The following is a 144179-nucleotide window of genomic DNA, read 5'->3' as shown; positions in this document are numbered from 1 at the left end:
GGAGAAGCTGACCTGTCTGCTCCGGCAAACTGCTTTTGGGATCATTTTCTCAGTCTCTGTTTCTGCAGTCCTGGCAAAAACCATCACAGTTGTCATTGCTTTCAAAGCCACTAAGCCTGGAAGCAGGTTAAGGGAATGGGGTGGGGTCCAGAGTACTCAGCTTCTTGGTCCTTCTGTGCTCCCTGGGTGAAGTTCTGATCTGCACTGCGTGGTTACTCATCTCTCCCCCATTCCCAGACTACGACATACAGACAGATGCTGGAAAGATGATACTAATATGCAATGAAGGCTCCCTCTTTGCATTTTACAGTGTGATCGGGTATATGGGCTTATTGGCTATATTAAGTTTTATTGTTGCTTTCTTAGCCAGACGTTTACCTAACAGTTTCAATGAGGCCCAATTGATCACTTTCAGTATGCTGGTGTTCTGCAGTGTTTGGGTGTCCTTCATCCCGGTTTACCTGAGTACAAAGGACAAATACATGGTAACTGTGGAGATATTTGCAATGCTGTTATCTAGTACAGGACTGTTGAGCTGTATCTTTATCCCAAAGTGCTACATTATTCTGCTCAGGCCTGAGATGAACACAAGGGAGCATTTAATTGGAAAACAATCTCCCAGTATGTAAAACAGTATAACTAAAGTCACGGACTTTATATTCTACCCTCCAGTACTGAAGAAATGAACCTGTAGAAAGATTAAAATAGTGGTTGTACTGGAGAGCAGAGTCAATAGGATAATCCGATGGGGTGCATTATAGGAATTTGTTTTTAAGAAAAGCAATGGAGAATGTATAGAGAAGGGCAAAGGACTAGCATAGAAGGGAAAGCAGAAGGATACAGTTGATCAGAGGTATACCTGACTGGTGTCATTTCTGGAATGGCACCAGTCAGAGTTGCAAACACAAAACAAGAAAAAACTGCAGACAATCTGTACAAGATGCAGGCTATGTTTATTATATCAAATATTAAATGCGGTCAAAGATACCACCTTTTAACAAACCAAGGGATCCGACAAGGTCCGTGTTTCGGTAAGCACGCCTTCCTCAGGGGTCCTAACAAATGTAAATACAAATAATAAAAAAAACCAAGAATATGCAATTCATATACAATTATTGGACGTGTGGTGTGCTAAAGTGATAAAGTAATAATCTGTATAATGTGGTGAAAAATCATAATCTGAAGAAATAATACATAAAAGGTGTAAATGCATGAAAACAGCGCGAAGTGCATAGGATAAAATTGTGATTAAAACAGATATGTGTAAAGTATGAAAACATAGAAAACTTAAAAGCCAATGAAAGTGCTAATGTGCAATTTGGTGTACATAAAAGGTGTAGAGTGCTATACGTAGAACAGAACACAAAAAACAAAGAAATTAATTAATGAGATGAAACTGGGGGGAACTACCATGGTTGATATGGTTTTTAATCAAACCACAATTTAAATTGATAATGAACTAAAATAGAAATAAATCTTCCATGGACATATATTAAAATCAAGACAATTTCTTTATTAAACAGTTAATACAATCACATAGATTGCGCTATAAGACTATATATAAGGAAGAGAAAAAGAATAGGATAAAAAATACCTTGAGAAACCAGAAGACTAATAGATGGGATAGATATATGTGGAGAAAAAGTAATCAAATTCATTTAAGACCATAACAAGTGAATCCCAAAGGAATATATGTTTAAATATATTTATTGATTTTTAAATCATATAATCAAGAATATCTTGTACAGAAAGCAAATTAGTAATTCCACATAGAGCAAGAAACATTCCAATAACATTTAAATCATGTATAAACTAAAATGCTCAAGTCCTCAAATTTGGATCCAAGATTTCTTATCGAAAACAAAGAAAGAAGAATTGAACAAATGTACACTCTTTCATAAAAGTTAGCTAGAGGGCTGATTGCTGGGATTAATCAATAATCTTAGAGCTTATGATTTTTCTGCCTCCAATCGGGAGAGAGCGCTAAAAAAGAAGTCAACTGATTAGGCTCAAAGAAAACATATTTAACTGATCGGTGATGCACTATACATTTACAAGGATGTCGCAAATAGAAAGTAGCACCCAAAGATATAACACCTGGCTTCAACATAAGAAATTCACGACGACGCTTTTGAGTCTCTCGTGATAAATCAGAAAATACCTGCACTTTACAGCCCATAAATTCTTTCTGTCTATTTTTAAAGAATAGTTTTAACAACCAAACTTTATCAATAGAGAGAGCTACTGTTACAATCAAAGTACTCGGTTCTACAGCCTCTTTATCAGATTTTTCCAATAACTCCGATACATCCAATAATCCTTGATCCGACGACTTTTTTGGTAATTTAATCTTATTAGGTAAGTAATAGACTCGTGATAAAGGAGGTAATGAATCTTCTGAGGCCCCCAAAACTTCAAGAAAATATCTTTTAAACATTTCTCTAGGTGGTGTCAATGGTAGCCTAGGAAAGTTAATTAATCTTAAGTTATTGTATCTGGAGTTGTTTTCTAAGTTCTCCATCTTTCTTCTAAGATTAATATTATCTTTCATTAAAGTTTCCTGTAGTTGTTTAGATGATTTAATTTCCTGTTCAAGCTTTTGAACAGAGGAATTAGAGGCAGTCATTTCATTTTTCAATTCTTTAAGTTCAGTAGAGTGTTGAGACAGTTTCCCCTCAATTGACTGAAGTTTGGGACTTATGGTCTTCACTAGTCCGGCCATAAGATCCCATAGTGAGTCCAGAGTTACTTCTGAGGGTTTTTCCAAAGAAATTAAAGGTAAAGAAATGTCATAGTGCTCACCGTCCAGTTGATTAACTTGTCGCTGTCCCTGAAGGGCTAACTCGCCTCTCCTCAGATGATTTCCCCTCAGCTTCTTCAAAGGAGCTCATATCCATAAGAGCTCCTGTCAGCAGGCTCTGTGATGGACTACTTGCCTCAGGGGAAGGCAAGACCCCAACCTCCGGGGTTCCCTTACCCCTTGGAGAGCTGCTTAGCTGAGGTTGCGGGGGCGGCGCCCTAACGTCGGGGCTCAAAGATGTCTCCAATCCCGGAGGAATCACCACGGCCTCACTGACGCCGCTACTCCTCTGCGGGCCTCCCTCCGACACCGAAAATACTCCCTGCATCCGTCTGAGGAGTTCCCCGATGTCACCAGCCGCGGGGGTGGCTGTGGGCCGTGAGGCACCAGCGGCGCTACGGCCCCTCCATTTAGGCATCGGGTAAGTGGTGTAACCGGTAAGAAATATTATTAGGAGAAAAATCCTCAGAGCGGCTCCTCAGCGCGTCCAGCCTGACGCCATCTTGGATCAGTCTTCCAAAGGAATATATAAAAACCATGATAAAAATATATAGATAAGGGACATAATAAGTTTAAAAAGCACCAAGTGAAAAAAAGAAAAGACAAAAAAATTTTTTACATAACAAATAAGTGTATAGTGGACCAAGGCTGAAAAGCACTCTTCACATTGCAATGTTATAATATCTAGAGACTGAGAACAGGCCAGAAATCAAGTGACAATTCAAAGTGTCTAAAGCGTAGAAAGGTCGACTGAGACTATTATTTAATTCTTTATTTAATTTTCAATTACATTTCCAAGCATAAACATCTTGAACAGAAAGAATGGCAGAAATAAAAACATACGTACAAATAGTATGAATTAAGGAAGAAACTTAAATACAACGAGGAAATAACAGCAATTCCTATCCTTCTCAAGTCCTCTATTTTAGAGATCCAAAATTAAATGAGTGAAAATTACAACATAGAAATACTTAGATCACTAAGAAAAATTTAACGATAAAGCAATAGCCTATGATGGTGGAAGGAAGTTATCTTCATTAGAATTATGTCACCTATTCTTTGTCAAGGCGTTTAATAGACAGAAATCCAGTCAACTGGGATGGATCATAAACAACATATTTGAAAGATTTGTATCTGATTATGCACTTGCATGGATATCATAAAAAGAAAACTCCTCCTATAGCTGTAACTGCAGGTCTCATCAACAGGAACTCTCGTCTTCTTCTCTGGGTGTCTTTAGAGACATCAGGGAACATTAATATTTTATGTCCCAAAATTTTTTTTGGTTTATTTTTAAAGAATAATCTCAATATCCAATCTCTATCAGGAGCTAAAGCAACTGTTACAAATAATGTTGATGATTTCACAATTTTTGTCCTCAGAGGTTTCTAATAATTCAGAGACATTAAGAGATTTATCTTGACCATTTTGTTCTGGATCTGTTTGTTCCTGGATTTTCCTTTCCGGAAGATAATATGCCCTAACAAAGGGAGGTAATGATTGTTCTGGAACATTTAGAACATCCAGAAAATATCTCTTTAACATATCTCGGGGATTTATCAAAGGGTCTTTAGGAAAATTTAATATCGTCAAATTGTTAAAGTGATTATAATTTTCAAGAGTTTCTAGTTTTCTTCATATATTATTACTATCTTTAACTTGTGTCTCTTGGAAATTATTTATTGTTTTCAATTCTACAGTCATTTTTTGAGTCTCACTTTTACTTTGATTAATCTCTTGTTTCATTTGTGAAATTTCTTCTTGATGTACTTTTAATTTTCCTTCTATCTCTTCGACCTTTGGGGAAAAAGTTTTCCTCAGGTTTACAACTAAGTCCCAAATATTCTCCAAAGTAACTTCAGGAGGTTTTACTAATGAAGAAAAGTCTTGTAGTGCTAATTCAGTCTTACCCTTTACTGGATTCATGACTTTTATCCCTTGTACTGACTCCTCAATTGATCTTCCGGCCACAGGTAGCTCCAGGGACACAAGTTCCCCCGCTGACTCCAGAGACAAGCTCTCTGTTAAACCAGCCTCTCGCAGTAGGAGCACAGCCTCTTTGGACGTGCTCACTTCTTGTGGAGAGCTTGCTTGCTGTGGCCGTGGAGGAGGAACTCTATGGTCTGGGCTCAGAGTAGCATCTAGCCCCAAGTCATCCGGAACGGTGTCACTCATCGCCGATGTCGACAACGGGCGATTCCCAGACAATTACATTCCTCCAATGAGGCGCCGCAAAATCTCATCGATAGAGCCGTTTGAGGGGGTATCCGGTCGTCGGGAGGCTCCACCGACTCCTTCACCCCTTCTCTTCGGCATTATTAAACTGAGGTTAGTAGGAAAACAGGAACAGTGGACGGCGTCTCTCTCATACACAGGCTACCATGGCCATCTTGGATCCGCCGACTGAGACTATAAGAGTCAGAGAAACCTAAAGATAAAAAATAAATATAAAAGTGCAAACTACCAAATAAACAAATGAAAGTCAGGACTTACCAAAAGCCTATGCTGTAATCACATAAATGCGAGCTGACAGTTCCAGCGCATAATGGATATCTAAGCAAAACAAGAACGCCGCGGGATTCAGATGATAAAAAAGGGGCTGTCTAAAGCGAGGAGAGCTGCGATTGGCCTAGGGGCATGTTCCAAAATAAGTCATGAAAGGGCTACACTTCTATAGTGGCTTGTGATAGGTTGATAAGCATATCATGAATAAGAGGAAAGACAAAAAAGAAGAAACAAAGTAATACTAACTGATATTAAATAGCGGACACTTCTGAAAAAGTAAAATTGGAAAAAACAATGAAAAGTAAAAAGAAAAATGATTAAAACTTTGGTGGTTCAAGGGGCATGTCCCAAGTTCAGTAACAAAAAAGATATATATCAGAAAGGGAAAACCATGAGAAAAAAAGGATAAAGAGCAGGATGAAACTAGAAATAAATGACACTTTAACAAAAAACAATAATATGAAGGAAGATGGGAACCAACATTAAAAAATATATATGAAAATAAAATAAATAGTGAATTAAACCTTTGACGGAACAATGAAATGAGAAATGTGAAGAACACCACTAATCCAACAGATTATGCTGAGAAAGATAATGATGCCACTTACAGACTCTTGTAGAACAGTATGAAGTATCAAATGTCGTCTCATTGAAACACAACTATCTCAATTACAGTGTGCATAGAAGGTAATAACGTTCAGAAATTAAGACAAATCAGAACAAATAAGAAAATACTTATAAAATACAGGCATGCGTAATCTTGTAAAAGCGGTATTAGAGGATGAATATCAATAGAAACGTAAAAAGAGCATGTATTGACATCCTAACACTACTACAACACATAACCATATTGTTAAGAAAATAGATAAAATAAGCCTATATAAGGACATCCATAATCATAAATTTAATGAATAAAAATATTTATAAATAAAACGTTAACCCAAAATGCATGTAGGAACCACATAAAAGATTATAAAGCTATATTTGGGCTATAAATTAAAACCATCAAAATATGAATGCCAGAAAGAGTATAATATGAAATAAAATATGTCAATACACATGTCTTAAAGTGCAATAATAGCCCAAATATATATGGCTATGCTCTCGTGTCCTTAATACCAGTCCAAAATGTTGAAATATCACATTAAAAATGGGGACCAAGATTTTATACCTTCTTCTTGGTGAGTCAGTAAATAAATGAGGAAGCCTCAGCCCCACCACTCCACCGCTGTGCTTTTCTACCTGCGGAAAGAATTACGTGGTGCCATTCATCATTGGCTGTTCCGCATTCATATGTTCTTCTATATAGATAACTTGTATAAATTTTTAATAATTTTTGTATAAATAACCTTAAATATTTTATATTGGTTCATTTAAAATTATATGCACTTATCTTTTCATCCGCCAAAACCTGGGAGTCAGACCCGACATGTTTCGCGTTGATACCCTTTATCAAGGGTCTCCCTGCATATTAAAGAGAAGGAAGCTGTTATGTTCTCGTTCAAATACTACTCCCTCCGCCCCCTATGTTTGTCACTTACTATCTTCCAAAGTAATGTTAAATTGTCTTACCAAGGTTGCTGCTGCCATCCGACTCTAGATTCACTTGTAAGAGAAAAATGGCGGTGGCGTTCTACCCCGATGTTTAAATAATCCTCCTATCCCTTGTCACCAATCTGTTACCTCCCCCTGTCTCTCATTGGCCCAATTGTCAACCAATCAATGAAGCCCACTCCAGCTCGCCGTTCAACCCTCGTGGTTCCACTGTATCTAGCATAAAAATGTATCTCTGTTCTATCTCATTAAGTTTCCTATAATCTTTCCCACAATCCCTTTCAACTACTCTTTCTTTGACCAGCCATTTAATCTCCTCTACCTTGTGGTTACATGCAACCCAGTGGTCCACTAAGGGGGCCTGGGAGATCTTATTAGTAATTCTCGATTTATGTTCGATTAATCTAACCCGTATTGCCCTGTTTGTCCTCCCAATATATATTAACCCACAGGGACAAATTATCATATATATGTTGAATTACAATCTGTATCCATTTTGGATCTCAAGGTGATGTCCGTTCCTGAACCCTCCAGAACCACCCCTCTATAATGGATACACACCACTGACATCTCCCACACTTCTTGTGTTGGCCATCAGTCACTCGCATCCTTCTACCATACTTCTGGAAATTACAACTTTGACCCAATGTGGTGCCCCTTGAGTATGCTATCCTAGGGAAGTTCTGCAGAGACTGATGAATTTGCACTATATGCCAGTGCCATCTCATAATCTTCACTGCTAGATTAGCTGCTTTTGAAAATGGAAGCACACATGTCAAAAGCTCATTCACATCCCTCTGGGAGGGCTCCCCTCCATGTAGTAGGAGCTCTCGTTGAGCAAATTTAGCCCTCTTGTAAGCCTGTTTTAAAGCTTTCTCCGGGTATCCTCTATCCTGGAGTCTCTCCCAAAGAAGATTAGTTTGCCTCTTAAAATCTTCAACAGACGAGCATACTCGCCGGACATGTAAAAATTGACCTATGGGTAAATTAAAACGTAACTTAAATGGGTGGAAACTATCAAAATGCAACACCATGCTCCGTGTGACCGGTTTTCTATAAAGAGAAGTGTGGATTTGGCCCTCATCTACATAAATGGCAATGTCCAGAAATTCTATCCATGTCTGATGACTTATCATCGTAAATTTAATATTTGGATCAACCGAGTTCAAATATTCAAAAAACTCCTGCAGTTGTTCCCTCGTATCCTGCCATATCAAAAAAAAGTCATCCAGAAACCGCTCCCAGAATAAAATTTGGGGATGCCATCTGGGACCATATATCAATCTTTCTTCAATTCTAGCCATGTATAAAGAGGCAACCGATGGTGCCAGAGTGGTCATAATATTGGAAATAATTATTCTGAATAACCCATTGGGCCATTTTCATCAAACATTCCATTGGAATACGTTGGGAGGTATGTCTACTTTGTAGTGTGTCTTGTATTACTTACAATGCCTCCACCTGTGGAATCTGGGTGTACAACGAGACAACATCCAAAGTGACCAACCATTTGTTCCGCATATTAACATCTAGTTGTCTTAATTTCATCAAAAAGTGAGAGGAATCCCTAATGAATGAGGTAATCTTTGGAACTTCATCTCACAAAAAATAATCAATAAATATTGAGAGGGTTTCAAGAATTGATTGGCATGTGTTAACTATGGGGCGACCAGGCGGGCTGCTCAACGTCTTATGTATCTTAGGGATGAAAGAAATACTTGGTATCCTCGTATTTCTTTGGAACAAAAATATAAATTCCCTTTTCGTAATTGTACAATTCTTCATATTAATGTTAAGATGCTGAAGACGGCTGCCGGTACCCACCAATGCCGGATAACCGAGATTCTACTGTATCATGTCTTAATGCTCATGTGTGTTTTCTTTGTAACAGGCCATGAGTGGGTTTTTGTTATTTTGGGTTTTTTTTTTTTTGAAAAATGGGCTAAATATTGCAAATAGGAATAAAGATCTTCTCATTATCAGATGAGTTGGTGGACACATTTTTAGTGCACATCATTCTGATCTGGACAATTCCATTTTGGTTTCTTTGTATTTTCGATATTTCTGAATTCATTTTTTCATTTTTATAACTTAAACATAAAGTTTCCCACCAAAAGGAAAAATTAAGTCTGTCCCAATTTTTCCAGTTATTGGAAGAGACTGGAAGACCTAAATATGTATACTCTGGAGAAGAGGAGTGATAGGGGAGATATGATACATACGTTTAAATAGTTGAAAGGTATTAATATAGAACCAAATTTTTTCCAGAGAAGAGAAAATGGTAAAACTAGAGGACATAATTTGAGTTTTCAGGGAGGAAGACTCAGGAGCAATGTTAGGAAATTATTTTTCATGGAGGGGGTGACAGATGCTTGGAATGCCCTCCCGAGGGAAGTGGTGGAGAGGAAAATGGTGATGGAATTCAAAAAAGAATGGGATAAACATAGAGGATCTCTAATTAGAAAATGAAGAATGTAAATTAAAGAGCTAAGGCCGGTACTGGACAAACTTGCATGATCTGTGTCCCATATGTGATGATTTGGTGTATGATTAGGCTGGGAGGGCATCAATGGGAACTCCACTAACTTGGAACAAGAGGATGTTACTGGCCAGACTTTATGGTAGATACCCTGTAAACAGGATGGTTGAATAGGGTGGAGTGAGTTTGGACAGCAACTTCGTCATTTGGAACCTAGGACAATACCAGGTGGACTTTAAAGTCTATGACCAAGAAATATCAAAGAAGAGACAAGTTAATGTAATCATGTATTTTTAATGGGTATAAATAATGGGCAGACTGGATGGACCGTTCAGGTCTTTATCTGCCGTCATTTACTATGTTATAGCTATGTGATGCTGGGTTCTGTGTTAGGAGTCACTGCCCAGGAATAGGATCTAGGTGTCATTGTTGAGGATACGTTGAAACGCTCAGCTGAATATGCGACAGCTACTAAGAAAGCAAATTGAATGTTAGGAATTATCAGGAAAGGAATGGAAAACAAAGATGAAAATGTTATAATGCCCTTGAATCGCTCTATGGTATGGCCGCACCTTGAATACTGTGTGCAGTTCTAGTCACTGTATCTCAAAAAAAAGATACGGAGGTGTAACTTATGGAACTTTGTAAGTCTTAAGTAGTTTGAAAGTGGAATTAGAAAAAGTACAGAGAAGGTTGATGAAAATGATGAAAGGGATGGGTTGACTTCGTTGGTAGCGAGACGTTCGGCTCTAGTCGGCAATAGTTGAGATAAACGAGATATGACATTCTTTTTTTGATTTTTGGTTAAATCTACATGGGAGGCAGTATTCTTCAAATATTATCATTCGTGATTCTTAAGACTCCTGAGGCAGACCTGTGGGCCGAAACATGTAGATGTCGAGCCATTGAATCATTGAGTCGTTGAATGTACCATTGTGACATTGGAGGAATAAAGATCTTCTCATTATCAGATGAGTTGGAGGACACTTTTTTAGGGCACATCATTCTGATCTGGACAATTCCATTTTGGTTCCTTTGTATTTGTGTTTGTGTTGTTTTCCCCTGGTTTGTTCTTCCTTCAGAAATATAGTGCCATAATAAACTATTTAAATTAACATGGGGTCCATTGACGAATTTTGTTAACTCTGATTAGTTGGATTATGCTTTTATTTCCTATTTGATTTGCACATCCACGGAGGTAGGGAGGGGGGGGGGGGTAATATATTTTGCTGTATTCATTGATCGATTGTAAGTGCTGTCTATGACGTTAATTGTATGTATATATTTAATGCACTGTTCTCAAATTGAAAATTTATAAAGATTTATTAAAAAAAATAAAAAAGGTCTTCCAGTCTCTTCTCATACTTCTTTTGGTTCAAACACCTTACCATTTTCGTCGCCTTCCTCTGGACCGCTTCAAGCCTTTCTATATTCTTCACCAGATACGGCCTCCAAAACTGAACACAACACTCCAAGTGCGGCCTTACTAACGACCTATACAGGGGCATCAACACTGGTTATTCCTCTTTCTATACAGCCTAGCATCTTTCTGGCTACAGCCACCGCCTTATCACACTGTTTAGACGCTTTTAGATCCTCAGACACAATCACCCCAAGGTTCCTCTCTCCGTCAGTGCTTATCAGCCTATCACCTCCCAGCACATACGGTTCCCTCAGATTTCTACCCCCCAAATGCATCACTCTGCACATCTTCGCATTGAATTTTATTTGCCAGACGTTGGACCATTCTACTAACTTTTGCAGATCCTTTCTCATGTTTTCCACTCCTTCCGGGGTGTCCACTCTGTTACAAATCTTGGTAACATCTGCAAAAAGGCTAACCTTACCTTCTAACCCTTCAGCAATGTCGCTCACAATCATATTAAACAGAATTGGTCCCAGCATCAATCGCTGAGCAGGGTCGGATTTTCCTATAGGCTAACTAGGCTTCAGCCTAGGGCCTCAAGATCAAGAGGGGCCTACATTCAAATTGTTAGCAAAATTAAAATTACAATATTCTAAAAACAGTGAACATAAGGAGAAATTCTACGCATATGACGAATAAACAAACATAAAAATGTATTGGTTAAGATCAATGCTTTCGGCTCATTGGGTCTGTTCGTTTGTATATACTAGATTGCACCAAAGTATAGTTCATACGTTCACTGATTGCTATGGCAAATATTGACGTGCCTTATGCTACTAAGCTCTGGTTTGTTCTTGCATAAATAAAGTGCAGATTGGTGTAGATTGGAACAGACAAACGAACAGACCTATTGATATCCCGACGTTGTTATATTCGTGCTACTTCGATAATATGAAACACGTGTTAATGTTATTAGAAAAGATTCTTATTTTAGGATTGCGTACACGATCATTTGATTCTCGCCTTTTGAGTTCAGTAGGTTCAATACTTTAGTGAAGTGTTTATAGACTACTAGTCTTTAAGCCCGTTACATTAACGGGTGCTAGAATAGATGTGTCTGTCTGTCTGTGTTTCTTTATCTCTCTCTCCTTGGCCGCTGTCTGTATCCTTCTGTCTCCCCCTCCCCCCCGAGCAAAGCTGTCTGCCTCCAGCACCCACCTCCCCCCAAATGTCTCTCCATGGCCCTCTTCTGTCTTCCCCCCCAGAGCAAAGCTATCTGTTCCCAGCACACCTCCCCCCAAAGCAGCCCCCTTTCCCTATCTCTCCATGGCCCCTTCTGTCTCCCCCCAGCACACCCCTCCCCCCCAAAGCAGCCCCCTATCCCTCTCCCTGTCTTTCCATGGCCCATTCTGTCTTCCCCCCAAAGCAAAGCTGTTTGCCCCAAGCACACCCCTCCCCCCAAAGCAGCCCCCTTTCCTTCTCCCGATGACTCTCTCTCTGGCCCCCTTTCTCTGTCTGTCTTTCTGTCCCTCTTCCTGCCCCTGTGTCTTTCTTTCTTTCTGTCTCCCTCCCTCCCGCTGTCTGTCTGTCATTTTTCCCCATTTCCCTGTGCAGCAGCATTTCCATCCCACTTCCCTATGCAGCAGCAACAGCATTTCGCTCCTATCCCCCCCTTTCCTGTGTAGAAGCAGTAGCAGGATTTTCCCCCACTCCCCCTTTCCCTTCTCTTACCTTCTCTTCCCTGTTCCGTTCAACCCCTCCCCCTTCTTTTACTGCCGTTGTCAATCCGGCCTGCTCCTGACCCTCCCACCGCCGACAAACCTCGGGGCTCCAGCCGCACGGGCAGCACTTTAAACACGCTGCTTTGCGGCCTTCTACTGGTGATTTCCTCTGCCGCGTCTGTCTCCGATGATGTCATCAAAGACGCGGCAGAGGAAATCAGCAGAGAAGGGCGCGAAGCAGCGTGTTTATAGTGCTGCCTACGCCGCTGGAGCCGGGAGGCGATGGAGAGGGCAGGGGGTGCTAGCGGCCGGCAGCCGCCGCTCCGCAGGTGGAGAGCAGGGAAGGGCGCGCATGTGAACTTGTCTTGCATTGTGAGGGCAGACCCATAAACCGAGCACGCGCACTTCATATGGATCGCTTCAGCTCACGGAAAACGGACGCACGCATAGGAAGTGCGCATGCGCGGCTTACCGTTTTATTATATTAGATTGAAAAATTGTTTTGTGACAATATCTTCATTTCGCGGAATTCTAAGTAAGTTCTTAACATATGTTTTAATTTGCATATTTTAAAATGTATATTACGTGCTTTATTTTAAATTTTCATGATTATATCATAAATAATAAAATCCTAGAGCGCGCATGCGTTGTTGAAATATCGTGAGTCCTGGTGGCGTGAGGTGTGCTTCTGTGTTACTCCTCACGGTGCCTGCGCCAGCGACTCATCAAAATTAATCAGGGGATGAGGAATCCGAATTGTACACGTGTTCCAGCTCCGGATCGGATCCCGCTGTTCCTCTCTCCCCCCCCTTTTCCCGGCTCCAGAGGGGAATCAGTCTCAGCCCCAGGTGGGGGCGCGCGCCAGTCCCCGGTCCGATCCTGCCTCCGGTTCAGGTTTTAGCCGCTCCCCGGTTACCTCGGTTCCGCTTCGGGATCGGAACCGGCTCCGGCCGCAACGGGGCGCCGACTCGGCTTCTCCCTTTCTTTTTCTCGCCCTGGGAGGAGGATCGGGGAGGGAAAGATGACAGTACAGAAACAGCTGGGCAAAGCGCAGCCCTGCAGGGAGAAAGGCAAAATGTGGATCCATCAGGACAGGGCGGCCCAGACTGGCATCGGGGGGGAGGGGGGTTCAGTGGAAGGGGGATGGGAGGCAGGCAGGCTGGCACCGGAGGGGGTGGGGGGGTTCAATGGAAGGCAGGCAGGCAGGATGGCATCGGGGGGGTTTCAGTGGAAGGGGGATGGAAGGCAGACAGGCTGGCATCGGAGGGGGTGGGGGGGTTTAATGGAAGGCAGGCAGGCAGGATGGCATGGGGGGTGTTCAATAGAAGGGGGATGGGAGGCAGGCGGGCATCGGAGGGGGGTGAGGTGAGGAAGGACGCACATATTGATATTTATCACAGTAATGATGTATTTTATTATCTCTCATGTAATTTACAAACTTAAAAATGGGAGTTGAAAGGGCCTCATAAGTGGAATAGCCTAAGGCCTCTTTTCATCTAAATACGGCCCTGTCGCTGAAATACTCCGCTAGTCACCTTTCCCTCCTCCGAGCAAATTCCATTAACCATCACCCTCTGGCGTCTGTCCATCAACCAGCTTCTAATCCAGGTCTAAGTTCAGCCCATGGAGTTTGTTTAAGAGCCTCCTATGAGGAACCATATCAAAGGCTTTGCTGAAATCTAAGTAAATTACATCTAGCGCACATCCTTGATCCAATTCTCTGGTTACTTAGTCAAAGAATTCAATCAGATTTATTTGGCCCGATTTACCTCGTAAATCCATGTTGCCTCGGATCTTGGAATCCATTATATTCTAAGAATTTCACTATCCTTTCCTTCAGCAACATTTCCAATATTTTCCCAATAACTGAAGTGAGGCTTACTGGACTGTAGTTTCTCGCATCATCCCTTTTGTGAAGAGGGACCACATCTGCTCCTCTCCCATCTCTAAAGATTTTTTTATCAAATCTTTAAGAGGACCCGCCAGAACCTCTCGGACCTCCCTCAATATCCTGGGATGGATCCCGTCCGGTCCCACAGATTTCTCCACCTTCAATTTTTCAAGTTGTTCATAAACGCTTTGTTCCGTGAACGGTACTGTATCCATTCCATTCTCAGGTGTCTAACTTAAGATTGAAATGCGCTATGCGCCACGTTCCTCAGTACCTATGTTTTAGGCGCCATGTAAAGAATTGAGGCTGCGGTCTCCCAGATTCCAAGGTTGCAGAAATTTCGTCATGCAAATATGAGTGTGGATCACAGATCCAGGAGTAAACTAATTAGCCAATTAGGTGATATCAGTCAACAACTGTTGTTAATGAGCTCTTGGCAGTAATTGGACCTGCCCTGCACCCTATTCTATAACATGTGCATCTCCTTCATTATGCATGTAACTCCAAAGAGGGTGTGGTAGCAGAGGTGGATCGCTCTGGGTGCTGTCTTGATGGGGGCGCCAGCCTCGACTCGTCCTCTTACATTACTTCCTGGTCGCAGACTCTTGCATATACATAACCAAATTCTGAATTGGGCCAGTACTCATGCATATCCGGATGCCATCTTGGGCGGGGCTGGGGGGGGGCAGAACAGGGTGTGACAGATTGGGATCTGGGCAGTCTTGGGGATGTAGCTATGGATCTGGATTTTCCTGAAGGAAAATCTGGTAACCGTACCTTAGAGGCCCCCTATTTATGCTAGGGTTTTCTTGGCCTAGATACCGGCGCCTAAGTCCAAAACAGATGCGTACATGAAAAACACGCCCATGAACTGTCCCCTGACCATGCCTAGGCACCTACCATCCAATTAATTTTAAGACAGTTATGAGATGCTACTTGCTTGTTATTGGCGCCAATTAAAGCTCCTAGATTGGCTAGGTGTATCAATCTAGGTGCCTAACTTTACACATCTTTTACTACTATTAACGCACTACACTTGTATTCTAAATAGGACGCTCCATGCAGTGAGCCTCTTACGAAGTTCTAGCTTAGCACGGATCATTCTGGAGCCTACTTTGGGGGGCCATTTATTGAATCTAGCCCAGTATATTTTGGAGTGCAGTTGGGTGCTCACAGAACATGTTGGGGAACAAGAGGCAGAGAGTAGGTTTAAATGGCTAAAGTGCCTAAGTTTGACTTCTGCCCACATCAGCTAAACAGAAATCCAGATGTTGTCCTTTTCTTGGAAACTCCTCTTTACTGCACCTGTGTATAAAAGTCTGTTTTTCATCTCGTTGTGCCCCACAGGATTGTAATAATAGTTCCTCCTGATTACTGCTCTGAAGTGTTAGTTAGATTGTTGACCTTGGATCAAGGTCATTCTATGGTGGTTTACATTTTGTCTGAAATCACAGAGGAAAATACCTGGTTGTTTTTCCACACAGCTTTTAAAGAGCTGGTTTTGCTTTTAAAGAGCTGTTTTTGGGACTGTGTAGAGAGTCAGACAGTATTCCTCTCACTGGGAGATGGTCACATCTCCATCAATGCGTATGAATCTCACAGCCATGCCAATAGCTTGGTGACCCGAGAATGGTATTTCTGGCTCCTCTGATCAAAAAAACTACATCACCAGCACCTAAGCCTGGAAAATCTGATTCCGGGAAGCGCTATGTTGATCCTTCTCTCTTTCATGTTTCTGATTGTTGCTCATCTATTTGAGAAAGCTGTGAATCAAGCTACTGGGTTTAACCTGGAAATCAGACAAGACTTGTCCATGACCATGTACCATAAGGACGGAGACCTGATCCTTGGTGGAATCTTACAGATTCACATGCAAAGTAATACCCTTGGTTCTACAAACTTCAGGGAGCCTCCAGCTTCTAAGGATTGCTTTTTGTAAGTAGCTTCTTGAAGCTTAAATCAAGTTATGAGTGAAAACGTTGAACAGGGTAATAGAAACATGACATCAAATAAAGGACAAATGGTCCATCCAGTCTGCTCATCTGCAGCATCCACTATCTCCTCCTCTCCCTAAGAGGAGGAGATAGTGGATGCTCACCTTTACTGTCTATTGACAATGACAACTACAACAGATATGCTGCATCAAATAAATGTTAAATTAATAAGTCAAAAAGTCAGCTTACAACATTGGCATCAGTAAGATGAATATACAGCAAATGTGCCAAGTGGAGGAAACGACCAAAAGCTAGCAAGTTTGTAGAAGTCTCAATCCACTCTGGCTTGGATACATTAAGCTTGCTTGTTTATAGAATATTACATGGCTACTTTGATTGGTGGATACATAGTCAGTCTGATTGGTTATTACACTTTCAAATTACTAATTATTTGCCATGTCAGGCAACTTTGGATCATTCCAAGGCTTTGGTGGTGTCACAAATGACTTCCCTATCTCCCATGACAGAGTGTTTTTGGTACTTTATCCTAGACCAGTGGTAGGCAATTCCGGTCTTCGAGAGCCGGAGCCAGGTCAGGTTTTCAGGATATCTACAATAAATATGCATGAGATAGATTTAGGAGGCAGTGCATGCAAATCCATCTCATACATATTCATTGTGGATATCCTGACAAAACTGACATGGCTCAGGCTCTCGAGGACTGGAATTGCCTACCCCTGTCTTAGACCATCTGGACATGGGCCCATCCCTTCTCAGTAGCCATTCTTGCTTCTGCTGTCTTGGATATTGTGGTTATCAGTTCCTTTAGCTTGTTGTGTTCTTAGGTCATATGAGTTATTTCCTACAGGGCAGATCATGTTGACCTGCTGTGGCCACCAGTGTTTTTTTCTTGGAATTTTCCACAGCAGCTGTCTGCATATTGTTCAAAGTTCATGTTGTTCGTAGTTCAGGCAGTTTTTGTATCAGAGATGAAGTCTTTAGAATCCATTTTTCCTAGGTAGGCCCAATTTCTTAGTCCTGATCTCAGGGGTCTCATGAGGGGGTCCTCTCTGAGATCCCACATGCCTGTCCCATGCTATCTTGAATTCAAAAACAGTCTTCGTCTCCACCACCTCCGCCAGGAGACTATTCCAGACATCTATTACCCTTTCTGTAAAGAAGTATTTTCTTACAATACTCTTATATTAAACAGCTCATAGAATCCAAATACAAGATTCTTGCCCTCTGGGCAATTTTAACAAGGCTATTTTGTATTTTAAACTGCGGTTTAAGCCATAGTAGCATAAAAAATAAAAAAAAAGCATGCCACAAATGGCACTTAGTAATTTCCCAAATGCAGCCTGAGTGACAAAAAATACTAGATGATTTCGATGGGAATCAGGGAGGGACATAAGAGGTGCCAGGAACAGAGAATACTGAAAGAATTTAAGAAAGTTCTAGTGGCTCTGCTGTCTTATTTATCTAATGCTTCTCCAGAAGGAAACTTTCCTTTGGGCAATGGCTGCCGTAAGTTGGAGAACTTGAGTTGACATCCAGCACTGCCTTTCGTAAGAGTGAAGTTCATCTCTGGCATTCTATGCACATACAAGTAGTTAGAGATAGCGATCACTTCTGGTGACCCCAGGTGGAATTACAGAGTGAATGGTCTTCCAGAAAGGTAGTTTTGAATAACATCCTTGATGTAAATTTTTGACCTTTGTAGCTGCTCCAAAGTTTCTTTTTTACCATTCTCCTCATGTTATCATAGTCATCTTTTTTACAGTTAAGTGCTGTTGTATTGGATTTCCTGTGTGAACTTATTCCAAAGATTATAAAAAATCTGAGTCATGTTATGATCACTGTTATCAAGAGGCCCCAGCACCATTACCTCCCGCACCAATTCATGCACTCCACTAAGAACTAGGTCTAGATTTGCTTTGCCTATTATCCTGATTCCTGATCTAGCTGCTCCATAAAACAGTCCTTGATTTCATCAAGGAATTTTATCTCCCTGGCATGCCCTGTTACATTTAACCAGTCACTATCGGGGTAGTTGAAATCACCCAGTATTATTGTGTTCCCAGTTCGTTAGCCTCTCTAATTTCTGATAACATTTCAGCATCTCTCCGTTCATCCTGGTCAGGTACACATGGAATATCTACCCAAACATGGCATCCTATGGAGATCCTATGAAGAATGTCCTCATCACTTGTAAACTAATTCATGCTGAATTCTGACATCTCAATAAAATGTATCTCTGTTTCCACAGGTCTGTTATCCGCTATTATCGACACCGCTTGGCTTTTCACTTCACAGTGGAAGAGGTCAATAACAATGCTGAACTCTTACCCAACATTACCCTGGGGTATCGGATCTATGACTCCTGTGCTTGGGAACTAAGAGCCATACATGGAACCTTGAGCTTGTTGTCTGGGAGACAAGTGCCAGTCCCTAATTACAGCTGTGAAGACAGAGGAGTACTGACTGCTTTCATTGGCGATTTGACTTCAGATACAACTTACTCAATATCACAGCTTTCAAGAATCTTCCGCTACCCTCAGGTAAAACTGGTCTGTTCAGTTGGATGTGTTTAATGAGGATTGACATCAACAATCTATTATTTTTAAATGCTGGTCAATAAAAACATTGACCGTGATGATAAATGGTTTCTTTAAAGAGCATGGTTTTGTGTAGTCCAGGGTTAAAAAGAGATTATGTCCTTACCTTGATAATATCTTTTCCAGAAGATATTGTAGGTGAGACAATCTAGACATATGGGTTGTGTCCCAAAGGCTGTGTGCCATATGCAGAAGGAATCCAATCTGGATTTTTTTCTTTGACTCTCCTCTACTTCACTGGGAGCTGTAGCATCACCTGTAGTTAATACCCAAACACCGAGAGCTCCAATATAGAATCAAGGGGAAAGTCATCAAAAACAACTGTTCTGTCCAAAGAAGCAATATGTAAACTCAAATTGAACAGTGAACAAGGAGCTCAAGAAAGACCCCAGCATGCTTTAGAAACATATATGCAGAATCCTTCCCAGCACAGAGGGCTGACTATCATCCAAGAATCAGCTTGGAAAAGCATAAAGAGAATGAGACAGAAAGCAGGTCTAGGAAGGACAGGGTGGGAGTCTAGAATTTTATTCATATATTCAATTTTCTATAACGTTCTCCCAGGAGAGCTCTGAATGGTTTCACAAGCATTTTTCCCAGTCCCGGTGGACTCACAATCTATCTAATATGCCTGGGACAGTGTCAATAAGAGATTATAGACCCCTACCATACCAAAATAGCAGCAACTTCCACGAGTCACATAACCAATACCTACTTAGAAAAACACTGTACCACAAATACTGCAATGGGTACTAGTTCATCATTAAATCTATTGGAAAACTGAAGAAAACAGATCCAGCTCGCACAGTTAATGCTAACACAAAACCATGTCCTTCTTTGTCAAAACTCTCTAGACCAGTACAGCTGTCACTGATGGGTAATAGCTCATTATGACCAGCAGGTGGAGACCGAAATCAAAACTTTGGTATAGTACAGTGTTTCTCAACCTTTTCAAGCCAAGTGCCCCTAACCAATATTCCCTCTAAGGATTGATGAGGTGTGTGCAAAAAAAATATGCATGGGCGACAAATTACATACTCCACAAATTTATGAGCAGGCGCGGTGGACGAGTGCCCATGAGATTGTGAGAGGGTTAAATACTCAAAATTTAGAAGAATAACAATTTACTTAAAGTTTTTTAAATTACGTCCAGTCGCTATTGTATTCCGCTTTCATGCAAATTTTGCACTTAACACCATCAGTTTCTGAGTAATAAAAAATTTCCCCAAGTAGCACGTGCTGTGCGGTGCCATGCGGTAAATCTGTTTCAACATAGCATTCATTAACCACTCTGTTTTAAAACCTAAGCACCTCTTCTTGCCTGTGTTACATAAACTTTCCTCAGCTCGCCGCTTAGACATGGCCATGAATTCTTTAAAAATAGTGAATTCTTTGATATTTAAAGTAACTTAATCCTATATAATAAAACGTTCTATCTTGAGCAAAGTAAGCATTTGCATTCACCACTGCAACAAGCTGGGAGGGCTAGACTGTAGCCAGTTGAGCAAAATAACCTTTTTTTTCCATCAAAATGGCCCTCCTCCAAAAAAGACGATATCCAAGGATTGCAAGAAGTACAAATCAAACAAAATCAGAGTTGATCCCACAGGTCCTATCTGCGTGTTCTGTGAGGTGTAGGTACTTGGAGGGCTGCAGAAAAAAACCAGTTAATGTCTTATTAAAGAATTGACAACTTCGCATGAGGCAAAACTCTTTATAGTTTATAAATCTTTCCTTTAACAGTTAAAGGAAAGATTTATAAACTATAAAGAGTTTTACCTTATGCAAAATTGTCATTAACTATTTTTTCTGCAGCCCTCCAAGTACCCTATTTTTTCTGCAGCCCTCACATTTAAAAGTTTAATATCTTTCCTTTCTCAAAACTGGCACATTTCAATCACTATATTGAAAATAAAATCATTTTTCTTACCTTTGTTGTCTGGAGACTTTATTTTTCTGTGCATTTACTATGTTTCCAGGGCCTTCTTGTCCTTTGACTGGTTTTCTCTCCGACTTCACTTTCTGCCTTGCATCCATCTTTGGCATTAACTTAATATTCAATTTTTCTGCTTTCTTTTCAAAATCTTCGTTTCCATGTCTTACCTTCCCTTCTATCTCTCTCTTCTTCTGTCCCTATTTCCATAGTCTGACATCTCTTTCTTTCCTTTCTTTCCCTCCTTCCTTCCTTTCCTCTGGTCTGGCATCTGTATCCTTCCCTCCCCCAACTTTTTATTTCTTTCACCCTGCCCCCTTCTTTCTGTCTTTCTCTCTCCATGCCCCTTTCTGTCTATGTCCCATCTCCCTTCTTTCTTTCTGTCTTCCTGTCCCCCCTTTCTTTCTTTACTTCTCCCTGCCCTCCCCCAAGCCACTACCATCAGAGAACAGGCTGCCACTGCCACCGCCGCAATCGGGGAACAGGCCAGCACATGGTCTTACCTCTCCCTGCTTATATTCTCCAGCACGGGGCTGACCAATTCTCTTCACCCGACATCAATTCTAACATCAGGGAGGAACTTCCAGGCCAGCCAGGTAGCGATTGGCTGGCCCGGAACTTCCTCCCCTACGTTAGAATTGACGTCGGGTGGAGAAAATTGGTTGGCTCCGAGCTGGGGAAGATAAACAGGGAGAGGTAGTGGGAGGGCAGTAGATTAGAGAGGACAGATTGCGGGGATCATGAAAGGAACCGCCGCTGCTGCATCTTAGGCGAGCAGGGCAGACCGCCACCGCCGCTTCCTCTCACCTCCGCTCGAGTGAGCGACACCAGAAAAAGCATGAGCGACGCCACTGAAAACAGTGAGCGATTGCTCATGCGCTCACCTTAGAGGGAACACTGCCCCTAACCCTAACAAAAACCAACTGAGTACCCCAGCCCAAGCTCTGCCCCAGACCTGTCCAAATGCCGCAACCAACTCCACCCCCTTAATAATAGTACTAATTGTAATGCAATTTCTTTCATCCATTTTTCATATACACACATTATAATCTTATCAATACATAATGGTAACTACAAAATTATAAAAATACAATGCACACTGTACGCAGATAAAATGTTAATTATCATTTATATTTAGGTGTTTTTCAAAGAGGTCAAGGCAAATGACTTTAAAATATGCAAAGTTACATCAGTGACAACTATAGAAAAATAAACAAATATAGTGCAAAATATAGACAGCAGATATAAATTCTCAAAACTGATACATTTTGATCACTAAATTGAAAATAAAATCATTTTCCTACCTTTGTTGTCCAGTGATTTCATGAGTCTCTGGTTGCACTTCCTTCTGACTGTGCATCCAATATTTCTTTCTTTCTTTCTTTTCTTTCTTCTGCATGCTTCCTCTCCTCCAGACATCATTCCATTTCCCAACCAACATCTCTCTCTGTACCTCCATGAGTCCAACTTTTCTTCCTCTCTCATCCCCCAGATACTTTTTCACCACTGCCCACCAGCTCCATGCCCATTTCTCCTACTATCACCCTTCTCCACCACCATATCCAACATTTCTCCCTCTCATCCTTCTATTCCCCATGCATCTCTACCTCATTTCTCTCTCTCTATGCCCAATTTTCCTCTTCCTTTCCCCATTTGCACCATCTTTCCCTCTCACTCACTTTCTATTCCCTCCCTCTCTCCTATGTCCCAAGTTAGTGCCCCCTTCCTCCTTCCCCCTTACCTTGTGTCCCATGTTCATGCCCCCTCTCTTCCTTCAGTGTCCTGAGTTTGTGCACCCTCCCCCTCACTGCCTTACAGCATTTGGCCCACCCCCTTACTCCCTCCCCTGAAGCTGACCCACTTTGAAGCCTACCTGCCTCCCCCCGCTGAAGCCATTGTTGTTGTCGGTATGCCTCACTGCCTCCATCTGATGCCCACTGCACACCTCCCTGCCTACCAGGAGCCTCTCACTGGGAATCCCTACCTCCCCCCCCCCCCCGCTGAAGCCACTGCCATCAGTATGCCTCCCTGCTATCGATGGTACACCCACTGCAAAGCCAATCCGAAGCTGACATACTCCAGCCCGTGAGACTTCCCCCGTCAATTCTGAATGCTTAGGAAAAACCGACAGTTAACCCTGAGGAATCCGCATTTTGAGCAGCAAAACGAGCCCTGTCGGACCTAAAGAATGTATAGTGAATGAATGAAAATTAGCAGTTTTTCCAGACTTCCCAAATCACAGCAGTTTTGGCTTTGTGCTAAAAAATGTTCAAGGGCATCATTTAAGATAAGTAACAGTTTGCTCTTAATAGAATCAGTTTTTGGATATAATAATGAAAGAATAGTGTGGCAAAAGGGTGCCATATTTTTCCTGTGATCAGCAATAGACTGAATGCACTGAGAAGGAATTAGTTAAATAAAAATTAAAAGAAAAAAAGTTTAGAAAAATTTTAAAGGTTTAAAAAAGTATATATAGTCTGAAAAGCAAAAAAAGATTACAGATGGAGAACGGAGGATTCCCGATGGTGAGGAAAGACTCGCTGGAGTTATTGTTTTCATGTTTCTCTCTGTTTCCTCGTACTGAATTTTCAATGTCTTTGCTGGTGACTGGTGGTTAGTTTCTGTAAAGCAGGCGAGTTCATGTGCGGCTCTGGTTGAGTCACGGGAATTCTGCATATCTCTACTCATGGGCTGTGTTTCCATGGCTCGCAGATGTTTCCAGTCATCAGTTCTCCAACTGAGATTGTTTTCAACTTCAGCCATCTTTTGGGTCACTTCTACAGGCTGCCCATGTACTGATGGGGCTCCAGCAGTGGTCTGGTTGGAGTGCCTCCAATGGTCCTGTGTGGGTCTCCTTCCTCTTCTGACTTTTTGACTGGTAGGCTTTTATGCAGCTTCTTCAGCATGGGGTTTGATGATCTTTGTTTCAAGGACAGTAGTAAGGGACATTATTGTGCTTCTATCCATGACCTGACTCTGAAGTTTAGAAATGGCCACTAATAAATGATTACAAATATGAACAATATTTTTACTGAATGAACTTATTAATATAGATTAATCAATTAATTGGATGAATTCTAAAATGCTATTATATAATTCTATTATATAATTATAAAATTCTATTATATAATTTTACCCATATGAATAAATAATATGAAATGGATGAATGGATAAAACTAAATTTTATGAAGTACAGAATAGATAGTGTGAATGGTTGACTGAAACATTGTAATATATTCATATTTTTAAAAAAAGAAGTTTTTGATAAGTTCAAGGGGAAATACATGATGAATTCCTATGTATTCAAGATAATTATATTAATTTAAGTTTACAATGAAATATTTATTGTTACACCTGGTTATGGAAATAGTTTAAAGTAGAGATTTATGAAATATGCTGAAAGTAATTATTTTAATCAATTATAATATTAAAAGTAATTATATGAATTGATTATTCTCTATAATAATAATAATAAACACAACTTAGAAAAATTCAAAAGTAAACTAAAGAGCTTTCTTTTTAAAGACGCCTTTGAAAATTAGCCATTTAGTCTTCCAACCAATTTTACTTTTTCTCTCTAATTTTATTGAAATAATTTTTAACTTCCCTTTCCTTCTGTATCTCCCTTATATGTCTCTTTAACTTTTAAATAATTTGTAGTTCTTATCCCTCTCTTCCCTTGAGTACCTGATTGTAAAAACCACTTAGATAACCTTAGATAGGCGGTATATAAAATCCTAATAAACTTGAAACTTCCCTTATGTTCTTAGTTTTGTTATGTTTGTCAATAGTCTTGTCAGTACCACTTTCAAAGTTTTTTGTGAATCTCACTAAAATCCTTAAGATTAGGCTATCATACAAGTCTGTAAATTCTATAATGCATAGTCTAGAGACGAACCAGGAATCTCAAGCGCTCACAATCAGGAGCCTGATGTTTTTTTCAAGGCTGGTGACTTATTCGGTGAGCTATCATCGACCCAGTTATGTTCTCTATACTTTTAAGTATAATTGTTAATTTATTATTTTCTAATTATTTTTAAATATTTTTTCTCTCATTTTTCTCTTTTTTATTTAAAACAACTGATAAAGTAGTCTAGTGTTCTAAATATCTATTACTTAGCTTTCATATTCTTTAGCTGAAAGTGCTTTATTTCAATTTTTCTCCTCAATGCTTTACTTCAATTTCTTCTCCCAATAGCTCACCGAATAAGTCACCAGCCTTGAAAAAAACATCAGGCTCCTAATAGTCTTGTCAGACCTGATTTTTGTTATTTATTGTATTATTCCCCACATTTTGTAATTTTATTATTATGTACATCGCTTAGAATTATGATTAAGCGATTAATCAAATCTCCATTAAACTTGAACTTAAAAAACTTGAACTTATTCTTCTATACCACCATAGTCGAAAGATATAATATATAAGATATAGAATGATATAATGAAATAGGATGCTTAAGGGAGGGGGAAGGGTGGCAAGTCTGATTTTATGTTTTCATGTTTTCGCAAAAGAGAAAGGGAGGTATTATTGGAGGGAATAGGGAAGGGGTTTTTGGGAATATATAATAATTAAGATAATAGGGGGAATTTTACAAAGCAATTTAAGGGAAATAAGATTTGTAAAGAAAAATTATAATAAGATAATAATTGTGATATGGTTCATGTGTTCAAAAAATAAATTTCTTAATGAAGCTTAAATTATTTCCGCTAAATGTTAATGGCCTCAACCATCCAATAAAAAGGAAGAAAACACTTTTATTTTTAAAACAACAGAATGTAGATATATGTTACATTCAAGAGACTCATCCATCAGTCTTAGAGTCCAAAAAATTGGAAGGAGATTGGGTAAAACATTGTTTTTTGCACCAGCTATAGGGAAAAAGGCAGGGGCAGCAATTTTAATTAATAAGAAATGTAATGCTTTATTTAAGACTAGCTTTATAGCCCGTTACATTAACGGGTGCTAGAATATATGTGTGTCTATCTTTATTTCTTTCTCTCTCTGTCTCCTTAGCTGCTTTTTCCTGTCCATTCACCCTTATTTTTACCTCCCCTGTGTCCACCACCACCCCTTCACTGCTCCCCTTATCCAGCTGTAGCCCTTCTCTCTTTGTTTTACCTCCCCCCTGTCCATCAGCACCTCTTTCTTCTCCCCCTATCCAGCAGTAAGCCTCCCTTCATTTTTCCCCGTGTCCATCATCACCTCTTCCTGCTCCCTCTGTCCAGCAGTAGCCCTCCCTTCATTTCCCCCTTGTTCATCAGCACTTCTTCCTGATCCCCATGTCCAGCAGTAGGCCTCCCTTCATTCCCCCCCATGTCCATCAGCACCTCTTCCTGCTCCCCCTGTCCAACAATAGACCTCCATTCCTTTCCCCGTCCATCATCACCTCTTCCTGCTCCCTCTGTCCAGCAGTAGGCCTCCCTTCATTTCCCCCCCCCTGTCCATCAGCACCTCTTCCTGCTCCCCCTGTCCAGCAGTAGGCCTCCCTTCATTTCCCCCCTGTCCATCAGCACCTCTTCCTGCTCCCCCTGTCCAGCAGTAGGCCTCACTTCATTTTTCCCCCCTGTCCATCAGCACCTCTTCCTGCTCCCCTGTCCATAAGTAGGCCTCCCTTCATTTCCACCCCTGTCCATCAGCACCTCTTCCTGCTCCCCCTGTCCAGCAGTAGGCCTCCCTTCATTTTTCCCCCCCTGTCCATCAGCACCTCTTCCTGTTCCCCCTGTCAAGCAATAAGCCTCCCTTCCCTTTTTCCCCCCTATCCATCATCACCTCTTCCTGCTCCCTCTGTCCAGCAATAGGCCTCCCTTCAATTCCCCCCCTGTCCATCAACACCCCTTCCTGCTCCCCCTGTCCATGGGAGTTAGTACTGGGCCGGTGTCTGCCATTCTCCCCAAAGTCCTTGGGCCCCCCCCTTCCCTTCCCACGGACCTGACTACCTACCCTGCAATTCAAACAGCGTGTGAAGCAGTCTTCACACGCTGCTTCGGGTCCTTCTACTGCCTTGATTTACTGTGGCACGTCCCTGATGACATCATCAGAGACGTGGCAGAGCAAATCAGGGAAGTAGAAGGGCCCAAAGCAGCGTGTGAAGACTGCTTCACACGCTGTTTGAATCGGCAAGGTAGTCGGGTCCGCAGGAAGGGGGGTGAGCGGAAAAGGACTCGGACTCCTGTGGTCTGTCGCGGAGGGTGGCCAGGCTCCATTTCAGCCGCAGGGAAGGCTCACTGCCCCAGCTCCTTACCCGTCCGCAACCCGGACCAGGCCTCCCGTGCTTTCTCAGCGGCCCGGCTCGCTCGGTTGTTTTTTTTTTTTGTTTACCTGGCCACTCCGCTTCCTGCATTCGCTGCTCTCCGTCAGTGACGTAATAAGCGCGCATGCGCACTTGTCTTGCCACATCCCGACAGAAAACGGATCAGGGAACACGTGAGGCAAGTGCGCATGTGCGGCTAGCATTTTATTATTTAAGATGATTAATGCTGATCCTTCAGGAAGATGGATACATGTAGACATGAAACTGGGAAATGCTACCCTGGCACTTTTCAATGTATATGCACCTAATTCGAATCAAATTGAATTTTTTTAGATCTCTACAACAATTGTTACTACCACTGGCTGCTTCTAATTTAGTTGTGGCGGGGGATTTTAATGCTGTTATAGATCCTTTAATGGACAAAAAACCTAGCAGAATTATGAAATCACTAGGATTAGATAATTTGGTACAAAACTGTGATTTGAAAGATATATGGTGGATATTTCATTTTAATGATCGGGAATTTTCGTTTTGAGCCCATGTTCATAAATCGTTTTCCAGAATAGATTATATATTTGTTTCAAGTACATTAGTTCAACAAGTTACACAAGCCTCCATAGATCCAATTATTTTGTCTGATCATGGTGGGGTGTGGATTAAAATTAAAATAATTGATCAAGAGGATAAATTTTATAGAAGAAATTCAATTAAAAATTAATGATTATTTGCAAATTAATAATACAGATGATATCTCAATGGAAATATTGTGGGATGCTTTTAAGGCAACCATGACAGGTCAAATTATTTCTTTTTCGGCAAATATTAAAAAACAAATTAAAAATCAATTTTCTAGATTAGAACAAGAAATAAAGATATTGGAATCAAAATTAATTGAAAAATGGGAATATTCTACACCAGTGTTTTTCAACCTTTTTACACCTACGGACTGGCAGAAATAAAATAATTATTCTGTGGATCGGCATCGGTCTGTGGACCGGTGGTTGAAGAACACTGGTCTAAGTTGTGGGCCAGACCCCGCCCATCTGTACCCAATCTCCACCCCAGACTCCGCCCCCATAATAGTACTAATTGCACCTTGCACTGTCCTGTGCCTCATCTGTAAGCCTTCCCTCTGACGTTGCAACGTCAGAGAGAAGGCTTCCGGTTCAGGTGCAGGATGCCCGTAGGAGCCACTGCTCGTGGCTTTGTGTACTGAATCAGTTAGGAAGAGGGAGCTGGATCGAAGATAACGCCGCATCAATCGCACCATAGACTGGCAGTTGAAGAACACTGTTTTGTGCCTGATGCACGTGCTGGCCCTGTGGACCGGCAGGAAATTTCTGTGGACCAGCACCGGTCCATGGACCGGTGGTTGAAGAACATTGTTCTACACTACAGGATCTCTTGAAAGCTAAAGGGAAATATAATGAGATTTCTTCTAAATTGATAAGAAAAGATTTTTTTTTTCAACAGGCATTGTATTATGGGAATCCAAATAAGGCGGGAACAATATTGGCAAATTATCTAAAAGCAAAAAAAATGGAAAACAAAACTTGTGGTGATAAAAGATGATAAAGGGAATACTTATTCTCAAATTGGTCCTAACCTAAAACAATTTTTAAAGTTTTATAAAGATCTGTATTCTTCTGAGCTTTATTTAGACAAAGAAAAGGATGGATTAGAATTTTTAAAATTAATTAAGGGACCAAAAGTTCCTGAGCATATAAAAGAAAGTTTAGAAAAGCCAATATTAATAAATGAGTTGCAAACAGCATTGAAGTCCCTTAGAGTTGGATCCACTCCAGGTGGGGATGGTTTTACTGTAGAGTTTTATAAATCATTCCAAATTACCCTATTACCTTATTTGTTAAATTTATATCAGTCTCAACTAATTAAAGGTTGTATTACAGGTACCATGGCAGAATCATTAACTATAGTTTTACCAAAGACAAATAAAGATCCCACACTGGTATCAAACTACAGGCCTATTTCCTTAATTAATGTAGATGGAAAACTTTTAGCTAAAACATTGGCTATACGTTTGGCTAAAGCTCTCCCATTTATTATAGGAATGCACCAAACAGGATTCGTTACTCAGAGACATTCTTCTAACAACACTAGGCTGACCTTACATATGTTGAATTTGTCAAAAGCCTTAAATGATCCGGCTTTTTCTGTATCTCTGGATGCAGAGACCTCCTTTGATCGAGTTGAATGGACCTTCATGTATCAAGCCTTGGAGTGGTTTGATATAGGTTCAGGATTTATACAAATGATTCAAATGTTGTAAAGCTCCCCTGTTGCTAAACTGTGTATTAATAATAATTTTTCAGAAGGTTTTAGGTTGCAAAGAGGGGTTAGACAAGGTTGTCCCTTATCTCCTCTGCTTTTTGATATTGCATTAGAACCCTTGTTATTAGCTATTCAGCAAGCAGAGAAAATACAGGGTATTCCTCTTAGAGATCAGGGAGTATAAAGTCTCTGCGTATGCAGATGATATACTGCTTTATTTGAGAAATCCTGAGACAATCATTCCTTGCTTACTTGAATTGATTGAGAAATTTGGAAAATTCTCAGGATACAAGATAAATTGCAGTAAATCAGAAATTCTTCCACTCAATCTCCATTGTACAAAAGGTTTGTTTGATTTGTTTCCCTTTCTTTGGAGGAAGGATGGAATAAAGTATTTAGGCATTTGGATTAAAAATACGATGGAAGAAACAATGAAAATAAATGAAAAATCCTTATTACAGAAGGTTACAGAAATGTGTGAGCAATGGAATCCTTTACATCTTTCATGGTGGGGGAGAATCCAAACTATCAAGATGATGATTTTGCGTGTGCTTTGTTATGAGATGGGTATGTTGCCGATTTATTTTCAAGGGTCTTTTTATAAAAAATTAAATAGCATTCTTATAAAATTTATTTGGCCGGATAAAACTCCTAGAGTGGCATTGGTATCTTTACAAAGGCCAATTTCAGAGGGGGGTAAATTTTCCCAATTTTTATAGGTATTATCAAGCCTATATTTTGCGCCAAGGTATGTATTGGGTCCTCCCAGAGCTCATGGAAAAACTTCCAGATTGATTATGGCTAGAATGGCAACTCATGTCTCCATTACGCCTTTGCCATGTGCTCAGTATCAAAATGCCTAGTTACAGTAAAGACAGCTGATACATAGAAAACATTATGTAAATAATTTAACAACTATTCCAATTCACAAATCTACAAATCAATCTATATGGCTGAACTCCAAGATTCAAATTGGTGGAGAAAGGCTCGCCTGGAAGTATTGGATGATACCAGGAATACTAACTAAACTATATCCGCATCATCTCCACGGATGTTGTGGAGCTCGGCACAGTTTACAAGAACTTAAAATATAGGAAGAGAAGGAAAAAAAAAAAAAGGTTTACATGAACTTATATATAGAAGAGAAGAGTAAGGGGGGATAGAATTACATTTTAGTGAAAACCAGGTTTTCAGTTGCTTGCGGAATAATTGGAGGGAGCCTAAGTTCTGCAGCGGGGTAGTAAGGTCGTTCCAAAGACCTGTGATTCTGATGAGAAGGGATTTTCCCAGTTTGCCTGCATAGCGAATACCGTGTAGAGAGGGGAAGGATAATTTATACCTTTGGGTGGGTCTGGTAGATTCAGGACTCGAGGAGTTATAAGATAGTGGGATTAAGGGAGGAAGGATGCTATGAATGATCTTAAAAGCCAGGCAGGAGCATTTGAAATGGATTCTGGAAATCACTGGGAGCCAGTGAAGTTTGGCTAGGAGTGGGGAGACATGGTAGACTTGCGTTTTGCAAAGATCAACTTGGCTGCAGTATTCTGGATTAGCTGGAGTCTTTGAAGACTTTTTTTTTGATAGGCTTAAGTAGATGGCATTGCAGTAGTCTAATTTGGAGAGGATGATGGATTGGACAAGGATGGCGAAATGTTGTTGGCGAAAATAGGATCTTACTTTCCTCAGCATGTGGAGGCTGAAAAAGCATGATTTAGCCAAGGAGCTGAGGTGGTCATTGAAGGAGAGAGAAGAATCGATAATGATGCCAAGGACCTTGCTTGAGAACTCAAGCTGCAGTGCAGTGCCTGAGGGTAGTGCGAAGAGGGTGGGCAGGTGTTCTAATTTTGGGCCGAGCCAGAGTAATTTTGTTTTTGATTCATTCAATTTCATCTGTACCGAGAAGGACCAGGAATGGAGTCTCATTATGCAAGCTGTAATGTTCTCGTGGAGTTTGGTGAGGTTCTGGTCTGTCTCAAGAAGGACAAGGATGTCATCAGCGTATGTGTAGATTGTTTCAAGGGGGGATAATTGGAGGAGTTTCAGGGAGGACATATTAAAGGGAAGAGATGTTAAAGAGAATAGGGGATAGGGGTGATCCCTGAGGGACACCACAAGATGGTGTCCAAGGAATGGACATGGTGCCATTTGTGTTGACAGTGTAGGAGCGAGAGCGTAGGAAATTTGAGAACCACTTTAGGACGGTGGATTCAATTCCTATCTCGGAAAGTTGATAAAGTAGTATGTCATGGTGGACCACATTGAAAGCTGCAGAGAGATCGAATTGTAATAGGACAGCGAATTTGTTACGAGAATGTAGTTGTTGCACCTTAGAAATTAAGGAAACTAGGAGGAATTCGGTGCTGAAGCTGGGTCTGAAGCCATATTGGTAAGGATAGAGGATGGAGAATCTCTCTAGGTAAGAAGAGAGCTGGGTAGCGACTATGGCCTCTAGCAGTTTAGTTAAGAGAGGGATATTTGCTATGGGGCGGTAGTTAGATGGTAAGGGTCGAGATCGGCTTTTTTCAGAAGAGGTGACAAGGCAATGTGTCCCATTTCTGTGGAGAACAGGCCCGATAGTAAAGCAGAATTTATATGCCTGGTAAGGGAGGAGATGGCCTGCGCGGGAATGTTTTTGTAAAGGTAGGAAGGGAAAGGATCCAGGATGCAATTGCAGGATTTCAGTTTGAGACAGAGTTTAGAGATCTGGGATTCGGATACAAGTTCAAAGGCAGTCCAGGATCTATCAGCAGGGATAGGGTTGGAGTCGTTGGGAGGCAGAGAATTGTAAGAAACTGCTGGGGGGAAAGAACTCCGTAAGGTAGTAATCTTTTCATTGGAAAATTTAGCTAGGTCGTTTGCAGATGGGGGGAAAGGGGAAAGGTGGAGTCGTTTTTTGAGGTTAGGTTGCACCAGATGTTGAACAGTGTACTATTTTGGTTTTTTGATCTGGTGATTTTATCTCCATAGAAATTCTTCCTTGCTTTTTTTAGAACTGTGTTATAGAACTTGATGTTGTATCTCCAGGATTGTCTGTCTGAAGGGGATTTCGATTTTTTTCCATTTACGTTCCAGAGCTCGACATTTCTGCTTTAATTCCCTGTGGTATGGAAGATACCAGGGAGCCTTGCGGGAGTGGGAAATAGGTTTAGTAGACAAAGGGGCAAGAGCACGGTAGGTAGTCCCGGAAAGGGTTACCCAATTATGCCAGTTGGAATCTGGGTCGGCATGTTTAGGAAAAGAGGGGAGTTGGTTGAGAATTTGGGTCCAGAACAGTTCACTCGTGATTTTTTTGCGGTAGATGATAGATTTTGTGGGTCGGGGTGGAGTGCCAAGATGAGATATGAAAATGGGAAGGCAGAAAGAGCCTAGAAGGTGATCAGACCAGGGGACATGTTCCCAACGGGCCTCTTCGGCAGAAGTTTTGTGCTCGGTCAGGTAAAGGTAGCTGATGATGTCTAGTGTATGCCCCTTATCGTGGGTAGGGGTGAGCGAAGGAGCGGTGAAGCCTAGGGAGGTGAGAAAGTCTTTGAATTCGACTGCATCCTTGCTGGTGTTATCGTCTAGATGGAGATTAATATCTCCAATGATCAGTAGTCTCTGGAATTTTAGGAAGGCCCTTGTTATGGTCTCGAGAATGAGTTCAGAGGATTTGTTCCAGGGGGTTGGTGGGCGGTAAAGTAACAGGATATCTAATGGGTAGGGATGAAGTTCATCGTTGACTGAAGCTAACATGAATTCTAAAGAGGTATGGCTGCCCTTTTCAAGGAGCTGGACATTGAAGATTGATTTGTAAAGCAGAGCCAGGCCTCCTCCTTTCTGGTTGATTCTAGGTAAAAAGAGGCCATAGTAGCCAGGGGGACAGAGTTCGTTTTGTGTGATTAAATCATCTTTTTCGATCCATGATTCTGTGATGCACAAGAAACCTGGATCGAAGTCTCCGAGTAGGTCTTTTAGTATTTGGGTCTTATTGCAGACTGATCTGGCATTACAGTAGAGTGTTGAGACTGGGGTGAGAGAGTCGGAAGTAAGGTTGGGTAGATTGGCTGGAGGAACAGGCTTTAAAGAGGTGTGATTGACTCCTCGGAGTTTTTTGAAAGAGTGGGTTCTAGTGCGTACTAGTACAGGGATTCTGAGACCAGGGCAGACGTTGTTGGAGTTTGTGGAGTCGGGAAGGTTGGGGGGGAGAGGTTTTTGGCAGTGGGAAGTGTTGGTGAAAGAGCAGAGAAGAAGAAGGAGGAGCCAGGGAGGTGGCTTCATTGTGGGATCAAGGAGAACTAATGAGAGGGGTTGGGGCAGAGCTTGCCAGGCAGGAGGGAGGAAAATTGAGTATAGGTAAGGACTGAGTTAAACGGGAGAAGGACTAAGAACTGAAGGAGAATACGCACCAAGTTGTTTCTAGTGAGGTGGAACTCAACAATTGCTAATAGTGAGATACAGACTGAGGTGGAGCTTAGCAATTATTAATTAGTAAGATAGGAACAGAGATGGTGCTTAGCTGGGGAACGGTGGTAAATAGTTTGTATATGCGGTAGCTAGTCTGTATATGCGGAAGCAGGCTATATGCAGTAGCAGGCTATACATGCGGTAAACAGTGATGGGCAGTACAGGCTGTACGTGTGGTGGCAGGCTAAACATGCAGTACAGGCTATACATGCGGTAACAGGCTATAGATGCAGTCTGCAGGTTTTAACAGGCTATAGGTGCGGTTTATAACAATCTATGACATGCTGTACATGCAGTTTGTACAAGTTAAATAAGCAGGCTATACAAGCTATACAGGTTATATAGGGACAGGGAAAGCTGTGTTGAACCAGCTGATAGAATCCCCAGGAAGAGCAGCAGTTGGGAGACACGAAAGAAAACACAGTTCCCTCAGAACCTGGGGTTGCTTTTTTCTCAAGTGACTTGGCACCAACGGACAGCCTTAGAGTGGTTTGTCTATGCTCAGAACCTGGTGTGCTTTTTCTCAAGTGACTTGGCACTAGAGGACAGCGTTAGAGTGGCCCCTCTTTGCTGCTGTGTTGAAACCAGCTGTTAGAATCCTCAGGAAGAGCAGTAGCCAGGAGAGATGAAAGAAAACATAGATCCCTCAGAGCCTGGTGTGCTTTTTCTAAAGTGACTTGGCACTAGAGGACAGCGTTAGAATACGTTTATTAAATGATATTATCTCTAATGGTAAAATGCTTGAATTTTCACAGTTGCAACATAAATATGGCCTTAATAAATCAGGAAGTTTTAGATGGTTGCAACTGAAGCAGGCCATTCAGACGGGGTTTCCTGACTGGAAAAACCTTAATAATCAATATAGTATGGAGTTCTTATGCTTTCAGGTGGACATCTTGGGTCACCAGGCCGCCCAGTGGTATAAATTGCTGACTGGATTTATTTTAAAAAAAACCAAACACTGGTATGAGAGACATTTGGAAAATTGAGATTAAGCATCAATTTACTGCGTCTCAATGGCCACGAATTTGAACTTAGAGGATGAGATGTACAGTGTCGGCATCTATGAAGCATTATCTTTGGGACAGTGCTGTGAACAAGGTTGCCCTGTGAACTTCTAAAAGCTAAGTTACTCAGCATTTCATATTCTGCTCTTTCCACTGTTTTTCAGCATTATATCTGCTTAATTTCTCTTTTCCTCCGTGTTTCTTACTTAAAATAAAAACAAAAAAAGCACAAAAAAATAAAGCCTTCTCTTTCCTCTGTTAAATCTTATTTCCTCTTCCTCTTCATAGGAATAAGGGTAAGACTTTATAAACTCTAATTAAATCCTGGTGCCTGTGGCACAGGGTGACTAAAGTAGGGAAAATCCTGTTATAAATCCTGTGTTTTAGGGTAGCCACTGATTTGTTATAGAGCCTGCATTTTTGTTTAAAATACTGTTTTTTAGGGGGGTATAGAGCCTGTATTTCTGACTTACTAGTTTTTAGCCATTGTGTGTGCTGATTAGGTAGAGAAGGGAGGGGCTCTGATTTACTACTAAGGTTAACTGCATTATCTTTGGGACGGTGCTGTGAACAAGGCTGACCTGTGAACTTCTAAAAGCTAAGTTACTCAGCATTTCATATTCTGCTCTTTTCATGTTTTTCAGCATTATATCTGCTTAATTTCTCTTCTCATCCCTGTTTCTTACTTTAAAAAAAAAGCACAAAAAATAAACCCTTCTCTTTCCTCTGTTAAATCTTATTTCCTCTTCATAAGAATAAGGGTAAGACTTATAATCCCACCAACCCCAGGGACCACTTTTCATATATAGAGACCCAAATAACCAGGACTACTCAAATCAAGTCACTTCAGAACCAATCAAGATGACCTTTATTCTATGCAATCACTGTGGTGCTTTAATTCCAAGACATACTATTTGGAGGCTTAAGGCTTGCCCCATCTGTCTTCAACTTGCTAGTATTAAGAAGGAGCTCTGCAAACTTAAACAGGAATTGAATACAATTAAAGCAGCTTCCATTACTCCACAAAATCATACCAACTTACCACCTCTACCTCAAAGAATAAAACAGCCCAGGAATAAATGGGTCAGAGTAGGCTCAGGAAGACAGCGACATGTAACGCAGAAACATCACCTTCACAAATATTACCTCTACAGAATTCCTTCGCTCCACTAGTGCACTGTGATACTCAAGAAAAAAGAAGGGAGGTGGGACTGGAACCAATGAAGGTAACTCAAGAGAACAAGTGAACCCTAAGCACAAATAAAAAAGCCAAAAACAGAAAACTATTACTGTTGGGGGATTCCATCATCAGAGGCATTAACCTTGGAACATAAGGCGAGAAGACCAAAATAGTGAAATGTCTTACAGGATCCTCAGCTACCAGGAGTTCCAGGCAAATACAGACTATAATTAAGGAAGAAACTAAGGATTTTTTTTTTTTTTTTTTTTTTTGTGTTCAAAAAAGTTTTATTGGTTTTAAGAAAAAAAACATACCAATATATGGAACAATGATAACAATGAAGATCTCACTGTGTATACACATACAGGCAGATGTAAAATGACACAAGTACATGGTTATAAAGGAATGATGTTGTTATCCATCTAGGAACAAATGACCTGGCCAACAACTCCACACTTGCAGCACAGAAAACTTTTCGGGAGCTTGGTGAGGGCGTGAAACCTTTTGTAAAGACTTTAGCTTTTTCTGAAATACTGCCTGCATATGGAAAGGGAGAGCAAAGAGTGAAAAACACAGAGGACTTTAATAGATGGCTCAAAGCCTGGTGTCATCAAGAAGGCTTCAGGTACATAGGAGGATGGAGAAATACATGGAAGGACAAGAAGCTATATTGCACTGATGGGCTACATATTACTACAGCAGGAAAAAGAAACCTTGCAGAGAAATTTAGACAATATTTTTCTAGGCATTTAAACTAGAAGGTGGGGGTGGTGTATGTACAAAGGACAATTATAGAGACCACCCCCGGCAAAAGAAAAGATGTGATAGTATTAAAGACTGCAACATAAACAATATCAGCAACTCATTTCTTAGTATTGCAATGGAAAGTGAAACGAAACAAAAATCCATATGAAAAAGGAGATTATCGCTGAAAAATTGCTGGAAAGCGATGTCCACAAATGCTCGCAGTCTAAGCAACAAAGTTCATGATCTGCAAGCCCTGATGTTAGAGGCAGATCTAGATATTGTCGCTATCACAGAGACATGGTTCAGTGAATCACATGGATGGGATGAAAACATATCGGAATCTCTTTAAGAAGGACAGAGATGGTCAAAAAGGTGGAGGAGTAGCTCTCTATGTAAAAATCAATATCCAAGCGACTGAAATGTAAGGGACCTGGGGAGAGGAAGAAGCGATATGGATCGCTCTGAAAAGAGAAGATGGAACTTCTATCTACATGGGTGTAGTCTACAGACCTCTGATTCAATCGCAGCAAATTGATAAGGATCTGATTGTGGATATCCAAAAGTTTGGAAGGAAAGAGGAGGTTCTGCTGTTGGGAGATTTCAACCTGCCGGATGCGGACTGGAATGTTCCGTCTGTGGAATCGGAAAGAAGTAGGGAGATTATGGATGCCTTTCAAGAGGCTCTGCTCAGACAAATGGTGATGGAACCCACAAGGAAAAAGCGATATTGGATCTGGTCCTCACAAATGGAGAGAGTATCTCTAATGTTCGAGTGGGTGCTCACCTGGGAAGTAGCGATCATCAAACAGTTTGGTTTGATATAACAGCTAAAGTGCAGAGCGGCCGCACGATACTTAAAGTCCTAGATTTCAAACATATGGACTTTAATGCAATGGGAGAGTACCTGAAGAAAGAGCTGTTAGGATGGGAGGACATAAGAGAAGTGAAAAGACAGTAGTCTAAGCTGAAAGGAGAGATAAAAATGGCTACGGACCTTTATGTGAAGAAAATCAATAAAAACAAGAGAAAAAGTAAGCCGATATGGTTCTCCAACCTAGTGGCTGAGAAAATAAAGGTGAAAGAGTTGGCGTTCGTGAAATATAAATAAACCCAAGAAGAGGAGAGCAAAAAAGACTACAGGGTGAAACTGAAAGAAGCCAAGAGAGAGATACGTCTGGCGAAAGCACAGGCGGAAGAACAAATGGCTAAAAATGTAAAAAAGGGAGACAAAAATTTTTTCAGATATATTAGTGACAGGAGGAAGATGAAAAATGGAATTGCTAGGCTAAAAGATGTTGGAAACCAATATGTGGAGAGTGATGAGGAGAAAGCAAATGTGCTAAACAAATACTTCTGTTTTCTGTTCACAGAAGAAAATCCTGGAGAAGGACCAAGATTGTCTGGCAAAGTTACACGAGAAAATGGAGTAAATTCTGCGTCGTTCACGGAGGAGGGTGTTTATGAGCAACTTAAAAAACTGAAGGTAGACAAAGCGATGGTTCCAGACGGGATTCATCCCAGAATACTAAGGGAGCTCAGAGAGGTTCTGGCAAGTCCTATTAAAGATTTGTTCAACAAATCTCTGGAGACGGGAGTGATTCCTGGGGATTGGAGGAGAGCGGAAGTGGTCCCTATTCATAAAAGTGGTCACAGGGATGAAGCAGGAAACTACAGGCTGGTGAGCCTCACTTCATTTGTTGGAAAAATAATGGAAGTGTTGCTGAAAGAAAGGATAGTGTACTTCCTTGAATCTAATGGGTTACAGGATCCGAGGCAACATGGCTTTACAAAAGGTAAATCGTGCCAAACGAATCTGATTGAATTTTTTGATTGGGTGACCAGAGAGCTGGATCGAGGACATATGCTAGATGTAATTTACTTGGATTTCAGCAAAGCTTTTGATACAGTTCCTCATAGGAGGCTGTTGAACAAACTTGAAAAGCTGAAGTAAGGACCCAAAGTGGTGAACTGGCTGTCGGACAGACTCCAGAGGGTGGTGGTTAATGGAAGTCGCTCGAAGGAAGGAAAGGTGAGTAGTGGAGACCCTCAGGGTTCGGTGCTGGGGCCAATCCTGTTCAATAGATGTGGTTGCGATATCCGAAACCTGGTTCACGGACTCTCATGGGTGGGATATGGCCATACCGGGTTACAATTTACTTCGTCGAGACAGAGAGGGCAGGTTAGGCGGAGGGGTAGCGCTATACATTAAAGAAGGCATCAAAACTACCAGAATCACGGACGTTAAGTACACCGGGGAATCCCTCTGGGTGAACCTGGCCAGAGGGAGAGAAAAATGCCTGTATCTTGGTGTGGTATATAGACCCCCAAGACAACCAGAAGACAAAGACACGGAACTAATCGAAGACATAGAAAATATCGCTCTACGGGGGGACGTTGTACTAATGGGAGACTTCAATATGCCGGACGTAGACTGGAGCACACCTTCAGCAACAACCAGCGGCAGCAAGAGGCTATTAGCCTCCATAAGAGGAGCACGCCTCAATCAAATGGTAATGGAGCCCACTAGGGCCCAAACGATCCTTGACCTAGTACTCACCAATGGGGAAAGCGTCTCAGAAGTCTTCGTGGGAGATAAGCTAGCCTCCAGTGATCATAACATGGTATGGTTCCACCTGAGGAAAGGTTTCCATAGATCAAACACTAAAACAAAGGTACTCAACTTCCGAGGAACGGACTTTGCACGCATGGGAGTCTTCGTCCATCAGGCGCTCCAGGTCCAAACTGAGACAGGGAATGTGGAGGATATGTGGTCATCCCTGAAATCTGTCATACACGAGGCAACCGGCCGTTACATAAAATCATCACACAAACGGCGAAGAAAAGACAAACCCCAGTGGTTCACCGCAGAGATCTCACGTCTCGTTAAGGAGAAAAAAAAACACATTTGCTTCCTTCAAACGCACGGGGAAAAGCGAAGATCAACTGCTACACAGGATCAAGTCCACAGAGGTCAAAACGGCAGTCAGGGAGGCCAAACTTCGAGTGGAAGAAACTCTAGCAAACAACATTAAGAAAGGGGACAAATCCTTTTTCCGGTATATCAGTGACAGGAAAAAAAACACAAACGGGATAGTACGCCTGAAAAAAATGGACGGGAATTACGCAGAATCGGATCCCGAAAAGGCCGAACTACTAAACGAATACTTCTGCTCGGTCTTCACCTGCGAGGCGCCAGGGTCCGGCCCTCAATTGAAGCCACATTCAAACACAGAAGATCCGTTTCAGAATTTTAAATTCACACCCAGCGGGGTTTACCTTGAGCTAACAAAACTCAAGGTGGACAAAGCCATGGGACCGGACAATCTGCACCCCAGAGTGCTCAGGGAGTTAGGTGATGTCCTGGCAGAACCGTTAGCCGTGCTCTTCAATCTCTCACTGAGTACAGGGACAGTCCCCTTGGACTGGAAAACAGCTAACGTCGTTCCTCTACACAAAAAGGGTTGCAGGACAGAGGCTGCAAATTACAGACCGGTGAGTCTGACATCGATAGTATGCAAACTCATGGAAACACTGATCAAACGCCAATTGGACACGGTCTTGGACGAAGGGAATCTACGGGACCCCAATCAACATGGATTCACCAAGGGTAGGTCCTGCCAATCAAACCTCATCAACTTCTTTGACTGGGTAACAAAAAGACTGGACGAAGGAGATTCACTAGACATAGTGTACCTGGACTTCAGTAAAGCTTTTGACAGCGTCCCACACCGCAGACTGTTAAACAAGATGAAATCGATGGGGTTAGGAGAGACTCTGACGGCATGGGTCAATGATTGGCTGAGTGGCAGACTTCAGAGAGTGATGGTTAACGGTACTTTCTCTGAGACATCGGAGGTGACCAGCGGGGTGCCGCAGGGCTCGGTCTTGGGTCCACTCCTCTTCAACATATTCATAGGAGATCTGACTCAAGGGCTTCAAGGTAAAGTAACATTATTCGCCGACGACGCCAAACTATGTAATATGGTAAGCGAGGACAATCTACAAGATATTATGGCGCAGGACCTGCGTACATTGGAATGCTGGTCCTCAACCTGGCAGCTGGGCTTCAATGCTGGAAAGTGTAAGGTCATGCACCTGGGTAGCAGAAACCCATGCAGAACTTATACCTTGAACGGGGAGACCTTGACCAGCACTACAGCAGAACGAGATTTAGGAGTAATCATTAGTGCGGACATGAAATCTGCCAATCAGGTGGAGAAGGCTTCCTCAAGGGCAAGGCAGATGCTGGGTTGCATCCGTAGAAGTTTCGTCAGCAGAAAGCCTGCAGTCATAATGCCATTATACAGGACCATGGTGAGACCTCATCTGGAATACTGCGTGCAATTCTGGAGGCCACATTATCGCAAAGACATGCAGAGGGTCGAGTCGGTCCAAAGGATGGCCACCAGAATGGTCTCAGGGCCTAAAGGTCTCTCGTACGAGGCAAGACTGAACAATTTGCAGCTCTACACTCTCGAGGAACGCAGGGAGAGGGGAGACATGATTGAGACGTTTAAATATGTCACCGGACGTATAGAAGTGGAAGATAACATTTTCCTTCTCAGAGGCCCCTCAACCACAAGGGGGCACCCGCTCAAACTCAAGGGCGGAAAATTTCACGGCGACACCAGAAAGTATTTCTTCACGGAGCGAGTGGTTGATCAATGGAACAAGCTTCCAGTACAGGTGATCGAGGCCAGCAGCGTGCCAGATTTTAAGAATAAATGGGACGCCCATGTGGGATCCCTAAGTGGGTCAGGGTAAAACATTGTATAGTATTAAGGGGAGGGTCTATAGAGTGGGCAGACTTGATGGGCCTTGGCCCTTTTCTGCCGTCATCTTTCTATGTTTCTATGTTTCTATGTTTCTAATATGTTTGTGAGTGACATTGCTGAAGGGTTAGAAGGAAAAGTGTGCCTTTTTGCAGATGATACCAAGATTTGTAACAGAGTAGACACCGAAGAGGGAGTGGAAAATTTGAAAAAAGATCTGCAAAAGTTAGAGGAATGGTCTAATGCCTGGCAACTAAAATTCAATGCAAAGAAATGCAGAGTAATGCATTTGGGGATTAATAATCGGTAGGAACCGTATATGCTGGGAGGTGAGAAGCTGATATGCATGGACAGGGAGAGGGACCTTGGGGTGATAGTGTCCGAAGATCTAAAGGCGAAAAAACAGTGTGACAAGGCAGTGGCTATTGCCAGAAGGATGCTGGGCTGTATAAAGAGAGGCATAGTCAGTAGAAGGAAGAAGGTCATTGGTAAGGCCCCACTTGGAGTATTGTGTTCAGTTTTGGAGACCGTATCTGGCGAAGGACATAAGAAGACTTGAGGTGGTCCAGAGGAGGGCGACGAAAATGATAGGAGGCTTGCGCCAGAAGACGTATGAGGAAAGACTGGAAGCCCTGAATATGTACACCCTAGAGGAAAGGAGAGACAGGGGAGATATAATTCAGACGTTCAAATACTTGAAGGGTATTAACGTAGAACAAAATCTTTTCCAGAGAAAGGAAAATGGTAAAACCAGAGGACATAATTTGAGGTTGAAGGTGGCAGATTCAGGGGCAATGTTAGGAAATTATACTTTACGGAGAGGGTAGTGGATGCCTGGAATGCGCTCCCGAGAGAGGTGGTGGAGAGTAAAACTGTGACTGAGTTCAAAGAAGCGTGTGATGAACACAGAGGATTTAGAATCAGAAAATAATATTAAATATTGAACTAAGGCCAGTACTGGGCAGACTTGCATGGTCTGTGTCTGTATATGGTTGTTTGGTGAAGGATGGGCTGGGGAGGGCTTCAATGGCTGGGAGGGTGTAGATGGGCCGGAGTAAGTCTTAACAGAGATTTCGGCAGTTGAAACTCAAGCACAGTACCGGGTAAAGCTTTGGATTCTTGCCCAGAAATAGCTAAGAAGAAAAAAGAAAAAAATTTAAATTGAATCAGGTTACAAACTTGGTTTTTTCTGTTGCATAGAGCATTATGGACCCCTATTCGGTTACAAAAATTGGATAGCTCTAAGTCTAATAAATGTTGGCACTGTCATCTCGAAGCAGGGACTTTAGACTATTTATTATTCTATTGTCCATTTATTATGACCTTTTGGAAATCAATTTGGGACCAAATTAATTGTTTATTAGACAAACCAGTGGCATTATCATATGATACTGTGCTATTTGGTATGGCAATGAGATCAAAAAGTCAGATTTATACAATTAATAACAAATTATTACTTATAATGACTGGAGTTGCCATTCAACAAATTACGTATAATTGGAAAAATTGGAGTAGATTAAATTATAATTTCTGGTGGAATTCCTTATGTCATGTTTATAAAATGGAGAGATTTATTGCAATACAGCAGGGATGTTTCAGGAAATTTCAAGATGTGTGGGAGCCATAAACAAAGTATTGTACTGATTAGATGACATTTTTCCCCCCCCTTAAATTTACAAGTTCAATTGTGAGGGGGGAGGGGGTAATTTTATTGTTACATATTGTATAAGGTAACATAGAAACATAGAAATAGACGGCAGATAAGGGCCCACGGCCTATCTAGTCTGCCCACCTTAATGTCCCTCCCCTACCTTTGCCCTGTGAATAGATCCCATGTGCCGATCCCATTTGGCCTTAAAATCAGGCACGCTGCTGGCCTCAATCACCTGTAGTGGAAGACTATTCCAGCGATCAACCACTCTTTCAGTGAAAAAGAATTTCCTGGTGTCACCTCGTAGTTTCCCGCCCCTGATTTTCAACGGATGCCCTCTTGTTGTCGTGGGACACTTGAAAAAGAAGATATCTTCCTCTGCCTCGATGCGGCCCGTAAGATACTTGAATGTCTCGATCATGTCCCCCCTCTCTCTGCGCTCCTCGAGCGAGTATAGCTGTAATTTGTCAAGCCGTTTTTCGTATGGTAGATCCTTGAGTCCCGAGACCATCCGGGTGGCCATTCTTTGCACCGACTCCAGTCTCAGCACATCCTTGCGATAATGCGGCCTCCAGAATTGCACACAGTATTCCAGGTGGGGCCTCACCATGGATCTATACAATGGCATAATGACTTCCGCCTTACGACTGATGAAACCCCTTCGTATGCAGCCCATGATTTGTCTTGCCTTGGATGAAGCCTGCTCCACTTGATTGGCAGACTTCATGTCCTCATTGACGATTACCCCCAAGTCTCGTTCTGCTACCGTTTTTGCTAGGATCTCGCCATTAAGGGTATAAGACTTGCATGGATTCTGGCTGCCCAGGTGCATAACTTTGCATTTTTTGGCATTGAAGTTGAGTTGCCATGTCCTAGACCATCGCTCCAGTAGGAGTAGGTCGTGCATCATGTTGTCGGGCACTGAATCTTCGTCTGTTGTGCATTTGCCCACTACATTACTCAGTTTGGCGTCATCGGCGAATAATATTATTTTACCTCGAAGCCCTTCTACCAAGTCTCTTATAAAGATGTTGAATAGGATTGGGCCCAAGACTGAGCCCTGCGGTACTCCACTAATCACCTCCGTCATTTCGGAGGGGGTGCCGTTCACCACCACCCTTTGGAGCCTACCTCCAAGCCAGCTCCCAACCCATTTCGTCAATGTGTTACCTAATCCTATAGAACTCATCTTTGATCATATTGATCATATGATAGGAAAGGGTGGGAAGGATGGGAGATAAGAGTATATCATTTGTACTATTGATTATTATTAAGTGATATATTTATTATTAATTTGTTTGCACATATTATCATACTTATTGTAAGTTTGAAAATGAATAAAGAATTTTTTTTAAAAAAAAGATTAAAATGGGCATTTAATGTAAGATTATTTAAGCTGTGATAAACGCCGTAAAAAGAATGAAGGTGTTGTCGATGAAAGAAAACCATCACCACATATATCAAAGGTCACAAACTTTATGATCCTTTGAGTGGTGCTCTCAGACACTTTCCTTCACTTTAGTAGCACTTTGGTAGTGGTTTACTTTGTGGGGATCTTGTCTGCTTTGCAGTAAACTGGAGGAGAGCGCGGCGCTACACAGTGCAGCTTCGGCTGGTGCAGGAGAAGGCAGGCTCGGCGAGGACAGCGGCGGGAGAGAGAGAGAAGAAGCAGGAGGCAGACAGCGAGCGGTAGCGTGGGGGAGCGTGAGGGAGCTCCGCCCACCCCCAACGCATCACCGCCAGCGTCACCACCAGAGCGCCGGACTCTCCCTTAACAGGAGGAGAGCGCGGCGCTACACAGTGCAGCTTCGGCTGGTGCAGGAGAAGGCAGGCCCGGCGAGGACAGCAGCGGGAGAAATAGAGAAGAAGCAGGAGGCAGGCAGCGAGCGGTAGCGTGGAGGAGCGTGAGGGAGCTCCGCCCACCCCCAACGCGTCACCGCCAGCGTCACCACCAGAGCGCCGGACTCCCCCTTAACAGGAGGAGAGCCAACGGCGCACAGCCATTTGGCACGTGGCGAAGGCGCGCGGTAAAGGAGCTCGCCTTAGCAAGAGCGCCTTTGCAAAGGAGTCTGCAGAAGGAGCCAGGAAGCTGGGCCGACTAACAGGGAGCCCCAATAAGTAAGTTACATTCCGGTTATTGTTCTTTTGTATACCATTACCTAGCCACACAGCACACACCAAGACAAGCACTCTCAATCAGCTCAACAGCACCACACAACCGAGACCAATAATCAACAGGTGGACTGCTATCAAGAGGGCAGGACACACACAATTGAGAAGGAGAACAATACATGAGCGCCCACGGAAGCCAGAAGATGAGCTTTCCAGTCTTCTGCACCGGCTGCAGTATGTATGACTACCTCCCCTCGGGGACTAGGGCATACGTTTGGAGCCGATGCGAGGAACTGGACAGCCTGAAACTGCAAGTTCGGCTGCTGGAGGGAACTGTGATGGAACTCGAAGAACTCCTTGCCAGGAAGGAGGAAAACTGCATGCAGGAGAAGTTGCTAGGGGAGCCTGATACCAGCGAAGGGATCACGGAACTAGAAAGATTCATCGAGGAAGCCCACCAGCAACACGTAGAGATCCCAGGGCTGGAAATCTGTATCCAGGATACCCAGAAAGAAGGCCTGGAAGAGAGGAGAGAAGACACCCATGCAAACACAGAAAAACCGAAGATGAGGTAGGAGACATCCGCACACCAGGAGGAAGAGAGAGAACGTAGGAAGACGTCCCTCCATCTGAAGAGCCGAAAACAATTTCAAGAGTAGCACTGGAGGAAGAAGACTGGCCCTATACCATAGACATGGACTTACGACCCCCAAGAAACCCCCGAATAAAGAAGATGGGGATCATCGTAGGCAACTCCATTATACGTCACGTGGACAGCCACACCGCAGGAGGAAGAGAGGACAGAATCGTCACCTGTCTGCCTGGAGCAAGAGTGAAGGATGTGGCCAACATGATCTCCAGGATCATAGACAGCGCAGGGGAAGAGGATACTGCTGTGCTCATCCACGTGGGAACAAATGATGTGAGCAAACGGAAGTATGACAGGGAAGAGATGAAGGGCCAGCTCCGCTCACTTGGAAGACAGCTGAAGATCAGGGAGGTGAAGGTGGCTTTCTCCGAGATACTCCCAGTACCAAGAGCGGATGGAAAGAGACAAGGGGAATTGCAAGCTATTAACGCCTGGATGAGACGATGGTGCGAAGAAGAAGGCTTTGACTTCGTGCGCAACTGGACGGCATTCTGGGGAAAAAGCAAGTACTACAGAAAGGATGGACTACACCTCAACAAGGAAGGAGCAAGAGTATTGGCAGGCAACATGAAGAAGGCCATCGAGAAGGCTTTAAACTAATAAATAGGGGAAAGCCGACAGTCGACCACCAGTCGATGGCACAGACGATAGGATGTCCCGATGAAGGAACCATGGGCTACTACTCATACACAGGAGGGGACGACCTCACAGCAAATAAGGAAGACAAGGCAGAAAGGGACAACTCAGATACAGGAGGGGATGACCGCACAGCAAACAAGGGAGACAACACTGGAGCGGTTAAGGATACCGTGAAAGAAACAGTACGGACAGCAAAGAGTAGAAAGTCCAAAAAGGTAACACGAAGATAACTCAAATGTATGTATACGAATGCTAGAAGTCTAGGAAACAAAATGGGGGAACTAGAGACAATAGCAAGACATGATAAGTTGGAAATCATTGGCATAACAGAAACATGGTGGAATGAAGAAAACAAATGGGACACAGTACTACAGGTATACAAACTATATAGAAGTGATCGAGTAGGGCAGAAAGGTGGAGGTATTGCCCTATATGTTCAGGAAGGAGTAGAATCTGTTGGAGTGGCTATGACGGAAACAAAAGAGAAGCTGGAGTCCCTCTGGATCAAGATTCCTGGCCAAAACAGCGCAGACACGAAAATTGGCCTTTACTATTGTCCCCCAGGACAGGCGGAGGAAACTGACTCAGAAATGATAGAGGAAATCAAACAAGAATGCAAGACGGGCAATGTAATAATATTGGGAGACTTCAATTTCCCAAGGATAGACTGGAAACTAGGAAACTCCAACTGCGGCAAGGAGGCCAAGTTCCTGGAGGCGCTAGGGGATTGCTTCCTGGAACAAATGGTAAAAGAGCCAACAAGAGGCAACGCCACCCTGGACTTGGTACTAAATGGCCTCACGGGACAGACAAAAGAAGTAGAAGTTACGGTACCGCTGGGGACGAGCGATCACAATGTGATCAACTTTAAGCTTGACATCGGGAATAGAAAACGTGCCAAAACCTTAACCACAACCTTAAACTTTAAAAAGGGCAAATACAATCGCATGAGAGCCATGGTGAAACAACGACTCAAGATAAAGGTGGACAAACTCGAAACGGTACACCAGGCATGGTCCTTACTGAAAAATACTATCACAGAAGCACAAAATCTCCACATTCCGAGGATTTCCAAAGAAGGGAGAACAAAAGGTAAAGGAGAACCGGCATGGCTTACCAGACAGGTGAGGGAAGCCATAAAAGAAAAGAAGGACTCTTTCAAAAAATGGAAACACATGAAAACAACCGAAGCATGGAAAAAACATAAAGATGATCAGAAGAAATGTCACAAGGCGGTGAGGGATGCCAAAAAGGACTATGATGAAAAAATAGCGCAAGAGGCCAAAAACTTCAAGCCCTTCTTTAGATACGTGAAAGGGAAAAAACCCGCAAAAGAGACGGTGAGACCCCTGGACGACCAGGGAAGAAAAGGGTACATCAAGGAAGATAAACAAATTGCAGACAAACTAAATTCCTACTTTGCGTCCGTCTTTACGGAGGAGGATACCGCAAAAATACCAGAAGCAGTGAAAATGTTTAGTGGAGTAATAGAAGACAGCCTCACCACAGTCAAAGTGGAGTTGGACCAGATATACTACCAGATCGACAAACTTAAAAGTGACAAATCCCCTGGACCGGATGGAATTCACCCGAGAGTCTTAAAGGAATTGAAGGTTGAAATCGGGGAGTTATTGCAAAAACTTGCCGATCTGACAATCAGAACTGAACAGATACCAGACGACTGGAAGATAGCGAACGTCACGCCAATTTTCAAAAAAGGATCGAGAGGAGAACCGGGCAACTACAGACCTGTGAGCCTTACGTCTGTCCATGGAAAGATGGTTGAAGCACTGATCAAGGATAGCATAGTCCGGCACTTAGATACACACGACTTGCTGAAACCCAGTCAACATGGGTTCAGGAAAGGGAAATCATGTTTAACAAATTTACTTCAATTTTTTGAGACCGTGAACAAGCAAATTGATAGTGGAATGCCGGTGGATATAATATATTTGGACTTCCAGAAAGCGTTCGACAAAGTTCCACATGAAAGACTTCTCAGGAAACTACAAAGCCATGAAATAGAGGGAGATATACAAAGGTGGATAGGCAAATGGCTGGAAAACAGAAAGTAGAGAGTGGGCATAAATGGGAAGTTCTCAGACTGGGAGAAAGTGACTAGTGGTGTGCCCCAGGGCTCGGTACTTGGGCCGATCCTATTTAATATTTATATCAATGACCTGGAAGACGGAATATCCAGTGAGATCATTAAGTTTGCAGACGACACAAAGCTATGCCAGGCAATCAGATCGCAGGAGGATAGCGAGGAACTCCAGTGCGACTTGTATCAGTTAGAGAAATGGGTAGAGCAATGGCAGATGAAGTTCAACGTGGAGAAATGCAAAGTAATGCATTTAGGTAGTAAGAATAAGGAACACGAGTATAGAATGTCAGGCACAACTCTGAGTAAGAGCGAGCAAGAAAAGGACCTGGGTGTACTGATAGATAGGACCCTGAAGCCATCGGCACAATGCGCGGCAGCGGCAAAGAAAGCAAACAGAATGTTAGGCATGATAAAGAAAGGAATCACGAGTAGATCGAAGAAAGTCATAATGCCGCTTTATAGAGCAATGGTCAGACCACACTTGGAATACTGTGTCCAACATTGGTCTCCCAACCTAAAGAAGAATATAAAACTGCTGGAGAGGGTGCAGAGACGAGCAACGAAGCTAATAAGAGGTATGGAGAACTTGGAATATGAGGAACGACTCAAGAAACTGGGACTGTTGTCCCTTGAGAAGAGGAGGCTGAGAGGGGACATGATCGAGACGTTCAAAATACTGAAAGGCATCGATAAAATAGAGCAGGAAAATAAATTATTTACATTGTCTAACGTGACACGGACAAGAGGACATGGTTTGAAGCTAAGGGGGGACAAGTCCAAGACAAATATGAGGAAGTTCTGCTTCACGCAGCGAGTAGTAGACGCCTGGAATGCTCTCCCAAAGGAGGTTATTAAGGAATCCACTGTGCTAGGATTCAAAGGCAAATTAGATGCACATCTCCTTACGAGAGGCATAGAGGGATATGGGTGACTAAAACTACATCAGGTGTATACCTGACTGGGCCTCCGCGTGTGCGGATCGCCGGACTCGATGGACCATGGGTCTGATCCGGAGATGGCAGTTCTTATGTTCTTAATTTTTCACATTTGATCATAATGAGCTATTACCCATCAGTGACAGCTGAACCGGTCTAGAGAGTCTAAAAGAAAGAAAATTAGCAGGTAAGAATCTAATTTCTCAATTTCATATACACAGAACACAGATCCTCACGCAGTATAAAGTAACTAACCATAAATTAAAAATAGAAATATGTAAACAAATATTAAACTGAACCCCCAACAAGCCACAATACGACACCAATGCATGCTGAAAAATGCATGCATGATGCATGCTGAAAAATTTAAAGAAAGCAGAAGTAAACTAATTTGGAACATGAAGATGTTACTAGCCAGACTTTACGGTAAATATCCTGCAAACAATGGGATGGTTGGATAGGCTGGAGTGAGCTTGGATGACAACTTCAGCAATTGGAACCTAGGACAATATCAGACTTTACAGTCTACGGCCCAGAAATATCAAAGAAGAGACAAGTTAATTTAATCATGTATTTTTTAATGGGTATAATTTAAGTGCAGACTGGATGGACCGTTCAAGTCTATCTCTGCCGTCATTTACTATGTTACTATGTTATATTATACTATAAATTAACACCAAAATTTGAATAATATGATGAAACTATTTTACTGGACTAAATATATTTTTCAATTAGGTTTCAGAAGCCACAACCTCTTTCCTCAGGTCAGGTCAGTATACAGATCTTATGGTATCCTGTTCTGACATAAGGAAGGAGGGTTTGGTCTCCAAACATTGGCCACAAATGTATTAAAATTAGTCCAATAAAGAGATATCGCCTTATTTCCAATTTCATTATCTTTACGTAAGAACATAAGAATAGCCTTACGGGCTCAGACCAATGGTCCATCAAGGCCAGTAGCCCATCCTCTCAATGGCCAATCCAGGTCACCAGTACCTGGCAAAATCCCAATCCAGGGCAACATTTATTAACTTAGATACCACACTACTTTATTCTAAACAAAAAATAAAATTGTTTTTGTTCTACCTTTGTTGTTTTCCCAATTACTTTTCCTAATTGTGTAGACTCCAGTATCTGGTTTCTGTTTTCCTTGTCTTTCTCTTAACTCTTGCCATGATTTCCTGTCAATTTCTTCTTTTTCTCTCCTTTTTCACTCAACTTTCTTCAATTTAATTCTTTCCTACTATACAGTTTACAATTTCCTTTTTTTTTTTTACCGATTCTAACTACACTTACCATCTTTTCCTCACTCTGGCTCTTCTAGTTCACTTCCTCTTATTTCCCAGTCACTAACCCTATCCTCTTTCTTTCCCACATCCGGTATTTGACACTCTCCCACTTCAATCCAGCATCTGCTTCTCCTCTCTCTTCCATTCAGTGTCTTATCCCTCTCCTCTTTCTTACTCTTCTACCCGGAATCTGCTCCCTCTCTCTTTCTCTCCATTTTACCCAGCATCTGCTTCCACTATCCCCTTCTTCTGTCCAGTGCTTGCCTCCTCTATCCCCTCCACATCCAGCATCTACATCCCCTATCTCCCCTCCATATCCAGCATCTACCCTCTTTCCCCCTTTTATCCAATGTTTGTCTCCTCTCTTTGAACCCCCACCTCCAGCATTTATTTCCTCTCTTCCCCCTTCTATTGAACATCTATCCCTCTCTCTCTCTTTCACATTTCTCCTCCATATAAGAACATAAGAATAGCCTTACTAGGTCAGACCAATAGCCCATCAAGCCCAGTAGCCTGTTTTCACGGTGGCCAATTCAAGTCCCTAGAACCTGGCCAAAACCCAAACAGCAACAACATTCCATGCTACCGATACAGGGCAAGCAGTGGCTTCCCCCACTCTTACCACAATCTCTGGCAACGTGAAAAAATATTTTCTCCTATTGATTTTAAAATTATTTCCCTTTAACTTCATCGAGTATCCCCCAGTCTTTGTAATTTTTGACAAAGTGAAGAAGCGATCCACTTGTACCCATTCTACTCCACTCAGGATTTTGTAGACTTCAATCATATCTCCCCTCAGTCATCTCTTTTTCAAGCTGAAGAGCCCTTCCTCATGCAATAGGAGCTCCATCCCCATTATCATCCTAGTCGCTCTTCTTTGAACCTTTTCTGTCTGTCTTTCTCAACCCTCATCCAGCGTCTGTCCTTCCTCTCCCTCCTACATTCAGAATTTGCCCCCTATCTTCCCCTCTCCCACATCTAGCATCTACTCCCCCTTATCCAGCATCTACCCCTTTCTGAAATGAGAAAAACAAACAAACTGCAGAGCCGCAGTTTTCCTCCTCACGGCTTCCTGCTCTGCCCTGGAACTTGAAGTAATGTCTACGGTGGGCGAGACCAGTAGCTGCAAGGAGAAACAATGTGGCCCTGTAGTTTGTTTGATTTTGTGTTCAGCAGTAGCATGGACATTGTTGCAACAGCAGCTTTTTGATGGTGTGTTTATTTGATGGTGTGGTTATTTGATGGTGTGGTTATTTAGATGTTTCTTTGTAAAATGACTGTTCATGCATGAATGTCCATTTTTCATGTATCACAGAGCAGATCCTGTTTGACACAAGTTGAGAAATGGGCCTCCATCTGCGTTGTACAGTCTTAGGCTTCCTCTCTAAAATGCCATTTTTTGTGTCCTTCACAGATCAGTTATGGAGCAATGGATCCCATCTTCAGTGACCGGATTCTCTTTCCATCCTTTTTCCGAATGGTCCCTAATGAGCGCTCTCAGTATGACGCTATTATACAGTTACTCCGGCACTTTGGATGGACCTGGGTTGGGATCCTGACATCAGCTGATTATCAAGGACAATCAGCTGGTGAAGAACTTAAGTGGACAATTATACAGAGCGGAGGTTGTGTTGAGTTTTTAGCAATGATACCAATGATTGGGAATGATCAAACTATACCGGAGGTTGTTCACTTGATTCACAGTTCCACCTGCAGCGTGATAGTCCTCTACAGTAGTATGGTCTATCTGCTCCAGCAGTTCATGTTGAAAGAATGGAGAAAACATGAAATACCTCCGAAGGTGTGGATTCTGTCAGCAACTCTGCCAATTATTACAGATTTCGATTTAGGAAAAGCTTTCCAGATCTTAAATGGCTCGATAGCATTTTCTATCCCAAAAGGTGAAATTCCTGGATTCAAGGATTTCCTTTATAGTGTGAACCCAACCATGTTTCCAAATGATGTTTTACTGAAATTAATTTGGCAGGGAAAATTCAGATGTAGGCTGCCAGGCACAAAGAATAGATGGAAACATTTTGATATGTTGCCTAATTGTACTGGGTCTGAGACGCTACGAAGCCTGGATTCTTCTCTGTATGATGTCTATAATTTCAGGTTCTCTTACAATATTTATATAGCAGTCTATGCCCTGGCACATGCTTTACATCAAATGTACACGGCAGAGCCCTTACAAGGACCGATTACTGACAGAGAGGGTGTGCGACCGAGATTCCAGCCATGGCAGGTAAAATGACACCAGATGTTATAAGCAGGAGGTGTGAGCGAGGCAAAAACACATAGCCACCTGCTTATATAGAAAACAAAGACACACACAAACAGCCAACCAAGCACAAAGTGATACTGAATATAGGGTTACCGTATTTGTGAAGTCAACAAAGAGGTCACATGACCCCGCCCCAGGCCTCCTTTCCACTAGTCTCACCCTTCCCAACACCCCACCTTTCACCAGTTTTGCAATAGCAGTTTTTTCCGCAGGGAGCCTATGAGTGTCAAGAGTAGCACAGGGCATTCAGCGCAGCTCCCTGCACTATAAACCGCTATCGCAGTTTAGTAAAAGGGGAGGGGGTATATTTGTCTATTTTTGTATAGTTGTTACTGAGGTGACATTGCATATTTTAAAGTCATCTGCCTTGACCTCTTTGAAAAAAACCTGAATATAAATAACATTTTCTCTGCGTACAGTGTGCTTTGTGTGTTTTTTTAATTTTATTGTTGGTAGATCATTTTGACTTGGTCATTTTAAAAGTAGCTCGCAAGCCAAAGAAATGTGGGCACCCCTGGTCTATTGTATGTTAAAATGTACAGTGCTGCATACGCCTTTCAGCGCTATAGAAATAATAAACAGTAGTAGTACTAGATGCATTTGCCTCATTGAAATGAAAAGTGTGGAATAACTTGCAAGTTTCATGGCTCCACATCATGCTCTTCTTGGTTGGGCTGAGAACTTCCTAGCGGCCCCTCGTAACCGCCACAGACTCACGCCATATAAAGTCATCAGGATACAGACTATTGTTTATCCCACCTTTTTTTGTTGGGACTATTTTTTTACATTGGTATCTTTGTTCCCCACCCTTTTTTTCTGTACCTCTCAATTCTAGCACAAAGTGGGTTTGTGCCATTATTCTATAAGGATGTGGGCTGTAAGATGCACCTAAAATGCAGGAAGGGGTGCTGCCCTGAGATACGAAGAACTATCTCTTAATGCATTGATGCTCTGAAAACCAAACACAAAAGATTGAATTGAATATGGACATTTGTATTTTGCTTTTCCTTTGACGGTTCAAGGCAGATTTCTGAAATTCAAAGCCAGTAGTATCAATATAGGGAAACCAAGCCATTGTGACAGTAACAAGTAGGGAACCATGTGGTGCAGTGGTTAAAGCTACAACCTCAATATGCTGAGGTTGTGGGTTCAAATCCATGCTGACCCTATGCAAGTCCCTTAATCCTCCCCGTGCCCCAGGTCCATTAGATAGATTGAGAGTCCATTGGGTCAGACAGAGAAAAATGAATGTGTACCTGAATAAATTCAAGTAAACCGTTCTGAACACACTGGGGAGAACAGTATAGAAAATTGAATAAATATGGTAAATATGTATCAACTAGTCTTTACATTAACGGGTGCTAGAATAGATGTGTGTCTTTGTCTTTCTTTTTTTTTTCTCTCCTTGGCTGCTTTCTGTCTGTCTTTCTTTCTGTCTCTTTTTCCCCCCCTGTCCATCAGTAGCCCTTCTCCCTTCATTTTACCTACCCTGTCCAGCAGCACCTCTTCCCTGCTCCCCCTGTCCAGAAGCAGCCCTTCTCCCTTCCTTTTACCTTCCCCCCTGTCCAGCAGCACACCTTCACTGCTCCCCATGTCCAACAGCAGCCCTTCTCCCTTCGTTTTACCTTCCCCCTGCCCAGCACCTGTTCCCTGCTCCCCCCCTGTCCAGCAGTGGGCCTCCCTTCCTGTTACCTCCCCCCTGCCCAGAAGCACCTCTTCCCTGCTCCCCCTGTTCAGCAGTAGGCCTCCCTTCCTGTTACAGCCCCCCTGCTCAGTAGCACTTCTTCCCTGTTCCCCCTGCCTAGCAGTAGGCCTCCCTTCCTGTTTCCTCCCCCCTGCCAAGCAGCACCTCTTCCCTGCTCCCCCTGTACTGCAGCAACCCTTACCTGATTCCCCTGTCCAGCATCTGGCTGTTTAGAAGAGAAGGACAGAAGAGCAGCAGAGGGCCTTACAGTACTTCCTGGCTGTAGATAGGTCTGCCGCTACCTGGAGGAGCTGAAGAGCAGGGTGGGCCACGCTTAGAGGTTGCATGGGTGCATGGGAAGCTGTTTTGCCTGCTAATGTGTGTGAGGAGCGGCTGGGATTGTCGATCGTTTAGTTCTGTGCTGGAGTTATTTTTAAGTTTAAAGCTGCTGCGGCGGCTCGTTTCACAATTCCCATCTGTGTTGGAAGACTTCCCCGACTCAGGTGGGGCTCGTGAGAGGAGCCGCCACCGCGGCTTAGAACTTAAAAATATCTTCGCTCAGAACATCCTTGTGGTTCCGTGAATGTGGTGCCGTTTTTTCTTCCAAGGTAATAGAACCCTAAGCACGCATGCGCACTCCTACCGCCACGGACATACGGATCACGGAACATGCAGGTAGGAGTGTGCATGCGCGCTTAGGGTTTTATTATAGTAGATAGAAATTTACCTTTATAAAATTCCCATATCTGCTGAAAAAAAAATTAATGTCTCCTACCATATACCTTTCTTACATATAGACTTTGCATTCTTGTCATGCCTACGCATCTAGTGACCTCTCACTGGTACTGAAAATATTGCTCTCTGGTACCTCACCTCATACATTCAGGTGAGTTTCCAGCACTTTCTCCATGCAATTTCCTGATTGTTTCCTTTTTTTTTCTAGCTGAATAATTTTCTTAGGAATATTCATTTTAAACCTTCTATTGGAAATGAGATTTTCTTTGATGAGAAAGGGGACACTCCCACTCGATATGACATTCTAAACTGTATTTATTTGCCCAACGGAGCCCTCATCCAAACCCTTGTGGGCAGCTTTCATCCTTCTGCCCCTTCCGATCAACAACTCTTCATCAACGAGAGCGCCATCCGGTGGCAACCGCTCTTTAAACAGGTGAGGGTGAATTACATTGTTCTAATACTCAGGGTCAGCATCCTCATATTAAGAGAGAGTATTATAGGTCATCCTGGCTGGCATTAAAAAGATCAGATTGTCATTGGACCACCAGCTCAGTGACAGTATGTAAATTACTTTGTGGGAGACCTGGGTACATGTTCTGTGGCTGGCATTTGTGCTTTGGGATCACGAGGACCAGGAACAGTGTCTGTCATACTTCAGTGACATCTGGACACCAGAAGAAGTCAATATTAGCTGAGCTCTAGATACATACAAGTAGCTGCACCCAATTCAGATCATTAATAACAATAAAATCCGGAGGGGAAGTGACGTCATCACGGAATATGGCCGCTTAATCTTAGAGCTCTGTCGGGGCTCGCGGCTGCAAGTTTAAGAATTGCTTCCAGAGGTGGTTTGAGCGCAAGCTTTTTGGTGCCCGAGCTCGCCGAATGTATGGCGAGTCGGAAGAAATTAGAGAAATTTCATTTCCCTGGCGCAACGAGAGTGAACACCCGATCACACGTTCCTGGCTCCCCGGCGGCGCTATTCAAGATGGCGGAGCCGAACACGCCGCGGCAGACAGTGTCCCCTCAGGCCAACTCTGAATCGAACGATCGTCCGATGGAAGGGAAGATCGAGCTGTGGTTTAAGGAGTTGAAAGCAGAGATGGTAGGGATGAGGGCAGACATGAAGACTGCGCTGGGAGAGATTCGGGCAGAAGTGGGAGACCTGAGCGGCAGAGTCCTTGGTGCTGAAGCGCGATTGAGCCACGTGGAGGGCCTGGCGGAGGAACGATCGGCTGCTGTGGACACAGTAGTGGCACAACTGGATGACTTAAAAAGGCAGGTCGAGGACTTGGAGAATCGCTCAAGGCGAAATAACCTGCGTTTTAAGGGGGTGCCAGACTTGGATCGATATAAGGATGCCAGTGAAGTGGTGTCAGACTTTTGCAAAGCCCTCCTTGCTGAGGAATCTCAGGTGATGCCAAATGTGATAGACTTACAGAGGGCTCACAGAAGCCTGGGGCAGACGAGAGGTCCTGGCAACCGTGACATTATAGCCTGCTTTGGGGACTTTCAATTGAAGGAAAAAGTTTTACAGGCTGCACGTCGTCGCCCTGAATTTGTGTGGCAGGGGTTGAAAGTGGGGGTCTATCAGGATCTGGCCCTTGCTACACTCCAGAAACGTAGATCGTTTAGGGAAGTCACTCAGATACTGCGAGCTGAAGGCTACCGCTACAGATGGCTCTTTCCTTTTGGATTACATTTCACTATCAATGGGGCTCACAGGAAAGTGGAAAATGTGGCTGACGCATGGATGGCGATGAAGGACCTTGGATGTCGGATGCAGCATGACACCCCTGCACGAGACATATCGGGAACAGTATCGGAGATCAGAGCTGGTGTCTCTCAGAACATTACTGAGGACAGCCAACCTTCTACCTCAGTTACCTGATCCGGTATTCCAGAGGGAAGCATGACCTCAGTATCTTTGGACTACAGCTGAAAGAGACTTTGTAATTTTGTTGGTTGAAAATGACTTGTTTGTTCCCTAGGGAATGGTTATTCTGCTTGTTCTGTGTGCTTGCTTTAGGTTGAGGGGCTGGTTATTTAATTATACAGGCTTGGAAGGAGTGCTGGCTTGCGTGTGTGTTTTATATGTATGCTTGAGGAATAGGGGGGGATGGAAGGGGAGGGAAAGCAATAATAGGTGTTTATAATGGGCCTTTCCAGTATGACTCATTTTCTCCGTATGGCTGATTCGAAACTTGGAGAATCGGCTAATTGGAGGGGGGGAGGGGGGAGGGGGGGTGTTGTTTGTATGGGGTCTAGCGGGCGGCGGAGCTTGGGTGTGGGGAGATCCCCAGGGAAGGATCCGGAGTTGATCATAGGCTCCTGGAATGTAAATGGGCTCAATAGCCCGGGTAAAAGGAGTATAGTTTTCAGAGACCTCCAGCGTATGAAGTGGGACATATGTCTCTTGCAAGAAACGCACTTGAGACCTAGGGATGTATCTTTGCTTCAAAGACCACAGTTTGATATGCTCTGGACCCATCAAGGGGAGGGGGCCACAAAAAGGGCAGGAGGATTGGCTATTTTGGCACGCAAGGGACTGGGATTACAGGTGGAACATGTCTATAGGGACAGAGAGGGAAGGTGTCTAGCGGTGAAAGGCTTGCTTCAAGGTCGCCCTCTGACTATTATTAACCTCTATGGTCCTAATGCGGGACAAGCAACATACTATCGGAATTTGAAGGGGGCTCTACACACCTTTATGCAAGGAGCGGTATATTTGGGAGGCGACTTTAATGTCCCTCCAGACCCGACTGTAGATCACTCAGGGGGAGGGCGTAAATCAACGAGAAAATCAGCCGCTGCATTTCGCGATCTGATGGGTTCGCTCGGCTTAGTTGATGGCTGGCGGCTACTTCATGGGGCTCAGAGATCATATACCTTTTATTCCCATGCACAGAATACCTATACTAGATTAGATGGGATATGGATTCATAGGAATCAAGCAGGGGGGCTGCGAGTAGCGGAGATAGAACCGATGCATGTCTCAGATCATGCACCGGTGTGGATATCTTGCACTGGTATGTTAGATCCGGGGGGAGGTACATATTGGAGGCTTAATGAATCCCTGCTGAGTTCCCCCCAGGTGGTCACGGCGGTGGAAGACACTATGAGAGAATACTTGGAGATGAATGACAATGGGGAGGTATCAGACGCCATTCTGTGGGATGCCCTGAAAGCAGTAATCCGGGGAGAGCTTATTAAGTGGGGGGCTAGATTTAAAAAACAGAGAGCCCGGACCTTTCTTCAACTAAGAACCCGATTGACTCAGCTGGAGTTGCACCACCAGAACACGAGAGACCCCCAGACTCTGGTTCAACTACAAAGAGTCCGGGATGAATTGTATCAGCTCCAGGTAGAGGACACAGAGCGTATGCGTGAGAGATTTCGTCTCAATATTTATGAGCATAGCAATAAGGCTAGTGCTCAGCTGGCTAGATATATCCGTATCAAACAAAATCGATTAAATATCGCTTGTATTAAGGGAAACTCAGGGGGGGATCTACGAGTTACGGACTCTGCTATTCAACGTGAGTTCCGGGACTTCTATTCTGGGCTTTATGGACAGCCGGGGCCGTTAGCTGCTGGAATGCAGACTGGATTTCTGGACTCACTACAAATACCTAAGCTGGCAGAGGCGGATCAGGAGTATTTAAGAGAACAGATACAACTCTCTGAGATCTTGGGGGTGATTGAGGGGTTGAAGAATGGTAAATCTCCAGGGTTGGATGGGTATACTAGTCGTTATTATAAACAATTCTCGGCACAATTGGGGCCCCTTTTGGTCCGGGTGGCTAACGGAATTTCTACTGGTGGCAGGTTGCCGGCTACGATGGGTGAGGCCGGGGTGGTTATATTGCCCAAACCGGGTAGAGATCCTTTATTATGTGGGTCATATCGGCCCATATCATTGTTGAACTTAGATGCAAAAATTTTGGCTAAGGTCCTGGCCCAGCGTTTGGGGAGGGTATTGCCTTCCCTGATCCATCAAGATCAAGCGGGGTTTATACAACGGAGACAGGTGAGCGATAATATTAGGAGAACCCTTAATTTACTCTGGGAAGCGAGTACTGGTAGGGAAAAGGTGGTTTTGATCTCGGTTGATGCCGAGAAGGCATTCGATCGGGTTCTCTGGGCATTTCTATGGGATGTCATGGATAGGATGGGATTAGGGGGATTATTTGGAGATTGGGTCCGGGCTCTGTATGTTGCTCCGCGGGCATGCTTGCGGATTAACCAAACTTACACTGACTTTTTTCCCATCTTTCGGGGAACTCGGCAGGGATGCCCCCTTTCGCCATTGTTGTTTGCAGTGTATCTTGAGCCCCTTGCATTGGCCATTAGACATCATCTATCGCTAGTTGGGGTCGTTAGTGGGGGAGTGGATCACCGAATAGCGATGTTTGCGGATGATATTTTACTATACGTGGGACAACCTGAGAAATCTATACCCCACTTACTGCAGCTATTTGACACCTATGGACAGATCTCCGGGTTTAAAATAAACTTAGCTAAAACGGAAATCTTGAATCTGACCTTGACACAGGGGGAGGTGGATGGGTTGAGGGGGACTTTTCCCTTTAAATGGGCTAGTCATGGGATTAAATACTTGGGCATTTTTATTCCATCGGATATTGGGAGGATATATGAGAAAAATTACCTGCCTATTTATAACCGTATAAGGGCTGATTTGCAACGCTGGAATGGCCTGTGGTTATCTTGGTGGGGGAGAATTGCGATCATTAAAATGAATGTACTTCCTAGATTGTTGTTCCTATTCCAGACTTTGCCAATATCGGTTCCTCTAGGGGAACTGAGAAGATTAAACAGGGAAATCCGCACCTTTATTTGGCATCGTAAATCCCCAAGACTTGCCCAATCTCTGTTGTGGGCTCCTCGGGAAGAGGGGGGAAGAGGGTTACCTAATCTGGTGTGGTATTATCAAGCGGCACAGCTGAAGCTAGTGCTTGATTGGGAAATGGGAGAACACAAAAGTGGGGTACAGCTGGAACAGCGATATAGTGGTTTGGAGCCCTTGAAAATTAGGTTGTGGAAGTCTGGCCCGCAGCGGGCATGGGTTCAGAGCATATCAAACCCCTTTGTACATCATCTGGCAAAGGTATGGAACCAGGTGCGTACTGACTTGGGAGGGGGGGCGTTGGTATCTTCCCTAGCTACTATCACGGCTGAACCTCAATTTTTGGCAGGTCGTGACAATCGAGTTTTTCATCGTTGGTCTCAAAAGGGGATTCAAACATTTAGAGATTTAATGGGGACGACCGGGATTGCTTCTTTTCAAGCACTCCAACAGAAATATGACTTACCGGATGGTGATTGTTTTGCTTACTTTCAAATTAGACATTTCATGCATGCTCAGGGTTGGGACTCTAGATCGCCGTGTGAGAGGGAAACGTTGGAAAATCTCTGGCTGATACTTCAGAAAATTCCTAAATCATTATCGGTGCTGTATCAATATAGGAGGGGATACTCCCCTATTACTCCTTTGTTTCGTCAGCACTGGGAGAGGGATTTAAACTCTCGGTTAACAGCTAAAGACTGGGAGGTAATATGTAGGGAGGTATATAAGGCCTCCTCCTGTGCTTTGATTCAAGAAAACGCTTATAAGGTTCTTACGAGGTGGTACTATACTCCGGAACGCCTGCATAGAATGTTTCCAGGAGCCTCTGATCAATGTTGGAGATGTGGCTCCCATGTGGGGTCCTTTTTGCATATCTGGTGGGACTGTGGGGTTCTCAATGCCTATTGGAAGGCGGTGATTGTTACTATATCTGAGTGTCTGGGTGAGAGTGTTGTGTTTTCCCCGCTGAGTTGTCTTTTAGGATTATATAATATTAAGGAGCATACATGGCAAACTAAGCTCCTTCGTTGGGGGTTGGCAGCTGCGAAATGTCTCATTGCCAACCATTGGAAGAATGCAGAGGCCCCCTCTTATACTGCATGGGTTAACCGATTGTTATCCTTGGGGAGGATGGAGATAGCTGTGGCTAAAAGACGCCACACCTATATTACTTATTTCCACACATGGAGTAAGTTGGAAGATCTGCTGGAGGCACTCTAGGGGATCTCCCTGAACTGGATGTTCTGTTGCCTGCTATAGGGATGGGGGAAGGGGGGGGATTAGGGGGTAATTTGGGATGGGGAACATGAGACTGAGGGGGGGTGGGGATGGGGAAGAGTAGAATTGGTTGTATGCTATTGTTTTGACTTTGGGTTGTGGTAATCTTGTTTTCAATACTGCCTTATTTGTATCGGATTTGTATTTGGTGTTCTACGTTTATGAGGTATGCTACTATTGTACAATATATTGAAAACATTTCAATAAAAATTTATATATAAAAAAAAAAAAAATAACAATAAAATCCATCACGGAGGCTCAATCTCAGTCACTTCACTTTGGCCGATTTGCTGTTTTGATCGCAGTCTTGGATACTTTGTTTTGGCTGATTTGCTGGTTTGATCGCGGTCTTTGGATACTTCATTTTAATCGAGGTCTAGGATACTTCATTTTGATCGTGGTCTTGGATACTTGTTTTGGCTGATTTGCTGGTTTGATCACGGTCTTGGATACTTCATTTTGATTGCGGTCTTGGGTACTTTGTTTTGTTTGATTTGCTGGTTTGATCGCGGTCTTGGATACTTCATTTTGATTGCCATCTTGGGTACTTTGTTTTGGATGATTTGCTGGTTTGATCGCGGTCTTGGATACTTTGCTTTGGCTGATTTGCTGTTGTGTTCATGGTTAGATGAAGGTTATTCTATGATTAATATGTTTACTTCACCTAGCTAATTCTGATAATATAGTTGACATCCAAAAACGGCATACACTGGCACTTGGACGTTTTAATTATCAGGATGTCCAAGTGCCAATTTTCAAAACCAACTTTCAGGACATTTGGAGAGGTGTCTCAGCTACTGTGCATCCAAAATTCAAGAGTGTTGTTTTGGTGGTGTGCTATGGGTGGGCTTTGGGCATGCTTAGACTTGGATATCTTGCAGGGATAATTGAAGCTTTCAAAAAGATGTCCAGGACATAATTTAAATGTTCGGAGCTAGACCTGTTTTAAAAGCATCTGTTAAAAAGATAGCCAAACTGAGCGATTAAGTAATCACCCCCCACACTCCCCTTGTGGTCACTTTCCCCCTTTCCAACCATCCACCTCAAAATCTGAATGATACATACCTGTGTCAGAAATACCTAGAAGAAGCAGAATAAGAGAAGGGAAACCCTTTATCTTATGTCTTTCTAAAAATGACTCTGGGATTATGTGGACATGGGAAATAGAATTTGTCTCCTGTGAAAGCTCACAAGTTGTCCTTGCTGTTGTTCCTCAGACTCCTCGTTCTGTGTGCAGCAAGAGCTGTAGGCCAGGATACAGGAAGGCTCCCAAAGAGGGGAGCCCGAAATGTTGCTATGACTGTGTCCCTTGTGCTGAGGGAGAGTTCTCCAATGCAACAGGTAAGAAAAACAGAAACCAAGAAAAAAAAGGATACAATAAAAGAAAAAATGAAGAAACTTCATTTCACTTTGTCTGTTATGTTTATACCCATCCATTGTTACACATCTGAGCAGTTCATTACTTCACATGCACAATAAAGATAAACTGATATCATATATTAAAACAAAATAAATATGACAGTATTTAAACCAATAAAACACCACAGCAAACAAATGAGCCTATGGTTTCTCGTGAAGTGTCATTCCACAGCTTGTATTTTTCACATAACTGCTATCTTAGGAACACTTAATAGCTCAACCAAATAGATTATAATTATTCAAGGTGAACAAAAGGGTACACAATTGGGTATACTCTTTTGTTATGCTCTTTTATCAGTGTGGTTCCACAGGTACATTTTAATGATTCGGGTCACTTATGAAGGCGATTACTGTGGTAATTGAACTGAAGCCCACTGGGAATTAATGAGCTACTGAGCTGTGGCTGCACGGCTTTGAAAAAGAGGAAAGTTTTCTTTCTGTAAAGAAATATTTTCACAGACTATTCCTGATTCAACCCTTTCCCTTCCATGCGTCTGATATTCAAAAGTAATTACCTGGATAATGAAAGCTATAATGGGAATAATTCCATTACAGGGCAGCAACTTTAAGCTGTAAATTACATGGTAACATACATGTGTAAAAACCCTTCCAAGAATACTGCCTAGTTGAAAAGTATGTGCCATGATGCATGTACTTTGCTCATGTAAAATAATCCTTTGTGTGATTAACCCAGTCAATGAACCGTAGATTCAGAATTACAAGCGTTATATGACTCTTCTCCTAATGAAATAGTACCCTCATAAGTAGGCCAATTTCTTACCCTTTTATGATAGGTGCCCTGTTAAAAAATTTATTTCCACCTTCATCTGGATAATTCCCCTAGCCAATGCTACCACTGATTTGCAAAGCACAGCTGAAAATCCAGATAGTACTGAGGTGGTGGGTGGAGAAATATCTGGATGAAAGGGCAGCAGAATCAGCAGATATTGGCACTGAATACATGAGTTTTGTTTAATTGCCACAACTTGTGTTGAAGAAAAAAAATGCTGACCATGGTGGATGAATATTGACCCAAATATTGTTGTTCCTCTTTAGTGAATGTATCAAAATTTGAGCTTCAGACTTAAATTTGTTCCCTTACAAATAGCACCTTCTCGTTTTCGACTCATGGGACTCATGGGAAAACTCTTCTAGGGAAAGGCAGTACTGATACTCTTTGGACCAAGGTGTGGGCTTACCGTTTCAAACCCGCCTTGTCTCTCCCACACGGAAATACACAACTTAGAATTCTCCACAATTGATTGATTGTAGATATCTCTTGAAATGAATATTTGATATTTGTTTTACAGATGTCTGTTTTGTATATATTTGTTCTTAGTTTTCAAACTACAATAAAAAAAATTTAAATATAAAAATAGCGTATTTTATTCAAATGCTGACAAAAATACAGTTCATTTGTAGATATGGAAAAATGTCTGAAATGTCCCGATAACCAGTGGCCCACAAAGAAGCGAGACGGCTGCATTCCAAGAACCATCGAGTTTCTTTCCTACGAGGATCCACTGGGTGCGGCTTTGGCTTCCTTGGCCATTGTATTATGTGCAATCACTGCTGGAACTCTAGGAATATTTCTTAAATATCGAGAGACTGCTGTAGTGAAAGCCAATAACCGAGATCTCAGCTTCATCCTCCTCCTCTCCCTCATGCTCTCCTTCCTCTGTTCCTTGCTATTCATTGGGCGTCCGGAGAAGCTGACCTGTCTGCTCCAGCAAACTGCTTTTGGGATCATTTTTTCAGTCTCTGTTTCTGCAGTCCTGGCAAAAACCATCACAGTTGTCATTGCTTTCAAAGCCACAAAGCCTGGAAGCAGGTTAAGGGAATGGGTGGGGTCCAGAGCACTCAGCTTCTTGGTCCTTCTGTGCTCCCTGGGTGAAGTTCTGATCTGCACTGTGTGGTTACTCATCTCTCCCCCATTCCCAGACTACGACATACAGACAGATCCTGGAAAGATGATACTAATATGTAATGAAGGCTCCCTCTTTGCATTTTACAGTGTGATCGGGTATATGGGCTTATTAGCTATATTAAGTTTCATTGTTGCTTTCTTAGCCAGACGTTTACCTAACAGTTTCAATGAGGCCCAATTGATCACTTTCAGTATGCTGGTGTTCTGCAGTGTTTGGGTGTCCTTCATCCCAGTTTACCTGAGTACAAAGGACAAATACATGGTAACTGTGGAGATATTTGCAATGCTGTTATCTAGTACAGGACTGTTGAGCTGTATCTTTATCCCAAAATGCTACATTATTCTGCTCAGGCCTGAGATGAACACAAGAGAGCATTTAATTGGAAAACAATCTACCTGTATGTAAAACAGTATAACTAAAGTCACGGACTTTATATTCTACCCTCCAGTACTGAAGAAATGAACCTGTAGAAAGATTAAAATAGTGGTTGTACTGGGAGAGCAGAGTCAATAGGATAATCCGATGGGGTGCATTATAGGAATTTGTTTTTTAAGAAAAGTAATGGAGAATGTATAGAGAAGGGCAAAGGACTAGCATTAGAAGGAAAGCAGAAGGATACAGTTGATCAGAGGTTTACCTGACTGGGGTCACTTTTGGAATGGCACCAGTCAGAGTTGCAAACACAAAACAAGAAAAAACTGCAGACAATCTGTACAAGAGGCTATGTTTATTATATCAAATATTAAATGCGGTCAAAGATACCACCTTTTTACAAACCAAGGGACCCGAAACGGTCCTTGTTTCGGTAAACACGCCTTCCTCAGCGGTCCTAACAAATGCATTCACACCTTTTATGCATTATTTCTTCAGACTATGATTTTTCACCACATTATATAGATTATTGCTTTATCACTTTAGCACACCACATGTCCAATAATTGTATATCAATTGCATATTCTTGGGTTTTTATTATTTTTATTTACTTTTGTTAGGACCACTGAGGAAGGCGTGTTTACCGTGTCGGGTCCCTTGGTTTGTAAAAAGGTAGTATCTTTGACCGCATTTAATATTTTATATAATAAACATAGCCTGCATCTTGTACAGATTGTCTGCAGTTTTTTCTTGTTTTGTGTTTGCTGTTCCTGCAGTACAGTCTTCCTTGGATTTTCCTTTGGTTTTTACCAGTCAGAGTTGCACATCACCCACTCACTATGAGAGCAATTCTATAACAGGGGTCATGGTAGGCACCTACTTTTTTTATAGAAACATGATGGCAGATAAAGGCCAAATGGCCTATCTAGTCTGCCCATCAGCAGTAACCATTATCTCTTTCTCTCTCTGAGAGATCCCATGTGCCTATCTATAGAATAACACAGTAAATCCTTGAAGAGGGAGAGAGAACAATGGCAAGAACGAAAATCTCCCTATGCCCCAACAAAAACAAAAGGGCGAGGGGGAGAGACAGCCCAAACCACTCGCTATCAAATGAAACAACAATATAAATAAATTGTTAATAGTGAAAGGAAGCCCTCAGTCACACAGCCTGCAGTGGGGACAAGCCCCTAAAGCTCCAGCTGTCACAAATATACACCCAGACAGGATGTTAACTGTGAAACATCCCCGGGCTCTCTTAATGTGAATTTAGTGAAAAACCAATACACAACTAAGTGTTGACGGTGAAAAATAATAACAAATATAACTCACTCATAAAGTTGTTAAAGGCTGTCTCTACCCCTCGTCCAGGGGGCAAAAAGCAGCGTCCAAAATAGAGAATTGCGTGGGGACAGAAATCCCACCCGTCCTCACCCGTCTCCGTCAAAGTCCCACCCGTGCCTTGTGAGGAATCCCACAGAAATCATGAGAGGTAGCATCTGCAGTTTGATCTATATGACCTTTAAGCTAGGTAATTCTCTCTACTCTGTGACATTCCAGGAGGCCTGTTGGCTGTTTCAGGCCTCTTTTAAGCCCATATTAGGAAATTCTCAGTAAGGGGTGTAGGAATGAGGCTTCACACAGGACTCAGGTTGGGATAAGGCAACCCTTTTATTGAGTATCTTAACTCCCTTAAATACTTAGCTCATGCTTTGCAAGGTTACAATTTCATCATGCATTTAGTGTGGATTATAACAAGGTAACTCATTGTTTACATATCTAATGTGATTCTCAAAGCTACTATCTCACATGACATCTGAATACATCATAACAGTTTCCTTGTGTACACTTTTAATATGTCTATAATCTTACTATAGATTGCCGGTTGCTATATTCTTCGTGAGTCCAATCTTTATTAAACTAAACTAAACTAAACTAAACCTTGGGTTTATATACCACACCATCTCCACGAATGCGGAGCTCGGCACGGTTTACAGGAAGAAAGATGAGAGAGGAACTACAGTGGAGAGATTAAAGAGTTAGGTGTAAAGGGGGAAGGTGAGAGGCCTAAGAGGGGGGAAGTGTTACAGTTAAGTATATGTAGTGCTAAACTATAAAATATAACTATTCAATTAAAGATTTTATCATTTTTTCTTTTTAATTTCATTATTATAATATGAAGAACATCACATGACTTATCTGTGATATTATCTTCTTTCACCCCTACCGACATGCATGTTTTAAAGAACAAATTTTCTTCAGGGTCGAGGTAAACTGTTAAAACATAAACACTGATATCATTATTGAATATAGTAAAAGCCATAATATCAACGACAGCCTGCTGTTGAAACTCTTTCATTAAATCGGGAAACTAATGTGTCAAAACCCAAAAATAAGAAACTCCTTAAACATAGCTTAAAAGAGAGAAAATGTCAATCTTACCGATTCAAGGAGCCAGTTTCAAAGTGTGTCATGGCCGCGGAGTACCTGAAAAGTCATTAAATACAGCTGGCCCGGCGCACACAAACGAGCAACGTATGATGTAGTCATACTTGTCGTGCGTGGCTCAGCTTACAAAGAAACATTAAAGAATGAATAACCATTCAGTTTCTTTATTGAGCCCCATCGGGGCTAAAGAGTTTAGTTTAAAGATCCATCTTTGCTCTTTGATAGCTAAAGCTTTTTTCAAATCGCCACCCTCCCACCCTTCAGAAACAGTATCTATAATTATGCATCTTATATCGGCCCAGCTATGTCCCATCAACTGCCAGTGTTTCACTAGTGGAGCAGTGTCTCTTTCAGTACGGACTCTGGACTTGTGTTCATTGAGGCGAACTTTAATAGATCTCATGCTAAGCTATGTTTAAGGAGTTTCTTATTTCTGGGTTGTTGACACATTAGTTTCCCGATTTAATGAAAGAGTTTCAACAGCAGGCCATCGCTGATATTATGGCTCTTACTATATTCAATAATGATATCAGTGTTTATGTTTTAACAGTTTACCTCGACCCTGAAGAAAATTTGTTCTTTAAAACATGCATGTCGGTAGGGGTGAAAGAAGATAATATCACAGATAAGTCATGTGATGTTCTTCATATTATAATAATGAAATTAAAAAGAAAAAATGAAAAAATATTTAATTGAATAGTTATAGTTTATAGTTTAGCACTACATATACTTAATAAAGATTGGACTCATGAAGAATAGAGCAACCGGCAATCCATTGCCTGGATGCAGTCCGAAGGTCCTTACATATATAGATTACAAGCAAGAAACAAGAAGATCTTAAGAATATAACACTTTAATATCCATGTAGTTCTGTATACTATATGGGCTGTAAAAGGCATCTTGTAATATTATCATTATATAATCTTACTATAGCATGTGAAAGTCCAAAGGTTATAATGCATGCTCTTTAAAGCACCTTGTGATTAGCCTTAACTCAGGGCCTGCTTTTGCATGTAGGCAAAGTTTGATTGTTGCCCATATAAGGAATAGTTAAACAAGATAAGGAATAAGATAAGGGTAGACTTGGGTCAGGTTAATATGTGACAAGGATCTTGTGAGAAAAAGGGAGGGGGGAATGCCTCAGCATTCTGTCACAAGGTGCTAACATTTTCCTTGCTTTGTCTACGTGGCAGGAGGGGAGAGGGAATGAGAAAGGATCCATACTTCTTTCACAAGGCCTTAGATCCTTACACAGGGCCTTAGATCAGTATTCTGATCTTGTCCTGGTTCAGAACTGCATCCTTCAAAGGGGTGGTCTGGGTCTTTCTTTTCTTGTGTGTGTCAGTGAAATTTGAAGCTGTCAGATTTCTCCAAAGCATGAATTTCTGACAGAGAGCTGGTTTTGGATTCAAACTTTTCCTGTAATGTGTTATACATTCAGAAATTGCTGTGTATAATTTGTAAAAGTTTTTTGAGCTGGTAACTATGTTAAAAGGAATTTCTTTGTTCAAAAAATCTAAGGGCATCCTCTGTTGGCCGATTGGTTGACAGGTGCAATGTCATACTAGGCACTGTAAAAGTATATAAGTGAACCTGGTGGCAGGGGTTTCCCTGAGACCATGTATTGCTTCAGAAGATGTGCAATTTTCATTCCTGACAGGTCTCCATTGCACATATGCCTTTTGATGCAAGAATTTGCTGTTAATATTAATAAACAATATTGGACTGGTAATATATGTGCAATTGTCATTATTCCTGAACACTTAAGGGAGGGGTTAACGCAGTATGCTGCTTACTATCCTAAGCCCTTTTGAATTCAGACAGGCTCTGTCTCCACCACATCTTCTGGGAGACTATTCCATGCATCTACCACCCTTTCTGTAAAAAAGTATTTCCTTAGATTACTCCGGAACCTTTCACCTCTTAACTTCATCCTATGCCCTCTCATTCCAGAGCTTCCTTTCAAATGAAAGAGACTCGACTGATGCGCATTTACATTACATAGGTATTTAAACATTTCTATCATATCTCCCCTCTCCCGCCTTTCCTCTGAAGTATACAGATTGAGATCTTTAAGACTGTCCCAAATGCCTTATGATGAAGACCACATACCATTTTAGTAGCCTTCCTCTGGACCAAATCAATTCTTTTTATATTTTTTTAAAGGTGTGGCCTCTAGAATTGTACACAATATTCTAAATTAGATCTCACCAAAGTCTTATACAGGGGCATCAATACCTCCTTTTTCCTACTGGCCATACCTCTCTTTAGGCAACCTAGCATCCTTCTAACTTTCACCGTCACCTTTTCAACCTGTTTGGATACCTTAAAATCATCACATACAATCACACACAAGTCCCGCTCTTTTGCCGTGCATATAAGCTCTTTACTCCCTAAACTGTACCATTCCCTCGGGCTTTTGCAGCCCAAATGCATGACCTTACATTTCTTAGCATTAACTTTTATCTGCCAAATTTCAGACCATTCTTCAAGCTTCGCCAGGTCTTTCTTCATGTTATTCACACCATTTGGTGTGTCTACTCTATTGCAGATTTTGGTAGCATCCGCAAAAAGGCAAATCTTACCTGACAACCCTTCAGAAATATAGTTTATAAAAATGTTAAAAAGGACAGGCCTTGAGGCACACTACTGGTAACATCCCTTTCCTTAGAGTGATCTCCACTGATCACTACCCTTTATCGTCTTCCACTCAACCAGTTCTTGACCCAGCCCGTCACTTTGGGACCCATCTCGAGGGCACTCAGTTTATCTATTAGATGTCTGTGTAGAACACTGTCAAAGGCTTTGCTAAAATCTAAATACGAGTACACCACATCTAGCGCACATCCTCTATCTAATTCTCTGGTCACCCAGTCAAAGAAATTGATCAGATTTGTCTAAGACCTACCTCTAAGTGAATCCATATTGCCTCTGGTCCTGTAATCCACAGGATTCCACAAACTTGACCATTCTCTGTTTTAAAATTATTTCCATTAATATGCTTTTGACAGAAGTCAGACTTAACGGCCTGCAATTCCCTACTTCTTCCTTACTTACACGTTTATGAAGAGGGACCACATTCGCCCTTCTCCAGTCCTCCGGTACCACTTCCGACTAGAGACTCATTGAAAAGGTCAGTCAGCGGAGCTACTAGAACTTCCCTAAGTTCCTTCAGCACCCGGGGAAAATGGCGGAAGCATTGATAAAAGAAAACATCAATGAACCTTTTGAAAGAAACAAACTTCTGATAACCAGCCAACATGGTTTCTGCAAGGGGAGATCGTGCCTAACGAACTTATTGCACTTCTTCAAAGGAATTAACAAATGGATGGACAAAGGAGACCCCATAGACATCATATATCTAGATTTCCAAAAAGCCTTTGACAAGGTGCCTCATGAACGCCTACTCCGGAAACTGAAGAACCATGGGGTGGAAGGAGACGTACATAGATGGATCAGAAACTGGTTGGCAGGTAGGAAACAGAGGGTAGGAGTGAAGGGCCACTACTCGGACTGGAGGAAGGTCACGAGTGGGGTCCCACAGGGCTTGGTGCTCGGGCCGCTGCTATTTAATATATTCATAAATGATCTAGAAACAGGGACGAAGTGTGAGATAATAAAATTTGCGGACGACACCAAACTATTTAGTGGAGCTCGGACTAAAGTCGACTGCAAAGAATTGAAAAGGGACTTGAACAAACTAGGGGAATGGGCGACGAGATGGCAAATGAAGTTCAACGTTGAGAAATGTAAAGTATTACATGTGGGAAACAGAAACCCGAGATACAACTATACGATGGGAGGGATGTTATTAAATGAGAGTACCCAAGAAAGAGACTTGGGGGTAATGGTGGACATGACAATGAAGCCGACGGCACAGTGCGCAGTGGCCGCTAAGAAGGCAAACAGAATGCTAGGCATAATCAAGAAGGGTATTATAACCAGAACGAAAGAAGTTATCCTGCATTGTATCGGGTGATGGTGCGTCCGCATCTGGAGTACTATGTACAATATTGGTCGCCGTACCTTAAGAAGGACATGGCGTCACTCGAGAGGGTTCAGAGGAGAGCGACGCGTCTGATAAAGGGGATGGAAAACCTTCCATACGCTGAGAGATTGGAGAAACTGGATTTATTTTCCCTGGAGAAGAGGAGACTTAGAGGGGATATGATAGAGACTTACAAGATCATGAAGGGCATAGAGAGAGTAGAGAGGGACAGATTCTTCAAACTTTCAAATAATAAAAGAACAAGAGACTTTCAGAAAAGTTCAAAGGGGACAGATTCAAAACGAATGCTAGGAAGTTCTTTTTTACCCAAAATGTGGTGGGCACCTGGAATGCGCTTCCAGAGGCCGTAATAGGGCAGAGTGCGGTACTGGGGTTCAAGAAAGGATTGGATAATTTCCTGCTTGAAAAGGGGATAGAGGGGTATAGATAGAGGATTACTACACAGGTCCTGGACCTGTTGGGCCACCGTGTGAGCAGACTGCTGGGCAATATAGACCTCAGGTCTGACCCAGCAGAGGCATTGCTTATGTTCTTATGTTATGTACACCATCTGGCTCCATCACTTTGTCTACCTTTATTTTAGCTAGCTCCTCATGAATACAACCCTCTGAAAATCGATCAGGGTCTATTACTCCTCCATCCCTATTTTCATTTGTCTTCTGCGGTCCCGTTCCCAGTGCTTCAGCCATGAACACAGAACAGAAATATTTGTTAAGCAATTTGACCTTTTCTTTATCAGCTTCTACATATTCCTCCCCTTCACCTTTGAGTCTCACAATGCCACTTTTGCACTTCTTCCTATCACTAATATATCTAAAAAAAATGTTTTGGCTCCCCGTTTTACTGTGTCAGCTATTTTTTCTTCCATTTGCATCTTTGCTTTCCTGCCTACACGACCAGCCTCTCTTAACTTTTCCATATATTTTTGCCTGTCTTCCTCTTTCTGCAATCTTATTCCTTACTTTCTCAGCTACTACTTTTGAGCACCAAATCGGCTTTCGTTTCCTCTTACTTTTATTTACTAGCCTTATAAAAAGGTTTGTCGCCCTTACAATCATTCTTTTCAGTTTTGCCCACTGCATTTCCACTCCTTCCAGATGTTCCCATCTATTCAATAATTCCTTGACGTAAACACCCATCCAAAAAAGGTAGTTTAGAACCCATGTGTAACAATATGTTGCCTATAACCCTTCAATTCATAACCCTACTGCCCACCAACCTTCCTTTAACTGTTTCTGTGACATCCTGTTTGTCTTGCATGTTTTTAGATTATAAGCTCTTTCAAGTGGGGACTGTCTTCTTTGTGACTCTGTACAGCGCTGTGTGTAGCAAATTGTATATCTATAATTTTGCTTCCTTAAAGTTTCTGCACTCTGTATTTCCTCTGACTATCTGCAAATTGTAACTCGCTGAATGTCCAGCTCTCTTGATTGTAAACCGCCTAGAAGTCGCAAGATTGTGGCGGTATAGAAGAATAAAGTTATTATTATTATTATTATCTTAATATTAAACCGTACCATGCAGTGATCACTGGATGCCAGATGATCATCCACTGTAACATCAGAAACACTTTCCCTGTTTGTAAGCACTAAGTCCAGTTGGACCCCATCCTATGTGGATTCCATTACCAATTGCTGAACAGTTCTCCTTGTAGAGAATCAAGAATCTCCCTACTTCTAGAAGATCCTGCAATAGAGATATCCCAATCAACATCCGGCATGTTAAAATCACCTATTAGCAAGACTTCCCCTTTTTTAGATATGTTCTGAATGTCTACTATTAAATCTCTATCTACTTCTTCCATCTGTGAAGGAGGCCTTTATATCACACCAATGTAAATATATTCACCATTCCCTCTTTCCAAATTGATCCACAGAGCCTCTTCCTTGCCCTGCAGATCCTGCAATTATGTGGCTTTAATATGATCTTTAACATGTAATGCTACTCCTCCTCCTTTTCTTCCTACCCTGTCTTTCCTGAACAGATTATAGCTCGGAATAACTACATCCTAGTCATGGTTCTCTGTGAACCACATCTCCGTGATCGCCACTTTATCCAACTCCTCTTCTTCCATCACAGCTTCTAGATCCAGAATCTTGTTTCCCATACTTTAAGCATTAGTATATACTGCTATCCAGACATTGCTCCCTTTTCCCATCCATGTAGAGGTATTCAGTGATTTACTTATCTGAGGGATTATACTCATCCAGGTATATACATGCATAAATATTAGGCCCAAAAAATACTTAGTGCCAGGCCTAGAGCTGATGTAAATATTAACATGCAAAGGTCAGTTACACATGGGGAAGGGGTAAAACGCGGACTTCACGGACCTGACGTACCTCGCGGATCTAAACCCGCACGTCCTTAAAAATCTGAAGTCCGTGCCACTTGTAGTTAGTTTCTGGCTCTGACAGACCTCGGTGACAGTTTAGTGCTGACGGATCCGTCTCGGCATAGGGAGGAAAAAGTATTAGGATCCGTCAGCACTAAAATGTCACCGAGGTCTGTCAGAGCCAGAGACTAGTGCTAGTGCTGGAGCGGCTCTAAAACGAATCCTTTAAACTGGTTTCTTGCAGCCCCAGTAAATCGGCTCTGACAGACCTCGATGACATTGTAGCGCTGACGGATCCTAATACTTTTCCTATCCTATGCTGAGACGGATCCGTCAGCACTAAACTGTCACCGAGGTCTGTCAGAACCAGAAAAGAACTACAAGCGGCACGGACCTCAGATTTTTAAGGACGTGCGGGTTTAGATCCGCGAGGTCTGTCTGGTCCGTGAGGTCCGCGTTTTACCCCTTCCCTTACACATGTAACATAAGAAAACCTAAGAGAAGAGAAGAAATTTTGATAATTATGTGCATCAGTGGAAGCTCCACCCATGTAATCCCCCTCCCAGACTCATTCCTCCTCTGCCTATCTGTAGGTTGCCATTGCCACTGGCAGGCCTATCTTACCACACTTGTGGTTTTTTGGCAAAAGCGATCCCCGGTTGCTTCTCCACATTCAATGGCAACAGTCAAAATGGCTGCCACGAAACTGCAACTAGAGGTTGCAGTAATCATTTTGGGATTGGATCTGGCATGGGAATGGAGTGACTGTAGATTTCTCCTGCCCATGCTGGCTACAGTCTCAAAATGGCTGCCATGACCTCTAGTGGCAAATCTTGTGAGATTGCTGCTGGAAATTGTTGCCGTCATTTTGACTGTGTACACAAGATGGACATAAGTATCTGGGGCTCTCTTCTGTCCTGACTCACCAAAAGGATGAGCAGAGGAGCAGAGAAGACAAGAGCTTTTAATGTCAACAATAGGAAGTGGAACAAGAAAAACAGACTCGACATGGACTGTGTTTCGGCTACAAAGCCTGCACTAAAAGCCAAATATCATCTCACAATAACAAACTTCTCTTTTTTATGACAGGGGTTGCTATACAGCTTATTTTAAGGAATTGGAAAAACTGGAATTGATTGAACTATACCTTTTGGTGGGAGTCTTTGAGTCACGTCTTTAAAATGGAACGTATTATGGCTATAAAACAGGAGCATTATAAGAAGTTTCTGAAGATTTGGGAGCCAATGACAAAATTTTGTAGAGTGATTGTTGATTTTGCCCTTTGATCATGCACGTCCAGGGTGGGTGGGAGTGGGGATTGGAAAATATTTTTAATTCTTTAATTTGAGTGCAATTTTTGAATATAAGTATGGGAGGGTGATATATCTATTTGTCATAGATTACAATTTTGATTGAATTTAAGTGCTTTTATAGTGTAATATGTTTGTATAATATGTTGCACTTATTTATGGCTTCAAAATGAATAAAGATATATAAAAAAAAAAGCCTGCATCATGAGTCCTCAGGTTATCCATTCAATAGAAATAAGCTAATGTAGTAATCTAATTCAATGAACATTCTCATCCAAAAGTTTGTTTGAAGGTCTGGTGGTCTCAGATCCTTTTAGTTTTGTGCAGAGTTTTGTCATCTTCTTTTTGCTTTCCTCCTGACTCACCAAAGACCACAAGAGAGGTAAAGTAGGCCTGGGGGTGATAGCCTATGGCAGGTTCAGGAAGGAAGGAAGGGAGAGAGGGAAGACAAAAGTGGGAGCATACAGTTTTAACTCTCTGTGTCCCTGTTCCCTTCATGGCCACAACCATCTCTTCTGTGTCCCTGCCCCCCCCTCCAAAGTCTTGCCTCTCTCTTTCCATCCTCCTGTACCCTGACCCCTCTCTTCTCCGTGATCTGGCATCTTTCTCAACCTCTATTGGTCCAGTATCTCCATTTATTCTCTCTGCTTCCCCTCCCCCAGTCCAGCATCTTCCTCCTGTTTCCTCCATATCTCTTTCTCTTTCCTCTGCTTCTCAGCCTGTTCCAGCATCTGCCTCCTCTCTTCCTCCTTCCTTTGTTCCAGGGTTTTCTCTCTCTCTTCCCTTTGCTCACCCTCAGGTATAGCACCTTTCCCCTCTACCCAGTTAAGCATCTCTCCACCCCGATTGGCTCCAGCTCATTTCTTAGCTCCCCTCCAGGTGCTGAAATTTGCAGCAGAAAGAACCTGAAAGTTACCACTCTGGCCAGCAGGGCCTTTCCTGTGCACATTCTGTGCCCACAGGACATTGCATCAGAGATATGGAATATCTCTGATGCTCCCCCCCCCCCCAGGCTTAAGTAGTAGCTTTCAGTCTCTCTCTGCAATGACTTACAGCATGTAGAGACCTGATAAGAGGGAGCTGAGGAACTGGAGCTGAAGCAATTGTGGTCCTGGGGACAGAGGGGGTGGGACAGGTGTGCACAGATTTAGGTGGCTGCAAGAATTTACTGGAATCACTCAATGGTATGTTATATGAATGTTCTTCTGTGCTGCCTATTATAATAAAGAAAAATAGAGAGACCCAATGATCCACAGTGAAAACAATCCACCAATGAAAACAAAACCAAAAACTGTGGATACAGATGTTCTGGAGATAATTTATTAAACACTGACATATAAAAACATGAAAATTCAATTAAAAAAGTACAATGATAAAAAATAGTGATAAAAATCCAACCGGACCCTACATGGTCCATGTTTCAGCGAACACGCCTTCCTTAGGGATCCAATGGTTTGCAAACTCACATATAAAGAATTGGACTGAAAACAGTCTATTGTCTTTAAACCTGTGAGCAAAGAACACCACAGCTATCCTGTACTTCAGCAACATTTCCAATATTTTCCCAATAACTGAAGTGAGGCTTACCGGCCTGTAGTTTCCCGATTCATCTCTACAACCACTTTTGTGAAGAGGGACCACATCCGCTCCTCTCCCATCTCTAAAGATTTTTTTAACAAATCTTTAAGAGGACCCGCCAGAACCTCTCGGAGCTTCTTCAATATCCTGAGATGGATCCCGTCCAGTCCCACAACTTTGTCCACCTTCAATTTTTCAACTTGTTCATAAACGCTTTGTTCCATGAACGGTGCTGTATCCATTCCATTCTCAGGTGTCTAACTTAAGATTGAAATGCGCTATGCGCCACTTTCCTCAGTACCTATGCTTTAGGCGCCATGTGAAGAATTGAGGCCGCGGTCTCCCAAATTCCCAGGTTGCAGAAATTTCGGCATGCAAATATGAATGTAGATCACAGATCCAGGAGTAAACTAATTAGCCAATTAGGTGATAACAGTCAACAACTGTTGTTAACAAGCTCTTGGCAGTAATTGGAACTACCCTGCACCCTATTCTCTAACATGTGCATCTCCTTCATTATGCATGTAACTCCAAAGAGGGTGTGGTAGCAGAGATGGATCGCTCTGGGTGCTGTCTTGATGGGGGCGCCAGCATCTCTTCTCCTCTCTGCTCCGCTCCTTCCCAATTCTTCCCTACCGCAAACGAGCCTTCACTTCCTTGCCCCGTACCTCTAGCTACAACCTGCTGCTTGCGCCGGCTTCGACTCGTCCTCTGACATTACTTCCTGGTCGCAGACTCTTGCATATGCATAACCAAATTCTGGATTGGGCCAGTTCTCATGCATATCCGGATGACATCTGGGGCGGGCAGAACAGGGTGTGACAGAGGGGGATCTGGGCTGTCTTGGGGATGTAGCCATGGATCTGGATTTTCCTAAAAAGAAAATCTGGTAACCGTACCTTAGAGGCCCCATATTTATGCTAGGGTTTTCTTGGCCTAGATACCGGCGCCTAAGTCCAAAACAGATGCGTACATGAAAAACACGCCCAGGAACTGCCCCCTAACCATGCCTAGGCACCTACCATCCAATTAATTTTAAGACAGTTATGAGGTGCTAGTTGCTTGTTATTGGCGCCAATTAAAGCTCCTAGATTGGCTAGGTGTATCAATCTAAGTGCCTAACTTTACACATCTTTTACTACTATTAACGCACTACACTTGTATTCTAAATAGGACACTCCATGCAGTGAGTCTTTTACGAAGTTCTAGCTTAGCACGGATCATTCTGGAGCCTACTTTGGGGGGCCATTTATTGAATCTAGCCCAGTATATTTTGGAGTGCAGTTGGGTGCTCACAGAACATGTTGGGGAACAAGAGGCAGAGAGTAGGTTTAAATGGCTAAAGTGCCTAAGTTTGACTTCTGCCCACATCAGCTAAACAGAAATCCAGATGTTGTCCTTTTCTTGGAAGCTCCTCTTTACTGCACCTGTGTATAAAAATCTGTTTTTCATCTCGTTGTGCCCCACAGGATTGTAATAACAGTTCCTCCTGATTACTGCTCTGAAGTGTTAGTTAGATTGTTGACCTTGGATCAAGGTCATTCTATGGTGGTTTACATTTTGTCTGAAATCACAGAGGAAAATACCTGGTTGTTTTTCCACACAGCTTTTAAAGAGCTGGTTTTGCTTTTAAAGAGCTGTTTTGGGGACTGTGTAGAGAGTCAGACAGTATTCCTCTCACTGGGAGATGGTCATATCTCTATCAATGCCTATGAATCTCACAGCCATGCCAATAGCTTGGTGACCCAAGAATGGTATTTCTGGCTCATCTTGTCAAATAATAAAAAAAACTACATCACCAGCACCTAAGCCTGGAAAATCTGACTCCAGGAAGCACTATGTTGATCCTTTTCTCTTTCATGTTTCTGATTGTTGCTCATCTATTTGAGAAAGCTGTGAATCAAGCTACTGGGTTTAACCTGGAAATCAGACAAGACTTGTCCATGTCCATGTATCATAAGGACGGAGACCTGATCCTTGGTGGAATCTTACAGATTCACATGCAAAATAATCATCTTGGTTCTACAAACTTCAAGGAGCTTCCAGCTTCTACGGATTGCTTTTTGTAAGTAGCTTCTTGAAGCTTAAATCAAGTTATGAGTGAAAATGTTGAACAGGGTAATAGAAACATGACATCAAATAAAGGACAATTGGTCCATCCAGTCTGCCCATCTGCAGCATCCACTATCTCCTCCTCTCCCTAAGAGATCTAAAGGCGGCTGCTCACCTTTACTGTCTATTGACAATGACAACTACAACACATATGCTGCATCAAATAAATGTTAAATTAATAAGTTAAAAAGTCAGCTTACAACATTGGCATCAGTAAGATGAATATACAGCAAATGTGCCAAGTGGAGGAAACGACCAAAGGCTAGCAAGTTAGTAGAAGTCTCAATCCACTCTGGCTTGGATACATTAAGCTTGCTTGTTTATAGAATATTACATGGCTACTTTGATTGGTGGATACATAGTCAGTCTGATTGGTTATTACACTTTCAAATTACTAATTATTTACCATTTCAGGCAACTTTGTGTCATTCCAAGGCTTTGGTGGTGTCACAAATGACTTCCTTATCTCCCATGACAGAGTGTTTTTGGTACTTTATCCTAGACCAGTGGTAGGCAATTCCGGTCTTCGAGAGCCGGAGCCAGATCAGGTTTTCAGGATATCTACAATAAATATGCATGAGATAGATTTAGGAGGCAGTGCATGCAAATCCATCTCATACATATTCATTGTGGATATCCTGAAAACCAGATCTAGCTCAGGCTCTCGAGGACTGGAATTGCCTACCCCTGTCTTAGACCATCTGGACATGGGCCCCTCCCTTCTCAGTAGCCATTCTTGCTTCTGCTGTCTTGGATATTGTGGTTATCAGTTCCTTTAGCTTGTTGTGTTCTTAGGTCATATGAGTTATTTCCTACAGGGCAGATCATGTTGACCTGCTGTGGCCACCAGTGTTTTTTTCTTGGAATTTTCCACAGCAGCTGTCTGCATATTGTTCAAAGTTCATATTGTTCAAAGTTCATGTTGTTCATAGTTCAGGCAGTTTACTTGACCTATTTTTCCTAGGTAGGCCCAATTTCTTAGTCCTGATCTCGGGGGTCTCATGAGGGGTCCTCTCTCAGATCCCACATGCCTGTCCCATGCTATCTTGAATTCAGAAACAGTCTTCGTCTCCACCACCTCCGCCAGGAGACTATTCCAGACATCTATTACCCTTTCTGTAAAGAAGTGTTTTCTTACAATACTCTTGAGCCTATCACCTCTTAACTTATATTATATTCTGATATAAAGGGTTCTTCTTTTGTATGATCCAAAATTTATTTTTATTTTTTTGTTCAATTTTCTATCTGTTCTCCCAGGACAGCTCAGAGCAGTTTACATGAGTTTATTCAGGTACTCAAGCATTTTTCCTTGTCTGTCCCTGTGGGCTCTCAATCTATCTAATGTACCTGGATTACATTTTACTCAGGCATGTTCTCTGTCCCTAGTAGGCTTACGATCCAAGCAATGAAGGTTTGAGTGACTTTCCCAGAGTCATAGTGGGAATCAAACCCAGCTCCCCAGGTCTTCAGCCTTCTGCACTATCATCAGGTTACTCATAAGAACATCAGAATTTCCATACTGGGACAGACCAAAGGTCCCCCAAGCACAGTATTCTGTTTCCAACAGTGGCCAACCCAGGTCCCAAGTACCTAGCTAGATCCCAAGTAGTAAAACTCCTCCACTCTACTCCTTAGACTTGTTTATTTACGAGGGTGGTTTGAAAAGTTTGATAAAAAAAAGCAAGCTAAACAACATAGTCTCCATGGAGGACTATACACTTACAGTGAGTTTCTAGTTTTGTTGTATTGTAGGAAAAATAGCTTATGAAAAAAACCTGGGAACTCACTGGACTAAGCCTACAACCTTCCATGGAGACTACGTTGTTTAACTTCCTTTTTTACCAAACATTTCAAACCACCCTCGTACTGGGATTTATTAACTACTTTTCATGAAGGGATTCACCCAAGGTGTGTTCTGCAGGTACAGCTTAACAAAACGCTTACAATTTGGTTAACAGCTTAATAATAGTAAAATGATCAATTATAAGCTTAAATACAATCGAGGAGGTAAACTTGGAATTAAATTCATTTAACAGCACTATAAAACAATCATATAATAGAGATATGTTAAATGACAGCACAATACAAATGAAACAGCTCATAGAATCCAAATACAAGATTCTTGCCCTCTGGGCAATTTTAACAAGGCTATTTTGTATTTTAAACTGCGGATTAAGCCATAGTAGCATAAAAAATAAAAAATAAAAAAGCATGCCACCAATGGCACTTAGTAATTTCCCAAATGCAGCCTGAGTGACAAAAAATACTAGATGATTTTGATGGGAATCAGGGAGGGACATAAGAGGTGCCAGGAACAGAGAATACTGAAAGAATTTAAGAAAGTTCTAGTGGCTCTGCTGTCTTATTTATCTAATGCTTCTCCAGAAGGAAACTTTCCTTTGGTCAATGGCTGCCGTAAATTGGAGCATCCAGCACTGCCTTTCGTAAGAGTGAAGTTCATCTCTGGCATTCCATACACATACAAGTAGTTAGAGATAGCGATCACTTCTGGTGACCCCAGGTGTAATTACAGAGTGAATGGCCTTCTAGAATGGTAGTTTTGAATAACATACTTGATGTAAATTTTTGACCTTTGTAGCTGCTCCAAAGTTTCTTTTTTACCATTCTCCTCATGTTATCATAGTCACCTCTTTTACAGTTAAGTGCTGTTGTATTGGATTTCCTGTGTGAACTTATTCCAAGGATTATATAAAATCTGATTCATGTTATGATCACTGTTATCAAGCAGCCCCAGCACCATTACTTCCCGCACCAATTCATGCACTCCACTAAGAACTAAGTCTAGAATTGCTTTGCCTCTTATCCTGATTCCTGATCTAGCTGCTCCATAAAAGGAAGGAATTTCATCAAGGAATTTTATCTCCCTGGCATGCCCTGTTACATTTACCCAGTCACTATCGGGGTAGTTGAAATCACCCAGTATTATTGTGTTCCCAGTTCATTAGCCTCTCTAATTTCTGATAATATTTCAGCATCTCTCCGTTCATCCTGGTCAGGTACACATGGAATATGTACCCAAACATGGCATCCTATGGAGATCCTATGAAGAATGTCCTCATCACTTGTAAACTAATCTATGCTGAATTCTGACATCTCAATAAAATGTATCTCTCTTTCCACAGGTCTGTTATGCGCTATTATCGACACCGCTTGGCTTTTCACTTCACAGTGGAAGAGGTCAATAACAATGCTGAACTCTTACCCAACATTACCCTGGGGTATCGGATCTATGACTCCTGTGCTTGGGAACTAAGAGCCATACATGGAACCTTGAGCTTGTTGTCTGGGAGACAAGTGCCAGTCCCTAATTACAGCTGTGAAGACAGAGGAGTACTGGCTGCTTTCATTGGCGATTTGACTTCAGATACAACTTACTCAATATCACAGCTTTCAAGAATCTTCCACTACCCTCAGGTAGAACTGGTCTGTTTAGTTGGATGTGTTTAATGAGGATTGACATCAACAATCTATTATTTTTAAATGCTGGTCAATAAAAACATTGACAGTGATGATAAATGGTTTCTTTAAAGAGCATGGTTTTGTGTAGTCCAGGGTTAAAAAGAGATTATGTCCTTACCTTGATAATATCTTTTCCAGAAGATATTGTAGGTGAGACAATCTAGACATATGGGTTGTGTCCCAAAGGCTGTGTGCCATATGCAGAAGGAATCCAATCTGGATTTTTTTCTTTGACTCTCCTCTACTTCACTGGGAGCTGTAGCATCACCTGTAGTTAATACCCAAACACCGAGAGCTCCAATATAGAATCAAGGGGAAAGTCATCAAAAACAACTGTTCTGTCCAAAGAAGCAACATATAAACTCAAATTGAACAGTGAACAAGGAGCTCAAGAAAGACTCCAGCATGCTTTAGAAACATATATGCAGAATCCTTCCCAGCCCAGAGGGCTAACTGGCATCCAAGAATCAGCTTGGAAAAGCATAAACAGAATGAGACAGAAAGCAGGTCTAGGAAGGACAGGGTGGGAATCTAGAATTGTATTCATATATTCAATTTTCTATAACGTTATCCAAGGAGAGCTCTGAACGGTTTTACAAGCATTTTTCCCAGTCCTGGTGGACTCACAATCTATCTAATATGCCTGGGACAGTGTCAATCAGAGATTATAGAGCCCTACCATACCAAAATAGCAGCAACTTCCACGAGTCACATAACCAGCACCTACTTAGAAAAACACTGTACCACAAATACTGCAATGGGTACTAGTTCATCAATAAACCTATTGGAAACCTGAAGAAAACAGATCCAGTTCGCAGAATTAATGGTAACACAAAACCATGTCCTTCTTTGTCAAAACTCTCTAGACCAGTACAGCTGTCACTGATGGGTAATAGCTCATTATGACCAGCAGGTGGAGACCGAAATCAAAACTTTGGTATAGTACAGTGTTTCTCAACCTCTTCAAGCCAAGTACCTCAATGTTCCCTCTAAGGATTGATGAGGTGTGTGCAAAAAAAAATATGCATGGGCGACAAATTACATACTCCACAAATTTATGAGCAGGCGCGGAGGACGAGTGCCCGTGAGATTGTGAGAGGGTTAAATACTCAAAACTTAGAAGAATAACAATTTACTTAAAGTTTTTTAAATTACGTCCAGTCGCTATTGTATTCCGCTTTCATGCAAATTTTGCACTTAACACCATCAGTTTCTGAGTAATAAAAAATTTCCCCAAGTAGCACGTGCTGTGCGGTGCCATGTGGTAAATCTGTTTCAACATAGCATTCAGTCAACCACTCTGTTTTAAAACCCAAGCACCTCTTCTTGCCTGTGTTACATAAACTTTCCTCAGCTCGCCACTTAGACATGGCCATGAATTCTTTAAAAATAGTGAATTCTTTGATATTTAAAGTAACTTAATCCTATATAATAAAACGTTCTATATTGAGCAAAGTAAGCATTTGCATTCGCCACTGCAACAAGCTGGGAGGGCTAGACTGTAGCCAGTTGAGCAAAATAACCTTTTTTTCCATCAAAATGGCCCTCCTCCAAAAAAGACGATAAGTTTCGTGGAGACGCCAGGAAGTACTTCTTCACGGAGAGAGTGATCGAGCATTGGAACAAGCTTCCAGTGCAGGTGGTCGAGGCACGCAGCATCCCAGACTTCAAGAACAAATGGGATACCCATGTGGGATCCCTACGAGGTCATGCCAAGGGATAGGGTCACTAGGACTTGAATGAGCGGGTCAGTAGAGTGACAGTATAATTACAATTATACTTAAGGGGTCAGAAGACTTAAGAGGGTGGGTAAATAGTGTGGGCAGACTTGATGGGCTATATAGCCCTTATCTGCCATCATCTTTCTATGTTTCTACATATGTTGAATTTGTCAAAAGCCTTAAATGATCCGGCTTTTTCTGTATCCCTGGAAGCAGAGAAGGCCTTTGATCGAGTTGAATGGACCTTCATGTATCAAGCCTTGGAGTGGTTTGATATAGGTTCAGGATTTATACAAATGATTCAAACGTTGTATAGCTCCCCTGTTGCTAAACTGTGTATTAATAATAATTTTTCAAAAGGTTTTAGGTTGCAAAGAGGGGTTAGACAAGGTTGTCCCTTATCACCTCTGCTTTTTGATATTGTATTAGAACCCTTGTTATTAGCTATTCAGCAAGCAGAGAAAATACAGGGTATTCCTCGTAGAGATCAGGGAGTATAAAGTCTCTGCGTATGCAGATGATATGCTGCTTTATTTGAGAAATCCTGAGACAACCATTCCTTGCTTACTTGAATTGATTGAGAAATTTGGAAAATTCTCAAGATACAAGATAAATTGCAGTAAATCAGAAATTCTTCCACTCAATCTCCATTGTGCAAAAGGTTTGTTTGATTTGTTTCCCTTTCTTTGGAGGAAGGATGGAATAAAGTATTTAGGCATTTGGATTAAAAATACGATGGAAGAAACAATGAAAGTAAATGAAAAATCGTTATTACAGAAGGTTACAGAAATGTGTGAGTAATGGAATCCTTTACATCTTTCATGGTGGGGGAGAATCCAAACTATCAAGATGATGATTTTGCCTGTGGTTTGTTATCAGATGGGTATGTTGCCGGTTTATTTTCAAGGGTCTTTGTATAAAAAATTAAATAGCATTCTTATAAAATTTATTTGGCTGGATAAAACTCCTAGAGTGGCATTGGTATCTTTACAAAGGCCAATTTCAGAGGGGGGTAAATTTTCCCAATTTTAATAGGTATCATCAAGCCTATATTTTGCGCCAGGGTATGTATTGGGTCCTCCCAGAGCTCATGGAAAAACTTCCAGATTGGTTGTGGCTAGAATGGCAACTCATGTCTCCATTACGCCTTTGCCATGTGCTCAGTATCAAAATGCCTAGTTACAGTAAAGACAGCTGATACATAGAAAACATTGCGTTATGTAAGTAATTTAACAACTATTTCAATTCACAAATCTACAAATCAATCTATATGGCTGAACTCCAAGATTCAAATTGGCGGAGAAAGGCTCACCTGGAAGTATTGGATGATACCAGGAATACTAACTAAACTAAACTAAACCTTAAGTTTATATACCGCATCATCTCCACGGATGTTGTGGAGCTCGACACAGTTTACAAGAACTTAAAATATAGGAAGAGAAGGAAAAAAAAAGAGGTTTACATGAACTTATATATAGAAGAGAAGAGTAAGGGGGGATAGAATTAAATTTTAGTGAAAAGCCAGATTTTCAGTTGCTTGCGGAATAATTGGAGGGAGCCTAAGTTCCGCAGCGGGGTAGTAAGGTCGTTCCAAAGACCTGTGATTCTGATGAGAAGGGATTTTCCCAGTTTGCCTGCATAGCGAATACCGTGTAGAGAGGGGAAGGATAATTTATACCTTTGGGTGGGTCTGGTAGATTCAGGACTCGAGGAGTTATAAGATAGTGGGATTAAGGGAGGAAGGATGCTATGAATGATCTTAAAAGCCAGGCAGGAACATTTGAAATGGATTCTGGAAATCACTGGGAGCCAGTGAAGTTTGGCTAGGAGTGGGGAGATATGGTCAGACTTGCGTTTTGCAAAGATCAACTTGGCTACAGTATTCTGGATTAGCTGGAGTCTTTGAAGACTTTTTTGATAGGCTTAAGTAGATGGCATTGCAGTAGTCTAATTTGGAGAGGATGATGGATTGGACAAGGACGGCGAAATGTTGTTGGCGAAAATAGGATCTTACTTTCCTCAGCATGTGGAGGCTGAAAAAGCATGATTTAGCCAAGGAGTTGAGGTGGTCATTGAGGGAGAGAGAATAATCGATAATGATGCCAAGGACCTTGCTTGAGAACTCAAGCTGCAGTGCAGTGCCTGAGGGTAGTGCGAAGAGGGTGGGCAGGTGTTCTAATTTTGGGCCGAGCCAGAGTAATTTTTGTTTTTTGATTCATTCAATTTCATCTGTACCGAGAAGGACCAGGAATGGAGTCTCATTATGCAAGCTGTAATGTTCTCGTAGAGGTTGGTGAGGTTCTGGTCTGTCTCAAGGAGGACAAAAATGTCATCAGTGTATGTGTAGATTGTTTCAAGGGGGGATAATTGGAGGAGTTTCAGGGAGGACATATAGATGTTAAAGAGAATAGGGTATAGGGGTGATCCCTGAGGGACACCACAAGATGGTGTCCAAGGAATGGACATGGTGCCATTTGTGTTGACATTGTAGGAGCGAGAGCGTAGGAAACTTGAGAACCACTTTAGGACGGTGGATTCAATTCCTATCTCGGAAAGTTGATAAAGTAGTATGTCATGATGGACAACATCGAAAGCTGCAGAGAGATCGAATTGTAATAGGACAGCGAATTTGTTACGAGAATGTAGTTGTTGCACCTTAGAAATTAAGGAAACTAGGAGGGATTCGGTGCTGAAGCTGGGTCTGAAGCCATATTGGTAAGGATAGAGGATGGAGAATCTTTCTAGGTAAGAAAAGAGCTGTGTAGCGACTATGGCCTCTAGCAGTTTAGTTAGGAGAGGGATATTTGCTATGGGGCAGTAGTTAGATGGTAAGGAAGGGTCGAGATCGGCTTTTTTCAGAAGAGGGGACAAGGCAATGTGTCCCATTTCTGTGGAGAACAGGCCCGATAGTAAAGCAGAATTTATAAGCCTGGTAAGGGAGGAGATGGCCTGCGCGGGAATGTTTTCGTAAAGGTAGGAAGGGAAAGGATCCAGGATGCAATTGCAGGATTTCAGTTTGAGACAGAGTTTAGAGATCTGGGATTCGGATACAAGTTCAAAGGCAGTCCAGGATCTATCAGCAGGGATAGGATTGGAGTCGTTGGGAGGCAGAGAATTGTAAGAAACTGCTGGGGGGAAAGAACTCCGTAAGGTAGTAATCTTTTCATTGGAAAATTTAGCTAGGTCATTTGCAGATGGGGGGAAAGGGGAAAGGTGGTGTCGTTTTTTGAGGTTAGGTTGCACCAGATGTTGAACAGTGTACTATTTTCGTTTTTTGATCTGGTGATTTTATCTCCATAGAAATTCTTCCTTGCTTTTTTTAGTACTGTGTTATAGAACTTGATGTTGTCTCTCCAGGATTGTCTGTCTGAAGGGGATTTCGATTTTTTCCATTTACGTTCCAGAGCTCGACATTTCTGCTTTTATTCCCTGTGATATGGAAGATACCAGGGAGCCTTGCGGGAGTGGGAGATAGGTTTAGTAGACAAAGGGGCAAGAGCACGGTAGGTAATCCCGGAAAGGGTTACCCAATTATGCCAGTTGGAATCTGGGTCGGCATGTTTAGGAAAAGAGGGGAGTTGGTTGAGAAATTGGGTCCAGAACAGTTCACTGATTTTTTTGCAGTAGGTGATAGATTTTGTGGGTCGGGGTGGAGTGCCAAGATGAGATATGAAAATGGGAAGGCAGAAAGAGCCTAGAAGGTGATCAGACCAGGGGACATGTTCCCAACGGGCCTCTTTGGCAGAAGGTTTGTGCTCGGTCAGGTCAAGGAAGCTGATGATGTCTAGTGTATGCCCCTTATCGTAGGTAGGGGTGGGCGAAGGAGCGGTGAAGCCTAGGGAGGTGAGAAAGTCTTTGAATTTGATTGCATCATTGCTGGTGTTATCGTCTAGATAGAGATTAATATCTCCAATGATCAGTAGTCTCTGGAATTTTAGGAAGGCCCTTGTTATGGTCTCGAGAACGAGTTCAGAGGATTTGTTCCAGGGAGTTGGTGGGCGGTAAAGTAACAGGATACCTAATGGGTAGGGATGAAGTTCATCGTTGACTGAAGCTAACATGAATTCTAAAGAGGTATGGCTGCCCTTTTCAAGGAGCTGGACATCGAAGAATGATTTGTAAAGCAGAGCCAGGCCTCCTCCTTTCCAGTTGATTCTAGGTGAGAAGAGGCCATAGTAGCCAGGGGGACAGAGTTCGTTTTGTGTGAATAAATCATCTTTTTCGATCCATAATTCTGTGATGCACAAGAAACCTGGATCGAAGTCTCCGAGTAGATCTTTTAGTATATGTCATGTTTATAAAACAGAGAGATTTACTGCAATACAGCGAGGATGTTTCATGAAATTTCAACATGTGTGGGAGCATTAACAAAGTATTGTACTGATTAGATGACATTTTTTTCCCCCCCTTAAATTTACAAGTTCAATTGTGAAGAGGGGAGGTGGAGGGGGTAATTTTATTGTTACATATTGTATAAGGTATTGATCATATGATAGGAAAGGGTGGGAAGGATGGGAGATAAGAGTATATCATTTGTACTATTGATTATTATTAAGTGATATATTTATTATTAATTTGTTTGCACATATTATCACACTTATTGTAAGTTTGAAAATGAATAAAGAAATTTTTTAAAAAAAAGATTAAAATGGACATTTAATGTAAGATTATTTAAGCTATGATAAACGCCGTAAAAAGAATGAAGGTGTTGTCGATGAAAGAAAACCATCACCACATATATCAAAGGTCACAAACTTTATGATCCTTTGAGTGGTGCTCTCAGACACTTTCCTTCACTTTAGTAGCACTTTGGTAGTGGTTTACTTTGTGGGGATCTTGTCTGCTTTGCAGTAAACTGTAATTTTTCACATTTGATCATAATGAGCTATTACCCATCAGTGATAGCTGAACTGGTCTAGAGAGTCTAAAAGAAAGAAAATTAGCAGGTAAGAACTTAATTTCTCAATTTCATATACACAGAACACAGATCCTCACGCAGTATAAAATAATTAACCATAAATTAAAAATAGAAATATGTAAACAAATATTAAACTGAACTCCCAACAAGCCACAATTCGACACCGATGCATGCTGCAAAATTTAAAGAAAGCAGAAGTAAACTAATTTGGAACATGAAGATGTTACTAGCCAGACTTTACGGTAAATATCCTGCAAACAATGGGATGGTAGGATAGGCTGGAGTGAGCTTGGATGACAACTTCAGCATTTGGAACCTAGGACAATACCAGACTTTACATTCTACGGCCCAGAAATATCAAAGAAGAGACAAGTTAATTTAATCATGTATTTTTTAATGGGTATAATTTATGGGCAGACTGGATGGACCGTTCAGGTCTATATCTGCCTTCATTTACTATGTTACTATGTTATATTATACTATAAATTAACACCAAAATTTGAATAATATGATGAAACTATTTTACTGGACTAAATATATTTTTCAATTAGGTTTCAGAAGCCACAACCTCTTTCCTCAGGTCAGGACAGTATACAAATGTTATGGTATCCTGTTCTGACATAAGGAAGGAGGGATTGGTCTCCAAACATTGGCCACAAATGTATTAAAATTAGTCCAATAAAGAGATATCGCCTTATTTCCATTTTCATTATCTTTACGTAAGAACATAAGAATAGCCTTATGGGCTCAGACCATCCTCTCAATGGCCAATCCAGGTCACCAGTACCTGGAAAAAAACCAATCCAGGGCAACATTTATTAACATAGATACCACACTACTTTATTCTAAACAAAAAATAAAATTGTTTTTGTTCTACCTTTGTGTTTGCCCAATTACTTTTCCTAATTGTTTAGACTCCAGTATCTGGTTTCTGTTTTCCTTGTCTTTCTCTTAACTCTTGCCATGATTTCCTGTCAATTTGTTATTTTTCTCTCCTTTTTCACTCAACTTTCTTCAATTTATTTATCTGCTTCTGTCCAGATTTCATTCTTTCCTACTATACAGTTTACAATTTCCCTTTCTTTTCTTTTTCTAACTACACTTAACATCTTTTTCTCACTCTGGCTCTTCTAGTTCACTTCCTCTTATTTCCCAGTCACTAACCCTATCCTCTTTCTTTCCCACTTCCGGTATTTGACACTCTCCCACTTCAATCCAGCATCTGCTTCTCCTCTCTCTTCCATTCAGTGTCTTATCCCTTTCCTCTTTCTTACTCTTCTACCCGGAATCTTCTCCCTCTCTCTTTCTCTCCATTTTACCCAGCATCTCCTTCCACTATCCCCTTCTTCTGTCCAGTGTCTGCCTCCTCTATCCCCCTCCACATCCAGCATCTACATCCCCTATCCCCCCTCCATATCCAGCATCTACCCTCTTTCCCCCTACTATCCAATGTTTGTCTCCTCTCTTTGACCCCCCACATCCAGCATCTATTTCCTCTCTTCCCCCTTCTATTGAACATCTACCCCTCTCTCTCTTTCACATTACTCCTCCATATAAGAACATAAGAATAGCCTTACTAGGTCAGACCAATAGCCCATCAAGCCCAGTAGCCTGTTCTCACGGTGGCCAATTCAGGTCCCTAGAACCTGGCCAAAACCCAAAAAGCAACAACATTCCATGCTACCGATACAGGGCAAGCAGTGGCTTCCCCCACTCTTACCACAATCTCTGGCAACGTGAAAAAATATTTTCTCCTATTGATTTTAAAATTATTTCCCTTTAACTTCATCGAGTATCCCCCAGTCTTTGTAATTTTTGACAAAGTGAAGAAGTGATCCACTTGTACCCATTCTACTCCACTCAGGATTTTGTAGACTTCAATCATATCTCCCCTCAGTCATCTCTTTTTCAAGCTGAAGAGCCCTTCCTCATGCAATAGGAGCTCCATCCCCTTTATCATCCTAGTCGCTCTTCTTTGAACCTTTTCTGTCTGTCTTTCTCAACCCTCACCCAGCGTCTGTCCTTCCTCTCCCCCCTACATTCAGAATTTGCCCCCTATCTTCCCCTCTCCCACATCTAGCATCTACTCCCCCTTATCCAGCATCTACCCCTTTCTGAAATGAGAAAAACAAACAAACCGCAGAGCCGCAGTGTTCCTCCTCACGGCTTCCTGCTCTGCCCTGGAACTTGAAGTAATGTCAACGGTGGGCGAGACCAGTAGCTGCAAGGAGAAACAATGTGGCCCTGTAGTTTGTTTGATTTTGTGTTCAGCAGTAGCATGGACAATGTTGCAACAGCAGCTTTTTGATGTGTGGTTATTTTATAACATAGATGTTTCTTTGTAAAATGACTGTTCATGCAAGAATGTCCATTTTTCATGTATCACAGAGCAGACTGTGTGTCAACAGATCCTGTTTGACAGTAGTTGAGAAATGGGCCTCCATCTGCGTTGTACAGTCTTGGGCTTCCTCTCTAAAATGCCATTTTTTGTGTCCTTCACAGATCAGTTATGGAGCAATGGATCCCATCTTCAGTGACCGGATTCTCTTTCCATCCTTTTTCCGAATGGTCCCTAATGAGCGCTCTCAGTATGACGCTATTATACAGTTACTCCGGCACTTTGGATGGACCTGGGTTGGGATCCTGACATCGGCTGATTATCAAGGACAATCAGCTGGTGAAGAACTTAAGCGGGCAATTATTCAGAGCGGAGGTTGTGTTGAGTTTTTAGCAATGATACCACTGATTGGGAATTATCAAACTATACCGGAGGTTGTTCACCTGATTCGCAGTTCCACCTGCAGCGTGATAGTCCTCTACAGTAGTATGGTCTATCTTCTCCAGCAGTTCATGTTGAAAGAATGGAGAAAACATGAAATACCTCCGAAGGTGTGGATTCTGTCAGCAACTCTGCCAATTATTACAGATTTCGATATAGGAAAAGCTTTCCAGATCTTAAATGGCTCGATAGCATTTTCTATCCCAAAAGGTGAAATTCCTGGATTCAAGGATTTCCTTTATAGTGTGAACCCAACCATGTTTCCAAATGATGTTTTACTGAAATTAATTTGGCAGGTAAATTTCGAATGTAGGCTGCCAGGCACAAAAATTTTGATATTTTGGCCAGATTTTGATAGGTTGCCTAATTGTACTGGGACTGAGACGCTACGAAGCCTGGATTCTTCTCTGTATGATGTCTATAATTTCAGGTTCTCTTACAATATTTATACAGCAGTCTATGCCCTGGCACATGCTTTACATCAAATGTACACGGCAGAGCCCTTACAAGGACCGATTACTGACAGAGAGGGTGTGCGACCGAGATTCCAGCCATGGCAGGTAAAATGACACCAGATGTTATAAGCAGGAGGTGTGAGCGAGGCAAAAACACATAGCCACCTGCTTATATAGAAAACAAAGACACACACAAACAGCCAACCAAGCACAAAGTGATACTGAATATAGGGTTACCATATTTGTGAAGTCAACAAAGAGGTCACATGACTCCGCCCCAGAACTCCTTTCCACTAGTCTCACCCTTCCCAACACCCCACCTTTCACCAGTTTTGCCCCTGCCCCGCCCCATTTTTCATCCATTTCCTTAGTCACCTTCTCATCTTCTGTACCCTTTCAGTGCTTTTCTCTTTCTCTCCCCCCCCCACAGGTACATTTCTCTACCTAACTCCTCAAGGATTCTTCTCCCTCCATCCCCCATGGGTGTTTTCTCTCCCTCGTTTTCTCTTTCCACAACCCCCTCTCTTGTGAGTTCTTTTCTCTCTCTTTCTCCCCAACTCCCTTCCCATGGGTACTTTTCTCTCTGCGATAGACTTGCGTTGCCTTTGCGTCTCCTTGCAAAAGCCAGGCACGTTCAGCCACTGCACAAGCTTCAGGCCCACAAGCCTTCCCCTCCCAATGTCAATTCTGATGTCGGAGATGAAGTTCCAGGCCAGCCAATCGCTGCCTGGCTGGCCCGGAACTTCCTCTCTGATGTCAAAATTGATATCGGGGGGAGGGGGAGGCTTGTTGTCCAGGCCCTTGTGCAGTATGTATACGGGCCTGGCTTTTTCGGTGTCTGGGAAGCAGGGAGAAATCAGCGACAGGGGCAGGGAGAGAGAAAGAGATAGAAAGGAAGGGGGCAGGGAGTGAAAGAGAGGGGAGGAGGGGGCAGGGAGAGAGGAAGAAAAAGTTGGGGGAGAGAATGGAGTGTGTCAGGTGGCAGGCAAGGAGAGAGGAAGTAAAAGTTGGACTCATGGAGGGACAGAGAGAGATGTTGGTTTGGGAATGGAATGAGGTCTGGAGGAGAGGAAGCATGCAGGACAAAAGAAAGAAAAAAAGAAAGAAAGATTAGATGCACAGTCAGAAGGAAGTGCAACCAGAGACTCATGAAATCACCAGACAGCAAAGGTAAGAAAAATGATTTTATTTTCAATTTAGTGATCAAAATGTATCCATTTTGAGAATTTATATTTGCTGTCTATATTTTGCACTATGGCCTCCTTTTACTAAACTGCAATAGCAGTTTTTAGCGCAGGGAGCCTATGAGTGTCAAGAGCAGCACAGGGCAATCAGCGCAGCTCCCTGCACTATAAACCGCTATCGCAGTTTAGTAAAAGGGGAGGGGGTATATTTGTCTATTTTTGTATAGTTGTTACTGAGATGACATTGCATATTTTAAAGTCATCTGCCTTGACCTCTTTGAAAAAAACCTGAATATAAATAACATTTTCTCTGCGTACAGTGTGCTTTGTGGTTTTTTTTAAATTTTATTGTTGGTAGATCATTTTGACTTGGTCATTTTAAAAGTAGCTCGCAAGCCAAAGAAGTGTGGGCACCCCTGGTCTATTGTATGTTAAAATGTACAGTGCTGCATATGCCTTTCAGCGCTATAGAAATAATAAACAGTAGTAGTACTAGATGCATTTGCCTCATTGCAAGTTTCATGGCTCCACATCTTACTCTTCTTGGTTGGGCTGAGAACTTTCCAGCGGCCCCTCGTAACTGCCACAGACTCACGCAATATAAAATCATCAGGATACAGACTATTGTTTATCCCACCTTTTTTTTGTTGGGACTATTTTTTTTACATTGGTATCTTTGTTCCCCACCCTTTTTTCCTGTACCTCTTAATTCTAGCACAATGTGGGTTTGTGCCACTATTCTATAAGGATGTGGGCTGTAAGATGCACCTAAAAAGCAAGGAGGGGTGGAATACGAAGAACTATCTCTTAATGCATTGATGCTCTGAAAACCAAACACACAAGATTGAATTGAATATGGACATTTCTATTTTGCTTTTCCTTTGACGGTTCAAGGCAGATTTCTGAATTTCAAAGCCAGTAGTATCAATATAGGGAAACCAAGCCATTGTGACAGTAACAAGGAGGGAAGCATGTGGTGCAGTGGTTAAAGCTACAACCTCAATATGCTGAGGTTGTGGGTTCAAATCCATGCTGACCCTATGCAAGTCCCTTAATCCTCCCCGTACCCCAGGTCCATTAGATAGATTGAGAGTCCATTGGGTCAGACAGAGAAAAATGAATGTGTACCTGAATAAATTCATGTAAACCGTTCTGAACACACTGGGGAGAACAGTATAGAAAATTGAATAAATATGGTAAACATGCATCAACTAGTCTTAAGACCGTTACATTAACGGGTGCTAGAATAGATGTGTGTCTTTGTCTTTCTTTTTTTTTTCTCTCCTTGGCTGCTTTCTGTCTTTCTTTCTGTCTCTTTTTCCCCCCCTGTCCATCAGTAGCCCTTCTCCCTTCATTTTACCTACCCTGTCCAGCAGCACCTCTTCCCTGCTCCCCCTGTCCAGAAGCAGCCCTTCTCCCTTCGTTTTACCTTCCCCCCTGTCCAGCAGCACACCTTCACTGCTCCCCATGTCCAACAGCAGCTCTTCTCCCTTCGTTTTACCTTCCCCCTGCCCAGCACCTGTTCCCTGCTCCTCCCATGTCCAGCAGTAGGCCTCCCTTCCTGTTACCTCCCCCCTGCCCAGCAGCACCTCTTCCCTGCTCCCCCTGTTCAGCAGTAGGTCTCCCTTCCTGTTACAGCCCCCCTGCTCAGTAGCACTTCTTCCCTGCTCCCCCTGTCCAGCAGTAGGCCTCCCTTCCTGTTTCCTCCCCCCTGCCCAGCAGCACCTCTTCCCTGCTCCCCCTGTACTGCAGCATCCCTTACCTGATACCCCTGTCCAGCATCTGGCTGTTTAGAAGAGAAGGACAGAAGAGCAGCAGAGGGCCTTACAGTACTTCCTGGCTGTAGATAGGTCTGCCGCTACCTTGAGGAGCTGAAGAGCAGGGTGGGCCACACTTAGAGGTTGCGTGGATGCTTGGGAAGCTGTTTTGCCTGCTAGTGTGCGTGAGGAGCGGCTGGGATCACATGCAATGTCCGACGTTCTTTTGTCGATCGTTTAGTTCTGTGCTGGAGGTATTTTTAAGTTTAAAGCTGCCGCGGCGGCTCGTTTCACAATCCCCATCTGTGTTGGAAGACTTCTCCTACTCAGGTGGGGCTCGAGAGAGGAGCCGCCACCGCGGCTTAGAACTTAAAAATATCTTCGCTTAGAACATCCTTGTGGTTCCGTGAATGTGGTGCCGTTTTTTTTCCAAGGTAATAGAACCCTAAGCACGCATGCGCACTCCTACCGCCACGGACATATGGATCACGGAACATGCAGGTAGGAGTGCGCATGCGCGCTTAGGGTTTTATTATAGTAGATAGAAATTTACCTTTATAAATTTCCCATATCTGCTAAAAAAAAAAAATTAATGTCCCCTACCATATACCTTTCTTACATATAGACTTTGCATTCTTGTCATGCCTACACATCTAGTGACCTCTCACTGGTACTGAAATTATTGCTCTCTGGTACCTCACCTCATACATTCAGGTGAGTTTCCAGCACTTTCTCCATGCAATTTCCTGATTGTTTCCTTTTTTTTTCCAGCTGAATAATTTTCTTAGGAATATTCATTTTAAACCTTCTATTGGAAATGAGATTTTCTTTGATGAGAAAGGGGACACTCCCACTCGATATGACATTCTAAACTGTATTTATTTGCCCAACGGAGCCCTCATCCAAACCCTTGTGGGCAGCTTTCATCCTTCTGCCCCTTCCGATCAACAACTCTTCATCAACGAGAACGCCATCCGGTGGCAACCACTCTTTAAACAGGTGAGGGTGAATTACATTGTTCTAATACTCAGGGTCAGCATCCTCATATTAAGAGAGAGTATTATAGGTCATCCTGGCTGGCATTAAAAAGATCAGAGTGTCATTGGACCTCCAGCTCAGTGACAGTATGTAAATTACTTTGTGGGAGACCTGAGTACACGTTCTGTGGCTGGCATTTGTGCTGTGGGATCACGAGGACCAGGAACAGTGTCTGTCATACTTCAGTGACATCTGGACACCAGAAGAAGTCAATATTAGCTGAGCTCTAGATACATACAAGTAGCCAGTGGCGTACCAAGGGGGGGCGGGAGGGGCGGTCCGCCCCGGGTACCAAGCCCTGAGGGGGTGCTCCCGGTCCGGTCCAGTTTCCCCCCCCTGCGCCGGGTGTCGCGTCTGGAAACAGCCTGCAGCAAGATCGCGATGCCAGAGATCTTTGCCTGCTTCGACTGTTTCCTCCGCCACGGTCCTGCCCCTCCTCTGATGTCAGAGGAGGGGCGGGACCGCGGCGGAGGAAACAGCCGAAGCAGGCAAAGATCTCTGGCATCGCGCGATCTTGTTGCAGGCTGTTTCCCCAGGGCAGTAGCGTACCAAGGGGGGCGAGGGGGAGGTCCATCCCGGGTGCCGCCTTAGGGGGGGGGTGCACAGCTGGCCCGGTCCCTATCGCGCTCCTACCCTCCCAGCGAAAGCAGCATCGGCGCCATTATCGAAAAAGGTAATGGCGCCAGGCCTTGGAGCACCAAGGCAGACCGCTTCTCCCCCCTCCCAGCCGAAACCCCGCTGACCATCCTATCTCTCCCCCCCAAGTGAACCTTTCCGACCCTCCCAGCGAAAGCAGCAAACCTCCCTCCAGTAGCGTCGGCTTTATCCTCCCTCTGCCGCATCACTGATGACGTCATCAGTAACGCGGCAGAGAGAGGAGAAAGCCGCGAAGGAGGTTTGCTGCTCTCGCTGGGAAGGTCGGAAAGGTTCACGGGGGGGGGGGGAGATAGGAGGGTCAGCGGGGGTTCGGCTGGGAGGGGGGAGAAGCGGACTGCCTCGGTGCTCCATTACCTTCTTCGGGCAGCAGCAGCGTTTACAATTCGCTGCTGTTGCCGGCTTCAGGCCTTGTTCTCTGCCGGGTCCTGCCTACTTCCAGTTTTCATGAAGACAGGACCCGACAGAGAGGAAGGCCTGAAGCGGGCAACAGCAGTGAATTGTGAATGCTGCTGCTGCCCGATGAAGTTCAGGACATCAGGACATCGGGGAAGGAGCAGGGAGAAATCGGCTGCTGGCTTGGGGGTGAGGGTAGGGAAAGAATCGTGGAAGTGGAGAAATCGGCACGATGGCTTTGTGCGGGCTAGGGGGAGAGAGAAAGAAAGGAAAAAATAAAGAGGGGGGGCCAGGGGGAGAGAGAAAGAAAGGCAGAAATAAAGAGGGGTCAGGGGAAGAGAGAAAGAAAGGCAGAAAGAAAGAGGGGGACCAAGGGGAGAGAAAGAAAGGCAGAAATAAAGAGGGGGTCAAGGGGGAGAGAAAGAAAGGCAGAAAGAAAGAGGAGGGCCAGGGGGAGAGAGAAAGAAAGGCAGAAAGAAAGAGGGGGACAAAGGGGAGAGAAAGAAAGGCAGAAATAAAGAGGGGGGTCAAGGGGGAGAGAAAGAAAGGCAGAAAGAAAGAGGGGGGCCAGGAGGAGAGAGAAAGAAAGGCAGAAATAAAGAGGGGAGCCAGGGGGAGAGAGAAAGAAGAAGGACCAGAGACTCATGAAATCACCAGACAAAAAAGTAGGAAAAATGATTTTATTTTCAACTTAGTGATCAAAATGTGTCCGTTTTGAAAATTTATATCTGCTGTCTATATTTTGCACTATGGCCCCCCTTTTACTAAACCGCAATAGAGTTTTTTAGCGCAGGGAGCCTATGAGCGTCGAGAGCAGCGTGGGGCATTCAGCGCAGCTCCCTACGCTAAAAACCGCTATCGCAGTTTAGTAAAAAGGGAGGGGGAATATTTGTCTATTTTTGTATAGTTGTTACTGAGGTGACATTGCATAAAGTCATCTGCCTTGACCTCTTTGAAAACCCGCGGAATATAAATGATAATTAACATTTTCTCTGCGTACAGCGTGCTTTGTGTTTTTAAAATTTTATTGTTGGTAGATCATTTTGACTTGGCCACAAAGGTAAGGGGGAGGGAGGGAGGGGAACTGCTGAAAGACATCTAGTTATCCTTGCAGGCTTGACTGCAGGGAATTATTTTTGTAAAATCATGTTTTGTTATGTGACTGGCATTATCTAGACTTTAATTTCTATGAATGAATAGAATGAAAATGATATAAAATTACTTGCTTGTTTTTATGTGCGTGCGCTGAAGGAAAGTGGAGAGAGAGTGGGCTGAGGATGCTGAAGGGAAATGGGGAAGAGAGTGGGGAGAAGACGCTGATTTATAAATTGACAATTGTACAGAATATTGTTTCTTTTTATACTTTAATATAAACAATTCAAGGCTTGTGTGGATGGAATCAGGTGGTTTGCGGGGATGGGGACCGAGCTTACGGGGATTAGTCCAATAAAATGGTATTTTTTTATTTCTCATTATTTGTTTTATTTTTATTTGTTAATTTATAAAGTGGTGATTGTTATGTATCAGTTTTTTCAAATTTACATCTACTGTCTTTATATTTTGCACTGTATTAGAGGACATGTGTTACTGTTTTTTGTGGTGTTGCATTGTATCCAGGGTCTGGTTTCTTGGCGGATCAGTTTAACTTTTGTCTACATATTTCTATTTTTAGTTTGTGATTATACCATTTTGGGCGAGGGTGTATCTCTGTTCTGTGTGTTCTGAAAAAGACATAGTTTTCAGTTGGCATTGACTACAGGACCAATTGACTGTGCGGGATCTGGCTTGTTTAGTTTTACAATGTATGTGTTGGTGTTCTAGTGCTCACTGCAGTGTTTAAGATGCAGCCTTTTCCTAGGTACACTCTTGTGGTGCGATATGTAGATTGGTACTAAAAATCATATTTTTCATATAGATGGGGGGGGTGTCAAAAAATGATGGGCCCCGGGTGCCACATACCCTAGGTACGCCACTGCAAGTAGCTGCACCCGATTCAGTTCATTAATAACAATAAAATCTATCACGGAGGCTCAATCTCAGTCACTTCACTTTGGCCGATTTGCTGTTTTGATCGCAGTCTTGGATACTTTGTTTTGGCTGATTTGCTGGTTTGATCGCGGTCTTGGATACTTCATTTTAATCGAGGTCTTGGATACTTGTTTTGGCTGATTTGCTGGTTTGATCGCGGTCTTGGATACTTCATTTTGATTGCGGTCTTGGGTACTTTGTTTTGGTTGATTTGCTGGTTTGATCGCGGTCTTGGATACTTCATTTTGATTGCCGTCTTGGGTACTTTGTTTTGGCTGATTTGCTGGTTTGATCGCGGTCTTGGATACTTTGCTTTGGCTGATTTGCTGTTGTGTTCACGGTTAGATGAAGGTTATTCTATGATTAATATGTTTACTTCACCTAGCTAATTCTGATAATATAGTTGACATCCAAAAACGGCATACACTGGCACTTGGACGTTTTAATTATCAGGATGTCCAAGTGCCAATTTTCAAAACCAACTTTCAGGACATTTGGAGAGGCGTCCCAGCTACTGTGCATCCAAAATTCAAGAGTGTTGTTTTGGTGGTGTGCTATAGGTGGGCTTTGGGCATGCTTAGACTTGGATATCTTGCAGGGATAATTGAAGCTTTCAAAAAGATGTCCAGGACAGAATTTAAATGTTCGGAGCTAGACCTGTTTTAAAAGCATCTGTTAAAAAGATACCCAAACTGAGCGATTAAGTAATCACCCCCCCCCCACACACTCCCCTTGTGGTCACTTTCTCCCTTTCCAACCACGCACCTCAAAATCTGAATGATACATACCTTTGTCAGAAATACCTAGAAGAAGCAGAATAAGAGAAGGGAAACCTTTATCTTATGTCTTTCTCAAAATGACTCTGGGATTATGTGGGCATGGGAAATAGAAGCCGTCTCCTGTGAATGCTCACAAGTTGTCCATGCTTTTGTTCCTCAGACTCCTCGTTCTGTGTGCAGCAAGAGCTGTAGGCCAGGATACAGGAAGGCTCCCAAAGAGGGGAGCCCGAAATGTTGCTATGACTGTGTCCCTTGTGCTGAGGGAGAGTTCTCCAATGCAACAGGTAAGAAAAACAGTAACCAAGAAAAAAAAAAAAAGGATATAATAAAATAAAAAAAATGAAGAAACTTCATTTCACTTTGTCTGTTATGTTTATACCCATCCATTGTTACTACTTCACATGCACAATAAATAAAGGTAAACTGATATCATATATTAAAACAAAATCAATATGACAGTATTTAAACCAATAAAACACCACAGCAAACAAACGAGAATTTGGTTTCTCGTGAAGTGTCATTCCATAGCTTGTATTTTTCACATAACTGCTATCTTAGGAACACTTAAAAGCTCCTGCTTTAACAAGAGAAGTTATTGTGATGGTTGATAACTTTACCAAAATGAGTCTGTTTGTATTGTGACATTCACAGTTATTCTATTCCAGAAATTTTAAACAAGAATAAACGAGAAGACCAATGCTAATACACATACAGATAAAGAACAAAGAGCTCAACCAAATAGTAGATTATAATTCTTCAGGACGCACAAAAGGGTACACAGTTGGGTATACTCCTTTGTTGTGCTCTTTTATCTGTGTGGCTCCACAGGTACATTTTAATCATTCGGGTCACTTATGAAGGCGATTACTGTGGTAACAGAACTGAAGCCCACTGGGAATTACTGAGCTGTGGCTGCACGGCTTTGTAAAAGAGGAAAGTTTTCTTTATGTAAAGAAATATTTTCACAGACTATTCCCGATTCCACCCTCTCCCTTTCCTTGAGCCTGATATTCAAAAGTAATTACCTGGATAATGAAGCTATAATGGGAATAATTCCATTACAGGGCAGCAACTTTAAGCTGTAAATTACATGGTAACATACATGTGTAAAAACCCTTCCAAAAATACTGCCTAGTTGAAAAGTATGTGCCATGATGCATATACTTTGCTCATGTAAAATAATCCTTCGTGTGATTAACCCAGTCAATGAACCGTAGATTCAGAATTACAAGCGTTATACGACTCTTTTCCTAATGAAATAGTACCCTCATAAGTAGGCCAATTTCTTACCCTTTTATGATAGGTGCTCTGTTAAAAAATTTCTTTCCACCTTCATCTGGATAATTCCCCTAGCCAATGCTACCACTGATTTGTAAAGCACAGCTGAAAATCCAGATAGTACTGAGGCGGTGGGTGGAGAAATATCTGGATGAAAGGGCTGCAGAATCAGCAGATATTGGCACTGAATATATGAGTTTTGTTTAATTGCCACAGCTGGTGTTGAAGAAAAAAAAATGCTGACCATGGTGGATGAATATTGACCCAAATATTGTTGTTCCTTTTTAGTGAATGTATCAAAATGTGAGCTTCAGACTTAAATTTGTTCCCTTACAAATAGCACCTTCTCGTTTTCGCTATATGGACTCATGGGAAAACTCTTCTAGGGAAATGCAGGACTGATACTCTTTGGACCAAGGTGTGGGCTTATCGTTTCAAATCCGCCTTGTCTCTCCCACACGGAAATACACAACTTAGAATTCTCTTGAAATGAATATTTGATATTTGTTTTACAGATGACTGTTTTGTATATATTTGTTCTTAGTTTTCAAACTAAAATAAAAAAATTTAAATATAAAAATAGCATATTTTATTCAAATTCTGACAAAAATACAGTTCATTTTTAGATATGGAAAAATGTCTGAAATGTCCCGATGACCAGTGGCCCAAGAAGAAGCGAGACGGCTGCATTCCAAGAACCATCGAGTTCCTTTCCTACGAGGATCCACTGGGTGCGGCTTTGGCTTCCTTAGCCATTGTATTATGTGCAATCACTGCTGGAACTCTAGGAATATTTCTTAAATATCGAGAGACTGCTGTAGTGAAAGCCAATAACCGGGATCTCAGCTACATTCTCCTCCTCTCCCTCATGCTCTCCTTCCTCTGTTCCTTGCTATTCATTGGGCGTCCGGAGAAGCTGACCTGTCTGCTCCGGCAAACTGCTTTTGGGATCATTTTCTCAGTCTCTGTTTCTGCAGTCCTGGCAAAAACCATCACAGTTGTCATTGCTTTCAAAGCCACAAAGCCTGGAAGCAGGTTAAGGGAATGGGTGGGGTCCAGAGCACTCAGCTTCTTGGTCCTTCTGTGCTCCCTGGGTGAAGTTCTGATCTGCACTGCGTGGTTACTCATCTCTCCCCCATTCCCAGACTACGACATACAGACAGATCCTAGTAGGATGATATTAATATGCAATGAAGGCTCCCTCTTTGCATTTTACAGTGTGATCGGGTATATGGGCTTATTGGCTATATTAAGTTTCATTGTTGCTTTCTTAGCCAGACGTTTACCTAACAGTTTCAATGAGGCCCAATTGATCACTTTCAGTATGCTGGTGTTCTGCAGTGTTTGGGTGTCCTTCATCCCGGTTTACCTGAGTACAAAGGACAAATACATGGTAACTGTGGAGATATTTGCAATGCTGTTATCTAGTACAGGACTGTTGAGCTGTATCTTTATTCCAAAGTGCTACATTATTCTGCTGAGGCCCGAGATGAACATAAGGGAGCATTTAATTGGAAAACCAGTATGTAAAACAGTATAACTAAAGTCACGAACTTTATATTCTACCCTCCAGTACTGAAGAAATGAACCTGTAGAAAGATTAAAATAGTGGTTGTACTGGGAGAGCAGAGTCAATAGGATAATCCGATGGGGTGCATTATAGGAATTTGTTTTTTAAGAAAAGTACCGGTAATGGAGAATGTATAGAGAAGGGCAAAGGACTAGCATTAGAAGGAAAGCAGAAGGATACAGTTGATCAGAGGTATACCTGACTGGTGTCATTTCTTGAATGGCACCAGTCAGAGTTGCAAACACAAAACAAGAAAAAACTGCAGACAATCTGTACAAGATGCAGGCTATGTTTATTATATCAAATGTTATATGCGGTCAAAGATACTACCTTTTTATAAACTAAGGGACCCGACAAGGTCCGTGTTTCGGTAAGCACGCCTTCCTCAGGGGTAATAACAAATGTAAATAAAAATAAAAAAAATAACCAAGAACATGCAATTCATATGCAATTATTGGACATGCGGTGTGCTAAAGTGATAAGTAATAATCTGTATAATGTGGTGAAAAATCATAGTCTGAAGAAATAATACATAAAAGGTGTGAATGCATGAAAACATGCGAAGTGCATAGGATAAAAGTGTGATTTAAAACATATATGTGTAAAGTATGAAAACACAGAAAACTTAAAAGCCAATGAAAGTGCTAATGTGCAATTTGGTGTACTTAAAAGGTGCAGAGTGCTATACCTAGAACAGAACACAAAAAACAAAGAAATGAATTAATGAGATGAAACTGGGGGGACCTACCATGGTTGATATGGTTTTGAATCAAACCGCAATTTAAATTGATAATGAACTAAAATAGAAATAAAATCTTCATGGACATATATTAAAATCAAAAATCAAAACAATTTCTTTATTAAACAGTTAATACAATCACATAGATTGCGCTATAAGACTATATATAATGAAGAGAAAAAGAATAGGATAAAAATTCCTTGAGAAACCAGAAGATGGGATAGATATATGTGGAGAAAAAGTAATCAAATTCATTTAATACCATAACAAGTGAATTCCAAAGGAATATATAAAAACCATGATGAAAATATATAGATAAGGGACATAATAATATGTTTAAAAAGCACCAAGTGAAAAAAAGAAAAGACAAAAATTTTTTTTCATAAAAGTAAGTGTATAATGGACCAAGGCTGAAAAGCACTCTTCACATTGCAATCTTATAATATCTAGAGAGCGAGAAAAGGCCAGAGATTAAGTGACAATTCAAAGTGTCTAAAGCATAAAAAGGCCGACTGAGACTATAAGAGTCAGAGAAACCTAAAGATAAAAAATAAATATAAAAGTGCAAACTACCAAATAAACAAACGAAAGTTAGTACTTACCAAAAGCCTATGCTGTAATCAGATAAATGCGAGCTGACAGTTCCAGCGCAAAATTGCTTGGTTGACTGTTATGCCTGCTGATTTTTCCAACACACCAATAACTAGTTCTTACTCTCCCATTTAAAAATTTTTTTTTATTGTTAACCGGTCAGATATTTGTTTTATGATCGGGATATCAAAAATCAATAAACTTGAAACTTGAAACTTGAAAATGGATATCGAAGCAAAACAAGAATGCCACGGGATTCAGATGATAAAAAAGGGGCTGTCTAAAGCGTGGAGAGCTGCGATTGGCCTAGGGGCGTGTTCCAAAATAAGTAACGAAAGGGCTACACTTCTATAATGGCTTGTGATAGGTTGATAAGCATATCATGAATAAGAGGAAAGACAAAAAAGAACAAACAAAGTAATACTAACTGATATTAAATAGTGGACACTTCTGAAAAAGTAAAATTGGAAAAAACAATGAAAAGTAAAAAGAAAAATGATTAAAACTACGGTGGTTTAAGGGGCGTGTCCCAAGTTCAGTAACAAAAAAGATACATATCAGAAAGGGAAAACCGTGGGAAAGAACAAGCTCCATATAGGGAGGAGCGCGGCCAAATCAGCTGAAGCCTCTGCAAAAGGGTGGGTGGGGGGAGGGGAAGGGGGGAGAGAAGTAGGCCAATCAACAGGCGTGGGGAGGGGGGGGTTAGGATCATTCCTCCCCAATCAGACACAGAAGAACCCATTCACTATTCTATTATCCACCATCCAAAAATGTCAAACGAAAAAAACTTTATGACAACCTAACAGCCTCCAAAGCAGCTAAGTTGGACAAACAACTCACCACTCTGTTATCTTCATCCACAGATTACAAAACCTTCAAGAAAGAAATTAAAACCATTCTCTTCAAAAAACACGTTAAACCTATCCAGCACAACAATCTTACCCAACACCCAACACTCTATAAACCCTTAGTACTCTCTAATTTTTCTAGTTATCAAACATTATCTAAAACCCATAATTCTCCCTTAAAATTTTATCTCATCGTTTAATCTATTACTTCAAGTTGAAATGTAATTCTTGTTTTAGTTTGGAAGTAATCCGCCTTGAACTGCAAGGTAATGGCGGAATAGAAATCACTAATGTAATGTAATAGGGGCGAGCAGAAGGGAGGTCGCTCTTTTACTCTGCCCACCTATCACCGCAGAATACCAGCTCACAGGGTAAGGACTCGGGCAGGTCTGACTGTAATAATGGCCCCTCTTATACGGAGGCGGCAGTGCCCTCTACTAGTGGGCTAGTTGGGGACCATGTTGCATTAGCACAAGTGATATGGGATGCATTGTCTAACTTTGAGAGGTCCAGGACAACCCCTCCCTCTGAGGCACTGGGTATATCTCCCATAGTAGACCTAGATCCCCCGGATAGCAGGGGAAATGCCGATATTACATGTGGGGTAACCACGCTTGCTTCAGTGGTCCCTAGGGCAATCAAAGAAAAAATATGGAGGAGAGACTATTTGGACATGTTTTCCCTATTGCAGAGAGAGCCAGATGAAGACTATTATGTGGAGACAGATTGGATCTACATCCAATTAGAGAGAGAGAGGAAGCCAAAGATCTATAAATCCTTAGCTAACTGGATATCCGCGTTTCATGTATTCATGAGCGTGATCGTTGAACGAGAGCTGGATATGAGTCCCTATCTAATCAGATATTCGGACACAATCATTCGGGCACACAAAAAAATATGGGGGTTGGGCATGGCTTAATTATGACATAAAATTCCGTAAAAGTATGGCCGAGAACAAGTCCATCACATGGAAACACAGAGTCTTTGATTTATGGATGGACGAAATGTCTGCATTATGGCCATTCCAACCCGATAGATTCCCGGATAGATTCCCCAACTGGCCTCAAGGGCCGGGAGGCAGACCACTGATGCAGCCGCAACACTTTCATTGCCAAGCGGGCCAGCCCATAGGGAGACGTACTTGCAGGCAATTTAATAATGGCCATTGTACGTGGCCCAACTGTAAATACAAACATGCCTGCAACACTTGTGGAGGCACACACCCATCCATCCACTGCAGAAATGGTAGAGACCGAAGAATGTTTACACAACCCGCCCCTCCACACATTGAAGGAACTGGCCCCCTCCCTCATCAAGCCTAACGCATTACTCCACTGGTAGCGGTTATACCCACGGTTGGAAGACGCGCGGGCCATTAAGAAAGGCTTTACCAATGGTTTCTCTATACCTTACACAGGACCGCTCAACCAGGTGCATAAGCCCCCTAAGAACGCTGTCTCTTGTCATTCACACAACCAAGTAGTCCAGGATAAGATTGGCAAAGAATTACAGCTCAGTCGGATAGCGGGCCCTTTTGACAGCCCTCCTTTCTCCAATCTCATTATTTCTCCCATCGGTGTGATACCAAAGAAAGAGCCGGGCAAGTACCGGCTCATCCATAACTTCTCCTACCCGGCAAGGGCCGCAGTTAACGATTTCATCGATCCAGCATTATGCTCTGTCCAGTACACATCATTAGACCAAGCCATATCCTTCATCAAACACTCCGGCCCCACCACCATGCTAGCAAAGGTCGACATAGAATCTGTGTTTAGGCTTTTGCCAGTATACCCCGACTCATTCCCCTTATTAGGATTTTGTTGGAAAGGTCAGTTCTATTTTGATAAATGTATGCCCATGGGCTGTTCGGTTTCCTGTGCTTACTTCGAGCAATTTAGCACATTCATCATTTGGGTATTTGGCCAGATAACATCTCGGGGTTTAGAAGTTCATTATCTAGATGATTTCTTATTCATCGCACAGAGTCACCAGGACTGTGACCATTTACTGGCGTCATTCCATCGGCTTGCCATCCACTTCGGAATTCCCTTAGCCCAAGACAAAACAGTAGGCCCACTAATGTACTCACTTTCTTAGGCATCGAGCTAGACGTCATCAACCAAGTTTCCCGCCTCTCGGCCAACAAAATCTGTAAACTCCATAGAGCAATACAAGACATGAGTACACGGAGAAAGGCCACTTTACGCCAGTTCCAAGAACTTCTGGGTTTGTTAGGGTTTGCCACCAGGGTGATTCCCATAGGCAAAGTTATTGCCAGGCGCCTAGCCAGAGCTACAGCAGGGTCCTCAAAGCCCCACCATCACATCAGAATCACAGGAGCTATTAGGGACAACCTCAAGGTATGGGACTCATTCCTCAGCAACTTTAATGGACTCGCCTTTTGCAAGCGTCTACCGAAACAGCCGATGCGATACACCTATACACCAACGCGGCGGACAGTGAGAGATTAGGTATCTACTTTCAGGGGTCATGGTCCTCAGCCAGGTGGCCTACTCTGTGGCTTAGCTCAGGCATCACCAAGAACATTACATTCCTCGAGCTTTTCCCCATATGGTAGCCTTACGCATATGGGGAGTACAGCTAGCACATAAGTCCATCGTGTTTAAGTCAGACAACTCAGCAGTAGTTGAAGCCATTAATAGGTTGACCGCCAACTCCCTACCCATTATAAACCTGTTGAGACACATAGTGCTGCTATGCTTACATTACAACATTACTATCAAATCTCAGCATATACCCGGGGCCCAAAACTCTATCGCTGATTGTTTATCTCGTTTTAAGATGTCCGCATTCCGGGCATTGGCCCCGGCAGCAGACCCGCACCCGACTCCGATTCCAGAAGAAGTATGGCGCTTTGGCCCCCCGAGGTTTGGAAGCTGATGCTGAACTCGCTATCGGAATCCACACGGCGCAGATATATTCAGTTATTTGACTCCTAAATCACGGTGGCCAGGAGAGATTGCACGGTGCACTCCCTAGTACACTTCATCTTGCAATCCAAGATGGCTGGCACGAAAAGGACTAGGATAGCGGCCACGTTAGTGAAGAAAATTAGTTTCTTCACCAACGCAGTGGGCGCCCCAAATCCAACTAAGGCCATCGTTGTTCGACGCTTGATGAAGGGCTGGGAGCGTGAGCAGCCATCCCTTCCTGACCGCCGGCTCCCAATTTCACTCGACAATCTAGTCATGCTCCTACAAATACTGCCGAGGGTATGCCACGATGCATATGAAGTTACTCTCTTTCGATGTGCCTATTCACTGGCTTTCCATGGAGCACTACGCATGAATGAACTGGTCCCCACTTCCAAACGTCCGGGAGCATTCAGCAGCATGTTACTAGCCAATGTTCGCTTCACAGAGGACACCTTGGCCATCAGGATACCTAGATCTAAAACAGACCAGTTAGCCAAAGGGGCCTGGCTATCACTAGCCACCTCTGCCGTGCCCATAGCTTGCCCCATACACAACCTTCTATGTTACATGTCTCATAGGCCAGTGGGTCCTGGTCATCTCTTACTGCATGCCAACGGTTCCCCGCTGACACGTTTTCAATTTGCTAGAATTTTACACCTCTCATTGACCAGGTTAGGTATGCAGGACAAGTATTTCCGCACTCACTCCTTCTGCATTGGAGCAGCTGCCACCGCCGCAGAGAATGGCTTATCTGACCATCAAATTAAAGTCATGGGTAGATGGAAGTCCAATGCATTTCGAAAATACATACGACCACTCCCGGCCAACTGAATTCTTCCTGTCAACATTACTCCAACTAACCTTTTCCATCTGTGCATTACAGGTTTTCAGAAGCACATTTAGATATGCGGCCACTCCTTTGTGCATTGGGCCCAGAGAGGGACCCTGGTGAGACCAGGGGGTGAGAATCTAGGGTTCCCGATGACCGAAGCAGTGGTCAGTTGGATGGGGACTAGGGGAATGTTATGGGACCAGCTCATGCCATCGATTCTATGGGCCCTACGGTCCCGATGCCGTCCACACACAATAGAAACATAGAATATGACAGCAGAAAAGGGCTATAGCCCATCAAGTCTGCCCACGCTAATGACCCACCCCCAGACTTCACCCCGCTAGAGATCCCACATGCATATCCCATTTCTTTTTAAAATCGAGCACGCTGCTAGCGTTAATCACCTGCAGTGGAAGTTCATTCCAATGATCGACCACCCTTTCGGTGAAGAAATACTTCCTGGCGTCGCCATGAAATTGCCCGCCTTTGATTTTCAGCGGATGACCTCTTGTGGTCGAAGGTCCTTTAAGAAAGAAGATATTGTCTTCCACCTCGATGCGGCCCGTGATATATTTAAACGTCTCAATCATGTCCCCCCTCTCTCTACGTTCCTCGAGCAAGTATATCTGCAGTTTTTTCAGTCTTTCCTCATATGGGAGGTTCTTGAGTCCCGAGACCATGCATTTGGGCGGAAACGATCTCACATCAACAAACAGTGTCCTGTTAGTCAAGAAAATGCAGACCGATTGTTTATCCTTAGCTGGCATGCTTCCCCACACAACCTTAATGTGGTCCCACATTATACCCCGCTTGGTATAGAAAGGGGTGAGGTTTCACACGGCCGTGGAGAGAACTCGCAAGAAACTCAACAAATGGATGGCAAAATTTATACCTACAGTCCGGGGGTTATCGCTAGCTCATGACTTGCTCGAGGACAGTTGTCCGGATCTATACCGGCCGGATGGGGTACACCTCTCCGACATAGGCTTGGATATATTCACCAGTACGGTCCAGGATAGCATAGAGGCTACGCTACTACGTGCGGGGACGCAGCCATGACACTTGGGGGGAACCCGCGATAAGCGAGGTTTCGCTATCACAGGTAGTGGCAGGTAAGCACAGCATATGAGTAGAAGACATACATCTTTACAGTGGTTAAGACATGGGGCACGTCACCTTGCTTGGACGGCAGGGAGGCCAGGCCATGATCTTTACAGCAACGTACCGCTGACGAGGGGACACCTCCTTGAATGGGCTGGGTCCGGTGAGCCGGGGAAGCTTGTACGGCACCCCACATTGTGCGGGAAGAGAGGCATATGCTGTGCGCCTCATCATCGGTTGTGCTATAAGTGATATACATTGAGTGTTATGTCATTTTCAGATGTTCGGTAGTAACAGTGTACAGTTCATCACCGTTCATGATTTATTATTCTGTTCAGTTGATAACAGTTTGATGTAATGGTGCTGTTATGGTTGCGGCCAAAATAAATTCCACTCTAGTTCATAAACGCCTAAGTGTCATCATTGTTCACGACAGACCATGAAGGGTAAGAGCAGCAAGTGCTGAGTGCACGATTTGAAAAAAGATGAAGAGTAGGATGAAACTAGAAATAAATGACACTTTAACAAAAACCAATAATATGAAGAAAGATGGGAACCAACATTGAACAATATATATGAAAATAAAATAAATAGTGAATTAAACCTTTGACGGAACAATGAAATGAGAAATGTGAAGAACACCACTAATCCAACAGATTATGCTGAGAAAGATAATGATGCCACTTACAGACTCTTGTAGAACAGTATGAAGTATCAAATGTCGTCTCATTGAAACATAACTATCTCAATTACAGTGTGATAGAAGGTAATAACGTTCAGAAATTAAGACAAATCAGAACAAATAAGAAAATACTTATAAAATACAGGCATGCGTAATCTTGTAAAAGCGGTATTAGAGGATGAATATCAATAGAAACGTAAAAAGAGCATGTATTGACATCCTAACACTACTACAACACATAACCATATTGTTAAGAAAATAGATAAAATAAGCCTATATAAGGACATCCATAATCATAAATTTAATGAATAAAAATATTTATAAATAAAACGTTAACCCAAAATGCATGTAGGAAAGACATAAAAGATTATAAAGCTATAATTGGGCTATAAATTAAAACCATCAAAATATGAATGCCAGAAAGAGTATAATATGAAATAAAATATGTCAATACACATGTCTTAAAGTGCAATAATAGCCCAAATACATATGGCTATGCTCTCGTGTCCTTAATACCAGTCCAAAATGTTGAAATATCACATTAAAAATGGGGACCAAGATTTTATACCTTCTTCTTGGTGAGTCAGTAAATAAATGAGGAAGCCTCAGCCCCACCACTCCACCGCTGTGCTTTTCTACCTGCGGAAAGAATTACGTGGTGCCATTCATCATTGGCTGTTCCGCATTCATATGTTCTTCTATATAGATAACTTGTATAAATTTTTAATAATTTTTGTATAAATAACCTTAAATATTTTATATTGGTTCATTTAAAATTATATGCACTTATCTTTTCATCCGCCAAAACCTGGGAGTCAGACCCGACATGTTTCGCGTTGATACCCTTTATCAAGGGTCTCCCTGCATATTAAAGAGAAGGAAGCTGTTATGTTCTCGTTCAAATACTGCTCCCTCCGCCCCCTATGTTTGTCACTTACTATCTTCCAAAGTAATGTTAAATTGTCTTACCAAGGTTGCTGCTGCCATCCGACTCTAGATTCACTTGTAAGAGAAAAATGGCGGTGGCGTTCTACCCCGATGTTTAAATAATCCTCCTATCCCTTGTCACCAATCTGTTACCTCCCCCTGTCTCTCATTGGCCCAATTGTTAACCAATCAATGAAGCCCACTCCAGCTCGCTGTTCAACCCTCGTGGTTCCACTGTATCTAGCATAAAAATGTATCTCTGTTCTATCTCATTAAGTTTCCTATAATCTTTCCCACAATCCCTCCCAACTACTCTTTCTTTGACCCGCCATTTAATCTCCTCTACCTTGTGGTTACATGCAACCCAGTGGTCCACTAAGGGGGCCTGGGAGATCTTATTAGTAATTCTCGATTTATGTTCGATTAATCTAACCCGTATTACCCTGTTTGTCCTCCCAATATATATTAACCCATAGGGACAAATTATCATATATATGTTGAATTACAATCTGTATCCATTTTGGATCTCAAGGTGATGTCCGTTCCTGAACCCTCCAGAACCACCCCTCTATAATGGATACACACCACTGACATCTCCCACACTTCTTGTGTTGGCCATCAGTCACTCGCATCCTTCTACCATACTTCTGGAAATTACAACTTTGACCCAATGTGGTGCCCCTTGAGTATGCTATCCTAGGGAAGTTCTCCGGGTATCCTCTATCCTGGAGTCTCTCCCAAAGAAGATTAGTTTGCCTCTTAAAATCTTCAACAGACGAGCATACTCACCGGACATGTAAAAATTGACCTATGGGTAAATAAAAACGTAACTTAAATGGGTGGAAACTATCAAAATGCAACACCGTGCTCCGTGTGACCGGTTTTCTATAAAGAGAAGTGTGGATTTGGCCCTCATCTACATAAATGGCAATGTCCAGAAATTCTATCCATGTCTGATGACTTATCATCGTAAATTTAATATTTGGATCAACCGAGTTCAAATATTCAAAAAACTCCTGCAGTTGTTCCCTCGTATCCTGCCATATCAAAAAAAAGTCATCCAGAAACCGCTCCCAGAATAAAATCTGGGGATGCCATCTGGGACCATATATCAATCTTTCTTCAATTCTAGCCATGTATAAAGAGGCAACCGATGGTGCCAGAGTGGTCATAATATTGGAAATAATTATTCTGAATAACCCATTGGGCCATTTTCATCAAACATTCCATTGGAATACGTTGGAAGGTATGTCTACTTTGTAGTGTGTCTTGTATTACTTACAATGCCTCCACCTGTGGAATCTGGGTGTACAACAAGACAACATCCAAAGTGACCAACCATTTGTTCCGCATATTAACATCTAGTTGTCTTAATTTCATCAAAAAGTGAGAGGAATCCCTAATGAATGAGGTAATCTTTGGAACTTCATCTCACAAAAAATAATCAATAAATTTTGAGAGGGGTTCAAGAATTGATTGGCATGTGTTAACTATGGGGCGACCAGGCGGGCTGCTCAACGTCTTATGTATCTTAGGGATGAAAGAAATACTTGGTATCCTCGTATTTCTTTGGAACAAAAATATAAATTCCCTTTTCGTAATTGTACAATTCTTGAAATTAATGTTAAGATGCTGAAGACGGCTGCCGGAACCCACCAATGCCGGATAACCGAGATTCTACTGTATCATGTCTTAATGCTCATGTGTGTTTTCTTTGTAACAGGCCATGAGTGGGTTTTTGTTGTTTTGGGGGTTTTTTTTTTTTTTTGAAAAATGGGCTAAATATTGCAAATAGGAATAAAGATCTTCTCATTATCAGATGAGTTGGTGGACACATTTTTAGTGCACATCATTCTGATCTGGACAATTCCATTTTGGTTTCTTTCTATTTGTGTTTGTGTTGTTTTCCCCTGGTTTGTTCTTCCTTCAGAAATATAGTGCCATAATAAACTATTTAAATTAACATGGGGTCCATTGACGAATTTTGTTAACTCTGATTAGTTGGATTATGCTTTTATTTCCTATTTGATTTGCACATCCACGGAGGTAGGGAGGGGGGGGGGGTAATATATTTTGCTGTATTCATTGATCGATTGTAAGTGCTGTCTATGACGTTAATTGTATGTATATATTTAATGCACTGTTCTCAAATTGAAAATTTATAAAGATTTATTTAAAAAAATAAAAAAGGTCTTCCAGTCTCTTCTCATACTTCTTTTGGTTCAAACACATTACCACTTTCGTCGCCTTCCTCTGGACAGCTTCAAGCCTTTATATATTCTTCACCAGATACGGCCTCCAAAACTGAACACAACACTCCAAGTGCGGCCTTACCAGCAACCTATACAGGGGCATCAACACTGGTTATTCCTCTTTCTATACAGCCTAGCATCTTTCTGGCTACAGCCACCGCCTTATCACACTGTTTAGACGCTTTTAGATCCTCAGACACAATCACCCCAAGGTTCCTCTCTCCGTCAGTGCTTATCAGCCTATCACCTCCCAGCACATACGGTTCCCTCAGATTTCTACCCCCCAAATGCATCACTCTGCACATCTTCGCATTGAATTTTATTTGCCAGACGTTGGACCATTCTACTAACTTTTGCAGATCCTTTCTCATGTTTTCCACTCCTTCCGGGGTGTCCACTCTGTTACAAATCTTGGTAACATCTGCAAAAAGGCTAACCTTACCTTCTAACCCTTCAGCAATGTCGCTCACAATCATATTAAACAGAATTGGTCCCAGCATCAATCGCTGAGCAGGGTCGGATTTTCCTATAGGCTAACTAGGCTTCAGCCTAGGGCCTCAAGATCAAGAGGGGCCTACATTCAAATTGTTAGCAAAATTAAAATTACAATATTCTAAAAACAGTGAACATAAGGAGAAATTCTACGCATATGACGAATAAACAAACATAAAAATGTATTGGTTAAGATCAATGCTTTCGGCTCATTGGGTCTGTTCGTTTGTATATACTAGATTGCACCAAAGTATAGTTCATACGTTCACTGATTGCTATGGCAAATATTGACGTGCCTTATGCTACTAAGCTCTGGTTTGTTCTTGCATAAATAAAGTGCAGATTGGTGTAGATTGGAACAGACAAACGAACAGACCTATTGATATCCCGACGTTGTTATATTCGTGCTACTTCGATAATATGAAACACGTGTTAATGTTATTAGAAAAGATTCTTATTTTAGGATTGCGTACACGATCATTTGATTCTCGCCTTTTGAGTTCAGTAGGTTCAATACTTTAGTGAAGTGTTTATAGACTACTAGTCTTTAAGCCCATTACATTAACGGGTGCTAGAATAGATGTGTCTGTCTGTCTGTGTTTCTTTATCTCTCTCTCCTTGGCCGCTGTCTGTATCCTTCTGTCTCCCCCTCCCCCCCCCCGAGCAAAGCTGTCTGCCTCCAGCACCCACCTCCCCCCCAAATGTCTCTCCATGGCCCTCTTCTGTCTTCCCCCCCAGAGCAAAGCTATCTGTTCCCAGCACACCTCCCCCCAAAGCAGCCCCCTTTCCCTATCTCTCCATGGCCCCTTCTGTCTCCCCCCAGCACACCCCTCCCCCCCAAAGCAGCCCCCTATCCCTCTCCCTGTCTTTCCATGGCCCATTCTGTCTTCCCCCCAGAGCAAAGCTGCTTGCCCCAAGCACACCCCTCCCCCCAAAGCAGCCCCCTTTCCTTCTCCCGATGACTCTCTCTCTGGCCCCTTTTCTCTGTCTGTCTTTCTGTCCCTCTCCCTGCCCCTGTGTCTTTCTTTCTTTCTGTCTCCCTCCCTCCCGCTGTCTGTCTGTCTTTTTTCCCCATTTCCCTGTGCAGCAGCATTTCCATCCCACTTCCCTATGCAGCAGCAACAGCATTTCCCTCCTATCCCCCCCTTTCCTGTGTAGAAGCAGTAGCAGGATTTTCCCCCACTCCCCCTTTCCCTTCTCTTACCTTCTCTTCCCTGTTCCGTTCAACCCCTCCCCCTTCTTTTACTGCCGTTGTCAATCCGGCCTGCTCCTGACCCTCCCACCGCCGACAAACCTCGGGGCTCCAGCCGCACGGGCAGCACTTTAAACACGCTGCTTTGCGGCCTTCTACTGGTGATTTCCTCTGCCGCGTCTGTCTCCGATGATGTCATCAAAGACGCGGCAGAGGAAATCAGCAGAGAAGGGCGCGAAGCAGCGTGTTTATAGTGCTGCCTACGCCGCTGGAGCCGGGAGGCGATGGAGAGGGCAGGGGGTGCTAGCGGCCGGCAGCCGCCGCTCCGCAGGTGGAGAGCAGGGAAGGGCGCGCATGTGAACTTGTCTTGCATTGTGAGGGCAGACCCATAAACCGAGCACGCGCACTTCATATGGATCGCTTCAGCTCACGGAAAACGGACGCACGCATAGGAAGTGCGCATGCACGGCTTACCGTTTTATTATATTAGATTGAAAAATTGTTTTGTGACAATATCTTCATTTCGCGGAATTCTAAGTAAGTTCTTAACATGTTTTAATTTGCATATTTTAAAATGTATATTACGTGCTTTATTTTAAATTTTCATGATTATATCATAAATAATAAAATCCTAGAGCGCGCATGCGTTGTTGAAATATCGTGAGTCCTGGTGGCGTGAGGTGTGCTTCTGTGTCACTCCTCACGGCGCCTGCGCCAGCGACTCATCAAAATTAATCAGGGGATGAGGAATCCGAATTGTACACGTGCTCCAGCTCCGGATCGGATCCCGCTGCTCCTCTCTCCCCCCCCCCTTTTCCCGGCTCCAGAGGGGAATCAGTCTCAGCCCCAGGTGGGGGCGCGCGCCAGTCCCCGGTCCGATCCTGCCTCCGGTTCAGGTTTTAGCCGCTCCCCGGTTACCTCGGTTCCGCTTCGGGATCGGAACCGGCTTCGGCCGCAACGGGGCGCCGACTCGGCTTCTCCCTTTCTTTTTCTTGCCCTGGGAGGAGGATCGGGGAGGGAAAGATGACAGTACAGAAACAGCTGGGCAAAGCCCAGCCCTGCAGGGAGAAAGGCAAAATGTGGATCCATCAGGACAGGGCGGCCCAGACTGGCATCGGGGGGGGAGGGGGGTTCAGTGGAAGGGGGATGGGAGGCAGGCAGGCTGGCACCGGAGGGGGTGGGGGGGTTCAATGGAAGGCAGGCAGGCAGGATGGCATCGGGGGGGTTTCAGTGGAAGGGGGATGGAAGGCAGACAGGCTGGCATCGGAGGGGGTGGGGGGGTTTAATGGAAGGCAGGCAGGCAGGATGGCATGGGGGGTGTTCAATAGAAGGGGGGTGGGAGGCAGGCGGGCATCGGAGGGGGGTGAGGTGAGGAAGGACGCACATATTGATATTTATCACAGTAATGATGTATTTTATTATCTCTCATGTAATTTACAAACTTAAAAATGGGAGTTGAAAGGGCCTCATAAGTGGAATAGCCTAAGGCCTCTTTTCATCTAAATACGGCCCTGTCGCTGAAATACTCCGCTAGTCACCTTTCCCTCCTCCGAGCAAATTCCATTAACCATCACCCTCTGGCGTCTGTCCATCAACCAGCTTCTAATCCAGGTCTAAGTTCAGCCCATGGAGTTTGTTTAAGAGCCTCCTATGAGGAACCATATCAAAGGCTTTGCTGAAATCTAAGTAAATTACATCTAGCGCACATCCTTGATCCAATTCTCTGGTTACTTAGTCAAAGAATTCAATCAGATTTATTTGGCCCGATTTACCTCGTAAATCCATGTTGCCTCGGATCTTGGAATCCATTATATTCTAAGAATTTCACTATCCTTTCCTTCAGCAACATTTCCAATATTTTCCCAATAACTGAAGTGAGGCTTACTGGACTGTAGTTTCTCGCATCATCCCTTTTGTGAAGAGGGACCACATCTGCTCCTCTCCCATCTCTAAAGATTTTTTTATCAAATCTTTAAGAGGACCCGCCAGAACCTCTCGGACCTCCCTCAATATCCTGGGATGGATCCCGTCCGGTTCCACAGATTTCTCCACCTTCAATTTTTCAAGTTGTTCATAAACGCTTTGTTCCGTGAACGGTGCTGTATCCATTCCATTCTCAGGTGTCTAACTTAAGATTGAAATGCGCTATGCGCCACGTTCCTCAGTACCTATGTTTTAGGCGCCATGTAAAGAATTGAGGCTGCGGTCTCCCAGATTCCAAGGTTGCAGAAATTTCGTCATGCAAATATGAGTGTGGATCACAGATCCAGGAGTAAACTAATTAGCCAATTAGGTGATATCAGTCAACAACTGTTGTTAATGAGCTCTTGGCAGTAATTGGACCTGCCCTGCACCCTATTCTATAACATGTGCATCTCCTTCATTATGCATGTAACTCCAAAGAGGGTGTGGTAGCAGAGGTGGATCGCTCTGGGTGCTGTCTTGATGGGGGCGCCAGCCTCGACTCGTCCTCTGACATTACTTCCTGGTCGCAGACTCTTGCATATACATAACCAAATTCTGAATTGGGCCAGTACTCATGCATATCCGGATGCCATCTGGGGCGGGGCTGGGGGGGGCAGAACAGGGTGTGACAGAGGGGGATCTGGGCTGTCTTGGGGATGTAGCCATGGATCTGGATTTTCCTGAAAGAAAATCTGGTAACCGTACCTTAGAGGCCCCCTATTTATGCTAGGGTTTTCTTGGCCTAGATACCGGCGCCTAAGTCCAAAACAGATGCGTACATGAAAAACACGCCCATGAACTGCCCCCTGACCATGCCTAGGCACCTACCATCCAATTAATTTTAAGACAGTTATGAGATGCTAGTTGCTTGTTATTGGCGCCAATTAAAGCTCCTAGATTGGCTAGGTGTATCAATCTAGGTGCCTAACTTTACACATCTTTTACTACTATAAACGCACTACACTTGTATTCTAAATAGGACGCTCCATGCAGTGAGTCTTTTACGAAGTTCTAGCTTAGCACGGATCATTCTGGAGCCTACTTTGGGGGGCCATTTATTGAATCTAGCCCAGTATATTTTGGAGTGCAGTTGGGTGCTCACAGAACATGTTGGGGAACAATAGGCAGAGAGTAGGTTTAAATGGCTAAAGTGCCTAAGTTTGACTTCTGCCCACATCAGCTAAACAGAAATCCAGATGTTGTCCTTTTCTTGGAAACTCCTCTTTACTGCACCTGTGTATAAAAGTCTGTTTTTCATCTCGTTGTGCCCCACAGGATTGTAATAACAGTTCCTCCTGATTACTGCTCTGAAGTGTTAGTTAGATTGTTGACCTTGGATCAAGGTCATTCTATGGTGGTTTACATTTTGTATGAAATCACAGAGGAGAATACCTGGTTGTTTTTCCACACAGCTTTTAAAGAGCTGGTTTTGCTTTTAAAGAGCTGTTTTGGGGACTGTGTAAAGAGTCAGACAGTATTCCTCTCACTGGGAGATGGTCACATCTCCATCAATGCGTATGAATCTCACAGCCATGCCAATAGCTTGGTGGCCCAAGAATGGTATATCTGGCTCATCTGGTCAAATAATTAAAAAAAACTACATCACCAGCACCTAAGCCTGGAAAATCTGACTCCGGGAAGCGCTATGTTGATCCTTTTCTCTTTCATGTTTCTGATTGTTGCTCATCTATTTGAGAAAGCTGTGAATCAAGCTACTGGGTTTAACCTGGAAATCAGACAAGACTTGTCCATGTCCATGTACCATAAGGACGGAGACCTGATCCTTGGTGGAATCTTACAGATTCACATGCAAAATAATCATCTTGGTTCTACAAACTTCAAGGAGCTTCCAGCTTCTACGGATTGCTTTTTGTAAGTAGCTTCTTGAAGCTTAAATCAAGTTATGAGTGAAAACGTTGAACAGGGTAATAGAAACATGACATCAAATAAAGGACAATTGGTCCATCCAGTCTGCCCATCTGCAGCATCCACTATCTCCTCCTCTCCCTAAGAGGAGGAGATAGTGGATGCTCACCTTTACTGTCTATTGACAATGACAACTACAACACATATGCTGCATCAAATAGATGTTAAATTAATAAGTCAAAAAGTCAGTTTACAACATTTGCATCAATAAGATGAATATACAGCAAATGTGCCAAGTGGAGGAGACGACCAAAGGCTAGCAAGTTTGTAGAAGTCTCAATCCACTCTGGCTTGGATACATTAAGCTTGCTTGTTTATAGAATATTACATGGCTGCTTTGATTGGTGGATACATAGTCAGTCTGATTGGTTATTACACTTTCAAACTACTAATTGGTTGCCATGTCAGGTAACTTTGGGTCATTCCAAGACTTTGGTGGTGTCACAAATGACTTCCCTATTTCCCATGACAGGGTGTTTTTGGTACTTTATCCTAGACCAGTGGTAGGCAATTCCGGTCCTCGAGAACCGGAGCCAGGTCCGGTTTTCAGGATATCTACAATAAATATGCATGAGATAGATTTAGGAGGCAGTGCATGCAAATCCATCTCATACATATTCATTGTGGATATCCTGAAAACCAGATCTAGCTCAGGCTCTCGAGGACTGGAATTGCCTAACCCTGTCCTAGACCATTTGGACATGGGCCCCTCCCTTCTCAGTAGCCATTCTTGCTTCTGCTGTCTTGGATATTGTGGTTATCAGTTCCTTTAGCTTGTTGTGTTCTTAGGTCATATGAGTTATTTCCAGCCTCCACCCTGTAACTATCTATACAGGGCAGATCATGTTGACCTGCTGTGGCCACCAGTGTTTTTTTCTTGGAATTTTCCACAGCAGCTGTCTGCATATTGTTCAAAGTTCATGTTGTTCATAGTTCAGGCAGTTTTTGTATCAGAGATGAAGTCTTTAGAATCCATTTTTCCTAGGTAGGCCCAATTTCTTAGTCCTGATCTCAGGGGTCTCATGAGGGGTCCTCTCTCAGATCCCACATGCCTGTCCCATGCTATCTTGAATTCAGAAACAGTCTTCGTCTCCACCACCTCCGCCAGGAGACTATTCCAGACATCTATTACCCTTTCTGTAAAGAAGTATTTTCTTACAATACTCTTATATTAAGAACATAAGAACATAAGAAATGCCTCCGCTGGGTCAGACCCGAGGTCCATCGCGCCCAGCAGTCCGCTCACGCGGCGGCCCAACAGGTCCAGGACCTGTGCAGTAAATTTCTATCTATACCCCTCTATCCCCATTTCCAGTAGGAATTTGTCCAATCTTTTCTTGAACCCCAATACCGTACTCTGCCTTATAACGTCCTCTGGAATTGTATTCCAGGTGTCCACCACACGTTGTGTAAAGAAGAACTTCCTAGCATTCGTTTTGAATCTGTCCCCTTTCAACTTTTCTGAATGCCCTCTTGTTTTTTTATTTTCTGAAAGTTTGAAGAATATGTCCCTCTCTACTCTCTCTATGCCCTTCATGATCTTGTAAGTCTCTATCATATCCCCTCTTAATCTTCTCTTTTCTAGGTTATTATCAATTAGATTCTGATATAAAGGGTTCTTCTGTTGTATGATACAAAATTTATTTTTATTTTTTTATTCAACTTTCTATCTGTTCTCCCAGGACAGCTCAGAGCAGTTTACATGAGTTTATTCAGGTACTCAAGCATTTTTCCTTGTCTGTCACAGCGGGCTCACAATCTATCTAATTTCCATACTGGGACAGACCAGAGGTCCCCCAAGTACAGATTCTGTTTCCAACAGTGGCCAACCCAGGTCCCAAGTATCTAGCTAGATCCCAAGTAGCAAAACTCCTCCACTCTACTCCTTAGACTTGTTTATTTATGAGGGTGGTTTGAAAAGTTTGATAAAAAAAAAAGCAAGTTAAACAACATATTCTCCATGGAGGACTATACACTTAGTCCAGTGAGTTTCTAGTTTTGTTGTATTGTAGGAAAAATAGCTTATGAAAAAAACCTGGGAACTCACTGGACTAAGCCTACAGCCTTCCATGGAGACTATGTTGTTTAACTTCCTTTTTTACCAAACATTTCAAACCACCCTCGTACTGGGATTTATTAACTACTTTTCATGAAGGGATTCACCCAAGGTAAGCTTAATAGAACGCTTACAATTTGGTTAACAGCTTAATAATAGTAAAATGATCAATTATAAGCTTAAATACAATCGAGGAGGTAAACTTGGAATTAAATCCATTTAACAGCACTATAAAACAATCATATAATAGAGATATGTTAAATGACAGCACAATACAAATGAAACAGCTCATAGAATCCAAATACAAGATTCTTGCCCTCTGGGCAATTTTAACAAAGCTATTTTGTATTTTAAACTGCGGATTAAGCCATAGTAGCATAAAAAATAAAAAAAAAGCATGCCACAAATGGCACTTAGTAATTTCCCAAATGCAGCCTGAGTGACAAAAAATACTAGATGATTTCGATGGGAATCAGGTAGAGACATAAGAGGTGCCAGGAACAGAGGATACTGAAAGAATTTAAGAAAGTTCTAGTGGCTCTGCTGTCTTATTTATCTAATGCTTCTCCAGAAGGAAACTTTCCTTTGGTCAATGGCTGCCGCAAATTGGAGAACTTGAGTTGACATCCAGCAGTGCCTTTCGTAAGAGTGAAGTTCATCTCTGGCATTCTATGCACATACAAGTAGTTAGAGATAGCGATCACTTCTGGTGACCCCAGGTGTAATTACAGAGTGAATGGCCTTCCAGAATGGTAGTTTTGAATAACATACCTGATGTAAATTTTTGACCTTTGTAGCTGCTCCAAAGTTTCTTTTTTTACCATTCTCCTCATGTTATCATAGTCATCTTTTTTACAGTTAAGTGCTGTTGTATTGGATTTCCTGTGTGAACTTATTCCAAGGATTATAAAAATCTGAGTCATGTTATGATCACTGTTATCAAGAGGCCCCAATACCATTACCTCCCGCACTAATTCATGCACTCCACTAAGAACTAGGTCTAGAATTGCTTTGCCTATTATCCTGATTCCTGATCTAGTTGCTCCATAAAACAGTCCTTGATTTCATCAAGGAATTTTATCTCCCTGGCATGCCCTGTTACATTTAACCAGTCACTATCGGGGTAGTTGAAATCACCCAGTATTATTGTGTTCCCAGTTCGTTAGCCTCTCTAATTTCTGATAACATTTCAGCATCTCTCCGTTCATCCTGGTCAGGTACACATGGAATATCTACCCAAACATGGCATGCTATGGAGATCCTATGAAGAATGTCCTCATCACTTGTAAACTAATTCATGCTGAATTCTGACATCTCAATAAAATGTATCTCTGTTTCCACAGGTCTGTTATCCGCTATTATCGACACCGCTTGGCTTTTCACTTCACAGTGGAAGAGGTCAATAACAATGCTGAACTCTTACCCAACATTACCCTGGGGTATCGGATCTATGACTCCTGTGCTTGGGAACTAAGAGCCATACATGGAACCTTGAGCTTGTTGTCTGGGACACAAGTGCCAGTCCCTAATTACAGCTGTGAAGACAGAGGAGTACTGGCTGCTTTCATTGGCGATTTGACTTCAGATACAACTTACTCAATATCACAGCTTTCAAGAATCTACCGCTGCCCTCAGGTAGAACTTGTCTGCTCAGTTGGATGTGTTTAATGAGGATTGACATCAACAATCTATTTTTTTAAATGCTGGTCAATAAAAAACATTGACCATGAGAATAAATGGTTTCTTTAAAGAGCATGGTTTTGTGTAGTCCAGGGTTAATAAGAGATTATGTCCTTACCTTGATAATATCTTTTCCAGAAGATACTGTAGGTGAGACATTCTAGACATGTGGGTTGTGTCATATGCAGAAGGAATCCAATCTGAATTTATTTTGTGACTCTCCTCTACTTCACTGGGAGCTGTAGCATCACCTGCAGTTAATACCCAAGCACTGGGAGCTCCAATAGAGATTGTGAAGTAGAGACATCAAGGGAAAAATCACCAAAAACAACTGTTCTGTCCAAAGAAGCAACATGTAAACTCAAATTGAACAGTGAACAAGTAGCTCAAGAAAGACCCCAGCATGCTTTAGCAACATATATGCAGAATCCTTCCCAGCCCAGAGGGCTAACTGGCATCCAAGAATCAGCTTGGAAAAGCATAAATAGAATGAGACAGTAAGCAGGTGTAGGAAGGACAGGGTGGGAGTCTAGAATTTTATTCATTCAATTTTCTATACCGTTCTCCCAGGGGAGATCTGAACGGATTTACAAGCATTTTTCCCTGTCCTGGTGGACTCACAATGTATCTAATATGCCTGGGGCAGTGCCAATCAGGGGTTATAAAGCCCTACCATACCAAAATAGCAGCAACTTCCACGAGTCATATAACCAGCACCTACTTAGAAAAACACTGTACCACAAATACTGCAATGGGTACTAGATCATCAATAAACCTATTGGAAAACTGAAGAAGACAGATTAGTACAGATCCATCTTGCACAGTTAATGCTAACACAAAACCATGTCCTTCTTTGTCAAAACTCTCTAGACCAGTACAGCTGTCACTGATGGGTAATAGCTCATTATGACCAGCAGATGGAGACCGAGACCAAAATTTTGGTATAGTACAGTGTTTCTCAACCTCTTCAAGCCAAGAACCCCTAACCCTAACAAATACCAACTGAGTACCCCAGCCCAAGCTCCACCCCAGACCTGCCCAAATGCCGCCCCCGACTCAACCCCCCATAATAATAGTACTAATTGTAATGCAATTTCTTCCATCCATTTTTCATATACACATATTATAATCTTATCAATACATAATGGTAACTACAAAATTATAAAAATACAAAGCACACTGTACGCAGATAAAATATTAATTAACATTTATATTCGGGTGTTTTTCAAAGAGGTCAAGGCAGTGCCTTTAAAATATGCAATGTCATAGGAGTGACAACTATAGAAAAATAGTGCAAAATATAGACAGCAGATATAAATTCTCAAAACTGATACATTTTGATTACTAAATTGAAAATAAAATCATTTTCCTATCTTTGTTCTCCGGTGATTTCATGAGTCTCTGGTTGCACTTCCTTCTGACGGTGCATCCAATATTTCTTTCTTTCTTTCTTTCTTTCCTTTCTTCTGATGCTTCCTCTCCTCCAGACCTCATTCCATTTCCCAACCAACATCTCTCTCTGTCCCTCCAAGAGTCCAACTTTTCTTCCTCTCTCATCCCCCAGATACTTTTTCACCACTGCCCACCAGCTCCATTCCCATTTCTCCTTCTATCACCCCTCTCCAACACCATGAAACATCTCTCCCTCCATCATTAAGTCCAACACTCCTCACCCTTGCATCCCCTTCAATCAATCCCTCTGTTCCCTCTCCACCACCATATCCAACATTTCTCCCTCTCATCCTTCTATTCCCCATGCATCTCTAACTCATTTCTCTCTCTCTCTGTGCCCAATTTTCCTCTTCCTTTCCCCATGTGCACCATCTCTTTCCCTCTCACTCACTTTCCATTCCCTCCCTCGCTCCTATGTCCCAAGTTAGTGCCCCCTTCCTCCTTCCCCCTTCCCTTGTGTCCCATGTTCATGCCCCCTCTCTTCCTTCAGTGTCCTGAGTTTGTGCCCCCTCCCCCTCACTGCCTTCCAGCATTTGGCCCACCCCCTTACTCCCTCCCCTGAAGTTGACCCACTTTGAAGCCTACCTGCTTCCCCTCGCTGAAGCCGTCGCTGTTGTCGGTATGCCTCCCTGCCTCCGTCTGATGCCCGCTGCTCACCTCCCTGCCTACCAGAAGCCTCTCCCTGGGAATCCCCGTCTCCCCCCTCCCCAACTGAAGCCGCTACCATCAGGATGCCTCCCTGCCATCGACGGCACACCTGCTGCAAAGCCGATCCGGAGCTGACATGCTCCATCCCTCCCCCTCTGTATCAGGGACTGGCCATGGCCATGTGCAGCAGCCAGCCCACGAGACTTCCCCCATCAATTCTGAATGCTGAGGAAGAACCGACAGTTAACCCTTTTTGAGTGGCAAAATGGGCCCTGTCGGACCTAAAGAATGTATAGTGAATGAATAAAAATTAGCAGTTTTTCCAGACTTACCCAAATCACAGCAGTTTTGGCTTTGTGCATAAGAATAGCTTTACTAGGTCAGACCAATAGCCCATCAAGCCCAGTAGCCTGTTCTCACTGTGACCATTTCAGGTTCCTAGTACCTGGCCAAAACCCATGTAGTAACAACATTCCATGCTACCGATATAGGGCAAGCGGTGGCTTCCCCCATGTCTTTCTCACTAACAGACTAAGGATTTTTCCTCCAGGAAATTGTCCATACCTTTCTTAAAACCAGCTACGTTATCCACTCTTACCACAATCTCTGTCAACGTGAAAAATATTTTCTCCTATTGATTTTAAAATTATTTCCCTGTAACTTCATCGAGTATCCCCCAATCTTTGTAATTTTTGGCAAAGTGAAGAATCGATCCACTTGTACCCGTTCTACTCCATTCAGGATTTTGTAGACTTCAATCATATTTCCCCTCAGTCGTCTCTTTTTCAAGCTGAAGAGCCCTTCCTCATGCAATAGGAGCTCCAAAACCTTTATCATCTTAGTCGCTCTTCTTTGAACCTTTTCTGTCCCTCTTTCTCAACCCTTATCCAGCGTCTGTCCTTCTTCTCCCCCCTACATTCAGAATTTGCCCCCTATCTTCCCCTCTCCCACATCTAGCATCTACTCCCCCTCATCCAGCATCTACCCCTTTCTGAACACAGAAAAACAAACAAACCGCAGAGTTCCTCCTCACGGCTTCCTGCTCTGCCCTGGAACTTGAAGTGATGTCAACAGTGGGCGAGACCAGTAGCTGCAAGGAGAAACAATGCAGCCCTATAGTTTGCTTGATTTTCTGTGTTCAGCAGCAGTAAGGACATTGTTGCGACAGCAGCTTTTTGAGGGTGTGGTTATTTTATAACATAGATGTTTCTTTGTAAAATGACTGTTCATGCAAGAATGTCCATTTTTCATGTATCACAGAGCAGACTGTGGGTCAACAGATCCTGTTTGACACTAGTTGAGAAATGGGCCTCCATCTGCATTGTACAGTCTTGGGCTTCCTCTCTAAAATGCCATTTTTTGTGTCCTTCACAGATCAGTTATGGAGCAATGGATCCCATCTTCAGTGACCGGATTCTCTTTCCATCCTTTTTCCGAATGGTCCCTAATGAGCGCTCTCAGTATGACGCTATTATACAGTTACTCCGGCACTTTGGATGGACCTGGGTTGGGATCCTGACATCGGCTGATTATCAAGGACAATCAGCTGGTGAAGAACTTAAGTGGGCAATTATTCAGAGCGGAGGTTGTGTTGAGTTTTTAGCAATGATACCAATGATTGGGAATTATCAAACTACACCGGAGGTTGTTCACCTGATTCGCAGTTCCACCTGCAGCGTGATAATCCTCTACAGTAGTATGGTCTATCTGCTCCAGCAGTTCATGATCAAAGAATGGAGAAAACATGAAATACCTCCGAAAGTGTGGATTCTGTCAGCAACTCTGCCAATTATTACAGATTTCAATTTAGGAAATGCTTTCCAGATCTTAAATGGCTCGATAGCATTTTCTATCCCAAAAGGTGAAATTCCTGGATTCAAGGATTTCCTTTATAGTGTGAACCCAACCATGTTTCCAAATGATGTTTTACTGAAATTAATTTGGCAGAGAGAATTCAGATGTAGGCTGCCAGGGACAAAGATTTTGAGATTTTGGCCAGATTTTGATAGGTTGCCTAATTGTACTGGGACTGAGACGCTACGAAGCCTGGATTCTTCTCTGTATGATGTCTATAATTTCAGGTTCTCTTACAATATTTATACAGCAGTCTATGCCCTGGCACATGCTTTACATCAAATGTACACGGCAGAGCCCTTACAAGGACCGATTACTGACAGAGAGAGTCTGCGGCAGAGATTCCAGCCATGGCAGGTAAAATGACACCAGATGTTATAAGCAGGAGGTGTGAGCGAGGCAAAAACACATAGCCACCTGCTTATATAGAAAACAAAGACACACACAAACAGCCAACCAAGCACAAAGTGATACTGAATATAGGGTTACCATATTTGTGAAGTCAACAAAGAGGTCACATGACTCCGCCCCAGAACTCCTTTCCACTAGTCTCACCCTTCCCAACACCCCACCTTTCACCAGTTTTGCCCCTGCCCCGCCCCATTTTTCATCCATTTCCTTAGTCACCTTCTCATCTTCTGTACCCTTTCAGTGCTTTTCTCTTTCTCTCCCTCCACAGGTACATTTCTCTACTTAACCCCTCAAGGATTCTTCTCCCTCCATCCCCCATGGGTGTTTTCTCTCCCTCGTTTTCTCTTTCCACAACCCCCTCTCTTGTGAGTTCTTTTCTCTCTCTTTCTCCCCAACTCCTCTCCCATGGGTACTTTTCTCTCTGCGATAGACTTGCGTTGCCTTTGCGTCTCCCTGCAAAAGCCAGGCACGTGCAGCCACTGCACAAGCTTCAGGCCCACAAGCCTTCCCCTCCCAAAGTCAATTCTGATGTCGGAGATGAAGTTCCAGGCCAGCCAATCGCTGCCTGGCTGGCCCGGAACTTCCTCTCTGATGTCAGAATTGATATCGGGGAGGGGGGGGGGGAGGCTTGTGGGCCAGGCCCTTGTGCAGTGTGTATATGGGCCTGGCTTTTGCGGTGTCTGGGAAGCAGGGAGAAATCAGCGACAGTGGCTTGGGAGTGGCAGGGAGAGAGAAAGAGATAGAAAGGAAGGGGGCAGGGAGAGAAAGATAGGGGAGGAGGGGGCAGGGAGAGAGGAAGAAAAAGTTGGGGGAGAGAATTGAGTGTGTCAGGTGGCAGGCAAGGAGAGAGGAAGAAAAAGTTGGACTCATGGAGGGACAGAGAGAGATGTTGGTTTGGGAATGGAATGAGGTCTGGAGGAGAGGAAGCATCCAGGACAAAAGAAAGAAAGAAAGAAAGATTGGATGCACAGTCAGAAGGAAGTGCAACCAGAGACTCATGAAATCACCAGACAGCAAAGGTAAGAAAAATGATTTTATTTTCAATTTAGTGATCAAAATGTATCCATTTTGAGAATTTATATTTGCTGTCTATATTTTGCACTATGGCCCCCTTTTACTAAACTGCAATAGCAGTTTTTTCCGCAGGGAGCCTATGAGTGTCAAGAGTAGCACAGGGCATTCAGCGCAGCTCCCTGCACTATAAACCGCTATCGCAGTTTAGTAAAAGGGGAGGGGGTATATTTGTCTCTTTTTGTATAGTTGTTACTGAGGTGACATTGCATATTTTAAAGTCATCTGCCTTGACCTCTTTGAAAATAACCTGAATATAAATAACATTTTCTCTGCGTACAGTGTGCTTTGTGGTTTTTTTTATATTTTATTGTTGGTAGATCATTTTGACTTGATCATTTTAAAAGTAGCTCACAAGCCAAAGAAATGTGGGCACCCCTGGTCTATTGTATGTTAAAATGTACAGTGTTGCATACGCCTTTCAGCGCTATAGAAATAATAAACAGTAGTAGTACTAGATGCATTTGCCTCATTGAAATGAAAAGTGTGGAATAACTTGCAAGTTTCATGGCTCCACATCATGCTCTTCTTGGTTGGGCTGAGAACTTCCCAGCGGCCCCTCGTAACCGCCACAGACTCATGCAATATAAAGTCATCAGGATACAGACTATTGTTTATCCCACCTTTTTTTTTGGGACTATTTTTTTACATTGGTATCTTTGTTCCCCACCCTTTTTTTCTGTACCTCTCAATTCTAGCACAAAGTGGGTTTGTGCCATTATTCTATAAGGATGTGGGCTGTAAGATGCACCTAAAATGCAGGAAGGGGTGGTGCCCTGAAATACGAAGAACTATCTCTTAATGCATTGATGCTCTGAAAACCTAACACACAAGATTGAATTGAATATGGACATTTGTATTTTGCTTTTCCTTTGACGGTTCAAGGCAGATTCTGAAATTCAAAGCCAGTAGTATCAATAAAGGGAAACCAAGCCATTATGACAGTAACAAGGAGGGAAGCATGTGGTGCAGTGGTTAAAGCTACAACCTCAATATGCTGAGGTTGTGGGTTCAAATCCATGCTGACCCTATGCAAGTCCCTTAATCCTCCCCGTGCCCCAGGTCCATTAGATAGATTGAGAGTCCATTGGGTCAGACAGAGAAAAATGAATGTGTACCTGAATAAATTCAAGTAAACCGTTCTGAACACACTGGGGAGAACAGTATAGAAAATTGAATAAATATGGTAAATATGCATCAACTAGTCTTTACATTAACGGGTGCTAGAATAGATGTGTGTCTTTGTCTTTCTTTTTTTTTTTTCTCTCCTTGGCTGCTTTCTGTCTGTCTTTCTTTCTGTCTCTTTTTCCCCCCCTGTCCATCAGTAGCCCTTCTCCCTTCATTTTACCTACCCTGTCCAGCAGCACACCTTCACTGCTCCCCATGTCCAACAGCAGCCCTTCTCCCTTCGTTTTACCTTCCCCCTGCCCAGCACCTGTTCCCTGCTCCCCCCCTGTCCAGCAGTAGGCCTCCCTTCCTGTTACCTCCCCCCTGCCCAGAAGCACCTCTTCCCTGCTCCCCCTGTTCAGCAGTAGGCCTCCCTTCCTGTTACAGCCCCCCTGCTCAGTAGCACTTCTTCCCTGCTCCCCCTGCCCAGCAGTAGGCCTCCCTTCCTGTTTCCTCCCCCCTGCCCAGCAGCACCTCTTCCCTGCTCCCCTTATACTGCAGCATCCCTTACCTGATTCCCCTGTCCAGCATCTGGCTGTTTAGAAGAGAAAGACAGAAGAGCAGCAGAGGGCCTTACAGTACTTCCTGGCTGTAGATAGGTCTGCCGCTACCTGGAGGAGCTGAAGAGCAGGGTGGGCCACGCTTAGAGGTTGCGTGGGTGCATGGGAAGCTGTTTTGCCTGCTAGTGTGTGTGAGGAGCGGCTAGGATCACATGCAATGTCCGACGTTCTTTTGTCGATCGTTTAGTCCTGTGCTGGAGTTATTTTTAAGTTTAAAGCTGCTGCGGCGGCTCGTTTCACAATCCCCATCTGTGTTGGAAGACTTCTCCGACTCAGGTGGGGCTCGTGAGAGTAGCCGCCACCGCGGCTTAGAACTTAAAAATATCTTCGCTCAGAACATCCTTGTGGTTCCGTGAATGTGGTGCCGTTTTTTCTTCCAAGGTAATAGAACCCTAAGCACGCATGCGCACTCCTACCACCACGGACATACGGATCACGGAACATGCAGGTAGGAGTGCGCATGCGCGCTTAGGGTTTTATTATAGTAGATAGAAATTTACCTTTATAAATTTCCCATATCTGCTAAAAAAAAAAAATTTATGTCCCCTACCATATACCTTTCTTACATATAGACTTTGCATTCTTGTCATGTCTACACATCTAGTGACCTCTCACTGGTACTGAAAATATTGCTTTCTGGTACCTCACCTCATACATTCAGGTGAGTTTCTAGCACTTTCTCCATGCAATTTCCTGATTGTTTCCTTTTTTTTCCAGCTGAATAATTTTCTTAGGAATATTCATTTTAAACCTTCTATTGGAAATGAGATTTTCTTTGATGAGAAAGGGGACACTCCCACTCGATATGACATTCTAAACTGTATTTATTTGCCCAACGGAGCCCTCATCCAAACCCTTGTGGGCAGCTTTCATCCTTCTGCCCCTTCCGATCAACAACTCTTCATCAACGAGAGCGCCATCCGGTGGCAACCACTCTTTAAACAGGTGAGGGTGAATTACATTGTTCTAATACTCAGGGTCAGCATCCTCATATTAAGAGAGAGTATTATAGGTCATCCTGGCTGGCATTAAAAAGATCAGATTGTCATTGGACCACCAGCTCAGTGACAGTATGTAAATTACTTTGTGGGAGACCTGGGTACACGTTCTGTGGCTGGCATTTGTGCTGTGGGATCACGAGGACCAGGAACAGTGTCTGTCATACTTCAGTGACATCTGGACACCAGAAGAAGTCAATATTAGCTGAGCTCTAGATACATACAAGTAGCTGCACCCGATTCAGATCATTAATAACAATAAAATCCATCATGGAGGCTCAATCTCAGTCACTTCACTTTGGCCGATTTGCTGTTTTGATCGCAGTCTTGGATACATTGTTTTGGCTGATTTGCTGGTTTGATCGCCATCTTGGATACTTCATTTTAATCGAGGTCTAGGATACTTCATTTTGATCGCAGTCTTGGATACTTGTTTTGGCTGATTTGCTGGTTTGATCGCGGTCTTGGATACTTCATTTTGATTGCGGTCTTGGGTACTTTGTTTTGGTTGATTTGCTGGTTTGATCGCGGTCTTGGATACTTCATTTTGATTGCCATCTTGGGTACTTTGTTTTGGCTGATTTGCTAGTTTGATCGCGGTCTTGGATACTTTGCTTTGGCTGATTTGCTGTTGTGTTCATGGTTAGATGAAGGTTATTCTATGATTAATATGTTTACTTCACCTAGCTAATTCTGATAATATAGTTGACATCCAAAAACGGCATACACTGGCACTTGGACGTTTTAATTATCAGGATGTCCAAGTGCCAATTTTCAAAACCAACTTTCAAGACATTTGGAGAGGCGTCCCAGCTACTGTGCATCCAAAATTCAAGAGTGTTGTTTTGGTGGTGTGCTATGGGTGGGCTTTGGGCATGCTTAGACTTGGATATCTTGCAGGGATAATTGAAGCTTTCAAAAAGATGTCCAGGACATAATTTAAATGTTCGGAGCTAGACCTGTTTTAAAAGCATCTGTTAAAAAGATACCCAAACTGAGCTATTAAGTAATCACCCCCCACACTCCCCTTGTGGTCACTTTCCCCCTTTCCAACCACCCACCTAAAAATCTGAATGAAACATACCTGTGTCAGAAATACCTAGAAGAAGCAGAATAAGAGAAGGGAAACCCTTTATCTTATATCTTTCTCAAAATGACTCTGGGATTATGTGGACATGGGAAATAGAATCCATCTCCTGTGAAAGCTCACAAGTTGTCCTTGCTGTTGTTCCTCAGACTCCTCGTTCTGTGTGCAGCAAGAGCTGTAGGCCAGGATACAGGAAGGCTCCCAAAGAGGGGAGCCAGAAATGTTGCTATGACTGTGTCTCTTGTGCTGAGGGAGAGTTCTCCAATGCAACAGGTAAGAAAAACAGTAACCAAGAAAAATAAGGTTACAATAAAAGAAAAAATGAAGAAACTTCATTTCACTTTGTCTGTTATGTTTATACCCATCCATTGTTACTACTTCACATGCACAATAAATAAAGGTAAACTGATATCATATATTAAAACAAAATCAATATGACAGTATTTAAACCAATAAAACACCACAGCAAACATACGAGCCTTTGGTTTCTCGTGAAGTGTCATTCCACAGCTTGTATTTTTCACATAACTGCTATCTTAGGAACACTTAATAGCTCCTGCTTTAACAAGAGAAGTTATTGTGATGGTTGATAACTTTACTAAAATGTGTCTGTTTGTATTGTGACATTCACAGTTATTCTATTCCAGAAATTTTAAACAAGAATAAACGAGAAGACCAATGCTAATACACATACAGATAAAGAACAAAGAGCTCAACCAAATAGTAGATTATAATTCTTCAGGGCGCACAAAAGGGTACACAGTTGGGTATACTCATTTGTTGTGCTCTTTTAGCAGTGTGGCTCCACAGGTACATTTTAATCATTCGGGTCACTTATGAAGGCGATTACTGTGGTAACTGAACTGAAGCCCACTGGGAATTACTGAGCTGTGGCTGCACGACTTTGAAAAGAGGAAAGTTTTCTTTATGTAAAGAAATATTTTCACAGACTATTCCCGATTCCACCCTCTACCTTTCCTTGAGCCTAATATTCAAAAGTAATTACCTGGATAATGAAGCTATAATGGGAATAATTCCATTACAGGGCAGCAACTTTAAGCTGTAAATTACATGGTAACATACATGTGTAAAAACCCTTCCAAGAATACTGCCTAGTTGAAAAGTATGTGCCATGATGCATGTACTTTGCTCATGTAAAATAATCCTTTGTGTGATTAACCCAGTCAATGAACCGTAGATTCACAATTACAAGCGTTACAAATAAATATATCCTGTTATACGACTCTTCTCCTAATGAAATAGTACCCTCATAAGTAGGCCAATTCCTTACCCTTTTATGATAGGTGCCCTGTTAAAAAATTTCTTTCCACCTTCATCTGGATAATTCCCCTAGCCAATGCTACCACTGATTTGTAAAGCACAGCTGAAAATCCAGATAGTACTGAGGCGGTGGGTAGAGAAATATCAGGTTGAAAGGGCAGCAGAATCAGCAGATATTGGCACTGAATACATGAGTTTTGTTTAATTGCCACAACTGGTGTTGAAGAAAAAAAAATGCTGACCATGGTGGATGAATACTGACCCAATTATTTTTGTTCCTCTTTAGTGAATGTATCAAAATAGAAACATAGAAACATAACATAGAAATAGATGGCAGATAAGGGCCAAGGCCCATCTAGTCTGCCCACCTTAATGTCCCTCCCCTACCTTCGCCCTATGAATAGATCCCTCCCCTACCTTCGCCCTGTGAATAGATCCCATGTGACGATCCCATTTGGCCTTACAATCAGGCACGCTGCTGGCCTTGATCACATGCATTGGAAGACTATTCCAGCGATCAACCACCCTTTCTGTGAAAAAGAATTTCCTGGTGTCAGCTCGTAGTTTCCCTCCCCTAATTTTCCACGGATGCCCTCTTGTTGTCGTGGGACCCTTGAAAAGGAAGATATCTTCCTCCGTCTCTATGCGGCCCGAGAGATACTTGAACGTCTCGATCATGTCCCCCCTCTCTCTGCGCTCCTCGAGAGAGTATAGCTGCAATTTGTTTAGCCGTTCCTCGTATGGGAGATCCTTGAGTCCCGAGACCATCCGGGTGGCCATTCTCTGAACCGACTCCATTCTCAGCACATCCTTGCGATAATGCGGCCTCCAGAATTGCACACAGTATTCCAGATGGGGCCTCACCATGGATCTATACAGCGGCATAATGACTTCCGGCTTTCGGCTGACGAAACCCCTACGTATGCAACCTATGACTTGTCTTGCTTTGGATGAAGCTTGCTCAACTTGATTGGCAGCCTTCATGTCCTCACTGATGATCACCCCTATGTCACGTTCTGCTTCAGTTCTTGTTAGGATCTCTCCATTTAGGGTGTAAGTCTTGCATGGATTTTGGTTGCCCAGGTGCATAACTTTGCATTTTTTTGGCATTGAAGTTGAGTTGCCAGGACCTAGACCAGCGCTCCAGTAGGAGTAGGTCGTGCATCATGTTGTCGGGCATTGAAACATCATCTATTGTGCATTTGCCCACTACATTACTTAGTTTGGCGTCATCGGCGAATAATGTTATTTTACCCCGAAGCCCTTCTGCCAAGTCCCTTATAAAGATGTTGAATAGGATTGGGCCCAAGACCGAGCCCTGTGGCACTCCACTGATCACCTCCGTCATTTCAGAGGGTGTGCCGTTCACCACCACCCTTTGAAGCCTACCTCCAAGCCAGTTTCCAACCCATTTCGTCAATGTGTCACCTAATCCTATAGAACTCATCTTGCTCAGCAACCTGCGGTGTGGTACGCTATCGAATGCTTTGCTAAAGTCCAGGTACACGATGTCCAGGGACTCCCCAATATCTAGCTTCCCCGTCACCCAGTCAAAGAAGCTGATCAGGTTGGATTGGCACGATCTCCCTTTTGTAAATCCATGTTGACGGGGATCAATGTGAGCTTCAGACTTAAATTTGTTCCCTAAAAAATAGCACCTTCTCGTTTTCGCTATATGGACTCATGGGAAAACTCTTCTAGGGAAATGCAATACTGATACTCTTTGGACCAAGGTGTGGGCTTACCGTTTCATATCCGCCTTGTCTCTCCCATACGGAAATACACAACTTAGAATTCTGTTCAATTGATTGATTGTAGTTATTTTTTTAAATGAATATTTGATATTTGTTTCACAGATAACTGTTTTGTATATATTTGTTCTTAGTTTTCAAACTACAATAAAAAAAATTTAAATATAAAAATAGCATATTTTATTCAAATGCTGACAAAAATACAGTTCATTTTTAGATATGGAAAAATGTCTGAAATGTCCCGATGACCAGTGGCCCACGAAGAAGCAAGACGGCTGCATTCCAAGAACCATCGAGTTCCTTTCCTACGAGGATCCACTGGGTGCGGCTTTGGCTTCCTTAGCCATTGTATTATGTGCAATCACTGCTGGAACTCTAGGAATATTTCTTAAATATCGAGAGACTGCTGTAGTGAAAGCCAATAACCGAGATCTCAGCTTCATCCTCCTTCTCTCCCTCATGCTCTCCTTCCTCTGTTCCTTGCTATTCATTGGGCGTCCGGAGAAGCTGACCTGTCTGCTCCGGCAAACTGCTTTTGGGATCATTTTCTCAGTCTCTGTTTCTGCAGTCCTGGCAAAAACCATCACAGTTGTCATTGCTTTCAAAGCCACAAAGCCTGGAAGCAGGTTAAGGGAATGGGTGGGGTCCAGAGTACTCAGCTTCTTGGTCCTTCTGTGCTCCCTGGGTGAAGTTCTGATCTGCACTGTGTGGTTACTCATCTCTCCCCCATTCCCAGACTACGACATACAGACTGATCTTGGAAGGATGATACTAATATGCAATGAAGGCTCCCTCTTTGCATTTTACAGTGTGATCGGGTATATGGGCTTATTGGCTATATTAAGTTTCATTGTTGCTTTCTTAGCCAGACGTTTACCTAACAGTTTTAATGAGGCCCAATTGATCACTTTCAGTATGCTGGTGTTCTGCAGTGTTTGGGTGTCCTTCATCCCGGTTTACCTGAGTACAAAGGACAAATACATGGTAACTGTGGAGATATTTGCAATGCTGTTATCTAGTATAGGACTGTTGAGCTGTATCTTTATCCCAAAGTGCTACATTATTCTGCTCAGGCCTGAGATGAACACAAGGGAGCATTTAATTGGAAAACAATCTACCAGTATATAAAACAGTATAACTAAAGTCACGGACTTTATATTCTACCCTCCAGTACTGAAGAAATGAACCTGTAGAAAGATTAAAATAGTGGTTGTACTGGGAGAGCAGAGTCAATAGGATAATCCGATGGGGTGCATTATAGGAATTTGTTTTTTAAGAAAAGTAATGGAGAATGTATAGAGAAGGGCAAAGGACTAGCATTAGAAGGAAAGCAGAAGGATACAGTTGATCAGAGGTATACCTGACTGGTGTCATTTCTGGAATGGCACCAGTCAGAGTTGCAAACACAAAACAAGAAAAAACTGCAGACAATCTGTACAAGATGCAGGCTATGTTTATTATATCAAATATTAAATGCGGTCAAAGATACCACCTTTTTACAAACCAAGGAACCCGAAACGGTCCTTGTTTCGGTAAACACGCCTTCCTCAGGGGTCTTAACAAATGTAAATAAAAATAATAAAAATAACCAAGAACATGCAATTCATATGCAATTATTGGACGTGTGGTGTGCTAAAGTGATAAAGTAATAATCTGTATAATGTGGTGAAAAATCATAGTCTGAAGAAATAATACACAAAAGGTGTTAATGCATGAAAACAGCGCAAAGTGCATAGAGATAAAAGTGTGATTTAAAACATATATGTGTAAAGTATGAAAACATAGAAAACATAAAAGCCAATGAAAGTGCTAATGTGCAATTTGGTGCAGAGTGCTATACCTAGAACAGAACATAAAAAACAAAGAAATGAATTAATGAGATGAAACTGGGGGGACCTACCATGGTTGATATGGTTTTAAATCAAACCGCAATTTAAATTGATAATAAACTAAAATAGAAATAAAATCTTCATGGACATATATTAAAATCAAAAATCAAGACAATTTCTTTATTAAACAGTTAATACAATCACATAGATTGCGCTATAAGACTATATCCTACTTATACCTAGGTGGATTACAGAAAACAAACACGGATGCTGTTTATTTACATAGAAAATGGCATGTTTCATTATCAAATCATTACCATCTTGGTACATGAAAGACCGTGCCTCACATTTACTGTACAAGGTACCAAGTCTAAGCCTTTCCTGTAGCACACCACAGCTCTGACAAACAGTGACCAAGATGATAAAGGGGATGGAACTCCTCTCGAATGAGGAAAGACTAAAACGGTTAGGGCTCTTCAGCTTGGAAAAGAGACGGCTGAGGGGAGATCGGATTGAAGTCTACAGAATCCTGAGTGGAGTAGAACGGGGTCACTCTGTCAAAAATTACAAAGACTTCAATAGTAAATGAAGAAATTGGTGAGGCACTAAACCACATGTCTGCTAAGAAGGCACCTGGCCCTGATGGACTACCATCTGAATTTTTTCAGGTATTTCAAAAATGGCTTTCTCCATATTTATTGGAATTCTTCCAATATTTACTTACCTCTAGAGATATAAGAGGATCTTTCACAGAAGCGACAACTATAGTACTCCCCAAACCAAATAAAGACCCTCTTAAAGTACACAATTACAGGCCTCTATCTTTAATAAATTCGGATGCCAAGATATACGCCAAAATATTGGCTAACAGATTACAACACGTCTTACCCAATTTAATAAATTCTGATCAAACCGGATTTATGTCTAATAGATTTTCTAGTGACAATACAAGAACATTTACTCATGTGATATCCCTTGCTAATTCTCTAGAGTACCCCTTAGTTGCTGTAGGTCTGGATGCAGAAAAAGCATTTGACCGTGTTGAATGGTCATATCTTTTCCAGGTTATGTTATGGTTCGGCATGTCACCTAAATTTATTGATATGGTAAAGATATTGTATACTGCACCAACTAATAGGATATATGCTAATCAATATTTCTCCTCACCCTTCAAACCTAGCAGGGGAACAAGACAAGGTTGTCCTTTATCTCCTCTGCTCTTTAACATAGCTCTAGAACCTCTATTGATTGCAATACGTACCTCACCTCACATACATGGCTTCACTTATGGAGGAGTTAGCATCAAGCTTTCAGCATATGCGGACGACATCCTACTATACATCACACCAGAGTCCATCTCTCCTCTACTTCAAGTGCTGTCATCTTACTCCACTCACTCAGGATACAAGCTAAATTTATCCAAATCGGAAGTATTACCATTGAACTGCCCTGAGGTAGGCCGCTCCATTACCGACCTTGGATTACTTTGGGCGCCTAACAAGTTGAAATACCTTGGACTATACTTCACGAGTGATCTAGAAACAACATTAGACCTTAATGCTACTCACCTTCTTGACTCAGTCCGTCTCCTAACCTCTAAATGGTCACCGCTCAATATGTCATGGTGGGGTAGATTGGACACAATTAAAATGATGATTTCTCCTGTTATAAATTACACCTTAAGTATGATACCTGTTATGATGAAACCGGCTTTCTATCAAAAGATTGACAAAATTCTTGCAGCTTTCCTATGGAATAATAAACCACCGCGAATAAGTGTAAACAAACTTAGGAACGCTAAGGAGGAAGGAGGAGTTAACTTTCCCAATTTCAAAAACTATCATCTTGCCTTCTTACTTCGTCAAGGCTCCCGTTGGATTTGCACTAATTCTGATACTCTTGAACCCCTTTGGCTGCAACTGGAACGTTCAATAGCAAATACCGTAGCTTTAGAAGACTTGCCTTTTCTTGGTCACGTTGATCTTTTGTCAACTCATCCCATCATTGCTTCCACATGTACTGCTCTTCGACATATCGATGATATGCTGACTCCGAGATGGCACGAAACCACACACCTTCCACTATGGGGAAATCAAAAAGTTCGTATTCAAAATGCCCCGATCCATAATCCATTGTGGAAATCTAAAGGAATAACTCGACTATGTCATCTTTATTCGAATTCACAGTGGATACCGTTCCAACAAATTGCTGACTCACATCAGATACCGACATCGCATTTCTTTAAATGGATACAATTGAAGTCGGTAGTTAAAGCACATTTCAAACAAAAATCAATAATTGAACAGGCTCCTCAACTCCTAATCCTATGTGATCTACTTTCCCATAACAGACATGAATCCTCACAATGGTACAAAATCATGAGGAAGCTTGATACTTTCTCTCTCACTACACTCTACTCCTTGTGGAGTAGAGACACAGGATTGGAACTGGAAATACCTGAATGGAATATGGTTTGGAAAACGACTCACTCTGCACTAGCTTCCTCAGCTATATCTCAATCTCTTTTCTTCCTTCTTCACAAAGCGTTTTGGACCCCAATAAAACTGGCTAAGATTGCACACCAGACGGACTCGATGAATGGCAGATGCTGGTCCTGTCATGCCTCTTCCGGGACGCTGGAACATATGATCTTTCGTTGCACCATTATTCAACATTTTTGGTCTCAAATTTGGCTTACTATTAGTGCTATACTACACATATCGGAGCCCATTACATTGGCTATTGTTATGTATGGCCCTTATGGACTTAAGACTCCTTTAATTGAACCCCAAGCCAAATTGCTAAAAGCTCTACTAGCTATTACCATCAAACAGATTCTGGCTAACTGGAAAAATTCGCCAGCACTGTCATACTCGGCGTGGTGGAATCAGATATGCCTTACTGCTAAATTTGAACTGGCTGCTGCTGAACGCAGAGGATCGCTGTACAAAACTCAAAATACATGGAAACCACTACTGGACTATTGCTCTGATTGATGTGATGTTGTTCTATATAAGATATATATTCTATGTCTCAAATCTATGAATTCTTACCAAGCAGTCATTCTTTCTCTCTTTCTTTCTTTCTCATTTCTCTCTCTTTACTATTGATTTAATATTTGTGTTATTTTCCTTTCATATTACTCCTCTCAGTTGTAATGCAATGTCTGAACTCAGAATTTATTTCTCCAATAGCTCATATCTAGATGCATTACCTTATGTAAGCCTGATCTTATTGTTACTATTTTGGTTGTCATTTATTGAAAATATAATAAAAATTATTTGAACTAAAAATTACAAAGACTAGGGGACACTCGATGAAGTTACAGGGAAATACTTTTAAAACCAATAGGAGGAAATTTTTGTTTTTTTTCACTCAGGAGAATAGTTAAGCTCTGGAACGCATTGCCAGAGGTTGTGGTAAGAACAGATAGCGTAGCTGGTTTTAAGAAAGGTTTGGACAAGTTCCTGGAGGAAAAGTCCATAGTCTGTTATTGAGAAAGACATGGGGGAAGCCACTGCTTGCCCTGGATTGGTAGGATGGAATATTGCTACAGTTTAAGTCATGGCCAGGTACTAGTGACCTGGATTGGCCACCGTTAAGGATGGGCTACTGGGCTAGATGGACCATTAGTCTGACTCAGTAAGGCTATTCTTATGTTCTTTTGGGGAGAGGAGGAATAAAGAGGAGGTTGGGCATCCTCAAGGCAGCTACGAAAACTGGGACTATTCCTATATCTGTCTGCTATTGGAACAGATACTTTAATGACCGAAGACCTTCTTGGGGGTGGGGGGCGTTCTCCTTAACCACACCATCTGATTTTCAAGTACTGGATTTTATCCAAGTTTATTTTATATTCGATATACCACATTAGTAATAACATCTATGTGATTTACATGTTAAAATTCAATATAAAATGCATTCATTTTTAAAATTTCTAGACTGCTTAAATCTAGACAGTTTCCATATAAAACATATATAATATTTCATCAAACAATACATAGCACATGCTATTTCAATTGTACAAGTACAATATAACGTCAAGCTTAAAATCCTTCCATATCTCACACATAAACATAACATTCTCAGTAAAGTGCAAAAATATGAAACCATCAAAGTTCTCTTCAATATATAACAACACTGAATCATTCTTCAATTATTTGTTGATGCATTTTTCTAAGTATTGATTGTTGTTAGAATTAATGTTGTCCTGATTTGTTTTAACATTTTATGTATGTAACCATTTTGATATAAAATGGTATAGAAATTTTTTAAATAAATTTCATAAAAAAGCGTCAAATAGTGTTTTTAGCATTTTTTTAAAAAAAATTGCAGGCAATCCATACAAACCCTCAGAGGGAATTCCAAAGCCTCACCCCCAGCTTTGTGACATAGAAATACATTAACTGTAATAACAGATAAAGAATTTAAAGTAAAAATTGAGTTTAATTGTGTGGGCTTAATTTCAAACTGGCCCTAACAAGGCCTGCTCTGGTCAAAGTTATTAGTCTATCAACCGAAGGCATCCATGAATAGGAATGTTTTCAGGTAATTTTTAAAATTGGTCAAGGCTAGATTCCATTCGGATATAATTTGGGAAGGCATTCCACAATTGTGGACCAATGACCAAAAAGATGCAATCTTGAGTAGACACATATGTCATAAGCCTGTTTGGTGGTACAGTAAGTATGTATTAGTGTCTCGGGTGTCCTGGACGAATCTCAACTCTTTCAGTCTCTTTCTTCTCTCTGTGAAAAACAGAAGAAACAAAGAAGGTGACTGGTTGGTGCTTGATCTCCTTTACTGGATAATATAACACCGACTCAACACGATCGTGTTTCAGCCTCTGGAGTCCGATTCTGTGAACTGAGGAGATGCACAAATGTGTAACACTTTTCTTTTAGTCTTTTAAAAGACTTTTATTTGTACGCCTTTAGGCAAAAAAGCGTGGTTGTTTGATGTAAAATGAAGTTCAACCAGAGATGGTAAACCAGTTCCAATACTTGTATGAATTGAAGGGCCTGAATGTATCCACTACCCTATTCCAGTAACACAGGAAATTCTTGTCCTTCAATCATTTTTCAATTGTGTAACTATTTTGCGCTAATCTTACATCTCGGCTCTTTTTTCTTCAGAATCTCACTTGCCAGGACTCATAGTAACATAGTAACATAGTAGATGAACGGCAGATAAAGACCCGAATGGTCCATCCAGTCTGCCCAACCTGATTCAATTTAATTTTTTTTTTAATTTTAATTTTTTAATTTTTTCTTCTTAGCTATTTCTGGGTAAGAATCCAAAGCTTTACCTGGTACTGTGCTTGGGTTCCAACTGCCGAAATCTCTGTTAAGACTTACTCCAGCCCATCTACACCCTCCCAGCCATTGAAGCCCTCCCCTACCCATCCTCCACCAAACGGCCATACACAGACACAGACCGTGCAAGTCTGCCCAGTAACTGGCCTAGTTCAATATTTAATATTATTTTCCGATTCTAAATCTTCTGTGTTCATCCAGATGGTTGACTCAATCAACCATCGTGACCTACAATAGATCTGTAGAAGATACCTACTGTACAAGTCCTTGTGTCATAAAGGCACATTCCAATCTTGTAAAGGACATGAAAAAAAGCCCTGAATGTCGACACTGTAGACTCTTGACTTTAAATGAGGAATGGTAGAAAATTTCCATACAACCCAAGTCTGCTTCAGATCTTGTAACGAATAATATGGATATAAACTGTTTCCGATCAATTTCTTCCTCACATGGGTCTTTTGATGCGTCACTAGGTTTGAAGAGTCACTGAAACATTTTTCACATTCTGGACATTTATATGGCCGCTCCCCTGTGTGGGTCCGTTGATGCCTAACCAAATGGGAGGACTGGTTGAAGCTCTTCTCACATTCATTGCACTTGTAGGGTCTCTCACCCGTGTGAGTCCTGTGATGCTTCAGATAGTTGGACTTCTCGCTAAAGCTCTTGCCACATTCTGTACACTTGTATGGCCGCTCCCCTGTGTGAGTTCTCAAGTGAGTAATGAGACTTGATTGTTTAGTCAAGGTTTTCTGACACTGTTCACATTTATAGAGCTATCCTCTCCCTTTCTGTGCTCTGGATTTCTTTGGATTCTCAATAGTTTTATTTTACGTGTCCATGTTTTCACTGTGGGTTCTTGGATGGACTGCCAATTTGTCCACAGAACTCCGACAGACTGAGAATTTATCCAGGACCTTTCTGGAAGGGTTCGTTTGTTTCCTTTTGGACCTGGGTTGTCCTTCACAGGGATCGCTGTGATCAACAGCTGCTTCGATTAATGGTTTTCTGAGAGCCCTTCCATCATCATTCTCCATTCTTTTACAGTACAGAGGTTCACCATCTATTCGGGAAAAGAAATGGAAATTGTTTCGCCAATCACAGCATAAACTAAGCAAAAAAAAAAAAGACAGACTTCAAGAGAAAACCTCACAAGCTTGAGTCTTTTGGTAGAAATGAGAGGTAGGGCTAATGAGAAAGAAAAACCATGGATTATACCTGGTCACGTCTTAACAATGAACTTATGTGGTCTTGAAAGTTTATGTATC

The 144179-nt window shown here is 42.4% G+C and overlaps 4 protein-coding genes across 4 annotated transcripts in view; all 4 read left to right on the top strand.

Moving 5' to 3' along the window:
• Nucleotides 1–629, top strand: part of LOC117368601 (taste receptor type 1 member 2-like) — a 27353-nt gene extending 26724 nt beyond the window's left edge. Inside the window, 2 exon segments of the mRNA XM_033962330.1 lie at nt 1–139; nt 141–629. The exon segment at nt 1–139 is cut by the window's left edge and continues 283 nt beyond it. Coding sequence (XP_033818221.1) covers nt 1–139; nt 141–629 — 628 coding nt within the window.
• Nucleotides 630–16024: 15395 nt separating this feature from the next.
• LOC117368600 lies at nt 16025–65475 on the top strand. The gene is made up of 8 exons (XM_033962329.1): nt 16025–16251; nt 18520–18811; nt 52287–53117; nt 55784–56011; nt 56456–57397; nt 58673–59608; nt 62941–63064; nt 64565–65475. Exons 1-8 carry the CDS (start codon nt 16025–16027, stop codon nt 65473–65475), a joined length of 4491 nt encoding a protein of 1496 aa, XP_033818220.1.
• A 12504-nt stretch (nt 65476–77979) lies between these two features.
• On the top strand, nt 77980–103241 carry LOC117368599 (taste receptor type 1 member 1-like). The gene is made up of 8 exons (XM_033962328.1): nt 77980–78011; nt 78592–78862; nt 79012–79187; nt 82378–82669; nt 91856–92428; nt 96300–96527; nt 100584–100707; nt 102328–103241. Exons 1-8 carry the CDS (start codon nt 77980–77982, stop codon nt 103239–103241), a joined length of 2610 nt encoding a protein of 869 aa, XP_033818219.1.
• Nucleotides 103242–108472: 5231 nt separating this feature from the next.
• On the top strand, nt 108473–136898 carry LOC117368598 (vomeronasal type-2 receptor 26-like). Its single transcript, XM_033962327.1, has 8 exons — nt 108473–108873; nt 119104–119287; nt 119525–119700; nt 123154–123445; nt 126965–127801; nt 131371–131598; nt 132888–133011; nt 135988–136898. The coding sequence occupies exons 1-8, from the start codon at nt 108473–108475 to the stop codon at nt 136896–136898; spliced, it is 3153 nt and encodes a 1050-aa protein (XP_033818218.1).
• The last annotated feature ends 7281 nt before the right edge of the window (nt 136899–144179 follow it).

The sequence above is a fragment of the Geotrypetes seraphini genome, chromosome 10 (genome assembly GCF_902459505.1).
Source record: "Geotrypetes seraphini chromosome 10, aGeoSer1.1, whole genome shotgun sequence".
NCBI classification, from domain to species: domain Eukaryota; kingdom Metazoa; phylum Chordata; class Amphibia; order Gymnophiona; family Dermophiidae; genus Geotrypetes; species Geotrypetes seraphini.
Note: the sequence above shows the minus strand (reverse complement) of the source record. Positions and strands in the feature narration are given on the sequence as shown.

What these genes read in the sequence shown, in the direction of transcription:
- LOC117368599 (XM_033962328.1), top strand. Translation starts at nt 77,980, where the DNA reads ATGGATCTGGATTTTCCTAAAAAGAAAATCTG. An exon ending in TACTGAAATTAATTTGGCAG is followed by an intron (nt 92,429 to 96,299) that starts GTAAATTTCGAA and finishes TTTTTTTTCCAG; the next exon opens with CTGAATAATTTTCTTAGGAA. An exon ending in GGCAACCACTCTTTAAACAG is followed by an intron (nt 96,528 to 100,583) that starts GTGAGGGTGAAT and finishes TTTGTTCCTCAG; the next exon opens with ACTCCTCGTTCTGTGTGCAG.
- LOC117368600 (XM_033962329.1), top strand. Translation starts at nt 16,025, where the DNA reads ATGTTGATCCTTCTCTCTTTCATGTTTCTGATTGTTGCTCATCTATTT. An exon ending in GAATCTTCCGCTACCCTCAG is followed by an intron (nt 18,812 to 52,286) that starts GTAAAACTGGTC and finishes TGTCCTTCACAG; the next exon opens with ATCAGTTATGGAGCAATGGA. An exon ending in AGAGTTCTCCAATGCAACAG is followed by an intron (nt 63,065 to 64,564) that starts GTAAGAAAAACA and finishes GTTCATTTGTAG; the next exon opens with ATATGGAAAAATGTCTGAAA.
- LOC117368598 (XM_033962327.1), top strand. Translation starts at nt 108,473, where the DNA reads ATGGCTGGCACGAAAAGGACTAGGATAGCGGCCACGTTAGTGAAGAAA. An exon ending in CCTAGATCTAAAACAGACCA is followed by an intron (nt 108,874 to 119,103) that starts GTTAGCCAAAGG and finishes TGTGCCCCACAG; the next exon opens with GATTGTAATAACAGTTCCTC. An exon ending in AGAGTTCTCCAATGCAACAG is followed by an intron (nt 133,012 to 135,987) that starts GTAAGAAAAACA and finishes GTTCATTTTTAG; the next exon opens with ATATGGAAAAATGTCTGAAA.